At 39.1% G+C, this 144179-nt stretch overlaps 1 protein-coding gene across 10 annotated transcripts; it reads left to right on the forward strand.

The window, feature by feature from the left end:
- Positions 1 to 21075: 21075 nt before the first annotated feature.
- On the forward strand, positions 21076 to 74035 carry PTBP2 (polypyrimidine tract binding protein 2). Of its 10 annotated transcripts, none has more exons than XM_074906625.1 (15): positions 21076 to 21236; positions 22882 to 22912; positions 35650 to 35725; positions 48088 to 48260; positions 48718 to 48861; positions 51478 to 51492; positions 52459 to 52623; positions 52700 to 52810; positions 61756 to 61951; positions 69353 to 69507; positions 70963 to 70996; positions 71417 to 71509; positions 71892 to 72108; positions 72211 to 72288; positions 72437 to 74035. In XM_074906625.1, exons 1-15 carry the CDS (start codon positions 21229 to 21231, stop codon positions 72567 to 72569), a joined length of 1629 nt encoding a protein of 542 aa, XP_074762726.1. In that variant the 5' UTR covers positions 21076 to 21228; the 3' UTR covers positions 72570 to 74035. The 10 variants fall into 10 exon arrangements, with proteins under 10 accessions (XP_074762726.1, XP_074762727.1, XP_074762720.1 ...); XM_074906619.1 differs by having other exon boundaries at positions 21126 to 21236; positions 72440 to 74035; XM_074906621.1 differs by having other exon boundaries at positions 21126 to 21236; positions 69368 to 69507.
- Positions 74036 to 144179: the final 70144 nt, after the last annotated feature.

Raw genomic sequence — 144179 nt, forward strand, 5'->3', positions numbered from 1 at the left:
GATCAGGCACCTTTAAATCAGTTCAGCCCATGAGCCCAGAGGAGAGAAAAGTCAGCTCTGGAGTGCACACAGATGCACTGAAGGTTTTTCATCCACCTGTGGGCAAACTTTTATGCTGAAGCTATATTAAATTGCTAAAGGCAAACAAAGCTACTTTGTTAGGTAGTCTTAAAGTTTATTTTTACCTGATGATGACATTTGCATTGGGAGTGAGGTACAGCAGTAGAAAGCCCACAAGGGCAACATCAATGGAACAGATACTGAAAAGAACAAAAAAACTCCATTCTTTTTAAGTCCTCCATGCTTGTAAATGTAAGACCTATTGCTGCGATAAATGAAAGGGTCATGAGCAAATGCACTAGAGGATGATGAAATAGCATAGGTCTATGAAATACACTACTGACTTTCCAAAGTTTGCTTAAAAGCTGCGTAGGCTGCCCAGCCTGGTCTGGCTTTGCCCAGAGTTTACCTAGGGAAAGGGTGCCTATCACACTGTCCTGAGTGGCTCTGTGGTCTTGCTGTCTGGTATGGTATTTTCATAATCAATGGTGCATTAATACCTGTATATTTCACTGCTTGCCCTACCCTTGGGCCTGTAGCTCTGGCTCCCCACTTTTTCCTATCCTTTCCCACCCCTTCCTGCTGCCATGGGAGATGGAGCAGGTTCTCTTTCCTTCTCTATGGTGCAGATGGTCTGTTCACAACAAAATGTAAAATACTGTTGTGGATCCTGCTTTACAGCTGCTATCTGTGGGCCACAGGGAGTGTGCGCTGGCTCCACTGAGCTTGCAGGGGCACTTCTGGAGAGAGGTGCGAGAAAAAACAGGGAGCAGCACTGGAGGATTGGCTGTATCTACAGAACTGCTGTCAAAGTATCAGAAAAGCTTGTTTTAAAAACAATCCGATTGCATGTAGGAGTAATTTCAGTGGCCTGCACGTCTTGGCTCTTATTTTGTTTACTGCAGTATGTGTCAGTGAGCAGAACTTAATAATACTTCACCCATATGAACCTTGGTGATTGCATGCAGCTTCAGCAGAATAACAAAATTAATTCTCTGATGACTTCACAGTAGTTTTGGGGGATAATAAGCTGACCTTTTGCATTTATTTTGTACACAGAAAACACTACTAATTCATTAAGACAGGGACCTGCAGATTAACATTCTAAGTGTTACTGCAAACAACAAATTTTGTTATTTATAAAGATTTAAAATGCTGTTTACTTTAACCTGTTAGTGCACAAAATTTAAAACACAATTATAAAAATATGTCATAGAAGATTTGAATACTATGGGCTTCTAAAATGTACATGCTGTGAATAGCAACTACAAATAAAGTCAGTGAAGAATACTTTTATTGGTTTCTATTCTGATGATAAATCATGCATTAATCATTGTTAGTCTATTGCCTCATTTAAAAATCAGTTACGTAGATGAAACATGCTCTCTTTTAGGTCATTCTTTTAATGAATAATTTCACTGGCATATCACCACACAATGTCACAATATGGTAATCAATAAAAATAATAAATGCTAACTTATTTAGTAGCTAAACATAACAAATATTGTTCTAAGTAGAGCAAAACTTCATTTCCACCAGAACTGTAGTAAAGCCTTGTCCTAAGATTCAACACTGTTTCTCATTTTCACTGTTAAAGAATTGTGATAGCTTGAGAGAGAAATTCCTATGGATGTGAGTTACATCACTTGTTATAATCAACTGCACATGCTGATCAGTGCCTGCTCTCGGATATTTTGGTCCTCAGAGGGGGATTATAGCCAATGCTTATACTATTATCTCAATCCCTTGAATTCTCTGATGCAGTCTTTCTATTAGAAAAAGGTCTAAGTACACAAAAACATAGTCCATTTATAACTCAGACAAAGAAACTAGTTGGGAGGTTTGCTGACATCAAATTTCAGTTAGCTAGTTTTACTATAAGCAGCTTACTCTAGGTGTGCATTTTGCATTCAAATTGTTCTTTATTAAGATCCTTCCCTAATAATATGAAAACGTGTTTATACAGCCTGTAAGTGGTTTCTATAATAAGATTTTAAAGTGAGTTGGAATATTAAATTAAGTTTTGTAGGAATGCTTGAGGTGGTATTATAACTAACTTACAAACTGTATACCATTAACTTTATCATAAAGAGTAATTTTAGCTTCTCTTCATGCAACAATATACAGCTCTGAAGTAGTGACTATCAGCTGCTTTGCACTGCAAACTATGTTCTGTTGACTATTTAGCAGTAATGTCTGTGGTTGTGATATCTGAGTCCTGCTGCAAGAGCCATCCAGCTGTTCAGTCAACCTGGCATGGTCTCATTCTTGACTGGTTCTGGACTGCATTTTCAGGCCCAGTGCTCTTTGCAGCATGACACAAATGAGAGCATCCCTGTGGCACCACAGCCTGGTCTGCTGGAGCCCGGCTGAGATCAGTTCTCAGTCCAGTGCGAGCTAGATTCACGTCCTCTCTCCTTTGCTTGTAGCTGAGATTCCTTAAAAGTAAGAAACTCTGGAAATGTCCCCACGTTTGCTGTCTGAATGGCCAGTGCACAGCAGATTAAGAATATCCTAACCTTATGCAGCTTGAGTGTAAATCAAAATGATTGATGTGATTGCATAGCAAGCAGCAAGTCAGAGTTTTACAGAAATGTTTTTGCATTCTGTAGTTAATACTGAAGTGTTACATGGATAACTTAGATTGCCCTTTCATTACCATATACTGGTGGTATAGGAAACTTATGCTCCTACTTTTAAAAGGCAGGGGAAACCCTACCTCAGGGTATTCCAGAACAACTAAACTTGCTTGTGAGTTGCTGCCCTCTTCACTCCTGGCAAAAATGCCATGTGTTACTGCATAATGATTGCATGCCTGGTCATGTAACTAGGTTTCCATGTATGTCCTAACATATGACCAAATGTATCTTTCCCTTAATGGCAAATATTTCTCATTACCTGTTGGATGAGGGAATGGGGTGTGCTCCACTGTTTGGATAAGAGGACAACAGTAGATGAGGGGTGAAACAACCTGCATCACACCTAATCCGGATGCTAGAGGTTGTCTAAACCAGATGATGTAAGTTTCTTAGACTTCTTAGTTTAGTCTACTTAGAAAGTAGACCTTTCTTAGACTTCTAACTCATTTGCAAATCTATGGACACCTTCTGTTACTCACATTTTGCTTCACTTCATATACTCTTCATTTGCCTTCTCACTTCTTACTCTTCTGTCTGAGGTTTGGCACACCTCAAAGTGGCAGGCCACTGAAAAGTCTCCCATTGAGTTGGAAGTATTACATATGTTTTGTCTTGACTTTGATTTTGACTCCAAGAAGCTTGAGATGGTATGAGAAAAGCTCTTTTCCTCTAAATCCCTGTGCTGTGACAGTGGGCCAGTCACAATAGCTTACTCTGTGTCGTGGTTTGAGCTCAGAGGGCAACTGAGCACCACGCAGCCACTCACTCCCCCCTTTCCCCCCAGTGCTGAGAAGGGGAAAATAAAGCAAAGGCACCACTCACTCCCCCCTTCTCCCCCAGCACTGGGAAGGAGGAAATAAAACAAAAGGCCCAGGAAATTGAGATAAGGACAGGGAGGGATGATCTCATGCAGTTAAAGCACAGGCAAAAAACAAACTTGTTAGGGGAAGAAAAAAAGAACATAAATTTAATACAGACACTAACAACAGTACTTGACAGACAAACTAGAATTGAGAGAAGCGTTACCACACGTTGAAAACACATTGCCCCATCCCTCCCATCTTCCCGAGCTCAGCTTTGCTCCCAATATCTCAACCTCCACCTCCACAGTAGCACAGGGGGCAGGGAATGGGGGATGCGGTCAGTCCTGCTGCTTCTTCCGCCTCTTGGAGGGGAGGAACTTCTGGCATTCTTCCCCTGCTCCAGCATGGTCACCCTCTCACAGGAGACAGTCCTTCACAAAACAGTTTTGACATGCATCACTCCCACAGGCATGCGGATCACCCCTGCGTGTTGCAATCCTCCCAGCCCTGAACTGCAACAGTGGGGCCTTCTTTGCACACAGTTCCAGCCTTCTTCAGGTGCAGTCACCTGTCCCTGCGTGGGGCCTCCACAGGCCGCAGATCAGCATCTGCTCCACTGTAGACCCTCATGGGTGGCGGGGAGGTGGCCCTGCCATCTCACCACGGGACACAGGGGTGTCTCTGCACCGGCACACCTCCCCACCTTGTCCTCCTTTCTTCCGCCAACCTCGGTGTTTGCACAGATGTTCTCACAACTCCCATCACTCCTCCCAGGTTCCCCTTCTTAAATACATTATCTTGGAGGTGCAGCTAATTGGCCCGGCCTTGGTGCAAAGGTGGGTCTGACTTGGAGCCAGGAGAGCTTCAAGAAGTTTCTCTAAGGGGGCCACCACTGTAGCCCCCTCCTCCGCTGCCAAAAAACCCCACCACACACTCAAACCAGGACACCCTGTCTCAACTCCTTCAGCTACCAAATGATGGTAATAATATGTACTTCTGTCAAGTACTATGAGAAGAACAGCATTATAAATAAAAACAAGGCATTACAATGATCTATTACACAGATTTAGCACCCAGCATTATCTGAAGTTTCTTATCCCAGGGAAGCTAGGAGCTCTTGGCTATGCAGGCTTGGAAGTGTAATGCTGTGTATCACTCTGGCAATATCTACATCCTAATCAGAGAAAAGAATAACTAGAAAAGATGCTTCATGTCATAGGGATGGCTATGGCTTTCTCACTGCAAACAAAAAAGAAAATAATTTTATTTTTTTAATAACAATTTGTTAAGGTATATTGTTATTACCACTTGCTTTTAATTAAAAGATATTAAATGCTGCCAGTGAACTGGCAGTGCTGAGAACACAGAGCTGCTGCTGAATATTCAGCAAGGCTGACTGCAGCTATTGAGGCACCTAGCATTGCAGCAAATGGGCTGCAACATCAGATTTTAATATATAGGGGCAATGCTCTTAAACTGTGGTGTAGCTCAACCGTACTGCCTCTCTTCATGAGATTGATGGGGATTCTGCTGTGCTTGCCACACTCCAGTGCAGAGCACTGGAGGGCATTCAGCATGTTGAGAAAGGTCAAAACAAGACCACATCAGCTTCTGAACCTAAAAACTCTGAACTCTTTGCTACCTATTAGGTAGAAAAGCTGTGTTTTGATGTGTCACATCCCAAAGAATTGCTTGAGGCAGATGAGAAAGTTACTGCTACTTAAAGGAAGGAGCAGTTGTCTGCAAGTTAGGTCGCTCAAAGCAAGTACCACAGTCCAGCTCCAGCAAGCTGCCATTTCAAACAAAAACTATGTCCTCAGTGAGCTGGCTGGAGGTTCGGTAATGAAGTGCTCAGCTCAACAGTCATTAAAATTTTGCCATCCCTTGGTTTGGTTAAAGGGGAAAAAGCTCACTGTTTATTTTCAGGTATTATGGAAGCTGGAATAAACAATGTTTAAAGAATTACACCATGACCTGATATATGCTACCAGTAATTCACACTTTCTACATCTTAAACACTTGTAATATGTGTTGTTCCAGCTTGTTGAGAGATATGAGAATCTCTCTTGGCAGAGCATTGAAATAAACCTAAAATAGATGGCTTGATATGCAAAACCTTGGCCGCAGAGCAGGGGCAGCAGCAGTAGGGAAGCCAGTATCACCCAGACCTGGGCTGGGTCACATGCCAGCCGAAGGGAGGTTCTCCAGTGTTTGGGGAGCATTCAGGTACTTAATTAAGTACTTTGTTTACTCCTAGCCAAGGAACCTCTCTTCTTCTCAGAGCTTTGGACTGAATGTCACCACAGCTGGGCTCCAGTCTCACCTGTGCTACCACTTGCTGGATGAATCACTTCAACCCTCAAAGCTTGACTCATTCTTTCCTGTGCCAAGGGCTTTGGAAGGACCCCTCCTTGACCCTGAGCCTGGACTGCTCCCAGTACTGTCACTGCAGCTTCAGTTGCTGTCTCTAATGCAGAGATGGGTAATATACACTCTTGACCTATACTTATTTGTAAATATTTTAATTTTTTTGAAGTCACTAGATGCCTTGTTTGTCTTTGAAAAAATATTTTTCTTGTCTTTCTTCCTCACATAAAAAGGATATTCTTGACACTGGCTTCTAATGTCCTGGCTATTATGTTATCAGTACTGATGTGTTTAAAATATGTAGAAAAAAGGCTAAATTAATGTCTATCTCTTTCTTTATGTCCTCAGCTATCCACACTCATTCTGATAACTCTGACACACTATTTATACAAGCTATTTTCTTCTTTTTATGTCACATTAAATGAAGGGTGCTCATAGAAAAAGAAAGATCTGTGCTGGTCTTGGGAGGAAGGTGGTACACAACAAGCCAGGGACTGACTCTTAATATCATGTTGCTATTGATGATATACTTAAGTACTGTTTCTTTCTTTATAAGGCTGTAGGCTGGGGCAAGGCAGTAATGTGAAAGACTGCACAGAGTGTGACTCAGGGGATTAAGTATGTAACTAAAAGCTTGCTGCATCACAGCTATGGTCAGCATTACACCCACCAGGAATTTCTTCTGGCAGCTTTACCAGGTTGTGAAAGAAAAATATTGTGGAAAGTTTCTGTTTCTCAGCTTTCCGTCTCGTCTGATTAGAAGTCCCATTGCATAAATGTAACAGTTTTACAGAGGGGGCTTCTGTTGTCACTTCTTGGTCTTTTCAGGTGTGCTGTTTTCTAGTTTTTGTTAAAATTTTAATGAAGGGTGAACTAATGCAGTGTATAATGTTTTTCAGCTACAAATCATGTTAGAATTTCTGCTAGTCCAACTACACTTAAATTAAGTAAAAACCTGGACATAAGAGCAGCTTTCCCCGTCTTCAAACTATGTTTATTCCTGTGACATTTAATAAAGGTCCTGTGTATCCAGAGTTGTTAATAACTTAAATTCTGCAGCCAGATCTGTGGAGTCAGTGCTACTCTGCTGGAAATTCTACACCACTTTCAGCTTAATTAAAATTTGCATGCTTTTATTAATAAGCTATGACAATTGCAAATGTAGAGAATAAACCAGAACACAGTTCTTTTCCTCCTTTCTGCATGGTCTGCTGTCTGCATGGCTCATGCAGGTCATCCAAAGGTACGTCATGCATCACCACCACCTGAACTGTGCAGCTTGCCTTTCAATACCTAGGGAAATGTAGAATGGGCACTGCAAAAGGGTTCCAGTAACCTGGATTTATGGATCATTACAGCTACAGAGATGGAATGGTGTGATTTTAGCCACTAACCTGGAAATCTTACCCTTAACTGAATCCATGTTAAAGTAAAAGAGAAGTATTTCTTTACAAAATCCAGAATAGACCAAATTACAATGGCAAATACAGAAAGAGAAGTACACTTATCTGAAAATCGAATTTAATAGCTTGTCCTTTCTTATCCTCTGTTCCCTATATGCAGCTGATTGGCTGTGGGCGGCTAACAAATCCAGGCGGTAAGGAAATGCCCGCCCTCCGTCCCCAGGTTGCAGGACAGCAGAGAGCCACCAGCTGAGACACCCGCCAGCTGGCTTCCTTTTCTTTCCTCTTCCCTGTCTTGTGGATTGCTCATCGGGTCATTCAAAATCAAATCTTCTCTCCCCTCTGCTTTGCCTCATGTATTATTGATTCTTGCCTAATTTAGGAAGCAATTTCAAAGTTCTCCTTCTGGATGATTAAGGGCCCCTACTTTTTCAGAGATGCTTATTTCCTTTTCGGTAGACTTGGTGCCAAAATCCTCTGTACAAAAATCATTGACCATTGAGAAGTGATACACTTCCTTTGTAAGACAATGTCCAAATATGCACTGAATCTATAAATCCGTCTTTATACAAGCCTATAATGGAGATTAATGCTTGTGGTTTATTATTGTCTCTTGATAGACACTATGCATGACAGTAATCAACCATTTTAGGGCGATAATAGATTTGGGGATGTTTGACTTCATGTCCTACCTTTTAGAGATACTCTGATAGTCTCTAAACCAGTTAAAAATCTTGATACTCTTATTGCTAAGCTGATGTTTCAGCTTCAGTTTAGTAAGGCAGCTCACACACTTCAGACAGCTAATATGTCAGGCTGTCTGTACCTCCAGGAGTGAAATGGTTTAAAAATTATCTTTCTGACCATAACACTTGGGATCATTATATTTTTCACTGGAAGCTGAGCATATAGAGTGTAATACCACCACAGAGGAAGAAGTCTGTAGCCAATCAGAATCTAGGCATTTTGAATACTTAGGAATTCAAAATACAATTTTTGAATCACGTCAAATTTGCATTTTAATTTGTTTCTTTATGGAGTATTTTATTGTTACAGATATGAAATTCAAAGGTATGACTGTCCCGTTACCAGAGAATCCCACTGTATTGCAGCTTTGAAGGTACCATTGTGGTTACAATGAGACATAGGACTAGACTCTAAACCTCTTTCTTCCTCTGCTACCACAGTGCTTCTCTCTGACTTGAAATGAATCAGTTTGTCCAACAATAAAAACATATAATAATAATAATAATTATTATTATATATTTTACAGAGGACTTGAGATTTAATTTATACTGGTATAGCATTTGTGATCTTTGGGTGAAAGGTGCTTATGACATCTAAGTGCAATGTGTTATTAAATCTTCACATCTTGTTGCAAACCTCTCCAGAATAGAGTGCTGCAGTGAAGATTTCACTGTACGTGCCAGAGCGCCTTAACTTTAGCTAATACTCAGTCTGCTTCAAGAAGAATGAGCCCTAACACTTCAATGCTATGAACTTGTTAATTCTTGGGAACCCCAGCCTGCTTTGTTTTACTTGTGTCCTCATGAGAAAAATAGAGCAAACCCAAAAGAATGTGAAAATTAGTCCTGAAGTTGTTGTTGTTTTGTAACTCTCAACCTGCGCTATTAATGCATTGTCCATCTGAGTATGGTTTTAACAGGGCACTGCATAGGGTGTCGCATCTAATTCCAAAAGTGACAGGCTGAGGAAGCATGCTGCAAGCAAGGACCAAGCTGAGGAGCAGACGTGCCTTGGATACTATAACGATAGGCTCGTGTTTTATTCTACTGTTTAACAGTAGTAAAAATATGTGGTGTCTGAATAAGAGTATGTTGTATACTAAAACTTTTCCTTTCCAACTGAGCATATATGCCTGCTGTTTCTCCAGCACTAAGAACATGCCTTTAGCACTGTTAGACAATTGAAAGTTTTTAAGGTTTAGGTCTGCTGGTCCCTATGCTTTAAGTCTGGGATGATCTCAGCAATGTTTTCAAATATAAATACAATTAAGAATGAAAATCAGTGCAGGGTAATTTGTGGCTGAACTAAAATAATAATACAGAGCTGAAAAGGGAGTCTAGAGATATATAAACAGTCTCTCCAGCTTTTAGGACCATGTTTGTGCAGAGCCATATTCTGTTCAGCAGTGCATGTCTTTAATCGGAGGGAGCTGCATTGCCTCAGGTTGGGTTGGAGCTGTGAGATATTTTGTGCTTCCAAATACCACGTTCATCCTGACGAGCACTTGTATGTGTCAGTGGCCTTTATCCCTTCCCACTCACACCAGCGGGTTCCTGTGCCCAGAGGCCAAGGCTTAACTCTGCCTGCATTTGTGCAGAAAACAGGAGGAATATGACTACTATGACACTCCAATCCCTTTGAAAACTAGCATCAGGACCACAGCAATACAGTATTTTGATTACTTATCACAGGATGATGACTTCTACTTCAGACACTCTGCGCCTATAATGGTTGTAAATTATCAGTTTTTAAAATCTTAATTTACGTCTGCTAAGTCACCACATTTAACAGCAAGCACAATACTGGACTGATATCTGAACTAAAAAATAAGTGAAGAACTATAGACATGTAAATTTCACATAAAGAGATTGCTATGGTCCAAGTCTTGAAGAGACAACATATCCCTAGGCTGCATCTCATACTGCTGATATTTGTTAAAAGTTGCTGCTGTTCTTGGGGGGAGTTGAGATGATAGCTGCAGTTTCTTCTCAAAATGCACATATTTTTGTTGGATTCAGATATTGCAAAAGGTTAATGAGACATTATATCACATGTCACCAAAAATTCTCTGAAGTTTGCAAGCAGACGGTTAGTAATGCAGTGTGACAAGCTTCTCTTGTTCTCCAGCTACATCAGCGCTCCTAAAGGACAGCAGACTACACAGAAGATTACTCTCAAAATTATAAAGTACATTAGTTTTGGGGATGGCAAACTGAAGTTTAAAAAAAAATCCATTCTGGAAACATAATGAATTTAAGAACAGGATTATTTCTGACTTCCATCTCTAGTCTGTTGATCTTCTATTCAGCACCCATTTTCAGATTTCCAGAGTGAGTTGATGTGCCTTTTATCACATAACGTTTCTGAAACTGTTTATGCTACATAAGAAAGAAAACTTATCTGCTTTTTATGGTCAATAGAGCAAACTACAGTTTTCAAATTAAAATATCCTTTAGTCTAGAAAGAAATACTTGCAACCTCAGAAACATTTTTATTTCTCTATTATTTCCAAATTCCAAAGACAAGAAGAGTTAGGTTTGACAAGGAAAATTACTGTGGTGCCCCTGATCTGTTGTCCCTACTTTGCCATAAGTGAGATTTTTGTTTGCAGTAGCAGGTCAGCTTTGAATTACAGTTAACATAGCACGAAATTCCTGTGGAGCATGAGGAATAGAAAAAAAAAACCAAACCAAAACATTAGCTTATGCATTGCTTTCTGTGCTTTTTTTAGCCTTACAGCCTAAAGCACAGCAGAAGTCACTAGTTCTAACTGTGATACTGAAGTCTCATTTTAAGATTACTCAGATAGTCTTGGTCATGACACCACAGCTCCATGCTCACCAGACCAGCTGTGCCATACCAGAGCTGCATGGCTACCCACCTCTCTGAAAATCTTCTTTGGAGGATGGGAGTAAATTTACCAGTCTGAGCTTGAGTAAGAGCCTGGGAAGGGGCTTTGGTATTTTCTCATGTATTGATGTAAATCATGGGGTGCTGGGAGAGTTTTAAATGCAGAAAAACTCAACAGTGGCTGCAGTTAAAGACCCAGACTATGGCATCTCTGGGGGCTGCATGTTGGCTGCAGGAGGTGGGGGAATGCTGCCAGCACCCACAGCATAGTCTGCTCTCCACTTTGGTGCCTGCAAAGGCAGAGTGCTGTGTCTACGCTGGCTTCATGGGTGGCAGAGGAAGCCTGAAGCCTAGTTCAGGAGTTCTGGTGTTAGGAGAAGCAGTGCTACAGAAAGGCTTTTACGTGCAGTTATTTTGGGGCAGATTGTCTTCATACGGTCTCACAAGGTATTTGTAGCTTTTGGTTAAATTCTCTAAGCATTGCCAGCTGTACTTATTCAGTGACTGAAAAGACTTTAATAGCATCTGAACACTGTAACTGGTCCTCGCAATTTGGATTTTTTTTCTGATATTAGCAAAAATACTACTCACGTCTATCTTCTACCATGCCAGAGACTTCTACTTTGTGTGGTTGTCTGTTTTTCTAAAACTCAAACCCAGATCCCAGTTATAAGCTATTATTAAAGAACTCTATTGTATAGGGTATGCCATTTGGGTCAAATGTGTCTCCTATGTAAATGTATTGAATCTCCTACTACTGCACGCTACAGGAATCACAGTTCTGTGAAAGTGATAAGCTAAGAAGTATTTCAGCTGAGTAGATCTGAAAGAATAATTTCATCTAGAATGTTTGATACAGAAAGATGTTTAAGTGATCCTAGTTAAACTGCCGCTAGACAGACAAATGGGAAGAATATGTACAGTAAAGCAATTAAAAAACAGAATGCCACAATGCATCAGCTTAGCTGCGTTTTCCTGAGAGTGTTTATGATACCCAAATCCTGAAATGAGGAGGGTGTGAGGACAGCATGAAAAGATAATGATGGGGTTACAACATTGGTGGGGAAGGGAAGATCAATTGATATCATCTACCTGGACTTGTGCAAAGCATTTGTCACTGTGCCACACAACATCCTTGTCTCTAAATTGGAGAGACATGGGTTTGACCGATGGACCACACAGTGGATAATGAATTGGCTGGATGGTCACACTCAAAGAGTTGTGGTCAGCAGCTTGATATCTGAGGGGAGAGCAGTGACAAGTGGGGTTCCTCAGGGGTTGGTGCTGGGGCCAGTGATATTTAACATCATTGTTGGTGACATGGACAGTGGGATTGAGTGCACCTTCAGCAAGTCTGCAGACAACACCAAGCTGTGTGGTGCGGTCGACACACTGGAGGGAAGGGATGGCATCCAGAAGGGCCTGGACAGGCTGGAGAGGTGGGTGTGGGCAAACCTCATGAAGTTCAACAAGGCCAAGTGCAAGCTCCTGCACATCAGTTGGGCCAAACCCAGCACAAACACAGGCTGGGTGAAGAGTAGATTGAGAGCAGACCTGCAGAGAAGGACTTTGGGGTACTAGCGGATGGAAAACTGACTATGAACCAGCAATGTGCGCTCGCTGCCCAGGAACCCAACTGTATCTTGGGCTGCATCAAGAGAAGCATGGCCAGCAGGCCGAGAGAAGGGATTCTCCCATTCTACTCTGTTCTTGTGAGACCCCACCTGGAGTCCTGTGTCTAGCTCTGGGGCCTCCAACATAAGAAGGACATGTAGCTGCTTGAGTGGCTCCAGAGGAGGGCATGAAGATGATTAGGGGCTGGAGCACCTCCCCTGTGAGGACAGGCTGAGAGAGTTGGGTTTGTTCAGCCTGGAGAAGAGAAGGCTCTGGGGAGACCTTATAGCGGCCTTCCAGTACTTAAAGGGGGCTACAGGAAAGACGGAGGAGCTCTTTATCAGGGAGTGTAGTGGTAGGACAAGGGGTAATGGCTTTAAACTGAAAGAGGGGAGATTTAGATTAGATATTAGGAAGAAATTCTTCACTGTGAGGGTGGTGAGACACTGACACAGGTTGCCCAGAGAAGCTGTGACTGCCCCCTCCCTGGGAGTGTTCAAGGCCGGGTTGGACGGGGCTTTGAGCAACCTGGGCTAGTGGAAGGTGTCCCTGCCTGTGGCAGGGGGCTTGGAACTAGGTGAGCTTTAAGGTCCCTTCCAACCCAAACCATTCATATTTTATGATAATAGGGAAGAGTTGGGGAGATGCTATGTTGTTTGATATCCACCATATTTTTGAGTGTAGGAACTATGTGAAGGTGGTTGACACCATTGTAGATTCACACAGCCAGGAGCAAAAGCTGACTAGAACACTGTTTCCTTGAGCCTCACAGGTAAGAGAGAAAATGGCCACTCAGGTGAGCAAATGTGTATTTTATCTTCTAATTTCTGAATTTCTCAGTTCAAAAGAGACTGTGTCTCTCCACGCTGCTTTAAACTCCAGTGTCGCCCTGAAAATAATTTTGTCTTGCCCTTGGCTTTGGGTCAGCTGCAGTTTGCTCACACTCCAATAGCTAGTCTAGCACCACAGCAGTCATTCTCTTTAAATGATAGTATAGATCCATCTCCCTGCATTGCTGAAAGAAATGCCTCAACAGCAGTCATCTTAAAAGGCATGACGTTTCAGCATGGCACAATGAACAAATTGTCTTTTCATTGTTTCTTTTCTAACCTTTATATAGGCTATTTACTTTGCTTTTTTGTCACATCCATGCTTCTACATCACTCCCTTGTAAAGTTTTTAATCAGAAATAACTTCATAGACTGTGCTAGTGAGAAAAAATTTGGAAATAGATTCCCATCCTGGAAAAATAGTCCAGATTCCAAAAACCATACTGTTCTGAACTGGAAAGTATACTGCAAAGCTGCCATTTTCTGAGAAAAGTCTTACTTTTACAAAGAATTACTCCATGGAATATAATTAACAGAAATATTTATAGGAAGGTCCACTTCATGGACTTTCTTACTTATATCTTTAAAAATGAAGAAGCTCTTTTCAGGTCAGCAGTATATATGAAACTGGCTGTCCAGTGACAAAAGAGTATACTGCCACCAATACTTGTTATTAGTTTAATAACTTTGTGATTATGATAGAAGGTTTTAAAAAAATCTTTGTTCCTTTTTGTAAGAAAAGTAGAGGTTGATCACCTTTATAGTTAATAATGATGCAGTCATTTCTCCCTTTAAGAACACCATATACTCTGCCAAGGAAATATTACCTTCAATTTTAGGAATTGTTTATTGCTTTCAAAGTTTTCATATCAGTTAAGAGATTTCATTTCCAAAGATTCACATTGTGGAGGAATGCCCCTTCCTCACAGAGGTACCTACTTTGAAGATTTTAATTTTTTTCAAAAACAGTCACATTTCTGGGGTATCCTCTTTGAAGACATTTTTCTGTAACACTTAAAAGGTTTCCATTTTGAATATCTTTCACCACTGTCGACAGCAACTATGTGAAAATATTTTTCCTCTATGATATTCTTTTTGATAATTTATACAGTCTTGTAGAGTTCCATAAAATAATTTTTATTAATAACCCCAGGAACATAATGCTGTTCTTATATAAGGTGGAAAAAGATTTGGAAAAACTTCTGTAGGATGGGATGTTATGAGAGCACAGTTTTGGAAAAATTTTACAAAAATAATTCCATTTTCTAAACATCAAAGAATAAAGTGGAAAGGTGAGCTCATCTGTGACTTACAGAACCTTTTAAAAATTACTGAGAGACACTTTTTACTCCTTTTAAATTATATAAGTTCAGAGTCCAAGTTCTGGTATTCCTGAAATCCATAGCAGAAATCCCTTTTCAGTCCACCTGTGCAAAGAACATTCTTTAAAATTGCTGTGAGTTTTCTTTCTTTGCTGGAGGACGTATTGCTTTAATTTACTATGTTATTGGGTATTTGGAGTCTTTTCCTTGCTGGTGTTGAGTTTTTAAAAAATGTATGTTTTCTCCATTTCTTTTTTGTCTTTTTTGTCACCTTTTTTAGGAATCATAATTGTCATATCTGTAAAAGTAGGCAACATCAGATCTTGTACAAGACAGGGCTCACTGTGTATGTTACATAAAGTCCTCTGTCCGATGTTGGTCTGTGAATTAGAGGGTGAGTCAAAATACAGCCTCTTAAGCTTAGATCTAAGCTTAGTTTTGGGACATTTACTCAGGCTGTGGCTTAAGCCTTTGGCCTGAGCTTGCTCCTGTCTGCAGGGTGCAGAGCAGGGAGGGCTCTCAGACTGCAAATGACTAGCTGGAGGCAGGAAGGTTGAGGTCTTGGGGCTCTGATAAAAATTACTCTGAATCCATCTAGATAGCTTCAATGCAAAGTCAAACCAGGTAAGTTTAGATCACCTGCAGCAGTGCATTTGCTGAAAAGATCCCCCCCGCCAAAGCAGGCATATTGGATGTGGAGGTTAATCATTGCCACCTCTCAGCGACCAGTCACCACCTACCTCCTGAGACATTACGCCAGACTGGACACTAATTTGCACAAAGCAACAGCCTGCCAGAGAGTCACTGGACTAAATGCTTGACCTCAGTTAAGTTAGCCATACCCTTATGTATATATTAGTATAGGTATTAGTGCCATTAGCTAAAATTCAGGCATCTTCAGCTCAAAAATAAAAATAATCTTGAAGTCCCTAAATTTATACTTTGGCAGATCCTTAAATGTAGAATATTTGTTACCTGCAGTACTGACTGGCAAAAGCTGTTGCAGTCATGAGGGAGTCTCTAAGAATTAAAGCTATTTTTTTCTGACTGTGGGTCTTTTATGTAAGCCACACATAAAAATGAATATTAACTAATGATTTTTAAAGTATTGTGCTTAGAGATTTTTTTTTTTTTGTAATGGGTTGTGTGACTGTCCGGTAGATGGAACAGCTATGCTGTCTGCAATGTAAAGATCTAGGCTGATAAAAAGCACACATCAATAAGGGAGCAGTCCTCATCAGTACTGAACAGTGATATTACAGTCAGGTGAAAAGTAGGTTCTCACAACTGATTAAATTACTTTAGCAGCATACTTAGAGAGCAATCATAGCTTTAGTGTTGAGATATTTCACCTGTGTCTTGTAGAGTGCCAGGCCAGCACTTTGACACCTGTTTGTAACAATAGAAGGATCTTTAAACTTTTGTAGGTCAAGAAGCAGAGACCTTCCTACTCTTTGTCTGATAACCTCAACAGACATCTTTGTATTCAGACAAAAAATATTCATTTCACTTCTTTTCTATGACAGAAAACAGCACTCTCTTCCCAGAGCTGCAGCCCTGGCCGTACAATACATACAATATGATCTTCACTACCAACCAGCTGAGGCAAAAACCAAGAAGATCCCATAGTATGAAAATTGTTTGCAACCACCACTGGCATATAATGATTGTAATAAAAAGTAAAACTGATCTCCAGCCCTGAAGAAAGTAAATGCGTGTGTATTTAATTTCCAGTGGTGGAAAAAAAGTTAATTTGTTCTGGAAAATAAGTTTCCGGGTGGATATCGTAAAAGCAAGAGAGGGAAAGTGGGCAGGCAATAATCTAGTTGTCAAGAATGGACCTTTGGACCCATACAAATGTTTGCTGAAGTACAGTATGAGCTATGTCACATGTTTTGCTGTTTGAGATGGTAGAGAGCAGTAACAGTCCCAGCCTGCCCAAGATAAGCTGTCTTTTGAGCAAGGATGCTAGAAATAAAATGCTGGAGAGCAGCCTGTGGGATTCAGATCAGCAAGACAAGTTCTGACCTGAACTTGAAAAAGAGACATTTATTTAGGGCACTGTGCTTGTAAAAGCTACTCGATAGCTTCAAAACTTAGTTCAATAAAACAAAGTAAATCAACGCAGACTGCTGGGAAGAAATGTTGATTAAGGATATTGTTTACAGGAGCACAAAAAGATGAATAGCTGCTAATAAATGTTGGAACTTTGCTCAAAGGCATCTGGGGAATTTATGAAGTTGATAAGAACTGGCTTAAGATAGAATAATGTGGTTTAATATAACAAAGACTGGTAAACTGAATGATCAACCTTTCCCATAATATCCAGAGGATCTGTTGTACTAAGCAACACCATTCAATGACACTACTGTTAATAATATGAGGAAACTAAAGAGACAGGGCTATTTAGTGAAGAGTTGTTATGTGTAAGTGCATATAATAGAAAAAAGTGTATTAGCTGAAAGAGTCCCTAACTTTGAGTTTTAACATAGTCTGATTGAAACAACATGATATAACCTCATAAAAAAATTGTTGAAATTCTCTGCCCAATGCTTTTGAGAGAAAATAAGATGATACAGGATTAACAGGTACATCCTTTGATATATTAATAATGTACTAATTATTCGTTATTAATACTGGATTCTTAAAAGATATTAAATGAAGGGCAAGAAAAAATGGTCTATTTTTACAGTAGAGGGAGGTCACTTGTAGTGTACCATAGGGACCTGCGCTGTTCAGCATATTCTTAAATGATCTGGAAAAAAGAGTGATTATCGAGGCAACCAAGTTTGCTGATGATGCTGAATTATTCATGGTAATAAAAACAAAAGCTGACCGTGAAGAATTGTAGAAAGCTCTCAGGATACTGTGTGACTGAATGATAAAATGTCAAGTTAAATTCTGTGCTGAAAAATGGAAGTAATATGCAAGGGAGAAAACAAGCCAAACTATACATGCAAAATACTGGAATCTAAACAAATGACTTCCACACAGCAAAGAGTGCTTGAGTTGTGGCGGTTTCTGTGAAAACATAATCTTATAGCTTAGCATCATTCAAACATGCAAAAGAGATTGGTATTAGCAGAAAAACAAAACAAAACAAAACAAAAAGAACAGAAATAAACCAGAAAGCATTTATTATGCACCTATATAAAGCCATTGAATTTGTAACTTGAATGAGGACCATTACAGTCTTCTAGAATAGGATTAGAAAGGTGTAGAAATAGGAAAAACAAATTATTGATAATATGGAATGACTTCTAATAGAGGAGACATTTAATTTACCATGACTCTTGAAATGGAACTGAAGATGATATGATTCATATGAAGGTATATGGATTCATGAATGGCATGGTTAGGTGAACGGGGAAAATTATCCTTTTTTTAAAGAAAATAACTGATGGACATTGGAGGAAATTACCCGGCAGTGGGCTTGAAACAAACAAAATATCTTTCACACAGTGATTTCTTAAATTGTGTAACTTGTTGTCCTAGAATGCTGTGGATGTCAAAAAGCACTCAGGCAAACGCTTGGACAAGATATTCTCTGAGAGTGGATGCTATTTTTTTTTTCCCAGCAACTTCTGGGACTCAGTTTGAGACTATATATACTGCAGAAAAATATATTGTGTGCTGCCTAATTCCTACAGTCTTTCACTAAACATACACCACTAACTGCTCATACTGCTGCTGAACTACACACACTATTATTTATTAGCTGGTTTTGAAATAAAATGGAAACAACTGATGAAAGTGAGACATACAAATATATTGATCAAAGGAAATTATTTTGGATAACAAAATATTATTGCAGCAAAAAGATTATTAGGGTTAAAATTTATAGAACTTTTGTACAGCTAATAATAGTATCTACATTTAGATTTTGGTCAGAATAAAATCGATAGAGGGTATAAGCCCTAATGTTTCATAACATAACAACTGAATGTGGAGGGTTTTGCTAGAGGTGTTTTACTGGATGGTTGCCTATTTCTGGACATTTTAGCTGCCTTCTGAAATATCTGATGCAGGACTTCTGCAAAAAGTTGACAGGTCCTAAGCACAAGGGGGTGTTTTTGGCAACAATTTTTTCTGAGTTTCTAAAACATGAGAAAAACAAAGCAAAGACATACTCTAGCAACAGAGAAAACAGATGACAAAGTCATTGTTTATACTATCACAGTGTCCAAAATATGGTAGATATTTTACAAGGAATCCAAAAGCATACTAAAAATAATCTAATAGTATAAAAAGGCAAAGCTGCATGAAGAGGAAAGTGGAATACCACACTGAACAAACAAATGAGCAAGAGGATGTTATGGCATTTTATTAGTAACACACTGACTGTTGATAAATTTTTCCTTCTAAAATTAAATGCTCTTGATAAAATCCTGATTAATTTTCACTTTTATTGACGGTTCAGGGGGACCAGAGTTTTGCTCCATAAAGTCACATCCATTATTTCACCAAGATTTGAAAATGCAGTTCCAGTGTCTTTTTGCAATGAACGCTCAACACGTGCTCCTCAGTCTCCCTTATACGGAAGAACATCTAACTCAGAGAATAAACTGAATGCGTAGTAGCTCACTTAGTCAGATGGATTCTGGTAGGTGTCATGAAAGAAGGAGAAAGCAGGATTATTAGAAAAGATATGAGAAACACAGGCTCAAAGATGGCATTGCTATAAAGGCAAAGGATGTAATTAAGACGGGTAGTGAGACAGATAACTCAGATTTTCTACTAATCACTAAGAAGTAGAAGGATCAGTACTTCTACCAGTAAAAAAAACCGAACAAGATGTATTTACATTTATAAGGGGGAAAAAAAGGAGAAAATATCCCCAATACAATGTGGCAACAAGCAGGAGCAAAGGCAGTGGCAAATGAGAGAAAACAGATATAATCCCAACCCAAAGCGAAAAAGTAGAGAATGGCATTTGGAATTATGAACTTTATATACAATCTAAGCAAATAAAATGTGTAAGAGGGATTTTTATAAGAATGAGAATAATAAATCATTTAGTCTAGTGGTCAGTGACGGGTACTGAAGACAGTTGCTGAGAGAAGGTAGTTGCAGATATACAAACTATACTGGAATATAGGTTGCTAGACTAACTATAGCAGGGCTACTATTTAGGAGAAGCAATATAGTTATTTTCCATCTAGTAAATTGATTGCTGCAGAGAACCAGAGTGACTATTCCAGAACAGAACAACAAAAAATCGCAGAGCAGAATTAGAAATTGCATGTACTTCTAATCACTAAATTAGTTACTGGGTTACTCATGGGATCAGTTGGAGGAAAGGGCGATAGGGGTAGTAAAGCATAGTAAAAATTTTCTGGTTATGGAGATATGCATAGGGTTTTGGCTCAAATTCTTTTATCAGACTTCATTGCAGTAGTTTCACTGGCAGACTCTAAGGGACTTACACTAACCTGAAAAAAATAAAAGTGCAATCGAGTAATGGGCTATCCCCTTAAAACGTGTTTCTGAAACCAGTATTGCTAGATCAAAATACAGAAAACACAGAAGATAGTTTTGATACTTTTTAGTATCCCTTCTGGGTTTGGGATCTTTTAGAAGATTTGGATCACATTTTCAAGTTTTCCTTCATAGGTATAAAATCTCTAGTTCGACTTTCTGTTTAAATGCAATCCAGGATTGTCCCATGAGCAGCACTTTCTCGAAACTCTGTATCAAACATTGTGAGATTTACGATGAAATCTCAAATCCGGGCAAGGATAGTGGGGAAAAAAGCCTATTTTCTAATGGCCATGTAGAGCAAATGGCTTGTATCCTGATATGGTAGTTTACAGAGAATCACAGCTCCGTCGATTTCTGTGAAGAAAGGACCTAACTCACGGCAATAGCTAATTTGTACATTCATCTTAATTATTTTTGTAAATAGTATTAGTGGTCAGCTATACAGTCAACGGGTTGCTTCTTTATAAATGACTGCGTCCGAAGGCACCGAGTGATGAGGACAGGGCTCCCTGTCCGGGCTGGTCCCTCTGAGCGGACGGGCTGCGCGGGGGTGCCCAGGCCTGGCGCGGCCTCTCTGAACGTCTTCCATACGGCGCTGGGAGTGCTGGCGCCAAGTGCGGAAAGCCTCTCCGCGCAACAAGTGCGGTGCGGCGGAGAGGCTGCGGCCCCGGGCGGTGCGGCAGCGGCCGCCGATGGACTGAGGAGCTCGCGGAGCGGGCCTGTGCCCACCGGCCTCAGGCGCTCTCCCCGGGCACGACCCGGAGCCGATCTCTCTCCCTCGCACACAGCAAAGGTTCCTGACGCGGGGCGCGGGTGGAGAAGGGGGGTGAGGGGCCCGCGCCCCGCCGCCCGCCCCAGGCGGGGCAGGCTCCGCCGCCTGACGAGCCGGCTCGGCCCGGGCAGCTGATGGCAAAAGCTTCAGCGGCGGGAGGGCGCATGCCCCCGCGACTGGCGCATGCTCTGTAGCGGCGGGGGACGAGGAGCGGAATCCGGCACTCGGCAACGTTCGGCGGTTTTCGTGCAGGCCGGGCCGCCATTTTCTCACAGCCTCCCCGTACGCATTGCCTGCGCGGCTGTCCGTCCTGCTTGTCCGCGCTTTGTCCTGCTCGGCGATGGACGGGTGAGTTATGGCTGGGGCAGTGGGAGCGAGGGCAGTGCCGCTGTTCTGCCGCCGGCCGGCGGCGGGACGCGCCCCAGTGCCGGGAGCTCGCTCCCTGCCGCGGCTGGCTGGCGGCGGGCGGGCGGCTCCGAGGGTGTGGGGAGCGGCCGCTGCCCCGGCGGCGGTGGGGAGAGGCGGGCTTCCCGCCGCGGGACAACTGAAGCCTGAGGCCCGGTGCGAGGTGGGGAAGAGGGGACTCAGCCTCTCCCTAACGCGGGTCCCTCGGTAGGGTCTTCCGTTTAAATTGTCGAGGTCTTTGAAGGCCGCCCCCTACTTAGTGGTGTGCCCGAGACGCTGGATCCCCTGTGAAGAGGGAGCGCGATCTACCCCCATCCGTCCCCTCCAGAGCCTCTTCTTCTCGCCTTCTCTCCCGCCTTTGCCTTCTTTGCTTCCCCCCCAGCCTCGCCCCGAGCCGTGGCGTTAGGAGGGGGGCTCTGTAGGACTCGGGTTTGTTTTGGAGCTGGCTGGAGAGGAGGAGCAATACCAGTAAGAGCCAGATGTCGAGCTCTTTTGTTTTCAGAAACTGCCTAATAAGCCCTGTGGCTTTCCCCCCTCCCCAGGTAGAAAGACGCCTTTGTGCATGCTGGAGACTGGCTGTAAAAGCCAAAGAAGGGCAGGTTTTGAAGGAGTCAGCCATACGGGACGGCGAGGGCCCACGGTCCTGGCCGGGAGCTGGGGTGGGCAGTCGCTCTACACAAGGCCTTCTTACTGTTAGACCTGGAAAACGAAGCTGGTGGTTGTAGCCTTCGTCAGTGTAAATACAACATCTTCCAAATTTCCTATTAAGTTGTTTACTCTGCTTCAAATAGAGAAGCAATCTCTTTGGTATGCTTTAAGCATATAATCTCTCAACATTAAGAATTTTTAAAGGCTTTTTATGGTTAGTGGAGTTTATAATGTTGCGCGTTCCAAATCCTCTTTGAGAAGTCTTGTCAATAATGCGTATTGTGGAATGCTTTCACATATTCATGTTTTACCTTTTGGGGTTTTTTTTTGGTATGGACTTGTGTTTCTTTTGGGTTGTGTCACACACTGTAAATTATGATGTCATAACCTCTAAGAAAAAGATGTACCTTGACATAACTGTTACGGAGTTTCATATAGGTGTATCTGCTCAAATGTCATTAAATTCAAATAGGTGCACCTGCCAGTGCGTTCTTTTTTTTCAAGCTAATTTAAAAAAAAATCTGTAAGAAGGTCTGTAGGGTAAGCTATGTTGCTGAACTAGCTGTCTAGTTAGTAGGGATGTATGAGAAAAGTTCTTACTCACTTTTTTAAAATTCTTTTTATTTTCACCCTATGATCTCATGTAGTCCAGAAATCCAAGTTTCCAAAATACATTTCCTGGCAGTGCTGCTTTGGAGTAATGTTAAGTTGAACTTTGGACTCTTTTGGAGAAGCCTATAAGCTGGGGGAGCTCAGTGGCTTTTGTAGGTTTCTTCTGTACTTCCCCTCAGTTCTGCTGTGTTCTTTGAACATAATTTCTTGATTGGAGAAGTTTTTGGTTATTTTGATTCCTGATTATGTTGGCATTGCAATACATTGAAATGTTGGTTTTATGAAGATAAATTGACTTGTATTCTTGTTTTTTTCTTTTTTTTTACAGCATTGTCACTGATGTTGCAGTTGGTGTGAAGGTAGGATGTACACTTAGCAAATAAGGGGGCAAATTGTTGATACAGAATGAACTACTTTCAACATCAGTAATTGCAAGCTGTAAGATTTTAACTAGTCATTGTCAGCTGATATTTAGTCAGCAGTACATGCTTTATTAACCAAAAATCCCTAGAGGTAAATTGGAACCTTTACACAAAAGACTTTTCTAGGCACTGAACTGTAAACAGTGGTTCTAGATTAATGTAGTGGTATCAGCTTCTTATTTTAAAGCTTAATTTTGTAGATATTTTTTTTCAAAACACCACTTTCTCATTGTTGCATGGTGACTGTAAAAGACATGTTTTCTTCTTCCCCACCCCCCATTCTTTTTTTCAAAACAGTTGCCACTGAAGTTAATAAAGGAAGTGACTGTAATAGGACACAAAAATATTGGAGGTAGAATTTGTTATGTAGACAGAGAAGTGGACATGTGCTTTGCTTTACTTTTTATTTCTCAAGTTCAGTTATGAATTTATCATATTTGTTAAATCAAGGAAAGAGCTTCCACGTTGTTGTTAATTTACTGTTTATTTCAGTTTTATATTCAAATCTGGTGCAGGAATTATATTAGTACTTCATAGAAGCAGACTGAGAAATGAGAATACAAAGATATATGGGACAATGGAATTTTATTATGTTAATGAATGCATGCAAGCAATCCGTTTTAGTGGTAGAAACAAGTTTTCTAGTGCATACAGCTAAGTCTCCGCATTTGTCCAGGGACTTTGTAGCTGTACCACGTAGCTGCCTTTTCACAGATTAACTGCATGGTAAGATAGGTTTTGTCTAGTAGAGCTCTTTGGCTCGGATTCAGTATTGGTCTTGATGGATGTAGACTAGTTCTTAGGTAATACAGCTAGTCTGTAGATAGAGCAGCTATTAGGTCAGATGTACCTGTATTATGTTCCTGAGCAACCTTGCTTCTAGAAGGAGCTGTAAGAAGTCACTTATACAGATTCTGGACCCATCTGGCTCCACATGTTTGTGCAGTATTGGAGACAAGCTTCAAATCACTCTCTGAATCAAGGGGAAAGTGTAGTTACTAAAGTATTTCTGTGGGAGCTAATCCCAATCGGAAATACGAATTGGCATGTTTGTATCTGTTGCCTGGGAGGACAAAGTGTTAACTGATGAAAATTTTAGGAATATATTTAATAATTTGGAGGAATACCTAAGGAAGATCAAGTCTTCCAAGAAGTAACGTCCCATGTGAATAGCTTTGGGGCAAAACAATTTATAAATTGCTCTCAATCATGTCGAGTGAAGGAGCAATTTCAGGTAGACCGTGTATTGCTGGAACTGTAAATTCTGACATTCTCACTTCAGGAGAGGTAAATGGATTCAGTATTCTTTCATTCTTAACTGTGACTTAAAATCTTACGATAATTTGAGAATTCATGAAATATGTTGTAAGCTTGTAGTGTGATTTTTTTTTTTTTTTTTAAACCATATTTTCAGGCGCTAGACACACAGTGACATACACTTTAGATGGCATAACTGCTTCTTTTTGTTGACTGTAGAAGTTATGAATATAATTTAAGAAAAGAAGGCAAGACAGGTGTTATCAGAGGTAGTGATTAAAATAAACACAAGGAAAGGCACAAAAGTGTCAAAAGTGTGCTCTTTGCCTTGTGAAAAGGGACTTAACTGGATTTTAAAAAGAAGAAATCCATTTGTGCATGGAATTAGTGGAATGAAAAAGGATGATGGTTTTCTGAAGAAAGCTGTTAAATATGGGAGGAGTAAACTGGATTGTATTCTGGAACCTCTGTAATTATCTAAAGATACTAATAAGAATGGAAAATGGAATTTCTCACTAATTGAATATGCAGTTTGGGTAGCAATCTAATGCTAGCTTATGTTTTGTGGGAGGCCGTGTGAAACATTTGTCCGTTTATGTTCTCCAGTGGCTGTTCATTGCTCTTGATGAGCACATGTTTTAACATTGATGAACGCTTTACAGATAGCTGGTGTATAAACAACTGGGAACATGCATTTGGCTTTTCCTTGGCTGTTATCTTTACTTTGGGATGCTTTGGGAATGTATAGGGAGGAAGTTTTGTGTCCAAGGAGTTGCATCAGCAGTCTTAATGCTCTTTTGACACTGCTTTTATTGTGACTGGATAGCTGTTGGAAGTGGGCAGTGATTTACCTGTGTGAAATCAACTTCTCCAGGATATTTGTTTGACTTGATGCTTTCTTGATATTTTTCACCTACTGTATATACATATGCTGCTAGGTTATACAGCATGTTTGTGATATATTGAATTACAGCTGGAGAAAGGGATTGTGATATATGACCCATCTGTTTGGACAACTTGCTTTATTTTATGATCAGTCATGTTGATACAAATCTGAAAATTTTATTAATTATTGTCTGGCTGTTTTTTCTCTTCAACAGAAAAGTGAACATGTTGCGTTTTTAAACTCATTTGTAAAATAGTAATAGAACACGTTAACTACTGTAGTTTGGGAGTTGTCTTTGAATTAAAAAGTAGCTTTTGAGCTTTGAGGACTGCATGTGGGCAAGGCAAGTATAAAGTAAAAGAAATACTTGTTTACAATGTTTTATTAACTGTTTTATAGTCTTGAGTTACCTGCTAATGAGGCTGCTGAACTTGAAGCTATTGCCACTTGTTTTGTATACTTTCATTTGATTTAAAACATTTTTGTTCATCAAACCGTCGAATGTTCTATCTTGATTTTGTGTTAAGTTGCCGGAAATTAAAGCTGAGGAAAACCTAAAACTCAGAATTGAGGTGGAAAAAAATGACAAGTACTATTTGAAAACTTGGCTTACATAGAGTAAATGTGGGGATTTGTGCAACTTGAAATCCGAAGTGGGAACATGTTTCCCAGTTAAAATCTGTCAGAGGAGCAGAGTGTTTTATTTTCTGAAAGCATTAGAACATGTACAAACCTAATCATCTTGTAAGTACATATGAAATAGTTCATATTTGGTTTGGTCTGTAATGTCTTGTTTTGCTTACCTAGAATTCATGGAGGCAGGGAAATGTCACTCTGCACACAGTTCACCCCTTATGTTACAGTTTACAAAATAGTGCAAAAAGAACGAGTTTAGAGGTGTCTCTGATGTTATTTTGTGAACTTTCTATATAAGCAGTTAGTTAGTGTAAAGTATTTTTGACTAGCACAAAGCTAAGGATTCCAGTAATGATAGTATATTCCATAGTTCATAGATGTTTTTAAAATTTTGCGTTTCTTGAAGAAATTCTATACATTCTAGATTTATGGATTTCTTCATGCATAGTTTTAAAAATTGCCATAGTATATAAAATGTTTGCTTTTTTATTTTAAAAAGGTAAGCAGTTGCTCTGTTTATTATATGAGGTCCTTAGTCACTAAAAATGAAATGGCCTGCTAGTTTTAGCTTCTAGCCTCAGACTTCTCATTGCTCACTCTATATGGGTTTGAGTATCAGAATCTAATAACTGTAGTATGATTTGCTGTCTTGTGTTCTCTTTACAGTCACGGTGCTTTAATCTGGATAAGTAAACTGATTCGGCACTTGGAGTAATAGAGCCTTTTTCAACTTGAACTAAATGTATGAAGTATATAATGTATTTTTTCTTGAGAGTAATTAAAATACTCTTTGGAGGGGCATAAAAAGTGATGTAAAGAATTTACATTAGGTGCAGAGAGTAACTTAGGTGTATATTGAAGATGATAGTTCTACTGTATTTCAGGGTGTGCCACTTCAGTCCAATGCATCATTCTCTTGGATGGCATGCATAGCTGTGCAGTAAATGGGGCCTGAACAATTCAGTGACTCATCTTGTGTACGTGCATTGCACATTTTAGAATGGCTGAGGTATATTTCTACCTGACAGAAGAAAAGCAGTCATCCCTTCATGGATGCAGTATTTGGTACATAGCATTTGGGAATTTGTGACGTTGACACTGCTTTGGGCTACACTGGCCAAAAACTGAGCTTCTGCTGCCAAGTGTGGACAGCCCCAGTTGTACCTGGGGAGGGGGAAACTCGTATATTCCTGTAAACATAGTTTTGTAATGTTTAAAGTTGTGGGAATAGCCCATTTCCTCAAAAGTCAGGACATTAGCCTTTGCAGTGTGCTTAACAAAAGAGGGGAATTCTTGGTGTCTGTGTAGTTGGTTCTGTTAGGGTTGGGTAGAAGATGCTAAGAAGCACTGTCCTAGTACTTTCTAGTAGTTTTCCAAACAGCAATGTGTCACAAAGTTCTGCTTTTTCCCTGGTTGCTGAAATTTAACATGGGGGAATGCAGTAGGATGGGGGAAGGGCAGTAGGTAAAATCAGAAGAGATAAGCTGATGGAGGAAAGGAAGAGACCATAAAGAAGCATTGTCTGTAAGGACTTTTGAAGCATTGTCCAATTTTTTTTTTAACTCAATTTCTAAGAGGTAATCTCTTCTCTTACAAAATTATAGAACACTGGCCCTTTGCTACTGAGAGTCTCCTTGTGGTGGAAACAAATATTGTGTATATATTGTGACTTTTTATTTGAACTGTACACTGTATAATGAAAAAGTGTAGAAAAAAGTTAGAAATTCGAGCAAGTTGTGAGAAGATAAGTTTAGACTAAACTTAAGAAATGAGAAAATGTATTTAAATAGCTTTTTCCTTATAGTATCTTCTTTTTCTGAAATCTATTTTGCCTTCACTGTTGTCATTCTGGATACCTAAATAAAAGGGAGTGGTAGGATAAGAAACTTTGACTCATTCATACAGACAAATGCCATTTCATGATCTGTTTTATTGTATTTACAATATTAGAATGACAGTTTTGAGCTATCATTGTGTGTCTAATATAATTACTAGTAGATTGCTAGCAGATTAGAGTCTGCTGAGGGCAGTGATACAAGAAAAAGGGGTTGTTTCTGAATTGGAGGAGCTTTTAATTTTGTATTAGCTAGGATAATGTTTTAAAATCCACTTTTGTCTTCAATACTTAGTCATCGCAACAGTAGACAGCAAAAAATACGTGGAACATTCTAGTAGTGAAGAAAGAATGAAGCATGGCCATGTTCAGAAGTTCAGAACTGGCATCTGGATTTGTCTTTTCAGCAGTGGCATGAGGAACGTGTCCTTGGTGACAAAAAATAACTTCTTACAATGAAAGACATCTGCTCTCTTTTTAACAGTAACTTCTGTAAATTGACCCTGTTTGAAATGACTTTCATATTTATTCCCAGAACAGTCTACTCCAATTCTTTTTTCTTTGTAACTTTGTGGCGTTTTTTCACTTAGTGTTCATTCTGCCACCATAATATATGTGAAAAAGTAAGGAGACCTAAAAATAGAAAGGAAAAAGTTTGAAAATTATTTTATGCTCTGTAGCAAGTATGCATCAGTGTAAGGAAGGCTTAGTATACCTATTTGATGTGTTTTGATGTCTTTCACTAATTGGAAATCACTTATTTTTCATTTGTAACAGAACACCTACATTTGCATCTTAATTGAGGGGGTTGTAGAAAGAGAGATGTGATTGCCTGCACCATCTGAAAAATAGGAGCCAATACCAGCATGAAAATACCCTTCCCATTTCTTGGAGCTTTGGGCCATGTTTTCACAAGCAAATCAAGCTGCATTCCAGTTGTCTCTGTTATTGTAATACTTGTGCAACAAATGTTTGTGTAGCTGCTTCACAAACCTCTCTCGGGAACTTAATCAGGATCAAGCAAAGATGACACAACAGTGAGTTACATCTTTTTAGTCAGATTTGTACCAAAGTGTGTGGTTGCATAAATGCTTGTAGAGTATAGAACTGGGGAGGACAGAATAGGAACAAGTTGCTGGGGCCAGGGAGAGGGTAGGACTGTTGCTTTTGGTGGTAGGTGGTTCGAATGAGGTTGTGGTTTCACAAGCTGTTCATGGGACTGTGATGTTTGATTTAGAGGGTTGGGTGTTTTTTATAGCTGCAAGTACTTACAGCTGGTTTTAGCTTTTCATAAAATCAGTTTTTCTGTGAATGCATAACATGAGTATTGAGTTACAGACAAAATAGCACTAGTGCTTTTAATTTGACATTTTGAAATAGCAGAGAATCAAGTGGAAAATACCCTTCTTGTGGATCATCTTTTGAGATGTAGAAACTGCTACTGAAGGACTAAATCTGTACATCTAGGTGCCATGATTCTCTAACCAGAAAGCTAAGAACTCATCTAGGTGGTAGCTCTAGTGAGTTGTTCTCACCTGTTTTGATTTACTACCAGTTATGTGCAGCTGCTTCAGAGTAACACTTGTTTTCCTGGTAAAAGTGGAATAGAAGGTCTGACATGCTGAAATAAATCTTGTTTGTGTAATTCCTCCTGGATGTTTGAAGCATCAACTGATACTGGACTAGACTCTTGCCTGCAGTCTTTCGTTACAGTTGAAAGTGAGAAGGTTTTTGGATGAGGCTGGGTGGCATGGTTTAAGTGGAGATTTGATTCTTTACTCTTAGGCTTTCTGGATTAACAGTCCATCTTGGTCTTGAGATGGAAGAGGATTTGAGAAATTTGGCTCTTTTTCCACATAGTATTTTGAGAACCTGGAGGATTTTCAGAGGATTTGAGACTTGTGTCCTTTCAGTCTTAAAGACTTTTCAGATTCCTTTGGTCGCTCTCCCTCCATTTCTGTAAATTTTGTGTGCTGTCATAAGGTACATGGCATATACTATGTGTATAGTTGCAAGAAAAAAATAATAAAAGCTTAATTTTCCTCTAGAGCGTTCCTTACTGAAAAAAAACATGAGTGTAAAAATGGTGAAGTTAGTTGTTAAGATATATAAACAATATATTGTTGTTGAGGACAGTGTGAAGAATGGAAGTGGGAAAAAAAGAATACAGAGAATGAATGTGGAAAGGTGGTCATATTGTTAATCCAGTTAATTCCATACTGAATTAGAAGCAAGTGATGTTACCAGTGAGTTATTAAGCATCCATGGAGTTCATGGCCTTATTTGATAAGATTTCATGCTAGTATAAATAGTATAGTCTTTAAAAAAAATCAAAACCAACTAGACATATTCCTTGTATGTAAGGTTCTGATGAAGTGATAACAAGCTTATAGTTTAAACTGTATGCTTTGTAAAATAAGTATGAACCTGCATGGAATTGCTTTTGGATTATATGTTTAGGCTTGGCTTGTCCTGTCCTGAATGAGTCCTCTGATCCTATATGTATGAGAGGTGTAACAACAGTCTATTCATTAGGTAATTGGATTATGTGTTTTAATAGTAGTGCATATAGTCAGAGCATAAGGCGGATCATGCATTTCTTCACTAAAGAGTATGTGAGGGTGTACTTATGCATTGTCTAATTAAAAATGTATCCTGTTAAAAATGAAGCATTTGTTAAATTCTGATCCATCACATGTAAGCTGAACAAAGTGTATAAATGCTGCGTTTGAGGGTTTAAAGTGTGTTGTCATGTTGTTTCCAACATACAGTCCCCAAAGTTAATTCAGACATTGAATATTGAGGCAGTGTGTTTACAAGTTTGTAACTGTTAGAGGGGAATGTTTAATGTCTGGAATTCTCATATGCTTTTATTCCTCGCTCATGCCATCAGGTTTCTGGCTTTTTCCTTTACATTGTTCCCAGATGTTGTTAGAAACGAAGTGTTTTACAATGCTGTTAGATTTCTTTAAATCATGAGATCTGTCTCCTGGCATGTCATACCCCTTGGGAAATTCATGCCTGTAGGCTGAGAATGACAGTAGTAAATGCACAGTGGAGCTAAAGTTCTCCTTTTTTTCTTTCGTCCGGGGGAGGAGGAGGGATGAGAAGGAAGGGGGGGGGGGTGGGAATGGCAAAAGCATCCTGTTCTTTAGGGGTTTGTAATATCAGCAAATTGGAATACCACAAATAAGAGGGTTTATCAGAAAATGCTTTTTTCAGTATCTTTGAGTCTACTCTTTAGTGGTATTTTAAGAAATTATTTTAGATGATGCTGTTGACTTTTTAACAAAGTGCAGTTTTGTCCTACTAGTTCCTAGTAGTATTGGTTTAGTGTTCTTGTAGTATTGTAGTGCATCTACACATGCTTCTAATAAGCCTTCTGTAATACACTCAGTTTGTTATGTTAGGTTCAGCCATGTCTGATCAGAGTCTCCATAGCACTGAATTATTGGGAAAAGAGCTGATAATCCTTCTCTTTCATAAACGGTTGTCAAAAAGTACTTTGATTAAAAGACTAAACCTCTTTGGTAACTCACAAGCCAAAGTTGTTACTCTTTGTTTTGTTTTGGTTTTTTACCTTGGATATAATAAAATCTGGGGAATGTTCGAAATATTTGAAGCCCTGTCTGGAATGTGAGAAAAATAGTTGGCAAAGACTTGTAAATAGCATATTTTTGGTTCGCCTGGAAGGATAGTATGACTGTAATGACTTCCTGAAATTACATAGCTACTTAATATAACCTGTGGTAGCATGAAGCTTATAGTACTTCTGTTATGTGGGAGGGAAAATCTGAAATCCTGCTATAGAAATCGAGTTTGTATAGGGAGGGATTTTGAGTTAACTATGACTGTTAGGGTAAGGAGCTAGGAGATTAATTTGCTAACCTGGGGGCTTTTTCTTTCTCTATGTATAATTGATTATGTAAATTGTAGAAGAGACAAAGTACATACAATAACTGTATTCAGTTACAGAAATTAAATGAAATCATCATCGATTTACAGAATATAAAATCATTTTTGTATATATGATTTTTAAGTTTATCTGTAATATGTATTCAAATTTTTTCATCTCTTTCTGAAAGTGTTCCTACATGTCAGTTTTATGTAATTCCATTGGTTGAAGCCATACATTAATAAGTTGTTTTCTCACCATGGATGGAAATGCCTTAATAGGTGCAAGGGTATGATAGCATGGGCTTCATTGAAAAGACAGTATTGATTCTACAACACATTTAAGGTTCACTCACTGTAAAAAGTTAGTTTGGCAATTCTCTTGTTTATTTTGTATAATGGTATTTTGGTAGATGTGGGTTTAATGAAGAAATGTTCTAGATACCTCTGATCTGAATAGTTAGTGGTTTCGCTTTTGTGGAGAATTAGCATAGATTAATGTACTCTACATTGGTGGGAATAGAAATACGGCATTTAAAAGTTGTGCTGTTCAGGACTAGCTGTTAGAAGATGGCCTAATAATAGTATAATAGGAGTTTGTACTTCTTATTTTATACTTTATCATCTCTTTCTCTCATGCTAACATGGGTATTTAATTAGTCTCTACCATGTTGCTATTATAGAAACTTTTCTTTGCACTCTGACGAAATAGAATCATTGTGGTTTTTGTTCGTGTGTTACTTAGAGTTGGACATTTCTGTGATCTATGTGTTTGTGATTTTTCAGTCTTGCTATACAACCTCAAACTTGCTTTGGTTCTTTAGAACATAGTAGTTTGCACAGGTGAGGAAAACAGTTAAGTGAACACTGCTCTTGCATCTTCTACTCTTCATTGAATCTGATTTGCAGTGGTCTTCAGAGATCTGAGTTTAGTTTCCTTGTCTCTGAAACACTTGCTAAAATTCACCTGAATTAAAGGGTTTTTTTTGCTTTGCATGATTTGACTGGCAGAACTGGCATGATTAAGAGTAAGACTAGCAAATGCTCAAGATGCTTGGGAAATGGGTCATAACTTTTAAATTCATGTGTGAGATAGTGGAGTGATGAGGAGCTTTGCCCTTCAAGCAGGATGACAGTCCTTTTTGGCTTAGCATCCTCTAAAAGAAGATGCACATAAAACCAAAGCCAAGCACCCCAAACCACAAACTGAATAAAGTCTTATCTCTGCTGAATACATGTAAGTAAAATAAGTATTTATGTCTGTGCTGTAATTCAGGAGGTGCTTGTGTCACATAGTAGTGCCAGTCTAAGAGTAACCATTGGCTTGCTTGAAATGCTTATGTTAAATCGCTTCACTAGTTAACTGTCATCTTAAGATAACCCTTTTGAAGTAAATTGACAATTACCAGACAGCTACTGCTTTTGATTTTGTAGTTTAAATGCTCTGTGTCCAAGTACATCATGTGTCTTTTGCTACATAGGTGGTTTTAAAGTTACATACTGAATGAAGTGCAGAGGTGCCTAAGCTGCTTAAGAACTGATAAGGAAAAATAACCATGTATATCTAATAAGATGATTACTCACACAGTAAGCGATAGCTTTGTCTTTTACCAAAAGCTTGGCAAATATGTATGGGAGTGAGTTAGTAGAGGTTTGCTATACGTTTGTGATTTCATGGTGAACTGAAAGAACATTCTGCATACAAACTTGTACATCTGTGAATTAGACTTGTGAACACTGATTTATGGCAATAAAACAAATGTAGAATTTGATACATGCCGGTGTAAGGAATTCACATTTACTTGTTCTTCTGAAGCAAAACTGTTAAAAATTTTTCAAGTGTAATGACAAAATCTTGTGATTGACTCTGAATGTATTCATGAAATGCAAAATGATATGTTTCAAAATGAAGAGAAAACTCTTTTTAACTGTTCATGACACACAAATACAGTTACTGAATATCCACTCTATTGAGTAATTTGTGCTCCTTTTGGATTTTTCTGCTGTGGATTAAGAAATTAACAGCTTTTTGGAAGCCTGATTTACTAGGAACCAGAAGTTTATGTAATCACTCTTGTGTTCTGCTAGTCAGCAGTTGCTGATGTAAATAACTTTTTGAAGCTGAAGACAGCTTAAATTTGAGATATTTCAGAACTATAAAGTTCCTGCAGGTTTTGGGAAGAGCACTCATTTGGTACTGGGGGTACTTCAGCTGTTTATGCAGTAACTGCTACACCATTGAAATTAATGCCTGGCATATTAAGGAAAGAAAAAAATCACTACTGAATTATCTTAATATGCTTGACTATTCAGTCTGATGCTACTTCTTGCCTATTTAGCTGAGCTGTCCAGGTTACAGGCAAGGGCTTCCAAGCAAGGCTAAGTGGATAACAGAGCAGAAATAACCGCAGTTGTCACTGAGTGAGCTAATACTGCTAGTAATCTTGAACTTTGCAACGTTGTGACATGTAAATACTATGTTAGAAAAATAGAACATTAAAGAGAAAGAAGGGATGGTTATGTTTCAAATTATACCGAGTGCCTAGGTTAGTGTATTATATTTAGAGTAAAAAGCAACGTAGTTTGAATAGCGGAGAGTTGCCGTAGCTTCTCTAACTTGTTTCTCAGTTTTGTCCAGCTTAATTTTTCCTTAGTTATATCTGATCAGAGATCTGTCCCTACATCGAGAAGGACAAGATGTGGTCCTTCTCATGGTCCTACCTAATCTTGGTATTAGGCACTACTCAGTTTTAAAGCAAATGTGTTGTTGATTTGCTAGGCACAACTTTGTTTATTGCGATGTACCCAAGAGTTTAGAGTATTCAATAAACTGTATCAAGATTCTCCAGAGCTGATGTTGAAGACTAAGTAAACTTTAATGGCTCTCTGTGCATACATATACATATTATTTTCAAGAGCTTCTGGATCTCTGGATTAAACAAACTTTAACATACAGTTCTGTGTATGGACACACATACAGTGCATTATGATAAAACGGTAAAGGTTTGATTTTATGCATCTTGCAACCATGCTGCCTAAAAAGGTGATATCCTCAGGATAATTTAGCATGCAGTGTTAAGGTGCCCTGTAAAACACACTGACAAACCATTCCTGACATTTTATTGTAGTGTCCACAACATAATTAAAACCTTTTATTTTTCTAAATATTGGTAGTAACTTTTTTCTTTCTTCGTTTTCATTTTAGCAGTGACCTGGATTAGTGTTAAGGGTGCTGGGGAAACACTTTTGAAGTGGGGAAAGAACCAATAAGAAATATAATTTTCAAAGGATGTCAGGTTTATTCCCTTTTAAAATTATTTTAAATGAAAGATCACCTAAATATTTTGGGGGCTTTTTGAGACATGACTTTTTTAAGGATGGAGGGGGTTGAGGAGTAAAAGAAAAAAAAAGAAGACATGAAAAGAAACAAAAGCCTCTTCAACTGTTAAATGCCCATCTTGCAAATAATTTGAGAGGAAAAGATTATGTTGTATGTTTTCACTATAAACCCTCCTCTGACTTTTGCAGCCCACTTTCGAGTAATTTTCAAAAAGACCACTTAATTGATATTTGTCATTTTTAAAGAATTGCAATGAAGATGTAATTCCCTGCCCTAAATTGTGTTTTGCAGGACAAATGGATGACCCCAAAATGAAAATTGATAATTTTCTACGAAGACTTTTTTTTTTAAATAGGGGTGTTAGAATTGAGCTAAACTCCATGTTTTCTATTTGTATAGATTTCCCTTGTAGTTTCAGCTAGATATAATAATTTAATATGTATATTAAAATAATAAAATAATGAGTTAATTTAAATGTTATTGAAATAGACTAAATATACATAATAATTAATTTCAAATGCTGGACAAAATTATTGTTCAGCAGTTCTCATCGTGTCTGAAGGTGGCTTCATTTCAGTGGTGGGTGAAACAACTGTGCTTAAGCTGCTCTCATTTCAAAGATTGCCATGTAAATATACTGCTTTACTTAGATTTCAAGTTGTTGCACTTATCTGAAAAGAGGAAGTCTGCCAAATCTGTATAGGTTTGGTTATGCTTGCTTAAGTTCTTCTAAAGGTGTTCCCTGTCAAACTGACATTTTTAATATCATCTTTAAAAATCACAAAATATAGGAAAAAAAAAATCTCTTACTGTCTCTTTCTTTTTAGAGAGGATCTGACGAACTTCTTTCAGGCAGTGTACTCAATAGCCCGAACTCTAACATGAGCAGCATGGTAGTTACTGGTAAGTGACGCCCTTTCAAAGGAGAAATCTATCATTTATACTTGGACTCATTTCCTGTTTACAAGGGGAGAACACTGAAACAAGAATCTGTTGTGCTATAGAGGGATAAACTGTTGGCATGCATTAGACTGTAGTGACCTTGTATATACTCATAAACCTCGGGTACCTGAGAAGAATAATCCCTTAAAACAAGAGGCAACTTTCAGATGTCTGTACAGTAAATTGTTGTTGGGTAATGGGATGAAAAATTACACTTGTCTTGTACAGATGCCTTCAAAGTAAGGAATCACAACTACCAAGCAAAGGTAAATAGCTTAACAACTCCTCTATGACATCAGCTTTTTCACACACAGACATCTGCGAGTCTGGACATTATGGGGATGAACACTGTGCCAGTTTCATAATACAGTGTGGATTCAGGAAAACAGAGTTTTGCTCTGTTCTGGTTTAGACTGCTACAGCAGGAAACTTCACTTTGCTACTTCAGTCTGAGATTGCAGCAGTAGAATCTCAGAATGTCAGTGTAAAGTGAGTGTGGTTTTCTTTAGTCAAATTTCTGTGATACTAGATGGAAAGGCTTTTCATGAATTGGCACATACTAAAATGCCTCCTATTGCAGTTAACGCTTCTGTATGTTAAACATGCATTGAGTTCCCTTGGAAGGCTCACTTCAGAGGTCTTGATTTGATTTTATTTTTTTTTTCTTTTTCCTCATGCATGTGTTCTGTTTTTTTCTTCCTTCCCTTAGAGATGTGGAGGAATTGGTTCATGGAATCAGTGTTGCTGGGCTTTCCAGATAGTTGCCTGGTTCACTGCTTTAATATGCCTGATCAATTTTTCTTTATTTGTGCTGAGCCGTATAGTCACTAGTGTTAGTAGCAGGCTCGTTCCTCTTAATCTAGTAGTAAAAGACTGGGATTCACAGTACAGTTTCATGTTACATTTTGAGTGCTGTGGTGGCAGCTGTTGCCAGAATGGGTAGTTCTGCACCTTCTCATCCTACATCTTTAGCACAAGCAGAAGAAATACCCCAACACCGCATGTTTCTGCTCCACTCTCTATGCTGGAATGTTCATACAATTGCAGGATGAGCTAATGCAGCATTAAACTGTACTGCCAAAAAGTGTCGTTTTCCTTAGAGCACTTTACTGATCAGTCATGTGGTTGTACAATTGCTAGATTCAGTGCAATGTGAAGTGGAGGAGTGGCAGCAGAACTGAGGAGAACCACTTCCATTGGTAGTTCTATAACCAAAGGTGAAGAGATGTTACTACTTTGGAACAGACCAAAAATGCCGTGTAGTGTATTCATAACCATTTTAGAACCCTAAAACATTTCTCTCCCCTGCTTTTCTTAATTCCTTTTGGTTCTGAAAGAGGTCCCTCTTCTTGTTTTCATCTTCTTAATGTCCTCTGCAGTCCTGGATATTAGTGCTTCAGCAGTTTGCTTTACTTAAATGGGAAACTAGAATGAAACAGAGTTTGGATTGTGTGTGTGAGGGTTTGGATTCGGGCGGTGGGAAGGGGAGTGAGAGCACCGTTAACCAGGACAAAGTCCTGAGTGTTACCGATTTTCCATGAGTTTTCAGAGAAGCTTTTCCCTTAGTTCAGGGAAACTAAATGCAAGTTAATTTATCAAAGAAGAAAAAAAAAAGCTGAAGGGCAAAAAATTAATACAAGAATTATTATAATTTCGAGTTTTCAGAAGAAAAAATTACAGAAGCTTGTCTAAGAAGTCTCAAACTTTAAATAGAAATTCTTTTCTTGAAAAGTTCTTAAAATGAACTGAAGCACTGAACTTCTTAAAGTGCTTCTATTCCATTATGTGGACTTGGGAGTCTGATGTATTTTACAAATACAGGTTCTCTTCCCCACCTTGTTTTTGGTTCCCCCCTTTTTAAGCTGATTTAACCTTTGCATTTTGTGGTGGTGTTTTGTTTGTTTGTTTTGTTGTTTGTTTGTTTTGACTAAATAATAAGAATTTGAGAGAGAGTTTTGAAATGAATTGATTCTTTACATTTTATACAAGGAAGACCTCCAGAACAATAAATGACTTCTAAGAAATGATTTCATCAACAAACAAGAGTGGTCTGAGAGGTGGCCTACTTCCTGTAGTTAATCAGTTACTTGTTATAAAACTTTTCATATTAATTGTGTAATATATAAAGGAAACTATATAATGGAAAAATAATCCCAAACAAAAAAAAATACCCAATATAAATCCAGTATCATAATTCAAGCCATTATTTATAGATGTCAGTGGAAAGGGGGTTTGGTTTGGGGTTTTTGTTTGTTTTTAAGTAGTTGCTTGGGATTGTGTTCAAATTTGTCTTCTGTTGGCATACAACAGAAAGTAATGCTGTATTCTGTTAAGTAGCATACACCCCCACCCCCCCGTACATTAGGCTAAATCCACAGTTCAGTGTTATTTTTAAATGTATCCTTCCTTGGCTGTCTTGTTTATTGTGAGCCTGGAAGTGCTTTTTCCAGACTTGCACAGTTTACAACTTCATATTGTAGACTAAGAAGTAATCAGATCTGAAATGTTAGTTTTTCTGTACCCATCTCCTGAAGCCACATCAGTTCAGGTATTCTTTATGTCCGAATAAATGGTCTCCTTTTTGCTTCAGTTCTGTTGTTACTTTCCTCTTCAGAAGAATGTAAAACTTTTATGAACAGTTTTTTTCTGTGGCCAAGGCATGGTAGTGATGAATCTCCCTCAGATTTTCTAGGGCTTAAGAGAATCTGTAATCGTTGATTAAATTCATTGTAAAGGAGACAGGTTGTAGAAAATGGCCTACTCTATAAATATTGAAACTAATACTTGGTTTTGCCCATTCATTCTTAGAGTTTGGAATTGTCATGATTTTATGAGACCCGGTCATTGCTTTCTGAAGTACAGAGAAAGCTATTCTAGTTTTTCACCTTATTATTTTCAACATCTGATCACACGATATTTTTCCAAACAGACACCTAGATGAACAGAAGACAGACACAGTTTGTCTTTGTAACTCTCTGAGCCTTACTGTGAAAAGTATGCACAATCAAAAAACCAGTTGTCACTAGCAGTGCCCTAGCAGGCCTAAACTTGGAGCAAAAATTTGTGAACTGCAGCCTCATTTCTTTCTAAATCTCTGCTATAGAAATAGTAAACTAAACCAAATTGCACAAGTTGTCAAAAAAAAAAAAAAAAAGACCTTTTCATGGAAGTGGGTGTTTTTTGTAGAACGGGGGGGGGGGGCTGTGCCTCTAGGGCTGAGAATGGAGATGAGGTTTTTAAAAATGATAGTCTTACCCTTCTATTGTGGTAACTGTTCCATTAGGTCTTTTTGGTATTCAGCTGCCATTCAGTTAGAATACTGTAGTACTTTACAGCTTTTATGAATACTCTTAATTCTCTTAGTCAAAGAAAGGCCTGCTTTCTGCCCCCTATAGGGAGTCTTACATATGAATCCCTCCATATTGTGGAAGAAACTTGCAAAATTGTTGGACAAATGTTTGGTTTGCATTCTTATTGACTATTTGAACCACTGGTAATTTGAGAAACAATACAGGATTAAGGAAAGTGCTAGCATGTTGGACTATTGTCCAAAAGACATTGCTCAAAACACAAGGCCTTATCCTTGAGCATTTTTTAAACAGCTTTGTCATCGGTATCCATCTTCAAGACTGTATAGATGAAAGGAGATTGACAGTACGTTACGTTAACATTTATTAGAAGTCAAGTTACTGTCTTAAGTCATTTGTGTGTCTTCTGTAAAAGAACAGCCTTAAAAGGAGTGTAGACTTGGATAATTGAGGATGACTTCCATGTGAGTTCTTTTGCTGCTTAATTCTGAACTCTTGTATCTACTATTTTGGACATAATTTGATTACTGTCCTTATTGTTGTGGAATTTCATTTCTGTTAAGCAGTTACATTGGTACAAGAAGTATTTTTTTTTCTGAATTAGTTTGAGCAGTATGGCAGAACATCATGCTGTAAACATGAAGGAAGAATCCTATCTACTAGATCAGAATATGTTGCAAGGGAGGACGGCTTGTAAGGTTACAGCAAATAACTAAGCTTTTCCAAGAAGTTCTCTTTCTGATGTCAGATGTTTTAAGTTTCAGAGCTTTTTAGCAGCAGCTGACATTGATATGTTGAAGTTGTATTGTCAGAACCACAGATCTACTACTACTGAACTGCTTGAACTTCCTTCAGCTTTTCTGAAAGTAGTGTCAGATCTCTTATTATTTTCTATCATAATCTTGCTTGGTTCCAGTCTCTTTGGAGAGCATATCCTTCTCTTAAAGATCTATGAATTTTTTTTTTTTTGTGTGGTGCACAGCAGACAATGACTAGAATGACAGGTTAGGTAAACTAAAATACGGTTTGGTAGCAGGATTCAGAGAAACCAGAGATGAAGCCAGGATACATTAAGACTATTTTTGACTCTGGATGTTTTTAAAGGCATTTGTTATGCATATTGTAAATGATTGTACATAAATAACTTTTTTTACCTCTCAGTGCTGTATGTTCAGTAAATACATAATGGCAGTTGCTTCTTCTACAGCTTTTAAATCTAAGAAAAAAGTCTTTTTAAGACTAGAAAAGGTGTTTCCTCTGTGATGGGTTACTTTTATGCTGAACTTCTTGTGAGGAGGTTTTTTTCTTTTCAGATGGAGGACTGCTTTAATGGAAGTTTTAGGAACAGTTATGTGTATGAAGCTGCTTGTGCCAACTGTATTGCTGAAATCCACACACAAAAAAAAAGTAAAATTAAGGGATGTAGATAAAAGGTGGAAGATGTTGATGAAAGTTTCATGAGAATTGGCTTGTCAAAGACAAGGGATTGAAGTGGAAGAATTGGCAGGTTTTTTTATTATAGCTGCCACCAGTTTCATTGTTCACATTTGTGTGTTTAAGTTCAATCAGTAAAAACAGTTCAAAAATAATTTTACAACTGAGTTCACCAGACTGGTGGAGCTTTAAATGATACTACTAATCTTGATCTTGTTTTTACTTCATTAGCAGGTAATGTTACAGTGACTTTGGTATTTATTGTATTAACAGAATACTTAGCACAGAGGCATAGACGCTAATAATACTTCAAGTGCTATGTTTAACGGGGGGAATAAACATGGATGTGCTAGTTTTGATGGCACATTAAGTAAAATTGGTTATTAGTTAACATTAATGATGCCTAAACGTAGGTGATTTACATCTGAAGTTTGCAAATTGATTTCAATTAATAGTAATTGGAAAGATTTGAAGAAGTACGGTACATGTGATTGGAAAGTATAATAATTTAACGATAAACTATAATTTACATTTTTCTACAGATATACATGGGCATATGCATGTGGATGAGCTAAATTTTAACGCTTTCCATGCCTGAACAATACATCTTTTTGTAAGTTAAGAAACTGTAAAAAAAACCCCACCAAAATGCCAAACCCCTCAAAAGACCTCAGGATGGGAGAAAGAAAACGTGACTATTAATAATTTAGTTAATTTCTGTCTGCATCACTATGCCATGGTAATTCTTTTTGTTCCACTTCAGCTGCATTTCAGTCTAGCTGTAGTATTTTTTACTTACTTTAAAGGGCCAAAGGGAAATGCATTAGTCTTACTTAGACTGTGCAACATTGAACAGCCACTATACCATATTGTGGGTGGTCTTAGCATAGTTGCTTAGAAAACTTAGTGTTCCGTGGACTTTGAAACAGGTGCAGCCTATGTGCAGATGTGCCAGTTAAAAGCCGTGCAATTATTTTTTTTTTAATTGCATGACCATGTTTACTTACTTAGCTCAAATTCCTGATGGGTAATAGTCTTTATAGTATGAGAGTTTTATTATTGGTTGGTCAAGATTTTCCTTTGCACATGGCCCAGGTCCATGGTAAAAATCCACTTACTACTATTGGTTAATGCTTTAGTTCAAGTGGTAAGACTTCCACAATGTAGTAGTGCCCTGGTGAGGCAAGGATAATGGGGTATAAAGTACTTTGAAGTACAAAGTCTTGCAGAACATACTCCCACCACCAGGCCCCAAAACAACAACAAAAAACCCCACCAAACAAATAAGCATAATTATATATAACCTTTAATTTTACAGTTAACAAATGGAGACTTCAGAAAACTTTACATTCTTCATGTTTTTATCTTATTTTTTAGTATCTCCTTTTTTGTTCTTCCTCTCAAACCTTTTTAATTGCAGATCTTGCCTTTAACTTGGAACTTTTGAAGATGCCTGTACTAAAACAAAGGTCCTGTTTTTGTTTTGGGAACCTGTTGACACTTGTGGAAAAGTGTCACTGGATCAGACCAAAGGTCTCCTTACTGCATTCTATCTGTGTCATCAGGCAAGGTGTATATATATATCTTTAAGGAAAGAAGCTCAGAAATGAAACCACAACTGTTTCTGCTATGCCCTCCTGATTTGTAGTTGTTTGCAGATATTTTTGCTGGGGTTTTTTGGTGTGGGTTTTTTTTTGTTTTTTTAATGGAGATGATTGTGTTCAGTAGCTACTGCAATACTTAATCTTTCTGTCTGGTCATAATCCACAGTGGTAAACTAGGTATCTTCATAATTCCATTGCCTTTCTCTTGGTCTGGTATTTCCTGTCTGAATGGATGTGTCCTATGTTCTTCTTGCTGATAACATTAAATTTCATATATTTAGCTATGTAAAACAAGAGGTACTTTTTTTCTATGTTAGCAACAGCAATGCATAATACTGTTAGAAACTTCTTGTCTTTAATGTATAAACTGATTGTATTGGAGGATTAAATAAATGTTTCAAGTAAATACTTAGGCTTTCCTTCCCCCCTACCCTCCTGCCCTGCCCTGTATTTGGCTGTTGGTGTATACTGACAGTGGTGAAACAGAGATTGACTCCTACAGAAAGGATGTTTATCAATTATTTCACTACTGCAGATACACAGGGATTTATAATCAGCATCTTGTGATGAATTTTTAACATTTCCCCTTGTTTCCAGGAAATTATAGGTGAAAACAACTTTTTATTGTAATCTTTGCCCATAGCCACAGTTACGTTTTTATGTTGGGAGATTGTGGAATATGCAAGAAAGCTATTGTAAAGGGAAATTACACATCTAAAATAAAGGCTTCTTATATTTTTCAAGGTAAATTATGTATTTTTGGCCTTAGAACACTTTAGGTCATATTTGTGTATTTCTTAAAATTAAAGAAAAAAAAAAAAAATAACTTGAGGATGAAATCTTACTAAAATGTGCTTTCAAAAATACTTATCAGCAAGAAGTTAGTTACTCACTGTTTGCTAGAGTTATGCTGAACTTTAAGATAATTTTTTTCTGCAAAAACTACTTGGGAGCATTGAGCCTTCAGAATTTGAACAACTGAATGCCAGGGACTTACAGGATGTATTGCATACATTGCTCTTCATTCTCTTGCTTCTATATATAGATTTGTATTTATGTGTTTAAAATAGGAGTTCCTAACTAAAATGACAGGGACCCAGGTTGTTTAGATAATGGCCATTTATAGGCTTTGTCAACTCTTAAGCATTCAATTTCAACAACTTGATTTATGCGAAGTTGAAGGAAATCTGTGCAACGGGATGTAGCTTATGTATCAGTTATGTTTAGACTACACTATCCTATTTAGATGGGAGAATAATGCTTTGAATGCCATTTGTAGGGATGAGATTTTGTTTACAAATAGACAACTGATGTCATATGGAAACTGGATTTTTCTTCTTGGTGGAGAGCCAAAGAGGGCTTACATCAGTGCAATGGCTGTTACAGAACGAATTTTTTTTTTTTTTTTTTTTTTTGGTAGTCTGAATTGAATATAACAAACATTCAAGGTTAGATTTCTGGTTTGGGGGATTTTTAAAATTATTTTTAAACTATATGTTTAAGGCTGTAACTTGATAAGTAAATGAACTAATACTAATACTGTGTTTTAGTCATGCTATTCTCATGGTGATTTTTTTTGTTTTGCCCCAACATAGATATTGTAGCATTATGCTCTTCAGTGCATCTTTATATTTGTTAAAGCTTTAGCGGCAAGAAGTTTGAGTTGGATCAGGCTTTTCAAGTCTGGTGAAGGCCAAACTACCTGATGTAATAACTACTTGCCAATAAGCTTACAGTTTAATAGCAGTTCCTCAGCAGTAGTTACTAGTTGGCTTGTGAGGTTCCTCCCCCCTCCATCCTCTTTCCCCCCCAGTTTTCTGCAGCTTTGTCTTTCTCCTGCTGTATAGGGAAGGATCTTCTGGATTGCTTGTTGATCTCCATAGACTCCATTTCTACTGCAAGACAGTGTTACTCTTCTAGTACCTTGCTCTTCTTGACTTACCTTTTAACCTTTATGGACACTGAATATGCTGATACAGTTTGTTAGAGAATGAAGTTGTTGTTTTAACAGTAGTTGAATTCACCTTTCAGTGGCTCTGAACAAGTTGTGTTCCCATGTTTTAAACATCGTGTTTTTCTGTTCCCAAATGTAGTTTAATGATGTGTCTCCAGCTGAGAAGCACCGTTTATAATGGCAAATAAGAGACTAAAGTTTGGAAGCAAGGTTTCATACAGTGCCAAAAACTCTTAGTAATTGTTCTAAAAGCTAAATTTCATTTGTTCCGCAAATTTTTTGAAAAATTCACTTCTGTATGTTCATATATATTTAGTATGAGACACACACACTTTATTACAGCCCTTACTGAAATTAGCATTAGGCGATGCTGGCTGGATAATTGGAAGTAGAAATAGTACATGTTCTCTTGGCTTTCAAGAAAAGCATTAATAACTGATGTGTAAATTTCTTCCATCATCTTAAAATTCAGTGTTAAATGTTTATGGGTAAATTAGTTTACTTTAAGGAGAACTTCATATTTTTGTGAATGTTACCAGTTCAGCTTTCATTGTGAAAGGTATGCTTCTACCATTAAGTAATAAACAGGTTTTGTCATGGTTGCTTGCCCTACTGCTGAAAACTTTTTTGGGCATTTACGTAACATTGAGAATACTTGTTGCCAGTCCCCCCATCCTGTCACCCCTGCCCCCCATTTTGCTGATTGCTGTATGTTTAGTGCATAACTCTGTATCTTTTTGTGTATATTATTTTAATATATTTATGTATCTACTTTTTCACTTAAACATTTTAGCACAGGCACTTGCCTATATATCTGTTTTACAATAAGTAAAAAAAGTTTAAAGAATAGCTTAATAGATGTTGAGTTTAAGACAGTTTTAAAAAATTGTGTAAGACACATACATGAGTTAAAGCTGTTAACTTCTCAGGAAAAAAAAATATATATTACAACAAAATATTTTAAACTTGTACTACAGCAAAAGGTGAAAAACTGTAAAATGCAAATATTAGTAATGCTAACAGATGGGAAAGCAATTCAGGTAATACAACAATTATTAGAGGAACATTTCTTTGCAAATACATATATGTGATTATATGTGACAGTGGTACTTTTCCTAGTAACAGTGGGATTACCTAAAGCCTAACCCAAATACAAGCTTTAGTTAAAAAAGAAAAAAAAATTCTTGGACATTATGGTGTGTAAAAGTTAATATGTTGAAATTATATGTTGATAGTCATACAACAGACAAAACAGTTGTGTAAGTACTAATCTTAGCAGTCATGATATACCGTTTTATGGTGATGTAATAAAACCAGAGGTTTCTTATGAGTTTCAGAAAATTTTTTAGTTTAAAAACTTTATTTTCACTTTTTAATTTCTTGTTAATATTTCATAGTTAGTTTTTGAAACTTGTAAGTCACACTTTACAATGTTTTCTTTTAGTTCTTTGTAGAGATATAAATTGAGAACTAGGAAAGACTGTTGTATAATAAGCTTTCGATTAAAAATAAAAGTATTTTTTCATAAACTTTGGTTGTCTGTTGCTTTGAAGTGCTGTATTGTGCAATTTGAACACGTGAAATCCAGCTAACTGGAAGCCCAGTCTTGCTAGAATGATACAGGTTAGTCTTGTGTAGACTAAGGATGGACTTCAGGTCCTAGTTCAGTGTGTATTTTTAGATTTTGCTCTTCTGTGTTCCATCAAAATTTGTCCTTCTGTGCAGCAGACCAAAATAAAATACATACTATTACATGGATTTGACCCCTTCTAGCAATATTAGTTCAAGATACTCCTAGCTGAATTTTTACCAGTTCCAATGACATTAGTTTTTTATTATTTTGTCTGCTATAGTAGGTGAGACTTAGAAAGTGTTCTGCAGTGTAAGTAATTTTTAAAAAGCTCAGTCCTGGAATTTTGGGGGGGGGGGGGGAGTTAAGGGATGATCTGACTCTAAGGCATACTATTTTTAACTAAGAGAGTATCTTGAATTTTAAATTTAGCTAAATCCAAATCTAGACAGCTGAAGTGGAAGGTGAATTCCTTCAATTTAGATTGAAGAATTTTAGCTGTTAGAAGAAGATAGAAGGGAGTGATGGAAACAGTTCTGCTGTATAGATTTATCCTTTTTCCATCAGTTCCTTTAATGGAAGTGTGGAGAATGACATTATTCTTGGAAAAGTAAAAAGTGTGTTCACTGGTTTGGTCAGAGACCCCCGAGTTTGCCAGTTTTCCTGATAGCATTGAAAAGGTACTTAAATGTCATACCTGGTTTGATGTTTCAAATCCAGATCTGCAGTGTGGATGTTCTTAACTTGTAAAAATAGGGGTCTGTTTCATTCTGTGTTTTTAATCTTGAATAAGTTGGTTTGGTTTAGGCAGACTGAGTTAGGAACTTGAATTCATGATTCTGATTTAGGTATACCCTTAGCAAAACTTTCTGTGCTCAAGTTAGTCATAAATTAATGCATTACTGTTAGTAAGGAATCAGATGAGGTGTAAATGACTTTCTTGGCACAAATTCAGAATTAGATTCTGTAGTTACAGCTGAGTGATAATTGAGGACTTCTTTATTCTCTTTCCTCTGGAAATCACAGCTGTCAACTTTCTTACAAAGATGGGGCTTTTGGAGGATTTAACATATATATAAATACTTCTTATTTATCGTCCCTTGCCTCAATTTATTGTTTCTACTTTTATAGTGAGTAAATAAAAGTAGTCTTGTTCATAATTTTTTTTTAATCCTCTTTGGTATAAGCTCTCAACACATGAATTTGAACCCTAATAATTACAAATATTTTTCCTCTAGTCACAATTTGTGTGCTTTTTTGAAATACAGATAGCTATTGAACTACTCTTCTAACATGAAATCAGAGGTTGAAAAGCCACACACTGATCTGTACATTTTATAGCCAGAAGTAGAAAAAAGGAAATCTTAACACTTGCTTCTCTCATATCTAAATGCATTCTGATTTTCTGCATTGATTAATCATTAATACGCATATATCTTATGACAGTGTTGTTCTTTAGCTCTTGACTCTCTCATGTTTACTCCACTGATATATTTGTAGGCAGTAGTTGTATTACCTTTTAACCACAGTAGATATTTCTTTACTCACCTTCTTTCCAAAGCAAGACTTCTTCCATCCAGTTGGCTTGCTCTTCATTGCATATGTTCAAGAAAAATAACTTGAACTGAAATTTTGCTGGAATTCTGTTCAAGAATTCTAGACAATATTTCAAATAGCATCTTCCTGGTGCTTTGTACAATGATGTTCATGCTTCCCTTTTTCTGCTAGGAAAATCTTGTCTGGTGCTTTTTTTTTTTTTTTTTCTCCTTCCTCCTATCCATGTTGGCTGCATCATATTTATTACTTGGTTTTTCCTTTTCTGTGGGTGAGCTTGTAGTTCATAATGGACATTTCTGGACCTGGTCCTTAAATTTTGAGGTTATGGATTTCATCAGACTTCTGTGATGTCAGTCCTCTGGGTCATCCCCTTTCTCCAGTGTGATCCTTCTCAGCATTAATAATGCTTCCTCTCTTTCTTTGATACTTTTCTACTTTTTGTGTCTGGTTTCTTAGTGCAAACAATCATTAAAACTTTCTTTTAGGAGTTCTGCTAGTTCACTACCATTTTTCTCCTTTCAAAAAAATTCTGGGTAACCTGTTTTTTTTACATACTTTAGAGCTCTTATGCAAGCTTGTCTGAGTCATAATTAATACATGGTATTATATGAGATACTTCACTGAAAGTGAGATAAAAGGATTTGCTGTGTTTTTTGTCTTGTTTAGAAAACGAGTTATCACAAAGGGCTATTGAGTTGGTCTTGAACAGTCCACCTTTCATGAAACTATGTAACATTCGTCTCTGCAGAATTTGTTCTGAAATGTTGAATTTGATTTAGATCAAACTAATAGATAGCTTACTTAAAAATTATCTCATAATTATAATTAAAGGCATTTTTTTAATAGAGCACTAATATCAGTAAACTTTTCAAATAGAGTCTGAATATGTCTTTCAGCCAATGGTAATGACAACAAGAAATTCAAAGGTGATGATAAAATGGATGGGGCTCCTTCTCGTGTTCTTCATATCAGGAAATTGCCTGGGGAAGTGACAGAAACAGAAGTTATTGCTTTAGGTTTACCTTTTGGTAAGGTAACCAACATCCTGATGCTGAAAGGGAAAAATCAGGTAATTTGCTGATTTTGATTTTTGTAGTATGCTTACTGTCCAATTTCAAAATATGCTGTTAAAATGCTATTGAAATAAGCCATGTAAAAGTAAGTATTAAAAAAAAATAAAACCTCCTTTATTCCTTTACTTTTTTTTTTATGAAGGTATGCTGTCTTTTAGTAAATTGGGGGAGTGGGGGGAACAGGGAATGTTTGGCAGCTACATAAAGCAGAAAGTTATCTTTAAGATAAATATTTAGTCCTGCATCTTCACACATGAATTTTTGGAGGTCTAAGTAGCTTAGCAAATAAAATTGGTATGTAGAGAATGACATCGTTCTGAAGACTGATATTTGTTAAAATGTGTCATCAAATCCTTTAAGTGTTTTGTGGTTGTTTTTTTTTTTTTTTTAATATGCTGCTAATACGAAGATTATCTACTTTATAAATAGTGAAAATGAACTGTTTCATTACAGGCATTTTTGGAACTTGCTACAGAAGAAGCAGCTATCACTATGGTTAATTACTACTCTGCTGTGACACCTCATCTTCGTAACCAACCTATCTATATCCAGTATTCCAATCATAAAGAACTAAAGACTGATAACACGCTTAACCAGGTATATTTCCTGTTATGTCGTATTACAAATGCAGACAGTACAAAATGAGGCATGGCATGTGTTCTTGGCTTATGTGGCATATGTTTAAATCATTTGGTTTTGTCAATATTTTAACTCTACTGTAGTCTTACCTATGATCATTCCATTTTGTGACATTGAATGGGATTTGCTTTCTGTGTGATCTTTCCATTACGATGGATTTTCTTCGTATTTCCTTAATGTAAAAAGATTCTGAAGTGTCTTTTAACTTCGATTTTTTTTTCACAAAATAAGTTTTCATCTTAGTTTAGAGACTGTAGGATTAACAAAGTAACTTTCTTATTCTGACACCTGAGATTCTAATGCAATTTGAATTTCCCTAGTGATAATGACTAATGCCAGTGCCTGCGTTTCAGTGCTTTGAATGATCATTCTGGTAGCACTGGTAATCTCAGTTTACGTGGTCTGCTGTTCCTGGAGAAGAATGCCTTAATGATCACTGTAGAGACAAATATACTTCATAATAAAAAAAAATAGTTTTGCTCTTGCCTCTGCAGAACCTATTTCACAATTACTATAGATACGTCCGGTTTTAGTAGAACAGGAAAATTAGCAAAAGTAATGTGGTGATCATTTCATACAAATTATAGGGGGAGAAATGAGATATCAGTTTACCACAAGTCAGATGATTATTTTACTTTCTTACATTTTCTTTTTGATGTTACAAAAGGCAGTGTAAGTACCAAGTTGTAGTTTCTGTTGCTTGTGTCCTGTCTTAAGTAAGGTATGGAAATACTAAAATTATATCTGTTACTTTTAAAAACAGTTTCAGGATGGTCTCTTGAAAGACATCTTGGTTCAGATCAAGCTTAGTGTTGATTTTCCTGTTGCTCTTTCTAAACATTCCAGTTCCTTAGAATCTTTTGAGGTCTGCTAAAGGTACTTCCTAAAATTTGCAATTCCCCCCCCATCCCCAAAAATGTCAGTTATAAAGAAAAATAAATACCTTAATTTACTTTTGAAAAAAGAGAGTAGAGGATGAATTCTTCTGCACATACAGTGAGCAGACATACTCCCCTAAGCTTTCTCTTACATTGTCCTCTGGCTTCTGTGGTGATTCTGTTTTTGTACTTCACACATCCACCTTTTCAACATACAGGGTGTGCTGACTTTTCAGCAGCTTTTATGCCACCATGTGCATTCATACCCAAGTTTAACATAGTCCCAGTCTTTCAGGCCTCTATTTCTTTAATGTAGAACGAAATAATTTAAATGAGTTCTTGGCAGTAAGTATTCTCTAACTAGTATGAGGCATTCTATAAAACATGGGATGGTTAGATGTTCTTTTTTTCATAAAGAAAAATGAAGGTGGTGCACATATTGCCTGTAGTCTGCCCTTTTTTTTTTTTCCCTTTGATACTGAAAACTTAAATTTTTAATCTGTGTTTGAAAGCTTTCTCATTCAGCCAAATTAATTTTGACATTGTCTTTTTCTGAATATTCAAGCAGGAAGTTGTGAGGAAGTCAGGATGCTAGTACATGTAACTGGAAAGATAGGGTAAAAAATTGGAGAAAGGTGCAAGTATCTTAGTTATAAAGAAGATAGCAAAAAATGTATTTAACCAAGGGGTTCTTTAAACAGCCAGGCCTTTAGAAATAATGAAAGTAGGAAAAGTTCCATTAAGCTATGCTATTCTGAATTTCTCAATAATAGTAGCTTCCAAGATTATTTTTAGTTATGTTCTCAGAATGAGTTGGCTCTGAATAAACATTCAAAAGGGGCCATCTAAGTTTTCATCTTGGTTTTATAATTCTATGAAAATCTTTTTCCTGTGAGACATCAAAAGACTGAGAGGAGCATTTAAACTCAGATTTTAAACAAACATCTCTTACCTTGTTTCATAAAGTATCTAGACTCAGAAGAATTGAGAATAGAATGACCTCTGTAACTGTCATTCTCTTTAATCATCAGCCTGTCATAAATGTATGGTTTAGTCTCCGCACAGACATTGCAGCACTTATAAATGTTATACTTTCTGAATGATGTAGCTGATCTTTGAAAATTAATTTCAATTTTGCAAAAATAAGAAAAAAGCTTTACATACTACTCATGTCTTCAAAAGTGGCTATTTATATATGAAACTAAATGTTATTTTGAACTTGCTCGACAAAATACTGTCATAATAATTTTACAGATTTTATCCTTATTTGCCAGTGTTAAGTCCTGTGTTGCTTCATGTATTCATGTTAACTTTAGTGGAATGGAATATGATGTATAAGCATAGCTGGATAGTGCTAACAAGGGTCACATGATAAAATTGACTTCACAAGTTTTGGTTCTTCAAGTAATACAATCTAAACTTTTTCTGTCACTTTAGGGAGTGAGTTTTAATTGCTGTGTGCTTCTGTGCTTACAGAAGGAGTAGGAAGTAATTATGCAACTCAACCAAATATGTGGCCAGCTTGAAAGTTGTGTATTTCATATGTTAGGAAAAAAACCCCTTGTTGTTATCAAAAGATATATTTACAGAGTTACAGTAATTAATGTTAAATATAGAGGTAAATTTTGTTTTCCCAACTAGTGTTCACCAGGTCTTTTTTTTCCCCCCACATTCTTTACTCATTGATTCGTTTCAGTATGAGGAGTATCATGTAAGTTGAGACATGAAATTGTGTAGTAGCTCTAATACCTTTAAAATATGCAGTATGCGTTAGTATGGTGGTTATTATTTTTACCTGGCATGCTCACTTGTCTGTTTTGTATTGTTTTGCTTCATAAGGCTACTGTAATGAAAGTATTAAATGGAACTCCTTTTTTCTGCACTTTTTCTCAGAAAAAGACATCTAATCTTTCTGATTCTGTTTTGGCAGTGAAAGTAGTTACATAGATATGTGTTCTTGTGATGTCATCATGTGGTTACCTTTGAATTTCTAAAACCCTGCTTGTGTTTAAAAACCAAAAAAGTCCCCCCACATGGAGAGGATTTTGTTCTTGTGAAAGAGGATGGATAACAGACACCAGTTTGTTTACACCCCTCTGTGGATACTACGTTCTGACACTTGTCAGTCTTGTATATTATTTCATTGTGTTAAAGCTAAGAAGTGTAGAAGTGTTTAGCATTATCCTTCCTATCAGAGCCTTCTGCATAATTCACATAGCAGTGAAATGTTAACTATAATATACTATCTTGAAAAACAGGATAAAGACTTCTGGTTTCTGTAGGCTTGGGTATTTGGGGTTTTTTTGTTGGTTGATTTTTTGTGTGTGTGGTTTTTTTTGACTAAAGGAAAAGAAAAAAGTATGTAAAGAGTTTTGAAACCTACAAAATCCTCACATTCTTTATCCTTACTAGTAGAACAATAAGCTTGCTACTAGGAAGATTGATAATGCCTTTGAAGCTCCTCCTTACTGTGACATAAGGATTAATTGATGTGTTCATTTTTATTGTCTTCTCTCAGAGTCAGACTGCATTGCACTTAACGTTTTGTTATGTCTATAGTTCTGAGTTTTAAATAAGTGGACTATTTTATGTTTCTAAAGTCAATTATATTAATACTGCTAATTAATTTCTAGCTATCTTGAAATATTAAAAAACTTTTTTTTTTTTTTTTTTAAAGCGGGCACAAGCTGTTCTTCAGGCAGTGACGGCTGTGCAGGCAACAAATGCTCCCATTAGTGGGACCACTGTTAGTGAGAGTGCTGTGACTCCAGCTCAGAGTCCGGTACTTAGAATAATTATTGACAATATGTACTATCCGGTAACCCTGGATGTTCTTCATCAGGTAAGCCAAATTTCATTTTATCTTGAGGTATGATTGGGAGGAGCTCATGTGTAAAACTTTACTATATTTTTGGCAGATATTCTCTAAGTTTGGTGCTGTATTGAAGATAATCACATTCACAAAGAATAATCAGTTTCAAGCTTTACTGCAGTATGGTGATCCAGTAAACGCACAGCAAGCAAAACTAGTAAGTACAGCTCTTTTTTAAGGCTGGAGACCTTCCTGTACTCTAACCATTTCTAAAATGTTAATAATGTGTCATACTCCTCCACCACTTGTTTGAATTTTTTGAGATTAAAAAATAACTGGGAGTTATTATGTAATGTTGTTAAATTGCATAAAATCAGTGTTTAAAGATACTATGTTTAAGGACACTGTCTAAAGAATTGTATACATCTACAATTGTGAGCAAATATTTTAATAAGACTGCACAGAGATTAAATAATACGCAAGACTGCAATAGTGAAAATGTCAACCAGAAGTAAAAATGTAGGATGTAATGTTGATGCATAATTAATTCACTGTAAGCAGCAAATTTAGTAAGACCATTGGATTATTGTTAGTAGATGCTTTCTAAGCATCAAAACAAAGATGTGATTTGTCAATTTGATATAGGTTTGTAAAAGTACTTAATTGTAGTATCTTAAGAAAAAAATCTAGACTTTGTTATAACCATAAATGTCTATAAGAGAGAGTGCAGTCTTACCTAAAGGACCAGACTGTGAAGAAGCTTTGCAGCAGTGACAGATGTGAGCAGAATCCTACTTTTATTTTGTTGGAAACTCTCCTGTCCTGGGTAGGAGAGGCAAGAACAATTAACTGGTTTTATTCATTATAGCAGGAGAGAGCCTATGGATTAATTATGACAAAGATTGACAGCATGTCATCAGACCAGATGTTTTGAATTAATTGACTGGGATATGTTCACATCTGTGGCAATAGGAAGGTTGAACCAAAGGGGAAGGCTAGATTTTATTTTTTTTAAATTAGTTTTTTCAAGAGATAAATGTAATTAATTTATATTTTCAAACCTTCACATGCAGTCTGGGTTTCTGGAAGGCTGATTAAAATCGATGTGCTGGTTAAGTGTTGCTTGGCAGCACAGAAAGTGCTTGTTGGCCATAGATGACAGAACAGCTGAGAACTTCAGGAAAAAGTGAAAAGCTTGCACCTCAGACTAAGTTGGCAATGAATATCTCTTAGTAGAGGAAGGAAAAAATAGGTTTGGTTTGGTGTTGTAAAGAATGACTGCTGTACTGAAATAAGAGACCTTCATAAAGAGTGGAGGATGGTCATTTTTATTCTCATCACCGAATTAAATACTAGGTATTGATTAAAAAACTGTGAGATGCTCAAGACAGGAAATCACAAAAATAAGAAACGTTTGCAAAAAGTAGAGTGTTAAGTTTTCACGCTATTGAGAAAAATAAAGTTAGCCAGAGAAAAGATGATTTGCAACTTGATTTATGGTGATCTATTTTAATAGCCTCCTGAAAAGCAGTCTGGAAATACTTGTAGATTTGGAGTACAATTTGAGATATCTTTTTCAGAGATGAATAGTATCAAATATTGGATTGTGTCTCAGAGTAGAGGGAGATGCAGATAGGTCACTGTAACGTGTAAAAATTTGCTTGGATGGGATATGCCTTTCAGATTTTAAGTAGGTTTAAAATAGTAATACAGAAACTAGATCTTTAACCTACAGTTGCAGCAGAAATTAACTATACTCATTTATATTCATGTTTGAAATACTTCATAAACAATTGGATGCCAGTGTGTTTGCACAATGTTTAATGCTACCTTTAAAGTTCATTGTTGAAGCAAAGTATGACATCAAGTGATAAATCTTTTGACTTCGTTTTTTGAGTCTTACATATGTTATCAGAAGATTTAATGGAAAGATGACGTCTGTGAAATGGACTGTAGTGATTTGAAAATTATCAGTGTAATTCTAGGAATATATTATAAAGAAGTGACAAAATAACAAAAAATGAGGTATGTAAAAGTATGAAAAGAACCTAAGAATCTCTTGCTGTTGTTGACTTTTGACAAACTGATACTAGCTCGTGGAACTCTGGTTGTAATTTAAAAAAAAAAGCATGTATTTGATTCTCCAGTTGCATGTTTTGATAAGGGTAGCTGTTCACTAGTGGTAGCTCATGTGTGAATGACTAAACTTCATTGAATAACAGTGACTCCTGCATGTACAGTAATTGTCAGAGTGATTTTGGAGCCTATTTTAGTGACAAACTGAAACAGTCTTAGGTTTATAATTCCATATTTTAACCAATATATACATAAATAGACAAAACGCTAAGAATAATACCAACTGCAAGTATTGAAGAATGCTAAATTTGAAGGAAGGTTTGATTTTGCCATTACCCTCCCAAGCTAAATAGAGTAAAATAAGTACAGCTCTTACGGTTGAGCTACTGTGGTAAAACATGAAGTGCCACCAAAACAAAAATACGTAAGGGAAAGAAACAGTCGGATGATAAGGGAAAAAACCCTCCACTTTAAATACATCAGGAAGTACAGCGAAAGCAAGAAGATGTGGAGGCTACACTTAAGTTGCATGAGGTTCAAAATTAAAAGCATGGTAAAAGAACGAAGAAGTTTTCAATGTTTTCCGTCAGTTGTTAACTATAGAAGATAATGGGGAAATATAATTTTCCACTGGCACTCTTCACAGGAAATCAGAATGTGGCCTTAATAGAAATTGAAGACTTATTAAGGAAGTTAAAGAGCAATTTGAAAAGCTCAAGTGATGTAAGTACCGAGGAGAGATGCTATTCATTTGAAGGTTCTGAGAAAATAGTGACACTGACAAGAACGCACAATGTGAAGCCTCTAGCCCTATGGGACCACTTTTGCTATTTGAATGAACAAGTAGTGAAAAATTGCATTACTGCTCCGCTTGCTTTGTGAGAAACTCATTTCCTGTAAAAGCAGATTATGGCTACACTGATTCACATTCATCTCCACCCTCAGATTAGATCATTATAGTTCGTTATACCGGCAAGTAAAGGTAAAGATGACAAACTTGAGATTCTGTGCAATGCAGCAGTCTGGCTGTGGGTTAGAGAAAGTACTGAGAATCTGCAACATTAGAGCACATTGCACTGTGCTTCTCCTAATGAAACAGAAGGTGATGTCCTGGAGATATCTGTATGCATGAGGAGATATTCTAAGCATCAAAAATAGCTCATTATCATAGTAAATGATCAGTGCCCTCAGTGTAAGTTGCAAATTTAAATATTTGAATACTGGTAATCTGGTATACTATAGAAAGATTAGAGTGCCAGTGTTTCTGTCTGAACAGCTGACTAATCCCAAGTGTTATATTTGTGTAAATACACCAGAAGTACTCCTGCCAAATCTTGGATATTGACAGTTATTATTGCCTCATCTGTAGAGGATTAACTGTAGTGCATGACAGTCATCTTGACCCAACATGGATTAAAAATATTACAGGTCTGATTGAGAGTTTCTATTATAGTTGGCCGGTTGGTCCTTACTTGGCCCACAGGTGATTCAGAGTACCTCTACAGAGATACTTTAGAGGTTTGACTCTACATTCCAGATGTCTTCTTTTGAGTTGTTTTGAGTGACAGCTTCAGGGTGGCTCTGCACCGGTAGCAGTCTGCAAAAGGGGCTATAAAGGGGCTATATTGCCCTAAAATCTGTAATGGGAACTTCAGGTACTTGTTGCTATAATGGAAAACAAGGAGATCTCCAGATAAGATATTTAGCTTCAGGGCAATTACCCATAATTATTGCATTGAGGACTTTCAGGCCTCTTTAATCCTAAAGATCACAACTTGTGCTCAGAAATGGTAAGTAGTGTTCATGTAGACAGAAGCATGCTGGATTGTGTACATTGTATCAGAAAGCTCAGGAAGTGCAGCAACAGGGTTTGTGTCCTGGATTTTCCAATTTTGTAGAAAAGAATAAGGTATGCAACTTTTCCTTCAGTCAAGGAGCTGCATGTAATAAAATAAGATCTTCGTTTTGGAAAATGGAATGTGTTTTACATATACTTTTTAGCCACAGAAACTTCTTGTGTCCAAGACATTTGACTCAAATAGAAATTTATTTAATTCAAATGCATATCTGTAGGATGCACTTGGGACACATCCCTCCCAAGAGGTGTTTACCATATGACCTTCAGTTAATTTGGGGTACTTATTTGAGCTGGAGTATATTTTGTAAGGATTACTTGATTTTTGTAATTCCTTAAACTGTTAAGCTCTTCTAAAGATCTTGTTTGTAGTTTCTCCTGATTTGTGTGCTTTAGAAATAGAGTAAGGATGAAATTTCTCCTTTTTTTTTTTTTTTTTTTCTTTGAGATTGGAGAGTAGACAGTGGTTTTGTTGTGTTGTTCCTCTCTGCCACTTTTTCTCACCACTCTAACTTGATTTTTCTTTATTGGACCTTGGTAAATGCTTTCAAGCTGTCCTCATCCTGCAAGAGATCTATTTCCTGTCTTGGATCATCATCTTAAGTGCCTACAGTGCTTGACAAAGAGAGGGGCATATACACTATTTGTTGTGGCTTAAAGCCATGTGTCTCCAGAAATATCTGCTAGGTATATATCTCTGGGCTCTTTTTCTGAACTGGGAAATGAGAGTAGCAAAATGTCAAATAATTTTCTGCATCCCAAACTGTTTTCTTGTCTGCCTTCTAGGTACTGTATGTGAATTAGCTAAAGAATATTGTAAGTGGCATATCTCTTACTGATTTTTAGAGGGTTACCTTGACTGTCCTCTGTAGGGAGGTTTCATTCCACAGATTCACGGTCTATATAGGCCTTAGGAGAAGTTCATTAAAGCATAGTACCTGTGAGTTTAGCACTCTTCAAGGGACTTTTCTTTCACAAGGATGTTCAGGTATCTTGAACCCTGAAAGTAAGAAGAGCATTGCATCACAAAGCCCCTCATTCGGGTGAGGAAAGCCTGAGAGAAGAAATGATTGTGGGCATGTTCTTCCTTGGCTTTGGAGCCTGCCAGTAGATCTGACTCTTATCTGCGTGAAGCTGCATCAGAGAGATGCATTGGTCACTCAGGATATTACAACATTTTCTAGAGTACTTTTGCCATCTGAGATTGCCTTTGCTGCTGTTACCACTTCTCTCAACATCCACAATCACATTGGGAAATGAGAGATCATAGTGTCATAAATCCATGTTTACTACATTGAAATTCTTACTGTCTTTTTGTAGAAAAGCTTGCGTGTTGTTGATTACATCAGCAGCAGGAGAAAGTACTGTTTATTGAACTTTTTTTGGTCCCCTTTTTCTGTTTTTTTGTTTGTTTGGTTGTTGTTGTTTGTTTTGTTTTTCATTGGAACAGTCTCTTGTCTCACCTCTTAATCTGTGGCATCTTTTCCCAGTCAGCCGTTTTCATCTCCTCATCCTCCTGGCTGCTATGAACAAAAAGAGAGGGTGGTTTGACATTATTTTTAAGAAATGGGGAGAGTTTTGTGTTTTGTGGTGCAGACCTCCATTTCATTGATATTCCCTGTATGGTCATTTTTACTGTCTGTGATAGTCATAGCTCTCTGTTCTGGATCCTTATGATTTCTGCTATTTTCTGTGTTGTTAGTCCTTGCTTGCTTATTCATGCCTTCAGTGAAAAATGCTGCCTTGAGACACGAGCAGATTTTGGATTCTTTGTGAATATAACCCCAGTTGTTAACACCCTTTCTAAATATTTTGAATGTTTCTACTGTAGTAGTCTAGAAATACTACTTTCTTTCCACCCACCTCCACTATTTTGGAACTTTCACTAGTATTGAGAATTGTGATTTTCATTATTTTTGGTTCAGTCCCTTTCTTAACTGCTGTAGCTGATTTAGAACCATGCAGCGTACTTAGTGATTAGCAGTTATTGTTCTTTATAGGTGTGTGTGTGTTTGTTTTGTTGGCAATGGTTTTTTCCCCCTCCCAAAACCAATCTAAGTGGCCATAGAGAAACCTGTACCCATGATAAGTATTTGCACTGTGGTGTTGAGGTCATGCACAGGAGTACACTCAAGTTGAGGTCATTGTGTCAGTTTAGTCATGTACCTCTCTCCTTGGGTTATGTGTCAGTCTGAATTGAAACAGGGATTTTTGTTTGTTCTTTGCCACAGTTTTCTGTTGGTCTTCTGCATGTTCTTACTAGCTGTCTTTGTGTGCTCCTAAATACCACAGTGTGTTTTTCCAGGAATCTGTCTGCTGACAGGCTCTTGGCAGGAGGTGAGCCACTCATCAGTATAATTTTCCTCTCTGGCAAAGTCCAAGAGGATGGTACTTTTCAGTAACGGGGTGGAGGGAGGAAAGGCAGAGGCCTGGAACTGATTCGGTATCATTACACTCTTAGTATTGCATGATGACGTAAGTTTTGCTGCTTCCATTGGTGAGGCTTAAGTAATAGTTTCACTGGCCCAGGCAAGATAAATAGCACTACTCATATTTTGTAGAAGGGTCCCATGTTACTTGATCATCTTGGTTTGGAATGTGTGTGGTTTGGTATTGTCACATGTGAATGTATGTATAGATAAATGCTTAAAGCAAGAGAAGTTTATTAGCAGTAACTAGAGTTCTTTGAGATTATGTCTGTATGTGCATTCACTAATGGTTTAGCTACTGTCTTCTGATTTTTTTCAGGATGTCTGTTTGAGAGGAACAGGGTTTGAGGGTTTGTTGCACATTCTTTTATCGCCATATGGGAAGGAGCTCAGGACACATGCATTTACAGTTGTGACTTTACATGTGAACAGTTAACCTTGAAAAAACCCTAGTTGCTGGTAATCTTTCTTGGATTGTTGTTGGAGGTGTATGATGTTGCTGGTTGAGGTGGGTGGGGTAAGGCATTTTGTTTTTGTTTTTTTTTTTTTTCTGTTGTGAGGAGCCTTTCCCAGAGCGTAAAGTACTCATTAAAAAGTGCGTCTCCTTCCTTTCCGGTTCTGGATGTTCTTTCAGTCTGAGTCTCAACTACAAGGGATTGCTCTTGTGCAGTATTCTTTTGTATGTACTTTTGGTCACTTTGAATTTGTCAAAAAGAGGAGGTTTTGCTGTTTCAGTATAAGTTTTAGTCACTTACGGGGCTCCATTTAAACACTGACTACTCTGGAAAGTACAAACACAGGTATGGTTTTGTTTTGCTACTTTTTAAGACTAAAAGATTTAATCAACAGCTCTCTGCCAGCTGTAAATCAGTGTGTCTGCAGACTCCACACAGAGGTATAATATGAATCTTGATTGCGTTTAAAGACTTAGCACTTTGTGACTCGGACAAGCTAAAGGATATTGCCTTTTGGTCTCATTCATACCTAGTTTTCTTCATTATATGAGGGGGTATTTCCTTGATGGCAATGGCATTGTCTTTGACAGTAAGCAAGCTCTGGCTGTGTAAACTATACCTACCTACCTTTAATCCATATCTTAGTGGATTTTAGAAGGTAAGAAGTCTTCTAAGTGGTGACTGATTCTCAGTGTGTACTTTTTAACATGTAATGTTCAAGTGAGATTCTTTTCCCAAATACTAGCATTAGGAGTCTTAGATTCTGCTTTGCCACTGTGTATCGCAAATCCTGTATTCCATAATGGGGACACAGTAACAAAGAAATTAATCCTCAGTTTGTATTCTGTGAATTGGGACAGTAGGTTTTGCTTTGCCAGTATTGTAAGGAGCATTGTTTAAGCTGAGTTTCAAGCACGGAAGTTTCTCTTTAATTGCTGAACATGTCTAGATGTGAGGTTTCTATACTTTTTAAAAAAATCTATTTTATTTTCCCTTTAGAAGTTCTAAGAATACTGACTTATTCTTGTAGATATATTGGCTGCTAATGGTGGTAGTTCTTTTAAGTGATTTCATAAGCCCTGGAGATGTCAGCTGTGAATACATTTTGTAGGAAGGGACAGCCTTGCTGACCCAGACCTAGTAGAGGGATGTCTGCAGGATGTTCAGTTTCCAGATGCATCACTGTATGAAAACAGTTATGTTGCTTCCATACCAAGCAGGCACACTAGGTTTGTGCAGTGCTTGGCTCAAAATAGTAAGTCCTGCCAGAATTTGAACGTGTTAAAAAGTGCATTGCAGATGTAACCAAGCTAGCTGTGCAAGAGCTAGCTCAGGTCCAGAAGGGGTACATTGCAGTCCAGCATTCATCAAGAGAAACAAAAGATCTGATTATTGTATTTGACAGTGTGGGGTTTTTTATTTTCACTGTGTGTAGTAGTTTTAGATTTAACATTATGACTTGATTGAATGGGTTAATTTTTAAGATGAGCTGTATCTTCACTTCCTAGCATTTCTTAAGAATATAAACCAACTTAGTTACTAAAGTTTCCATCTTTTTAAATCTCTCATATTTAGCTGTTAGCGCTTCAAGTGAGAGGAGGGTATGCCCCAAATGTAAACAGAGTAAGATCCAAGTTTATCAATTTGCCTGATAAATAATGGACTAAACGTGTATAATTAGCCTTTTTTAGAGAGTGTTTTCATAGAGTTCTAAGTGGTGGTATGTGAAGAGTTCATGTGAAATTTCAGTATTAATAGGCATCCTTTCGGAAGTACCAATTAATAGTGAAAATAGGATTTTTTTTAAAGAAGTGTTAGTAACATTAGGTTAGCAGATAAAGTTGCTTTTCTTTCAATTTTGGCACTGATTACCTTTAAGGGGGGAAGAAAAACATGATGGAACAATGTAAATATTCTGCTTTAACTGATAGCTGTCTACCATGGTATTTAAGTCTAGATTTATTTTTTTTTTCTTCCTCAGGTCAACTGTCTGCATATAAGAGTATTTGTGTGATTAATTTTTTTTTCTTTGAGAAATTTATTTGGCATTAGGTCTGAATTAAAGCTGTACCATGGAATAAAAATTAATTATGTTTAACAGACTAACTTTCAAGTTTCCATTAAAATGTCTATTGCACTTAGTCACTGTTTATGCACCTAGGTAAGAGAAGTAAACATCAACCTTCCTGGAATCATGTTAAGAGAGGTTAATGCGTTTTAGTCTTAATTGGTTTTAAGCTAGTCTAAGAAGGATAAATACCTATACACTGACCTTGTTTTAAAAAAAAATAATTGTGCAACCAACCTTTATTGTGTATTTTTTAAATAAATTGACTCCCTTTTCCAGGCCTTAGATGGTCAAAATATTTATAATGCTTGCTGTACCCTACGGATTGATTTTTCCAAATTGGTGAATTTGAATGTCAAGTACAACAACGATAAAAGCAGGGATTACACTCGTCCTGATCTTCCATCTGGTGATGGACAGCCAGCGCTGGACCCAGCTATTGCTGCAGCATTTGCAAAGGAGACCTCTCTTCTAGGTATGATTCTTTTGTATTGCAAAGTCACTTTAGATGAAGATGTTTGTTAATTCATCTAACAGTTAAAGATCTTATATTGTGATAGTGTGCAGAGGCCCATTCAGGGTTCAGTCTACATTGTGATCTGAATTGTAGTAATACAATTCCGAAGTCCTACATAAATGAATGAGAGAATGCATGACAAAATGAGAAATGCACAAACTATAAGGAAAAGTTAAGTTAGGACTGCTGTTATTACCGAATCTGTCCTCTGCTTTCATATGTTCCTGTCAGCTGCTCCTGCCCACCTTGCACATCCTCGCACCCAAGTTTGTAAGAGAGATTTCACGTGATTTTTTTTCATTCATGCTAATGCTTATTTATAATATCAGATTATGAAAATAACACTTTGTTGGTTTCCTTCAATGAGAAAAGATTATGCTCTTTGCTTTAAAAAAAAAGTGTAGTTTCTGTAAATAAAAAGAAAAAATATGTAGTTGCAGTTCTAGTGCTATGGGTACATGAGTTCTAATATTCTGTCAGCTTTTGAATTCATCAGAAGTAGGTGAAATGCTCTGAGAAAGATACAGATAAATATATCTTCTTACTATTAGCAAAGTAATTAATGCGTGCTTTGAGAGAAATTAGTAATTTTTTTAATTTATCACAATTCATTGCATGAGTTTCACTCCTGCTTCTGTCAAGTTGCTGTTCTTTGAGAACACCTTTCGCTCTTCAAAATTTAATAGTACTCAGACGTAATCTCATTATTTATAAAACCTTATTTAGTATGTTGTGATCATTGTTCTTCCCACTTAGTCCTTTTTTTATCATTTCCCATTTTTCTTCTAAAGAAAACTTAAGAACAACATAGATTTCATGCCTTGTTTTTTTGTACAAGATGGGCCAACTTGAAGTAAGTCAGAGTTAATGTAGTAAAGAGGGACCTCTTCTCTCTGTGTATTGCAGAAGTTAGAAGGCACTTGGTGAATGATGTGAGCCCAGAAAAAGGGTGAATGTTGTAGTTAAGGCTACTGAACGCTGTGCTCTATCTGCCCACTTCCAAAATCAGATTACTTGAAGGATGCATTTCATAACTACTTGGAAATTCCACACACACCCACCTCCCACAGATTTTGGAGTGCTTGACTTCATATCCTTCAGTATGACTTGCAAAATGGTGTGTTACTTGTAGCTACAGCAAAAGTTTAGGAAAGTAAAAAATACCATAAGAATCTAAACTCTGAATAACCTGTAGCTAAAGCTTATTTTCTGTTTTTCCTCTTCTAACTTCCCATTGTTTAAAAATTTCATGGATTGATAGGGAAAATGGATGATTGTGGAGAAGTTTGATACCATAGAGTTGAGTGCTGTAGAAATGCCCTTGAGCAGTTAGTAATTCTTTTGTGGATACGTAATGACTATAACACAGACATGGGGCTACAATATGAGTAGTAAGGAAACAAAAGCAAAGTAAAGTTGCTTATTAATATGAGACCCATCATGTTAGCTGTTGTAAGGCAGGGATTTAGGAGAGGAGAGAGTTAAAGGTTTATGATTTATAAGACGATGCCAAATGCAGCGTTACTTACGTAACTCTCATTCTGACATTTTCCTGAATCCCAAGAAGTTGTTTTTCAGTCTCAGGCTTACTAACGTATTTCTTTGTATATAATGCTTATAGCTTGGCACAGTGGAATCACACACAGAGGATGCATGGATCATTGCATCACTTTGGATATGTTTAATAATTGGGGTTACTAGTTAGTTATCCAAATGACTTTAGCTTTAGTGGCCTTTATGTTTTAGTGTTTTAGGTTTTAAAGTCACTTAGATGCTTTTACAATTTTTGTCTGCAAATCTATGTAAGTTTTCTAACCTTTTGATTTTCATGACACACTTTTGTATATATTAAACATTTTTGCTAGTAAAATTATGCAGATGACATCATATTAGCTAATTAAATATTTTAGTTCTCACTCTCTGTATGGACCTCTTTGAATGCAGTTTTTCCAAGGAGAGGAAAATAAAATGTACACAACATGAGTAACTTTCGTTGCAGCTGTGAAACATTTTCAGAGCATCAATGAAGTAAGTCATGTTCAGTTTGGAGTAGTGGAAATTATTTATCGTGGGTGTTTTTTTCCTCTGAAAAAGCATTCATTGTTTTGAAAGAGACTTAAGGGAGATGGATATATTTTCTAACTATACCCATGACCAGTTGAGTGAGCTTGGTATATTGTAACTGCATCATCTGTCAAGTGGGGATGATGATGCAGTGATTTTGTTGTTGTTTGGGTTTGGGTTGGTTTTTTTTTGAGTTGCCTTTGTTTTTTACAGAATTTGAGCTCTGCAGCTGCAAAACCTTACAAAAAGGCTTCATAGTACTGTTGGTGCCTTAGCCATTTGGCTAGTTCTCAAAATGGGAATGGTGCTTGTTGGAATATGGGGGAACAGGGTTCTCGTTCTGGGCTGCTTACTGTGCAAAAAGGCACAAAATATAAGTGACATAAAAAATAAGGACAAAGGGTAGAAAAAACTCAAGCCTAAGTGGATGCTTGTACATGCATTTATAGCTGCATTTTTATTCAGAGACTCAAAAGGAGAAGGCTGAGAACAATTAAAAGTTCAGAGTTATGAGATGGAGGTTGGCAAACTGTGTGAAATACAGCAGAATAACAGCGACCTTCTATCTTAATATTTGATTTCTTTTTATTTGCTTTAGAATTTTGATTTCTATAATGTCGATAAAGATACCTTGAGAATGTACTCAGAGTGTCTACCATGTCCTGTTCACAGATGGTTCTCAAAGGGCATGTTTTTCCATGAAAGAGTGGAGCTCCATTTTGAGCTTAATATGGGGTGCTCTTCAGGTTCTTTTGCGTGCTCAAAAAGAATACCATGAGTTGAACCTGTGGCATTCTTGTTAAAATTCTTGCTGTAGCTCTTCTTTTATATGTATATAATGAGATCACTAACAGAAAATGTTGTAAGGTCTCAGTTCTGACTTTCGCCTGCATTATGCTATTATATGCTGAATAGTTGTACAATTTGGGTCCCTTTTTGTTGTTGGCTTTTTAACAGTATACTGTAGTTCATACGCCAGAAGCAAGGCTTAGGTTTAACATAATTTTGTGAGTTGAGTTTTAGTGACAAAGTGAGAGTCTTGTTAGTCTTGATGTTTAAATCTGCATTAATACTAAACCATTACATATCTCAATTCCATGCTGGATGGAATTAACCCTCCTCTTCAGTAAATGTAACTTTATGATGTAGTGTAGTAACACTTGCAGCTTTATCAGCTGTTATGCAGAGATTTTAAAAGAACCTGCTCTCTCCCCTAAACCCATTCAGGCTAAGTATAAGAAGCAGACCAGTAACAAGTACAAAAAGATGGTAGTTACTTGACATAAAGCCACAAAAAAAGTTCATAAAAGGACTAAGGACTAAATTGAGTTCTCAGTTGCAGTTATGCATACCTGCGTTAAGATGACTGCCCCTACTGCCTGTGGTTTTCACACGTAAGTTCATCATATATTTTTAGTACTACTTTAATTTTCCTCTTTAAAAATGGCATTACTAATTAGTATTTCAGAAGTCATGCAAAAAGATACACTGAGGGGGAGAATAAATAATGTGACATCCTGCATTTAAACTCCATTGGGGAAAATTACTTCAAAAGACTAGAAAAAAGGTGTGTAATTGTATATTTTCATTAATATCTGTAAGAAGCAAAAACCTGTTACCTACAGTTGTTGGAAGTTAAAATAAAGCTAGTGACAAAGCTTTCTAATACCAGTTGATCATGTTGACAAAGTAGCTTACATTTCTAAATAGTTTCAGATAAGTCCTCAAATCTTAAACAGTGTGTTGCATGGTAACTAACAATCATAATACAAGTTGTTCTTATTTTTATTAAAAATTTTTGACTCAAATCAGAGTGCAGTGGAGACCTGCAGAACAAGAATTGTTTTCTTTGGGTTTGTAATTTGTCTGACCTTTCCAGGAAATGAGGTCTCTGTGTGCTGTGTAATCGGTTAGAAACGTATCAAATAGATGATCCTAGCCCGCATGCATCATTACTCATTTGTCTACTGCATCCTCAGCTGTGATGAAATAAGGTGTCAGAAATCTTTGAGACTGTAAATTGGACATCTTTTCAATGAGTCTTGTTATCTTTTGAAAGAGGGAGAAAATCACTAATGGACAGAATGAGCTGGCTTCAAATGAATTATCAGAGACAGATGATTTTTTTTTTTTTTTTTTTTTTTTTTTTTTACACCTCCTCCCTCCCCACCCCAAAAAAGTTACAGGACATCTTACAGGAAAAAAACCTTTGCATAAACAGCAGCTGTATTATACTGAACCACAACAAACAAAAGGTTTTAATAAGAAGTACTTAGTTGCAAATACTAATATGTAACAATACTTGTAACTCCAGTTCAAATATTTTAAAATGTTATCACTAATTAATATTTAATCAGTAATCATTTATTATATTAAAATATTAATATTAAACATTAATGTGTTTAATATTACAGCTGGAAATATGTTGTTGTGGTTAGGGCTCCCACAGCTCTAGCCCTTGCTGTCATCACTGGCTGTCTTTATTAGTCCTTTCCACTAATGCCCCTTCTTAAGATTCTTGTTAAATTAATCTATTTCAAAGGATAGCAATTGAAAATATTTTTGTATGAATGGTGTTGAATTAATCTTTGTTTTTAACTTCTTCAGTGATGCCAAAGAATGTCCTGTAGAGTCTCATGCTATGAAGAATTTTGCCTTTTAAAGTATGAATTACTCAGCTATACTCTGACAAACTATGGGAAGAGGCATAAAAACTACACTAGTCATCTAGATTCCTTTATTCCTAAAAATGCTGGACTGACTTAAAGCTTCTAAGGTTAGGGAGAGGTGCCTAGACATGCTAGAAGATTTGAAATGCTTGAGTGTCTTAGCATTTTCTAATACCTAAATAGAAAAAGTTGTTACTGGTGGACATCTGTCACACCTTACTGTCATTCTTCACATTTCTGTCTGTGTGACCTCTACAGTAGCTAAGTGTAAATAAACATGGTATTCAGCATATGCAGTTCAAAGCACTCAAAAGTATGTTTCTAAAATGATTTTTTGGAATAGAACTGGATTTTTTTAAAGTTGTTTGAGGAGTTCCCTGTATATTACAGTCTGATTTTGGGAATAAACTATTTCTTTCACAGGGTTACTTTCTTTAACTACATCCCTATTAATTGTTTTTTCTTGAAAGTAAATCTATTTCTTCAGCTTTAACCCAAGAGCAAAATATGCATCATATTTGTTAGATTTTTGCCTTGCTATTAATATATCTAAATATGTAGTATTACACTTTCACACACAGTGGATTTCGAGAAACAAAGTTGCCATGCTTGGACTAGCAGGGGTCCATCTAATTTCATGTCCCTTCTCTGACAGCTAGTGTTACTTCTGCGTTCTCTGATGGAAGACCAGGCACAGCCCTCATAATGGGTGATCAGACAGTAGTGTAGCTGGGGAGAGTGCTTTCCTAACCCCCACCTAGCTAGTGCCTGTCTTACGTGATGAAGCATATTACATGTCATTATATTGCCTATCTAATGTAACTGGCAGCTGTTTCCATACATACCATCTAATACAGTCTCAAATCTGTTAGACGAGGTAGGGTTTTTCCTTCTATTTATGTATTACAGTCAGTCCCACAAATACCACATATAATGCAATAAAAGATCATATTTGTTGCCTTTTGATTCAAGTAGATTTTTCTTTTATCTTGTGGCATGAGAGATGACTAGAATTGTCATTACTCAGAACTTTCTGTTCCTCTGGTTTGACCTCTGACTACTAACATTTTTAATCTTTTCAATTTTATTGGAAAGCATTCCGTATCTTTAATTTCCTTTCTTAGAACACTTACTGGTTGTTTTTTTTTTCTGCATGTGCTTTGACAGGAAATGACCAGAAAATATTTTTCAATGCTTGATCAGTAATACTGTTAAGCACTTTCACAAAGCAGTGATGAATGTCCTGTTCCCTTGGAGGGGTCATTTGTCCAGCCCAAAAAATCTATCTCTTTCTTATCTCTTTCTCTTTTTTTTTTTAATTACTTGTTTGTCACAAATTTGTGTAACAAAACATAAGTAAAGACTTAGAATGAAGATAGAAATATTTTCTAGGAATTTAAAAAAAAAAAAAAAATTTGTAACCTTGCTTACTTCCCCCTTCTGTCCCCCTGTGTGTTCACTTTTGATACTAAACCTGGGATTAATCTTTTTTTTAAAAAATGGTTTAATATATTTACTGTTATCTGCTTGGTATTTGGGCATTGACTGAAACTGAAGAATTTATTTTCTCTTATGACTTTTTTTAAAGTAAAACTTTATGTGGGAGGGAAAGTAGTCTTGGATACGTAGTGTAAACATTATATGTAGACTGTCTACCTTGCAAACTGGAAGATTAGTTGTGTTGTGCTAGCTTAGCTGCTAGTTCATATAAACATTCGAAATTTTGCCAAAATACTGAAATCTTAGAACCCAATTGCAGTAGAAGAAAATAAAATACTGAAGTGACGTTTCTTTATTGTTTTTTACACATTTTGATACATTAGTGTCCTTTTACTGAACTCTGTAAAATGTGCAAATAAAATTTTGATCAAGTATGATAAAGATGTTCCTGTATAAACTATGTATAGTACATATGTATCACAGGAACTTCCCACAGATTCTGGGAGTAGCACACTCACCTAGTAACCCAGTGACTTGACCAGGCCAAACAATCAGGTGTCTACATGATATGAGTTTCCTTGGAAAAGAAAAAATAAACATACAGGTGAAGGTTTAGCTAATGGTAACATACATCTTCAGGAAACTGGATTACAAAAGTCTCAGAGTATAATCAGTGGTGCTACTTTGAATCTTGCATTTAGAAGGTTGCCTCCTCACGTCATTTAAGCTAAGGCTCTGAGAGATATGTAGGCCTTTTCACATGACCAACTCCAGTGTTGCATATTTAGTCTGAAGCATCAAGTTGAAGTAAGGAATGCCTCTCAAAGGGTGATGCGAAATAAGGATGTAATGATGCAGAGAGCACAATTAGTGTTTATTCTTACTGATTTGATCAACATCTACTTCAGACCATTTTGATAAAACTAGACTATGCAGGACTGTTTATTTGAAAAAAATGAACTTTTTACATCTCATCAGTTCTTTGAAGACTTGATCTAAATAAAAACAAAACAAAGCACACTTCCTTGTATTAATTTAACAACCCGTTTCATAACCCTTTGGACGACTTGAACAGTGGAATGGTCTGCTTTGTAGAGTGTTATATGCAACACCTGTACTGATGTAGGTACTTTATTATTAAACGACTTGTGTGTGTTTCGTAAAATATGCTTTATTTTAAAATTAGGGCTTCCTGTTGCAGCTGTTCCAGGAGCTCTGAGTCCTTTGGCTATTCCAAATGCTGCTGCTGCAGCTGCTGCTGCTGCTGCTGGCCGTGTGGGAATGCCTGGAGTTTCAGCTGGTGGCAATACAGTCCTCCTGGTTAGCAATTTAAACGAAGAGGTCAGTAAAACGATTTTACTTCTTTTTATTCCCTCTTTAGTCATACTTCATTTGTCAGTATTTTATAATTTCTTTGCATTTGGCCTCTTACGTTTGTTTTTTAAGCTCAAAGTATTTTTGCTGTTCTTTTTAATAATACCCCAAAGTTAATTTTAAAGCCATTATTGTTGAATACTTTTGTTTTCCCAGGTAGCTAACAACTTAAAATGCCCTTTGATAGTTGGCTACCTAATTTTTCTAAGAAAAATGTGGTAACTACTGCATGTTTGACATTTGAATTGAAAGCTTTATTTTTACAAAATAGCAACTATGCTTTCTTTTGCAATTATAATCACGTAAACTAGAATTCCTGTTTTATTTTTTCTAATTGTTTGCTATTTCATTTCATGCTCGTATCTCACATTTTAAGGTCTTAATTTATGTGAACTACTCTAACACCTTTTTCTTTGAAGGTTCTCCCAAAGATCTTGACGAGGCAGTCTTCCAGTCTCTCTTAGTAATTTTTTTCTTTGCAGTTATTCATTTGTCTTTAAAAAATAATAATAAAGAAATGGTGGCAAAGCATTTTCACCTTAACTGTATCTTTCTTGCTAACTCTGAAATCTAAAGGGGTTTATTTAGTTTTGCATTTTTACTGTCCTTTACATTTATTTTGATGGCTGTGAAAGCTGGTATGAAATGTGGGAAGTTTGTATCAGTCTAGCTGTTCCATTTTTAACTGGCCTCTGTCACTGTAAATCATTAAGCTTTTTTTATCATCTGGTACTATTTCGTCATCCACAGTCTTGCATGTTAAAATGTTTTATATCAGAGTGCCATTTTGAAAGATTTTTTGCCTGCATTTCATAACCAGCCATGCTTACGCAGTTAAAGTTCAAAGTTTTAAATTTCTATTGCATGCTTTTTTTAATTTATTTCCATGTTGAGATGAAATGCTGTAGTTTACTCTTGATATGAATGTACTTTACCCATATTTGTCTTGGGTGACTACATTTTACTCAGTTTTTCTTGTACAGTACATAAACCAACCATTTTCTGACCAAATTCCTGCATTTCCTATGTACTGACCTATATTTTATTTTTTTTTTGTTCCCCACTTCCTTATTTTTTTTCTTCTGCATTGCTGTATTCCCTTCCCCATTTCATCCTTTTCCCTTTGTGTTCAACTTCCCTTTCCTTGTCTTTACCCAAATTCCCATGCCCTTCCCTGTCTTGCCCTTCTCCTCGTCTTTGTCTGTGTTCCCTGTCTTCATTCCCTATGTTCATGCTTCTGTGCTTGAACAAAATGTTCCTCGGACCAACTTGCCCCAATTAACCGCCTTGAAACCATGATCCATGACCACCTCACCATTCTGCGGGAACCACCCTTCGTTATGGATGATCTGTTCATCTCCGCTCTTCCTCGACTCTTCTCTCTTCTTGTCTTACGCTGCTTGCTCTTCTCTCCTTCTAAAGATGGTTACGCCCCAAAGTCTGTTTACCCTCTTCGGTATGTTATTGTTAGCACTATACTTTTATTATTGATTTGATTTTGTTTTGGTTTTTTGTTTCACCTTAATTCTTATTTGTAGCTAGCACTTTGGCTTAAAGTTGAATAGTAAATCTTTTGCTATTTTTCTTTTGCTGTTTAAAACTCTCCATAGACACAGATTTTCTTTTAATGCATGCTAATATATTTTGCATGATCTTTAATTTAATATCATTCACATAGCTTTGAGGGTTTATCAGAAATTATTCTTTTCAAAATTCACTATTCAAAATCTTTTATCTCCTTTATTCATTTGTGAGAGTGGTGAAATTGAATGAGTGGTCTTGTTGATGTCTGAATGTTCCATTGATATGTCATATTACTTAGGTGACTGGCTTTAAAATGAACTTTTTCTTTTGGGTTACTTTTGACTTTGAAAAGGTGTTTATGGTGATGTGCAGCGTGTGAAGATTTTATACAATAAGAAAGACAGTGCTCTTATACAGATGGCTGATGGGAACCAGTCACAGCTGGGTAAGATTAGTTTTCTGTTTATATTCCCATTAGTGTAGTACTTGAAGTTATGCTGTGTAAAATCAGGTGAACTAAGCATGCTTACATTTGTCATTTTATCTTGTATTCTGGTTACCCACAAGATCCAAAATCTTATTTGCATGCACTTGTATTCCAGAAGGTCTGCACAATATCCTAAATGAATGCAACAGCTGAATTGCATGTGATGGTCTTTATACAAAATTAAATACTGATGCAGATTCTGCAGACCTAGTTCTTGATTCTAGTCTTCAGCACATTGACCCTTCGATTTGCTTGAGTATTTTTCTTGTTTGCTTGTGTGATGTACCACAAGCTGTTGAAAAGCAACACCAAATTGGGTAAACTTCTTTGTATTTTTCAGCCATGAGCCATCTTAATGGACAAAAAATGTATGGAAAGATTATTCGGGTTACCCTTTCTAAACATCAGACAGTACAACTACCTCGAGAGGGACTTGATGACCAAGGGCTGACTAAAGATTTTGGTAATTCACCTCTGCATCGCTTCAAGAAACCTGGTTCAAAAAACTTTCAAAATATATTCCCTCCTTCTGCAACACTTCATCTATCCAATATTCCGTAAGTGTTGGTTGTCAGTAAGCCAGTAGTATTAATATGGATCACAACACACTGAATTGACTAATAATTTCTTGCTTATGCTTATTTTCTTCCTGTGTGTAGACCATCAGTAGCAGAAGAGGATCTACGCACATTGTTTGCTAACACTGGAGGCACTGTGAAAGCATTTAAGTTTTTCCAGTAAGTAACTTTCCTGTGCATAGCTCTAACAAAAGACTTCCTAAGTATGTTTTTGCAACATGTCTTAAGGGAAAGTGCATAGAGGATGGCGAACGTTAGGAACAACCCCTGCAGTGTTCAGGTTCCTAATGCCATTATTTTGTTTCAGAAGAGATCACAAGATGGCACTTCTTCAGATGTCAACAGTAGAAGAAGCTATTCAGGCTTTGATTGATCTTCACAATTACAATCTGGGAGAAAATCAACATCTGAGAGTTTCTTTCTCTAAGTCAACTATTTAAAAAGGCAGATTGAAAATGAGGGTGAATTGCATTGTTTGGTGTTGTCACCTATTGACTGTTCAGGAAAGTGGGGACCAGAGTTTGTCTTCTGTTGTGTTTTGTTTTTTTTTTTTAATTTTTTTTCATGCTGTTATCATTCCTTGGTTGTTTTAAAAAATAATAATAAAAAAAAGGCAGTGATACTAACTGCTATTGGTCAACTGATGTTTAGACAAACCATCATTTTGTTTAAAAGATTTCAAGTTAATACCACAGTTTTTCAGCTTAGTTGACGTACGTGCCTTAAAAAGGAAAACTAGTACTGCTAGAATTGCATAACTAGTAAAAAGCAAATTTGGTTGTCTGGGGCACATTGTTACATGATAATTTAAATATGTTTAGGCAGGGGTGTGTAAAAAGGTTAAGCTTTTCTTTCTCCTGCTTGATAGATTTCTTTATCTGCTGGCTTGTCACTTACTTTTCTTTTCAATTGGATAAGATGCATCACGCTGAAAGAGTAAAATTACATTATTTGATTTCTGCTACTTTTTGCTTTGTGCTTTTTTTTAAAAAAGGCCTTTTGTATTTCATGGTTCTGGTCTAGATTCAGTTATGAATGTAGGCATTAGTTAAAATTAACAAGGTACAGAATATTAATTTCATAAAGGACAAAAAGTGACTTCTGTGACTTTGAGCCCTACGTGAAAAGCATTGTGGAATCTTAACCTTTTTGTACACACTCTTGTGGGATGTATCATATAAATGTCGGCACTAAGTAATGTCTTGTTTGTGGCTGAATATTTTTTGTAGATGTTTTTGAAGTTGACATGACTTATGTGCATTTCAATATATATTGCCATCTTTAGTTTGTAATTAAGATATGGAATATGGTCGTGGATTTCTGAGCATGTACAGACTGGTCAAGCTAGTTCAGAAAATGGTGCATGTATTTTTCAATGATGAAGGAAGTTTGCTGCAAATGCTTGCAGGAAATTTTGTGGCAGTTTTCTAAAACTGACAACCAGGTGGGACCAAAGTTTATGTGCCTTTAGTCTTAATTTACCTTGCATTGTAATATTCAGTTTTAATAAATCTCTTCAAAATATTTTGTATTTAGAAACTGATCTGACTTTACTATAAACATGGCTCAGAATCTACAGATCCAGTTGATTTGAAAGCAGTTCTCTGTCAGTCTGAACTGTTAACCTTGATTCTGTTTAAATGACCAATACTTTTTGAAGTTGATGTACTTAGTTTCAAGATTCATAGATTCTGTTATCTATGTAGAAAAAAAATGGTCATGTATATTTTCTATTAGTTGAGTTTTTACATCCTTAGAATTGTAAAATTCAGTATAGTTTGAAAGTGGCACAATTAAAAGTTAATTTTCTAACAAAGTTGGGAGGTTTGATGGTTGTTTAATTTCATTTTGTGTGTACTCTGCTTACCTCTGTAGCATGCTCAATAAACACTTCTGTAGCTCTGTATTCACCTTTTCTGTCTTTCTCTGCTGCTTTCTCTCTCTCCTCTTCTTTGTTTTTCACTTCTACTGTGCTTCTGAATTCATGTTTATTCTCTGCCAGGGTGGGAAAAGCATAATATTAAAAAATACAGTTTATGGCTTTTTACCATAAATTGATGCTTTGAAAAATACCAGCTCTTTTCAGAAAGATAGTGACCCCTTTGCAGGCATGTGTGCATATTAAACATTTCCCACCCTGTTATAACTTACTGCTTTAAAGACATAACTTTTATTGTAGTTCGTTAGCTCTCTCTTTCTATCTTTTTAGTTTTTAAGCGGATTTATGCACTAATAGATCTTTCAGGTTTGCCATGCTCTCTTGCTGCAGTTTCATCTTTCATTTTTTTTTGTGTCTGCTAAAGATTTTTCTACTAATCATACAGTATACTTATGGGTTAAAGTAACAAAGTTTTTAACATTAGATTAGTGGACAATACATATTCCAGACTAGGGTATTTCACCTTTTTAGAGGTAGGGGTTCAAATGAATGTAAAACCAGTTTGGGCACTTTAATAGTGTTTCTTCATACTGCTTTGAACTGATTGTTGTGGGGTTTTTCCCCTCTATTAGAAATAGGATTAAAACTTTTACCTAGTCCCTTTTAAGTGTATCTGTATGATCATGAAGCATTACATTGGTAGAATCTGTCAGTGTTCAATTTGAAGCATTTTTCTGTCACTTCTTCAATACAACTACTGTAGATGTATTGATGTCAGATTACTTTGTGACCTGATGTCTGTTCTTTGGGTTGGCTTTCAAATCAATAAATAGCTATCAGCTTTTTAAAGGTCGTGGTATAACATAGGGGGTTTGCATTAGTCTTCACTACATTAAAAAAAATGCATTAGGTTCTTACCTGTTTTATCTTAAGTTATACTCCAGGTAGCACAGTGATCACCCAGTCTGAAACGCTAGTAGGCTCAGATTCATCCATACGTGAAATTTGTGAATCAGCATCTTTTTACAACTCGGGCATCCAAATGCATTGATATGATCATCTTATTATTTTATCTGTATCATTAACTTGAACAATGCTTAAAGGTCTGACTGAGCTGATCTTTTAAATTTTTCATCTGTATAGTATGACATCCTATATTTTTAAAAGTAGACATGTCAGATTTCTTTTTCCCTATCAGAATGTGCTTGCATGTTTCAAATAGAAATGTGAATTTAAATTTACAATTCCATGGGTTCAGCTTGTGCCGAACTCTTTCCACTCTAAAACATCTGTATCAGATAGCATACAGTGATTGCTATATGTATAATTTTGAAATAACTTTAAACATCTGCAGTGCTTGAGTGTTGACAAATACAGGGTTTTTGTAAAACTGTAACTTAACTCATCTCTTGCCAGGCTTATTTCCTTAAAAAGAAGTTTATATAATTCTTTTCTCATTTTGAAAAGTTCTGTGGCAAAAACCTCAAGGGAAAGAATATATATTGAATTTGATTTGTTATAAATTCAGTATATTCATTATATTCAGTAACTTTTATTATGAGGTTATGTTTGTATCGGCCAAAAGTAAAAGTAATGATAGTCATAATTATTCTGGAAACTTTTTTTAATTAACTGAGTGAAATCACTGTTCAGTTATTGATACTTAGTCTTTAAAGTGGTATCGCTTCAGAAAATACAGGTTTGATGTCCTATCTGCTAGAACTTTCAAAAACTTGTTTTTCTTGAGATGGTACTGCATTTTGTATAGTAATTTGTACATTTTTGTTGTTATAAAATGTAAATAAGTTTTTGTTGTATTTTTAGCTTTTTAAATGTGAAAATGCAAAGCATCGTTTTTATTAAAATTTTACTAAAAAGAAGGTTTATGAATAACTTCTTACACTCTATGGAATGTGAGTTTTCAGGTTATGTTAGTAGAACTGTACCATGGGCATGCTAACCATGACCAAACTCAATTTCAGATTTTAAAAAATAATTCTAGTATTTTGACAGAAGGTGGTTGCTGAATTATTTTTTTTTGTCTTTGTGAATTGTTAGATTTTTCTCTAATGGAGCAATGAAATTGGTTGGAGAAGTCTAAAAATGATTCTTTGATCAGGTAATGTCCACTGGCAAATACAATATGTAAATGAAGCAAAACAAAACCTGATAGCATTCTGACTAAATTTTGTGGCAAAACTTCAAAGTTTAAGTGAAAGCACTTGGAAATATTTCTGCGTATTGTGATTTAATGTTATTAAAAGGCACCTTTCCCCTGCAGGAATAACAGTTCGTATGACTACTTGTAGACTGCTGTTTTTCATGGTTTACATTACTTTTCAGTTTTATAAGCCATTTTACAAAAAATCCCTTTGATTCATTGTAGGTTATGTTTATAATGGTATTTTACAGCACGAGAGCCCAGTCAGATGATTATCTGCAGCATTTAAGATACTGCAGTTTCATACCCTAATTTACTCCAGATAATTTGTCTAATTCTCTGCTTAGATAGTAAGTAGTTGTTGAAACACTAGAATAAAGGTTACAATGTCTTTCTCTGCAAACAGGTATATAAATCCACTAGTCCATCTCAAGAAATGGTTTTCCCAGTATTAAATGTTTTACAGTGAGCAAGGCTTCTTAAAAATGTTTGTGTTAGGTAGAGATGAGGCTGAAGTCTGTATCTGTTAGATCTTACTTCATTCCAGAGACTAAGACAACCTAAATTTCAGTTTTGCTGAAGTGAACAATACATTTTTTAAAAAATAATTTGGCAAAATGTCCCATCTGTAATACTGGTCTGTGTAAAAAGGGCTGTGTAAGTTGTGAATGTGGTCAAGATTGTATTTGAAGATAGGTTTTTCCCAGGTCTTGGTCGTGCAACATCTGCAATATTTCTTACCTTCCTGGTCTCTTGGGGAGCAGCTTCAGCCTGCTAGTGTGGTTCTCATCCACAAAGAGGATAAGGAGAAAGACTGATTTTGCAGAAACAGTGGGATTTGGCCTACTACTTTCTACTTAATGGGCCTTGGTAAAGGTAATCAGTGGACTGCAGTAATCTAACTGTAGAAAATGATAATCTATTATAAATTATTCTGTTAGTCCACATTTAGCTTGCTAGAACCAGTAACTAGCTTCCTGCCTTGCTGAGGAATTACATGCCACGTTAATGAGCTTTAGAGAATTTAAGTTATTTTTTTTATTTTAATGGAAGAATTTATTTAGAATTACCTAATCTGAGTCTCTTGAGCTTTGAAATCTCTACGATGCATCTACACGCACACACGTGCATTTGATCTCTCCGGGATGGTTAACAAAAGGAGATTGGTGAGTTCTTGCTTCACCTTAAAAAATGTTATTTTTACTGCATGACATACCTTTGCTGTCATTTTCTGAGCTTACTGAACTTTCCCCTGATGAACAAATTGAATTTGGAAGAGGATTATACTGCTTTTTTTTTTCCCCACTTCAAAGTTTACCACATGTAATGTTTAAAATCTGTATTCTTTCTTGATTAATTCTGCACGCAGGCAGCAAAGGAAAAGCAAAGAACTTTCCTTCGTCAGGAAAATGTGAATTAAATGCGGATTGGCTTAAATGTCTCAAAAAAACCCCCCTCAAAATAGCATTCCTATTATTGAAGAGTTCTGCATGTTTTATGAGTTTTAGCTGTTTCATAAGGAAATGAGACATGCATAATTGCAGTGTCTCCATGTGAATGTCCTGTTCCCTAGATATCCCCTGTCTCCTTCCTGTCACTCCTGCACCCTTTGGCTGGTTTCCCGTCAGACAGAGGGGGTGGAGGTCTCCTACTAAGGTGTTACTGTTTCTGTGTCATGATTAGTGGGCTTCCTAGGTCAAAGTCCTTACTTTCACTGCTATGGGAAAGGGAAGGGAAAAATCTCTTGTTTGGCAGGAAGTATTGAATGGGCATGCATGTAGTTCTCTAACACAGGTGGCAGCTTATGAGGTAGCAAATGTGAGTGAAGGGGCCTGGGGCTTATGGGTTGGACAGTGTCATTGGAAATTGGAGGGAAGAGATGTTTTGCAGCAGGAGCAGTGTTGGACAGAGGAGCATTGAGGGAGTTTCATGCATAAATAGCCCTTAGAAAATTGTTAGTAAAGAGAGAGTTGCTGGTTGGATTATTTTGAGGGTTTATTTTACAAACAAGTCTGGTCAAAATCAGTACAGCTTGTGAGGTAAATGTGATATTTTCACTTCTGCTCAAGAGTTACGGAGATGTCAGAACTTAGCAATTGCATGCAGACTGCTGTGGAAGCTGGTTTTCCCAGGATGAGTACTGATCGTCCCTGGAAGCCAGGGAGGCTGAAAGCCTGAAGCCTCTAGCCCTAGGATAGGCTACATGTCAGGGTAGTTTAGGATGATTGACACTGATGGCTTGCCAAAGAGCTAGATAAAGCGAGCTAGTGGGATCTAGTAAGAGATTTGTTAGAGGTGTCATCAGAAGTGACACATGTTGGAACTGGTGGTTTTTGATGAAAAAAATGCCTACTGTAAAATTTCTGACCATCTGTATTCCATGGAACGGTGCTTCAGTATTGTCTGAGCTGACCCTATCCCCTTTAGTTCCTTAATGCCCTGGGCTTACCACTTGCAGCATCAGCATCCTTTGAAGATTTCAATTGTGTGGCCAAAATCATGCTGGACTAGTCTGCTCCTTTCTGAAGCAAGAGAGATTTCTTGGCAGCTGCACTTGACAAACACCTGTGATTTTCTGCATGTGGTGGGACACCAACCTTGCTGCTGCTTTAAAGCATTGACAGTCCTCAGCTAGTAAATAGCCACAGTGCTGTGCCAACAAAATACTCTTTGGTGTGCTGTGCTTTGTTGTCTGAATACTAACCCTCAGGTATTGACTTCAAGGTAATTTGGGTACATTTTTTGTGAACGAGGGTTGTGTTTCAGTGTGTGGGCTTTTCCTTTTTTTTTCTGCTCTCTTTTTAGAGACACACACAGATTTTCCTGTTGATGTTCACTTACCAGTTCTCAAGGAAATTCTGGTACTGAGACATTTCTAACCTGTTCTTTAAACTCTGAAGGCAAAAATTGCACTTCTCTAATCAGCCTGCATCACTGCTTTGCTCTGCTTACTGTTAGGCCTTCAGAGAAAAAAAAAAAAAATAGATCTTGCTGCAATTTAAGTCCACTTTGGTTTTTAAAAAGTGATTATTTTCAAACTCCTCTTATGTGGAGCTAAACCTCATCTTTGGAGTGTAGTTATGTCAGAATATATGGTTAATTGTAGATGACCTCTTTCTCATAGGTGGCTCTTCACTCATGATATTTCTTAAAAACAAAGGTGTTTGTAGTGCCGTCTTGTTACATAGAGGTGGGTGTTCTTTGAATTAATTGCTCTTTTGATTACAAAAGGAGAATGAGAGTGGTAACACCAAATACTTCTGCATTGTTGTGGATGAACGCTAAGTAGCTTTTTTCCTTCCGGTGGTATACCTTGTTTGAGTAAGTTTGCAGCACATTTTGGTCCACCAAGGGATGTGTTCTCAGCTGTGGCAATGGAAGAATTACCAAATTACCATCCATTATCACTAGAAAGTGACTGGAGTTACTCAGTAAAATTGAAGTCTGTAGAATACAAATATTTTTACTAACAGATCGATATTGACATTTATTTGCAGTTTTCTTATGGATAGCTGGAAATGGTTAAATTAGTTCCCTTTTGAAAGCAAACAAAGATATCAAAACTCCCCTCCCCCCCCCCCCGGAATGTAGTCTTTTGGTTTATATAGGGTATGATCTGTAAGCTTTACTTAGGTCTTCTGAATAGGTTGTCCTGAGGAAATGAATTTTACATTTTGTTTCTTATTCCAGCTTTTGCAAGTTTTGAGCCAGTTGAAAACTTGCATTTTTGCTGATCTGAAAGAATACACTCCTTAACCCCTTTCTTTTTAAGTCCACAGCAGCTTCCTGGTTTTCCAAAGAAAGGAAATCTGTAAATTCAGAGCTTTTTTTCAAGGTGATTTGGAACAACCATATTTCTCCATAGCTAAAGAAAGGTACAGAGATTTTCTTCTGATGTAGGTAGTAGCTCTCCAGCTGCCTTGTACACTTAAAGCTGTTTGGTAAGTTTCCAGATTTACTGGAAAGTAAATACATTGTGCTTGGTGTACTTGTACAGTATTATGAATCCTGAACTTTCCTCAGTGAGACATCACACTTGAAGCAAAACTTGATTATCAACAGCTGATAACTAGGTTTCCAGGGGTCTAGGACTTGCAGATTCAGTGGCTTCTAGGACTATTCCAGCATTTTTGAGATTCTTCTGTGACCATAGAAAGCTGCATCCTTGATTTCAGAACTTTTAGGGTATGTACTGTTGAGTGAAATGAGGGCTGTATGTACTTCATGCCCTTGGATTAAGACATTGAGTAGCCCTAGAAAAATCTGAGAACACTTCAGTTTATTTTGAGACAGTTGCCTCATTGGAAATACTTGGGTCTTGCTAGTCAGATTAATTTCAGCTTCACTTATTATTTAGCATCTGCTAGAATCCTGAGTAACCAACATAATCATTGTATTAAGACAGAAGCTCTTCAGATGCTTCATGTTTTTTGAAATGTTTTAGAATTAAAGAGTGTTACACTCTGAATCATTCATTTATACTTAAAAAAACCCCCCAACAATTCTATGTTATACTTGTCAATCCCCTACTTTGTAATTTTTTCAGTATATCTGTCAGTAAATGCTACTTACGTTTATGTTAGTAGAACTCAATAATAGTTAATGTAGAACTTGATGATCTTGCAGTAGGATTAGTGCTTGGAACAATAGACATTAATTTTCTGTGCTGGAAAAACTGAGTCTAGACTTCTGCCATTTAGGAGGTTGTATCTAGGCAACTGCTACTGAATGCTGAGATTTTCTCTTGCAGACATCTGCTCTGCCTTGCCAAAACCATGTTTCTAGGGAAAAGAAAAAGTTCATCCAGATGTAGTGACCAACTATGCAAAGGGAAAGGAAGCTGAGAGAGAATGAAGTAAATACTGAATTGCTATACAAAGACTTAAACTCTCCAGGGTTAAGACAGTAGCTGCGAGCTTCCTCTGCACATATCAGGTGAAAGGTGGTCTTAGAGCTGTACACTTTCTCGGCCAGTTTCAGCTTACGTCCCTGCGCCCCTGTTTTTAAGAACTAATCTTTTTCAATTTCAAAAATGAGTTTTGAGTTTTTTAAATTGCAATTTTTAAACTTGTCAAGCTGCATTGTGGTGATGAGCTGTGTATCATTGCGAGGCCAGGCATGATTCACTTAAAATAAGCCACTGTGAATTTACCAGAGACTTTTACAGACTGTTGATTTTATTAAAATCTTTTACAGATTTATAATTGTTACACATACAACTCTGATTTTCAGGCTGCCGTGATCTGTAGTACAAAATCTCAACATATTTTTCTAAATCCATTGAGTTGGTACTTGTACATCATTTTGTCTTTCTCTGTCAGGTAACAGCATGCCTCTTTATTACCTTTCTACTGTTCATAGATGCTAACAACTCCTTCCACTGATAAAGAACTTACGTTTTAAATGGTTGGATTTATGAGTTACCATGTTTGTTACTGACTTTCTTATTGCTCTCCTGTGTTTGGCAATTTTAGAAGTGTCAAAATGTCTTATATTTGTTAACATTTAACCTTTTTCTTTTACAATCATTTCAAGCAGTAAGGAAGATGGAACAGTTACAAGATTCAAATGTTTTGGATATCAGCTTTGCTCCAAATTTGATTTTTGCTGCTTGTGCTTAGAAGATAATCCCTAACATTGCATCACTGCTGTGATGAATTTCTTTCTACTAGACACACAATGATCAAACTTAGCAAAGCGTATGATGATAATAAAATCTCTAAGAAAAGTGTAACGTTCCTAATATTTCCAATACATAAGTAGTTTAACATTAGTGAGGGAGACTTGCAGTTACACATCCACATTCCGAGTATTTATCTTGTTCTTGTCCTTCACCTGGATGATTCAACTTGCTAAATTGACAGATTCCCTACGAAAAAAGTAAAATTTCTCCTCCCTCTCCACCTTTTGATATTAGTTTTTGCCTTTTAGTGTATGGAATGTGGTCACTGAATGGTTAGAGAATGACAAATTAGATGGAGTGTACTCCTGGGAGGAGGCGGAAGACAACACTGCCTGCTTCAACAGAAGTCAAGTATCAGCTAAAATGTAATGAAATCTCAGCTTTAAAACACTTTATACTGATTTAATTGTTGCAACCGTAAAGGCTGCAGTGGTGTGGATTTTAGATATATGTGGAAATACTGAGTAGCTCTAGGACTTAGGCTAACACACAGTGACCTTAAGTGCCCATATGAACCTCTTTAGTTTCTAAATACTAATAATTACTAAAATACTGTGTATTATACAGACATATAATATAAATTAACATATTAAACACATCACTTTACAACAGCATCTTATGAAATGGCTTGCCACATGCTGATGAAGTAGTGGATTACATCAGCTTCACAGGCTATGCTGAATGTTTTGCTTAAGTAAAGTTATTTAAATTATTAATGTGGTTTTTCTTCAGTAAGGCAGGAAAAAATATTTGTAATCATGGATTAATGATTATGGTCTCTGGTATGCTGATTATTCTTCATGGGATTTTGGGGGATTTTGCAGGCTTTTTCCATACTTTTAGCCTATCTTGCCACTTTTGTTGTGTTTCTGTCATTCCTGCTCTAGGTCCAAGCAGGATTCTGCAGGCACAACTCTTTTAGTCTCTGATTGTCATCTCAGTGAGATTTTCCTGTTCTTCTGTTTCCAGAAATGCTTTTTTTTAAACAAAATGTTAGTTTCTTGTTAATCATGATGAGAATGATGCTTGATTTTACCTGATGGAGTTGGACTGATATTTGTTTCTTGAAGTAAAGGCTCACTTACTTTGAGATGTCAGTCATGTTGTAAAGGCCATAATAATTCTCTAAGGAACTTCTGATTTTTGCCCCTCACTGTAGTGTAAGAGGAGAAAGACATGAAAGCAGTGCTTTGTGAGCCAGGCTTTTACTGTTTTATGGTGACAAGTAATAGTAATATTTACTGCTTATGAGCCATACACAGAAATCTACATATTTATGTAGTAATGAATAAAGGAAAATATTGTGGCATTTCTAGTTAGAACATAATTGCCATGTATGTTAACGCAGATCTGGGATCTGGATGTCAAAGAAAGTGAGCCAAAAATAAAGCTGTTTTACCAAATTGATTCAGTACTATGAGAGTATTTTAAGAAGCTGTAATAAGGGAGTTTCTCAAGGAATAGACTAAAACATTTCTGTTTATAGTTAATGACAAAGTAAAGGTGATAAGCATTGTCATACTTACAGCTGATTACATGCTGTAAAGTTAACCACAGACTAATTCCTGTACTAAATTTCTGAAGTGTATTAATAGCTCTGTTCTTTAGAGTTGAAGCGGACAGAACATTAAATTTAAAGAAAAAAGTTCTGGTAGACTCAGATTGCATCATGTCTGAAATTCTGCACCTCTTTCTCCCTTACTCTTTCTTGTCTCCTTTCCCCATCTAGTTCAGGCTAGATACACCAAACCTTAAATAAAATGGTTTTCTTTTCCCTACCACAATACCTGCGTGTTGTAATTCCACACCCACACCCCTCCACTTTAGAGCATTTACAGTTTCTGGTTTTGATTTTGAAAGCCATTCTCCTAATCTGTTCTGCATCCAGCACTGCTTCCCTGTACCTTATTCCCCTGGTTTTGCTCCCTCCTTGTCCTCTGTGCACCGTCTTTCACACCACCCCCCCCCTCCGAGTGATCCCCATGCACTTGCTGTGGGCTTCCTGTGCTCGTTGGCGAAAGTGTAATGGTCCTGTGGCAACCCTGGCTTCCAAATCCTGTTGTTGGCTGTCTGCAGGTATAAGCACGCTGGGAGCTGTTGGGTGAAGTTTCAGAAACTGCATGTCTTCCCCAGCCAGAACTGACCTGGGGAGGGCTGAACAGATGTAAAGCTGAACCTAGAGAGTGCTACCTTCTGATGTGCCATCTTCATCATTCACGTCCTGGCCCCAGGAGGCCTTATCTACAAGTACATCAGAGATTGTGCCACGGAAGATTTGAGCAAGACCGGTTGTGTGTGAGGAACATCACGAGATTTAGCAGCGAGGAGCCCAGGTAACAGGGATGGTCTTAAGGCTGAAATGGGGAGTGGGAATGTTTGGGGTTATGCTATGTATAGATGTATATACAGAATGAAAAAAGACTTAAAACTTTGAAGCAACACTTCAAAAAACATACTCAAAATCTTTCTATTTTATTGATATGCAAAGCTAAATTACTTTTTGAGGGGTTTCTGACCCACCCCACCCCAGCCCCCCATCTGCCTGGGCCTGTTTCTTGGGCCAGGTACCAATTGGACATGGCAGAATTGCTAGTTAGTTTGGGTTTTTTAAGATCACAGAAAACTACATGTATGCTACAGGAAGGGCTATCAATGAGAAGGAATCAATCGACAGGAGAGAGAGTTGTTGCTAGTGTCAAACAGGGAGGATGTACATGCTGCTCCCAGGGTTTTCTGAAAACAGTTTCTTTCAACATGTTCACTAACGACCTTGGAGGTGAGGTTAATTTGATATTGATCAGATTAACAAATGTAAAATTGGTAAATAAAAGCAATTAATTAAAAATAGTGAGGAGGACAGTAGTTTGCTGTTGATGAAAGTGAGGGAAGCTTTAACATAAGGAAGAAACCCAAGATGCTACAGAACTGCTAACGCTCCTGAAGTTAGGGACTAAGTAGTGACTCCTTGTTACTTGCTAGAGGGCACTTCAGTTCTTCCTGGAGGGCCTCTTTGTGCTTCAGCATTTGATGCTGTTCACCCTACACTAGCCAGTGAAGCTTTGCAGAAAATAAGGTCTTTCCTCCCAGGATTTCTAGTCGGATTGCAGGTACGCACAATTTCTTTACAGGCTCGTATTTAATTGGGGGAAGGTTGCTCTGGAGCTGTCATGTATCACACTTGCCAGACTTGCTTGAGATTTCCCTACCTGCTAGGAAAGCATTATAGAGATGGATTGGAGCAAAATGAGGATGACAAAACTGGAAACATGGAACTCCAGAGACCACGCTGACATGTAACTGGCATCGAGGCTTGCTTGTAATTTCTCTGAGAAACCTCTGGGTCCTGGAAACAAAGGGCTTAGCTCCACAGCAGTTCTTGAGAGTGCTGTCTTCTAGTCATGGCCTCTTTGAAACTTTGTTTAGTCCTGGAAAAAAGGTACTTTACACCTGTCTTTTAGGTCAATACACAGGTCTTAGTACTAACGTGGACCAAGAAAGCAGAGGGGATTTTGAGCTCTCCACATCCATGTTACTTTAAAGTGCTATAATATTGTGTCATGTTCTAGGTTATTGAAAGAGATAGAAGGGGGTTATTTAACAGGTCTGTTTCTGAGCCTTGGCTGCAAACTTGGGAGTCTGACACATAAGTATCCCTGTTTAATGTTAGTTAGTCTTTCTCTCCTCTCTCTGGCCTTCCCAACAAATACTCTGTGTTCTTGCTGAAGATCCTCAATGTGAGGGCAGGATATGGGATGCCTACATATTCTCATTTCCTTGACTTATGCAAATTCTGATTCATTCCTAACAAACACATCTCTCCAGGAATGCTGACAGCTCATGAATGTAAACATAGCAGCACACCCAATGTGCTCCCAGTGTCTTCTCAGTCCACAATCCTCTTCTCTTCCAAGGCAAAGTCTGTTCTTTAAAGCATGCCCTGTTCTGAGGGGTGCTGGGGTTTATAGGAAGTTTCACTATCCTAACAGGAGGAAGCTCCAGTTTGTGTTGTGCACTAACATCTGAGTGGAGGCTTTAGGCAAATGCTTTCTCCTGCTGTTGCTATTTTTTGTGTCCTTTACATATAAGCAAGAAGATGTGAGAAAATCAGCAGGTGAGCCCAGAATTTAAATTTCATGCAGTGGGCAGAGAGAGAAAATGAAGTACTGATAACTGCCTACCTCACGGTCTCCCTCACAGTCCATCCTCATCCCATGACTCCACTGAAAGGCCTTTCACTTTTCCGTATTAGAAATAACATTAGCAGGGAAAAAAAAAAAAAAAAACCACACTCCACTCCATACATTCATTCTTTCCCAGGTGCCTGTTTTGTTTTTAAGAAAAATTATAATAGAAACACTAGTGGGGAAAGTCAGAACACAAGAAATTCCCACTCTTCCCTTTGAAGTGAGCAGTTTAAAAATGGGCTTATTTTGTTAGAATTTAGGGTGAGTGCTTTTCAATAGATGAGATATACTTTTGCTCAGTTCCAGCGGACTCCACCAAATCAACCTCCCATTCAATTCAATTAATTCCCTCCCCCCTGTGTGTGAGGAGCAAGGTTTGGATATAAAAACAGTGAATGTAAGATTAAAATATCTACAGAGATGATCAGAAGGGAGTCTATTTTAATAACACTCTCAGATTACTGTGCATGAGATGTGGAAGTAGGAGGTTTAATCTCAGTGCAGTGCCTTTACAATTATAATCAGAATTGAGCAGAGTATTGGTCAATAGGAAATGTGCTCCTCAGGGTAGGGAGAGTACTGTAACAAGAATTAAGTCTCAGAATGTTAGTGAAGGAAACCATCTGTAAAGAATAATCAGCTGCAGTGGTATGGATCTCAGGTTCCCAGAAAGAATTATTCAAAACTAAACAAAAACCCATAGCAAGGAACAGAGGAAAATTCACAGAGATTTAGATCATCGTTGTGCAAGCAGGAAAGAAACATCGGTTCCAAGTGCATCATGCTTTCCTGCAGTGATTTTTTTGCTTTGAGATATTTACACCTGGTGCCAAGGTAAAAGGAAGAAGTTATTCCTCTATCTTTCTTTATGGCCAAGATTGGTTCCTATAAATCAGTGCAGGGTGCATGAAAGGCTGTCATTAATTTCAGACAAGTCATGAGTTGTGGAAACATAGAAGGTGCTAATTGAAAATATAATTCTGCAGACTTTTTTACTGCTTAATCTCCCAGGCTAAAACTTTCCTGAGTTTTTCCTCTTTTGTCACATGATGCATGTCTGGTGTCTTTTATATTAATTTTGGGCTATCGGTGACTGAGTTATTACATAGAAGCCAAGCTTAAGACCCACTATAAAGTTTTTGATTGATTGCTCTTTTTTCCTGTTCACATCTATTATGTGTGTTATTTGGAACACGAGATTAAATATGATTAGCATGAGTTCACTACCCCTACTTAATACAGTTGTGCTTTGTGATGAGAATCTTACAGTATCTTAAAGCTCTCGACGATGGAGGTAAGCTATAACTTTCTAAGTTGCTGTAATTCTACAGGTGTACTGGTTTAAGACACACTCTCACGAATTCAAACTGAATTATCATTTCTGAAGTCACTGGAGAGAACTACAAAATTCAGCAGTGGAAAAGGAGTATTTACAGGTTTATATCTTTTATTTCAATGTGAAAGATTAAAACCGAGACCAAACATTAAGATAAGGAATATAAGCTCTATGTACTCTTAACCTGATAAGGAGTATAGACTGCAGGTACAATCGAGTGGGGTCCTTGAACATTCTAAATATCTGATTAAGGGTATATGTATACAACGTTTGAAAAAGAGTATATATATAAGGGTATATGTATACAAGGTGTGAAAAAGAGAGGAAAATTGTGGGTGCCCATCTATTTGCAAGCTCCTCTTAGGATGTGAATTCCACTTCTTTTATCTTTTGCTACCCTCTCAGCAGGGTCTATACTCAAAGGAAAGATGTAAATGATATAGTTACAAGTTTTGACAAAAGGCACTGGATTTATTCTTTGTACTTAAAAGAGAGGAAATGATATTAGCAAAAGTCACTTGACAAAACAAAATTTCCTTGAATTACAGTAGTGCATCATATTCATGAAAATATCTCTGCATTTTTGCAGGTTTTGACCCTCTATAGTATTTAGCACTTAAAACTTTCACATCAATGTATAAATGTTAGCAATCCAGGATGTTATTCATGCCAAGACAATTTTCTGTGGTGATAAGATATTGCCTTAATGCCTTTCTAAAGCTGAAGGTTTTTTATCTGTCACTAATGACAACTGCTAGTCCTTCATGATGTCCATTTCTTATGCAGAAGCAGCAAATGTAGAGTGTGGAGTTAAGTCAGTGTTTCCTTAAGTCAAACCTTAGTCAACAATAAGATACTTAAAATTTCCACTTCAATTAAAAAGAGAATCTTGTTTCAAAGAGCAGACAGTTATAGTGTCTCTTATATCTGTCTGTCTGTCTATCTCGCCCCTTCTGAATAATGAAATTGCTCATTGGGCACAAGGAAGAGGGATCAGACCTTGTCTTTGAAAGCTGTTTCTGCTGGGGAGCAGTCTCGCAAGGTGAACAGCAGCTAGGTAACACTGTCAGTCATACCGCATCAGGCTGGGTTTGCCTAGGAAATTATGTTGGAAATACCAGACTGGGGCACAGAAACCAGCAAAACAGGCACCAGTGGGTGGAAAAGTCTTTAGAGGCAGGTTGTTTATTTTGTGGGAGTGTGGGACAGAGAAAATGGGGTCAAATAACAAGAAAAGGTATGGTAAGGTATGCAAAACTTCTACATCTTACTACAGACTACAGGAGTCATCTCCAAATATTAGGAGCTGCAAGATGTAGCCAAAAACTTGTGAAGCTGAACACAGTATGAATATTCTGGAGTGAAAGTAATCTAATTATTTGAGAGTTCAGATGTAGATGATACTAGTTCTTGAATACCATATTATAGGGAACTTTTTTTTTTAATGTGCTTTCACTGCAAAGGCGTATGGTGCCGCTGTGTCTCAAGCAATAAATACGCAGATGTCAGCAATGTAGCCTGACTGTGTTTGACGTTGCTTGAGCTTCCTCTGCTTCCCCAGAGCCTGAAGCTGCAGAAAATATCACGGCGCCTACCAGAACCAAAGACCCAGTTTGAAATACCAGAGAGAGACTCTGTGGAATGGCAGGAGGGAAAAATGTCATAAGTCTCAGTCACGTGTCACCATGTAATCTACCCTCTTGGTAATGAAGGTTTCCCTTCTTCAGACAAAAGAACAGACCTGGCCAGTGCTCCCGAGAGGGAGAAAGGGCCCGAGCTATACTTTCAGTCACTCTGACTATCTCAGGTGGATTATTTGGATGATTGCAGGATCATTTGGTGGCTCTCTCATAAGGCACCTTTGAACCCATACTGCCTTAATCTAGTTGTGAATAGAAGTTAATTTAGAGCTATTCAGAAGCTAATTTAGAGAGATTTACTGAGCTCCCTTCAAAGGAGCACTCTTTTAGGATTCCATTTCTAAATCATGATTTTTCTTTTTACTGTGATTTCCAGTCTCTGCTTCAGGGAAAGATGTCTTTGTTATTACTGTAGCACATCAGATGGTGGTTACTTGATATCTTTTGAGCAGTGCTCACTTCTGGAAACACTGACGCTACCTTTACACAGCACAGGAACAGTCTGTGTGTGGCACATCAGTGTGACTCGACTTCGCTAGTACAGGCAAAGATACCAACAGTAGCTTGCAGTAGAGTCCTGGACTGCAGCAAACATCTATATTTTTCCCCATGAATCTCACAGTTGCCATTCTTATTACATACATCCTACCAACTGTGTGTCATCTTGCCACCAAGCAAGCTCATGAGGCCCAGTGATGCCGTTCAGATGGACCCCTGGCCACCTTCCACCCAGGCCTGCAACTTTATGATGAGCACATGGGTTATGAACAGCACGTTCCTAGGAGGATAACAGAAGAGGGCTCATCTAGAGAGGGAACCACATTTCCAATAACAACCCGAAGAGCAACTGGCACTGGGTTTTCTGGAATGCTTTTGATGCATCTTAATTGCCAGGTCTCTGAGGACTTTGGATGAACTTCATTCAGAACTCAGGCTGTTGCGTTGTGAGGCTGTCAGATGCACCAGGTGATGAAGAACAAGCAGCAAACACATTCAAGGCCATGAAGGCACTACAAGATGGGCATCTGGTCTCTTAAATTGTCCCTCTGGCCTGTGAGAATAGGGCCTTTCAGCAAATTACTGTCTTTCTGCTGAGTTCAGAACAAGGACTGTCTTGCTTGAGTTGTGGGGCAGTGTAGAAATAGGGAGAGATGATTGTCCCCTGTATTGCTCCCTGGCTGCAAGGCAGGAAAGGTTACACAAATACCTTTTGAGGGGCATTGAGAGGACTACTGCTCTGGGGGATTAATGTATTTTCTTGCTGGTGCATCAGTGCTTTCTGACTGAAATGACTCTAAGATAATTCTTTATATGAATACAGGGTGAAAACAGAAAGGATGTGGTTGAGAACCTGGAGTGAACGAGCATCAGGGCTTCCACCCTGCAACCTGAAAAGCAGCAACAAGATACCAAGGTAAGCAATCCCCAGAATTCTTCAGCTGCAGGAGCAGCATGCAGTTTAGCCCAGAGAAACTACCTTGCATAGAGCTCTAATCCACTGCAACTGAATTGTATCTCCCAGTTGCTCCCACCTGTTCAAATGTGTATGATTTCTGCTGATCTTTAAACTAAAATACTTTAATTTGCTTTTAGTACGAGGAAGAAGCAGGACCTTCATTGTTAATATGGCACCCCTCACTATGCCCATGTAATCCAGTCTAAGGTCTGACCCTAATCCCCACTGAACAGGATGTGTGCTGCCAAAGCCAGCAAAAGAGGAGCACTTGCAGACTTGTCTCAGAGGCTCTTGCAGGAGAGTAGGAAGAAGCAAGCCCAAGAGACTACAGCAGTGCTCTCAGATACATCAGACTGATGGGTTTCCAGTTTGGGGAGCACTGCAAAGTCTGTGGGGTGGGTGCCATGTGTCTACTTGAGTTTGGGTAGAGGCTAGAACACTGAGTTTCTGACTGTAAAAAGGGTTTAATTGCACTTTATATGGGAATATGCATAAATATAAGATTAGGCCTTCTGTAGTGCCGGCAGGATATGTGCATGTCTCTGGACTGGGAATTCCATTGGAAGGAAGAAAACTAAATGGCTGATTCTCCCATGATATTTTTAACTCCTTCCTCACTTGCAGCAGTGTCCAGTGGATCTCAAATTTCATGTCTGGATCTGAATCTGGCTGCATTTCACAATGAGTGGTTCAGTGGTAAATATTGTACAAAACATGAGGCTGAGGTTATCTTGACCCAGTGCAGTTGGGCACACTTTCTTGCTTGAGTCCAGTAATTTCCTGGGGTGTTGGATGGGAGCTTGATTCATGTTTTCAGGCAGAACTTTCTAAAAAAGTGTGATTAGTAGAGAAGTTAACTTGGTCAGAGATATTATATTTCTCTGTTACTCCTTCCAGTCAGATAACTAAATTGATTTAAAAGCTGTTTTAAAAACACTGGATTACTCAGTCTTTTGCAGGTCCTTTTACAAGAAAAACATGCTAAATAAAAAGGAGCCTAAGGTTTGGAGTAGAGAGATGGGCCTGTAATCTTTGTGTCTATGTGTGGGAAGTACTTGAAAATTGCCTCCTACGGACAGATTAGCGACTTGTTGGTAAAGTTTCTTAAAAATTATGCTTTGCATAAACTTTAAATTGCAGAAAACATCTACTTCTCTGTGAACATTATTTAGGTACTAGCTGAAACAAATGTTGGGTGACACCTCACAAATTGTTTGCTACTGATTCTCCTGTTACTTTACAGATGTTCCAAAAGTTTTCACACCAGCTTCTCCAGAAAATATCTAAGGATGAAGGAAGGTTTCATTCTGTAGCATCATTGTTTTGGCAGGTACGCAGAAAGTTGAGTGGGCTGATCACGTGCTTCCTATCTGTCAGCTCATCACTGTTAATAGGTGCTGGAAGGAAAATTGCAGTTATTTCACACAGCACTAGATGCTGAAAGTTCATATGTCAAGAAAAGATGGACATGGAAAGGACAAAAGGTGTTTCATAACACTTTTTTATCCACAAAAAACGTCTCTGTGCTGCCCTGTTGGGGGTAGTTATCTTTTGTGCAGATGTGATCATGGCTTAATCTGGACTTCTGATGGTCACTGAAAAGGATATTGCACTCAGTTTGGGCCTGCCTACCCTGAGACACTGAAACACAGAGCAGGATTTTTTCCAGCAGTGTAAAATTCCACCTAAAAGCTGACAGAGTACTACAGTGCCCATGTTTTTCTGATTTCCTGGAACTGTAGCTCATTCCTGAGTACCAGCTATTGACACCTAACTCTCAACCACTGTTTATATTGCTCTTTCTTATCCAGAGAGTTGTGCGATAAGGTACAGCAGTTTCATAGGAGCAGCTCCATATATTTACTGTGGATACAGGTTCCTCTGAATGCAAGTTGGGCTCTACAGCTATACTGATTTTTAATGACTAAACACAAACACTTCCTGGATATCCTCATCTGGAAACCCCTCTAACAACCCAGACAAATTGCCCACATCAGTGGTTTCCTGGGCTGCAATTTATCATAGATGATAAATACAGAAAGCTGTGTTTAACCTAGATTAGAGGCATCCTGGAGTGTTTCAAACATCTCAGTACTTACAGGTTTTGGTCCAGTACATTACAACATGACAGTAGCATGACCGAGTTGTTAAAATGGCCAGTTTGCTGTTCCTAGTGCACCAATTGAATAAAACCTGTCTTCCTGTTGATTTTTAACAGCAGCTAGGCAGGCTCCTTTTTGTGATTCATCTCCCCTAAATTTAGCTGCCTAAATATAAGACACCTCATCTGAACCAGTCATCTAGCATCGTCTCAAAATTAGCTGTCAGAGATAAACAGTTCAACAGGACAGTCTGACCTGTCTCAAGATATGTTTCTAGCAGAGATAGGGGGTCATTTCTGGAGGTAACTTTCTCCACTGATCCTGACTTAATTTAGTGACTTTCAACATCAAGGTAAGGGAAGATCTATCCCTTGTTCTGTTTTCCGAAAGTATCTTTCCAAATTCAGTTATCAATATCCTTCCTTTTAATCATGAAGAAATGTCTTTGTGTTTGAAGCACCAAACTTAATTTGCTGCCATTATTTTTTATTACAACTTCTTATTTTCTTCTGTTTCTTCTGATTGTTAATTAGAATAATTTCCAAGGTTGGGTGAAAAAGAGGAGAGAGATGTTCTATATTCTTTGTTTAAACACATTCTTCCAGTAATCAGTAGCATAACCAGAGCTATGGGTTTCAATGTTTTCTCCTTAAAAACATAGATCAAACAGCATTGTGAAGCCATACATCTTCCCTGTCAAACATTTAATTTATTGTGCTGTTCATTTATAGCTTGCGACTAGAGAACTGTTGGTTGACAAAAGAGGATGGATGACTTTTTTTATTGAGTCCTCCACACAGCTGGCAAAAGATAGCAAATGGGAGAAGGAAATGTGCAACACTCATTTCCAAACTTCTAATAAATCATGAATGGATCACAGGGGGTTTATGCTAACTTAAATAACTATTGCATCACATTGCATTTCCAAAGGATTGCAGGTTGATAATTATTTGTCTTATTCACTGTGGTTAAACTGAAAATCAGAAAGCAGGTTAAGAACAAACTTTTGTAGTGGTATGCAACAGCTAATGTTATGGATATACACAACTATAAACGGCATGATCCATTTCTGTTGCTTCATCCCTCTGAAGTTAAAGCAGTATTAGAACAGTTCTTGTTTGGTATTATTTATCCCATTATACTCCAGAGCTCCTTTTCAGGTTAGTAGCTGATGGTAGTGGGAAGGTGACTTCAGCAGCTTACTTCCCTGACAGCTCTGTTTGTTGCATTTGAGCACAGGATGGTCATGCTGAGGGCAGCACTTTGGAGCCCAGGTGCTGCTGCCTCAGAAGTTCTTGGTTATGAGGCAGTGGGCATCTCTCAGCCTCCATTCCTGTAATCTCTTTTCCTCTGATCATTTGGAAATACATAAAAATCTTAACCACTGTAGAAAAATACAGATATTTATCGGTTTGAATTAATAGTTTCCTAGTTTTAATATTTTTCTGTTTTTCGCAGTATCGAGTCGTAGGTTTCATCTTCAGTTTGGGGAACGTTTGTGATTCTTCTCTGCTTTTGCCTCACCATATCCATCCTCATCTTTCTCTGTATCCATAATGATGTTGCTTCGATTTGGTAATTTTACCCATCTGCAAGAGTCATGTTCCTGCTGAGCATCCCGTAAGCGTGGACATCGCCCTGGACTAAATTTATTTGCAAGGTCATTTGCACTATAAGCATTCAATGCATACTCTTACCATGATTCCTAGAGGAAAAAATAGACAATTATCACTATTATTACTGGATTAGGAAAGGATCATTCTTAGCTGGTAGGGGGAGAAAAAAAAGGTAATAGTTGAAATCATCTATATTACCCAAATTCTGCTCCTTTTGTTGTTAAGAGATAAAAATACGATCTGAAAAAGGGAAAAAAAACCCAGGAGAATTCTTTATTATTTCTCAGCTGGGATGCTTTGTCATTGTGGTACTTTCCCCTTAAGGGAAGTTCTGCCACAACATTTAAAATACATAATTTTTTAATGATCTCTTGACCACAGGTTCAAGTATCAGTGGGTATAAACCATGCAATCTGAACTTCAAACTGCCTTGTTATCTAGTAGCAGTAGAAGTCTTGTATCCTCTCTCAATCACTAGAGGGGGATGAATCCTATTTAGCGATAGCAATTAAAGAGATGGTGATTGGTTTCAAATTAGACATCCTCATGGATCGGTTAGAATAAAGATCTGCATTCTACAAGTCTCTAATGTTCCTGAGTTCCCTGTGTTTCACTTTTTCTTCAATTAATCTTTTATTTAGGTATGTTAGTTGAAGCTAATATTACAATTTGTACACACATGCAAATAGTGTGTAAACAACTGAATAACTATTAGCAAAGAAGGTTGCAGAAACTATTATGCCAATAGAAGTATTTCTGCTAAACAGAAGGTTAATGAATGTGTTATACAATAATTCTCTTCAGATTTTTTATATATGAAGCAAATGCAAGGGAAGTGATATATGAACTTCTTTAAGTGAGATTTCTGCTTGGCCACATCTTAATAAACAGAAACAGGCTAAGCCACATTTCTTTTATCTGCAGAAAATGAATGGCATTTCAATCAATAAACCCAATAGTGAAGAGTAAGCGGTTGTAAGTATGTAGCTGCAAATGTCAAATATAGTAAGTGTTTAGAAATACATTGACAAAAATGGGATTGGTACATTTGTTTATTTTTCGGCAAAATACACTTGCATAGTAATCAACACCGACCATGAAAATAATGTGCAGAATTAATAATGTGTGATTGATTTTTTTGAAGTGAAGAATGCTTTTATATCACAACATCATTATCCAGCAATCAGCCTGGTAAAATTTTACAGAAGGGCTCATAAATGGGACAGCACAAGTCAAAATAATTACCTTTACTCCTGTCATATTCAGAAAAGTTCCTGTGTAGAATAGGTAGAAGAAAGGAAAAAGAATGTGTGGATGGGATATACTATAACAGAATGCCCCCAGACTTATCTTTTACCTGTACACCAGCCTACTTTATAGGAAAAGCACTGGCCAGACTTTGCTATTTGAAAGCATTTAAATACCTTATTTCAAAAACCGTATGCACAAAGGGAGAGGGCTATGCAAATTTTAAGAATTAACACTTAAAAATATCTGCCCATATACATCCATATGTAGAACACTTGTGTCACCTTATCTTAAGAAGCTATTTTATGAGAACTGTGTTAGTGCTTTCCAGCACAGATTTTCTGTTTTCCAAGCTTCATGAAACCTTAAGTATAAGTACATTCATAGATACAAATCTCCAGTCTTTCATCCAGACATAACCTTTGAGTTTGTAGAGATGGTCTTGGAAAATATTTTCATCCTTATTCTTGAGAGTCAGAAAAACTTACCCAGCTAGTCCCTTCTACCTAGCTTTCTCAACATAACATTCTGACCTAAAGTAGCAGCTTTTCAGTTTCTGGTGAAGCGAAGTTTGAGGTATGGAATCAAACCAGCCTATTCTGGGACTGTGCAAATGTGCAAACACCACGCTTACTGCAGCGTTATTTGAATTTGTCTACGAGGACTTTGTTATCGCAGCCTAAGAGGAAGCCTGACAGCAGTGGGGAGACCAGAGCAGTGTGTCAGCAGTAGCAAGTTCCCATTCCTGCATGTCAGCAGCCCTCATACTCCTCAGTGATGGGCTAAGTAGTTTGACTGCAAAATATGATCTATCTTGAGCAAGTTACAAGCTACCAGTTACACCCTTAAATTTCATCAGACCTATTTGGCTCACCCACAGGGCTGTTGACTGTACTTATTACAGTGTTAACGAGCATTCTTGGTAACCAATATATTCCTCCATATTAGTCCTGTAGTTAAGAAATTTCTAAAGGGTCATGATGGTCTGCACTAACTCCTGAGGACTATGTTTGCACACTCTAAGTCATTGACAGGCATCATGCAACCTTAAGTTTTGAAGGAGTGATTGCAACACACCCATAGGTACCTTGGACGACCTACCGTCACATTCTGTCAGGTTTGTACTGTTCTGCATTTTAAGAGACTTAGTGCATTTAACATCTTCACAAGGAAATTTAAAAAAAAGACGTCACCCCAGTTAGTTCATACCAGCATGTTTGCAATTCTTTTTTCCATTATTTTTAAAGACTGTGGTGAGATAAAAAAATATATATGGTTGAGAAAAGATCCATTAGAATTAAACTACAATCACTGTAAAGTACTGTCAAACTTCAAGTATTTCTACTTTCTCTTTCCTATTCCTTTTATTTCTTCAATAAATGATGGACTTCTTCAGTAAGTGAAATAGACTGCTTCAGTAGCCCATCATGTATTTTATTTTTGCTAAACTTTTGCTTGTGCTTTTTTTATCATGCCACATAAAAAAATCTGTTCTGTCAGACTGTTTTTCATTTAAACTTATTGCAAATTATTTGAAAGGTTTTGTTTGTCCCAAGTGCATCTTAGGTTCAGTGCAATTGATACCACTGAGTCCGTGATGGCACAGGAAGAGAAAACATAGGATGGCTAGACATTTAACACTAGTTTCTGAAATTCCTGGTGTATCCTTCCCCATGCTGTCTCCCTATTCCCCCCATAACCTTTTACACAGGTTTACATGCATTCTCATATTTTTTTCACAAAGTAATATAAAACCACTTCCTCACTCTTTTAAATGTCAAAGATGTACACCGGGGAGAAAACAGGGAGAGGTTTTGTTTAAAATAGCCTTGGCAGCGTTGAGACAACTGATGCTTTATTATGTTGCCTGGTGAACTTACCCTAGAGCAAATCATGCAGGAAGATGAATATGTTTTGAAGGCCTTTGAGAACAATGATTATTCTTCAAATGTATCTAACTGCAGAAACATGCCTGAAAAATAAATGTTTGATGATTTACACAGATGAAACTTCTAAAGTGTTCATTATGTTATAGCAAAGTTTCATTGCTTGTCTTATGTGTGAGCCAGAAAACCTACCTTTGTGTTTCCACATATCTAAATATTTCATAGATTCTCCTGCTATACCCTTGCGGGTTTGATTTCCAATCTCCAGGCGGCACTTAAGAGCCAGATTTTCATGATGTTCAAGAACAAACATGTTGCTTATGGGTTACAGCCACCTCCATGGGTAGGTGATGAAGCAAGCCTGTGTGCATACACCAGACACTGTGCCCACCATTTAAATCTTAGCACATCATTGTAATGGAATCTCAAGTACAGCAATCAGAATAATGCCTCTTTGAGACATTTTATAGCTGAGCCTTAATCACACAAAACAATGTATCTTTTTCATTATTAATATCTTTCCTACCAAATACCTGTCATGATCTTTTTCCATAAGTCAACATATTTCTCCTCCAAGCAATACAAAGTAGTAAGAAAATAATAGTTTCTGAAGGCAAAATGAACTACAGTTTGCTACATGTGTTTTAAACTTGATTTAAATTTTAAAGCTTGGTTAAATATGTATAGAATACATGTAGAATATTCACCTTTTGGTTTAATTTCCCAAAGTTTAAAAGGGTGAGATGGGTTCTACTGTTTTTTCCATTGCTGTCTTTTTTGTGCATCTTCACATAGGGATGTGTTTGCTTCTTGGGAAGTTGGCAGTGTAAGTGGCTGACAAACTAGCTAATAAATCTGAGGTTAATAGGGCTGTAGACAGCAAAGTACATAGGCGTAGGAAGGATCACCAGCCACAGAATGCTGCACATCTAGAAGCTGTCAATACAGAGTATGAAAAATGCAAAGGACAAAACAAAAGTAGGAGAAGTTCCAGCTCATTTTTCTGCTTGCTGAAGCAATCTCTCACATCAGCATATCCTGGTCCTCTAGGGAAGACATGTATTTAGGGCTTGATCTTGCTTCTACTCATGCCAGAAGGAAGTCTCCTTTTTAACCCAGAGTGGACAGGATCAGGTCACTAATGACTGTCCCCCACAAAATAAAACCAGGTTATACCAAAGTGACACATTTGTATAAGAAGTAACACTCTACTTCTTGTGTAAAAGTTAGTTTGAATTCATTTAGAGATATTTAGAGATGGGTATTAGAGCTTTAAAGCTGATTATTCTAGTTCTCTTAATTAGTGAACCAAATGTCAGATACAGCTGCTGTGCACTTACAGTATTGAGGACAATTTCCATCTAGGGAAAAATCTTTTACAGAAATTTTCAGTACAGTACATTAAATCCCTTGAAGTAGCTTGTGGCCAGAAATCTGAGTAAGTCAGCATGGTGCTCTTGAATTCAACAGAGCCACACTGATGGCTGTCGCCTGCAATTGTCATTGAATAATGAAATGAAATTCTCACAGGTATGAAATAAGAAAGAGTGAAAAGATGCCGCTTCACCAAAACTGTTCAAAGAAATAACGGCTGCTAAAGAGTTGCATCCCCAGTACTGTCTCCATTTGTCTAAAGCCGCCATAAAAATAGCTGACTGGAGATTTAAAGGTGTGTGCATCACAGTACTGCTAGGGAAACCCTCCCTGCACTAGAAAGACTGCCAGGCTGCTCTGTGCTGGTTTCATGAAGGCTCCGTTCTCTCCTTTTTCTTCCCTGTGAGATTTCTCTGATGCTTTTTGATTATGGAAAGACTTTGCAAAGTGGTCATCATTTCAAGGGGTGCCAGGATGCCCCATACCAGCTGGTCTAGAGTAACTGCCTGCCTCTGGGCTCTTCCCAGGTGCTGTGGGCCCCATCCCATCTCATGGCCTCATGCTTGTTGCAGAGCAGCAGCAGTTTCTGCAGGCAGCTGCTTACAGCCAGGGAATGCTTTCCACATGGCACAGAGGAGTGGGCAGCAGGGACCAAGGTTGCCAAAAGGTATGTCAGGGGAGCAGGCCCACTTTGAAGAAGTTGGCTATGAGCTGCACCTGGGTGGTGCACGCAGGGCAGCTGCCTGCTGTAGCCATGCTACCATGAAGAATATCACCTGTGCGTTTACGTTGCAAGATTGAATTAGTGCCCTGAGTTGGGATTTTTTTTTTTAAGTAAGTTTGAAGGTAAAGTACTGGTTTTGATGGGAATGGGAAGTAGTCTGCTTAGAGGGAAGGGAGAAGACAGAGCTATTAACCACATAAAGTCACACATTCATATATCAAAGTCTTGGTCATTTGGAAGGGCGATCTGAAGGGAGGCTCTCATGGGAAGTGTAAAGTAAGTACATTGTTTAGCATTGCATGAGTAATCCCCCATCTATAAACTGAATTAAGTGTGTGGTTAAGTGCCAGACTGGGGGCACTGGGGTCTGAGGGCAAATCTCGACTCATAACACTACCTGAAACAACACTCTTACCTGAAATTGAGGTTCCCTGATGGGCATTGTGTCACCTTATAAAAGAGATTTCCACTATAAATATATATAGCTCAAAACAAGACAGAGCCAGGGTGTTAGTGTATTCCTTGGGCAACTCTGGGCAAAATCAGATTGCAGTAACAGAGGTGATTCTGCTTCTTTATACCCTAAAGATTCAAATTCTGTATTGGGATTAAGGTTTGCCTGTGTCACTAACCTGACTTGTACTGGCACCTTTTCTTAGACCTAGACTCTTCATTAAGTCTTCAGATAAGAAGAAATAATTGTGCCCATCATTGTTAATTCAGAAGAGTACATTTTCACACACACATATGTGCTGACACAAGAAGACCTGCCCTTGATTTAGTGGGATATGAAACTGAATACTGTGACCTCACTAGTATTCTGTTGGGGTTTTTTTTACCTGAACATTAAGTGGTTTGACAACACAGATGTTGGATATGCAAATAGTGCAGCTTCTTACATTTCTCAATATTAGTGTAAGAAATATATACTCTAAGGGGAAAGTGCTGATTGCCAGGCCCTGGAGTGTTTAACAGCAAAGAGGTACTGTAGTAGTCTTTTTTTTTTTTAATCCTTAAACTCTTTTAGTAAGCATCAAATATGGACTACTGTCAGAGGAGGAATGCTGTATTAATAAACCTTTGGTCTGATATAGCATGCTTTATTTAGGCTTTTGAAAACAACAAAATAATTACATTTTATATAAAACCTTTAAATTTACAAAGACTTTTTATTTTCAGTATTATACTGAAAAAGATATTTTTCTTTGATTTTAAAATAATGCTTTCTTGTTTTGTACTCATCTTCTGCAATGAAGTTATGATTCTTATGCCTGTGACCCCAGAATCAGTTGCCAGATGTGATGCCACAGATTCAATCCAGGACTTCAGTGCAAGCTCAAGTGCGACAAAGAAGGAAAGCGGCTTTCTAAAATAGACACATCTGTTAGAAAAATCCATTTGTTTTTGTCAGATAGTTCCCATGTCAAAATCTCCACTTAATTGGAGTATATGTATTTAAGTTTTGCAATGATTTTGTGCTCCTGAGGCTTATCCAGGATCCACTGAAATTAGCTAAAAAGTTCCTATTAGTTTCATTGGACTTCATTTCTGTCCTCTGCTAAAAATCTACGTCTGGAGATACTAAACTGGAAAGTGGGTATCAAAAGTATAAGAGTTTGATGTGTAACTCACTTTCAAAGAATTCAGATCCAGACTGCTGGATTCTGTGCTTTTGCTTTCTTTCAACCTCTGTTAAATAGAAGGTGAGTGAATCTCTTCCTAGAGCACTTAGAGAAAAATTTTGAAGTCCCGTGATGGTTGAACACTGAGTCATCAGAATTCTTAGTTGCCCAAATATCTGAAAATCTGGCCTTCCTCAGAATTTCCTACATAAATTTAGCACACATTTAACTGTTGTACTTGCAAATGAGAAAAATACATTCTGCAATAAGATTTGTCTAGACTGCAAATTAAAAATTTGAGGAATATCGTTCTCTAATTTTCACATTTATTTTCAGTTGGCTGTGGTTTCATAACTTAGCTGTTTATCTCTCACTTAGTGTTTGCTGTCTATATGTTGGTTATGTAGTTTAGGCTAGTTGTCTCTGCTCCCCATTGCCTATGGGGAGAAGCAGGCAGCTTCGACCAGGGCAGAGGTTTAAGTCTGACATGATGCAATGCGTGCTTGGAGGTGCCACTGACTATGGCAGGAGTTTTAAAAACCAGCTGTGATCAACTTAAAAATGGATAAAGTCAGGTGAAATGTACACTATCTTTAGCAAACAAGAAATGTGATTGGAAGCCTTTCTCTCTGACCTACAGAAAAAGATGTGCTAATAAGCAGCAGTCAATCCATTAGCCAGCAAATGGTTGTATTTTCACTGAAAGTGGGTTTGATCCTTAAAGGGGAGATGGATACTTAAGACTTCATCTTCCAAAATATTAAATATTGATTTGTAGACATTTAACAGCAGGCATAAAGCTCTCCTTGAGAACCGGCAGCAACTGGCTAAAAGATTATAAAATATTTTACTTCTCCATTTAGAATTTAAAATTTAGTTTTTATTTAAAATTTGTGAAATATATCAGGATGTAACTTCTAGCCTTCTGAACATGTTAGTTCTGCTCCATGTGGCCACTCAGAGTCAAAATGGATATATGTTTTGGGGTTTTTTACAGGTTTGTATTGGCTTCTCTTTTATTGAAGTGTCAGGAGGTTTATAAGCTCTTCAACTCCGATTTTGATTGTTTTATCCAACTACTGTCACTTGTTATCAGTATTATAGGCAGAAATCAAAGCATGGGACCCATGGGAAGTAGCGTTTCAAATGTACACCACCGCTCTTTTTTGTCACTCCTCTGAACTATGCACCTCTGCTCCTGACAGCAAACCCACAATGAGATAAGGAGGTCAGTTCCATACTTCATTAATTCATTTGTGAATTAAACAAAGGTGGTTTTAACTAGAGTGGTTTTCTTTCCATCTGTCTTTGTCCTTTCTTTATGACTTGTGAAAATTGCTGAAGTACAGCAAACACCACATAGGGTGGCTTTGCTGTAGTCTCTTCAACCTTTTGCTAATTGTACATTGGGATTCTGCATGATTACATTTGTTCAAACAGGTGAAAAAAAAAAAAAAAAGAAAAAAAGGTTTTCCAGTTTAGCTGTGTCTTACCCAAGAGAAAGTAACTCAGATTTGTTAACTGGATTTGAAAACTCAGCCTGAAGTGTGTGGTACTTGTTGGTCTGAGTAAAGTTAACCAAATGTTCAGCTACCTGAGAGCTGCTCGGCACAGGCTGCCCGCAGGACACTGCTGCTGTACTGAGGATGCAGGTGTGAAGTGGTTTGAAAAACCCTGACCCTTCAAAAAGAAAATACCTCAAACCTAAAGGGAAAGGAAGAGTTAATTCTCGCTAGGCAGTGTCTGGGTGCGTATTATGAAGTTTTTACAGATGGGATCTTTCCCTATCACAACTCAGCTACAAAAATTGTAATAGCTGAATAAAATTGCAGTATTTCTAACTATATGCTCACTGCTCCGTGGTCCAATCTGTGAAGTAACAGTCAGTCTTGTAAATCAAGGGCTTTATTCATGGTAAAGCATTTGTGTAGCAACTTTTCTTTCCTTCCCTCCCTGCCCCCCCCCCCCCCCCCCCCCAGGTGTCTGTGCATTAGAAACCAACATGAATTTTCACAGTCCATTTTATTTGGGTTAACAAGTTTATTAAATTTAAGAGATGGCATTTTATGTGCTTTTTTTGCAATAGCTCAAGTTGATCAAATCTATTTCAGAATGTTCCTCATTTTATGCAGACTCACTTTAAATAAGTGTAAGCCAAATATGTTCATTTTACCACTGGATCAGCTTATTAGGTTTTAAAAGTGCATTTCCACTGTACCATCAACATCAGTAAAGGAAAAAATGGAGGAGCAGTGACAGAAAATCTATTTGGCAGAGTAAATATTTTCTTTGCACAGATGTATATATAGGTGTGTGGGTTTATATGGGTAAAGTAATGGTTATGGCACTGATGGAGCAGACACATTTTAGTATTATAATGACAAATCATAAAAGATGACACAGTTTAAAAAAAGATGATGTTTATTGGAGACTTGATTATTTCCTACCTTCACCAAGTGGAAAATTGACCGAGACGAGAATCCAGCAAGTTAGAGTCCAAATTGAAACACTAAGTCATGTCTACATGGTAAGTAAAAAGTAATTAAAAAAACCCCTTATCAGTTTTAGAGGGGGGGGGAAGAGAAAGGCAATACAATTAGAAGTCAATACTTAAATCTGACTTTAAACACTGAAATTGCAAAAAGTGGATATTCCATAACAAAGATGTTGCAGTGGCACGAGCCAGGGAAAAAGACAGTAAGGCAGAGCAGGCAAATCTGTACGTTGCACATTTCTAAGTAGGCATATATACAAGGTATTTTGAGTCCTTGGGGGTTTATTAAATTCTTTACCTTCTTTGACCATTTCAGCTGGGATATAGACCCAAGAGGGACATGCATTTTATGTTATTTTCATTTTGACATTTTTATTGTTAAATGTCATGCACTGAGTTAAAATTTTTTTGTGCTCAAGTTTAGATTCTTAAATCCTGAAGTCCTTTTATTCATCCTGTCATCTGTCATTGACGTAACTGACTTCTGTGACAGTGTGGGCAGAATTTATCTAAGAGTTTGCTGGATGGCACATTTTATAAAATCAAATATAAATAAAAGGATCCATCATCTGGGGGATATGAGATTGGAAGTCAATAAGTGTTGATGGTGCTTAGTTTCACAAAGAACTATTCAAGAACTCACAGAGTCACCTCTTAGGGATTTATCTCTCTTTATATATGACCATGTTCATATTCCTTTTCAGGTTGGGGAGCAAAATGTTGTGTTTTTTCTTTCCTAAGACCTGCCAGATAATCAAATATGTACCTGCATTTCTTTCTGACATTTCAGAAATACTAAATATTGTATTCTGGTGATAATGCTTTCCGAAGAAGGAAGGAGATGGCCCATTTAATAATGTATACTTCATTTACAGTTTGGAGCGTTAGCCAACTACTTGTGATGATACTTCTTCCAGTCATAATACTGATATATGCAGAGTTCTAACTACATTTTTAAATAGAAAAACAACTGAATGATACATTCAAAATAATTCATGGAGAGAAAATAGATGCATTTCAGCATGGGAGAATATTTATGCATTATTTAACAGCAATAATGTTTGAATTCATACATTATGCAAATGCTATTATAATCAGGAAAATGAAAGAACTTGGACTGCTGCAACATCTTTAAATCTACCATTAGGTACTTATTTGTGCATATCATTTAATACTGCCCAATGTTACAGTATGTCACTTCAAGAGAGAACTTATCAGAGACTAACAGGTTATAAAAAAGTAAAGCTGATGAATCCTGATTGCTACCTTGATGCTAATGTCTATAAATTTATCAGCAAACAAGAGTAAAGGCTTTAATGGTAATTTACATAAACTCCTCTTCTGGAGATAAGTTACTGGGGTTTTACACACAGTTCACATTTTGCATTGTGATCCTTATCCATACCCACCCCCAGACAACAGACCAGCACGCAGCATGGGCTGACACTGCCAAACTGTATTTCCTTAATGTATCAGCAGCCATGCTCCAAAACTATCAAAACCAGCAAGCCTGACCATATAAAACCAAAGCTGCTTCTGTCTCCTCTTATCTTCAAGACAAAATATGTTTAAAAAAAAACCGCAAAAAGCCTGTAATTTGGTGAAGAGCATTAATAGACCTTTCCTCTAGTTAGATCCGTTTATATCTCTGCTTAACTAAATTTGTAAACTCGCATATATGTATGTGTGCACTTCATTGCAGTGCTTTTGTGCCACATTCCCTTTATAATATCTGGTTTTGCAGCCAGCATGAGTGTGCATATGTGTAGCCTGTGGGAACAGGAGCAGAAAATGGCCCTGTGTGCAGCCGAGCAGGCTCCGCACTGGCCGCCTTCAGCCCAGGAGCCAGGCCAGCACAGCCGTGTCTGGAGCCTCTGCTCTGGAGCTACCAGCTGCAGGGGGTACGAGCAGGGCCTCAGAGCGATGCCGAGGTAGCCTTCTGCCCCAGTGTTGGGTGCCTCCTGCTCTCTCCCTGCCAGTCCTGCTTTTGTTTCCTTAGTCTTTCTGTTTTCATCAATGGTGTCTTTTCTTCCTTGTTTTATCTAGCTCTTTCTTTCTTTTAGTCCATTCAGCCAGGTTTTCTACCAATCGATCTTTAGTACTTCACGCATTAATGAATTTCTCCTCCAAATGATGTATGAAGTCACCTGTGGTGTGTAGTATGCCCATGTCATGAAACAGAAACACAAGTAGTGAGACCTGTGTCCTCAAAAGCATCTGGGGTATTATCTCCTATTTTTGAGCCTAAGAAGTTGAGGAGTCAGCTGTGTTCAGCTCACTCTTTGGAGCAACAATCCTTGTGTTAGACCCACAAGACTGCCCTTTTCCACTGGTGTCAGTCTTCAGTACACAGGATGCGCCAGCACTCACCCTGCCCTTGCCATCCCAGTGGGGAGAGCCAAGAGGGGTGTGAGATGCAAAGAGACCTGTGAAGGCAGTGCAAGTTGGAAGTAAACATTGCATCTGATTTTTTCCTACCAAACTTTAGGCATGTTTAATGTTCTGGCAGGAAAGATAAAAGACAAAGGAGCTTGCTAGTTAATGATGGGGTCTGCCAGACCCTTTCTTGCCTGGCTGATTTTTAGGTCAGCATTTGGGAAAACAAAGCCATCAGTAGTCATAGGGGTGCATAGTGATGAAAGAAGAGCTGGACTTTCCCCTCGTAGTCCATGAATGAACAAAATTTCTTCCAAATTATTCATATGGCAAAACTCTTAATTTCTATTGACAAATATTTCTGTTAAAATGAGAGCAAATAGAAATTAAGAACAAGTGTAATGAGAGCACAACCCATTTTCTTAACCCATGAAATAAAGCTGGCTTGTCAAGGAGTGATTTACAGAAACGGACAGCACAGGGAAATTTACACTCTGATTTCCATGTGTACTTGTTGTATGGCAAGCGAAAAAAAATTTGCATGCAGATGCCATCAATCCAGCATGTCTCATAAACACTATATTCCCATAATATCTCAGGAATTCAGAACAGATCTTCTTGCAACTGGGTGGCATTTGGACACATTTTGGGCACGCACCAATTTGAATCCAGTCCACAGCCTGGAATTTTTACTGTGTTAGAGTCTTCCAGAAATGATTACTTTTTATGGCAGAGTGGATGCAATACTGTTTGCTCCTCCGTCATAAAGATTGTGCCAGGGCTTCTGCTGTAAAATCTCTGTTGCTAACAAGAAAACGCAATTCAACCAATATATTGTGCTCCTGGCTAAGAACTGGCATGAAAGAATTCATCCTGGAAATTTTTATTTGCAGCGAATGATACTAATTTCTCAGAGTGCAAAATAATGCATGAACTGCCTTTTGTTGAATATTAACTAAATTTTATGGCATTGTAGCAATTAGTTGTTGTAAAGCTGGTTGGAAGGAGAGGGACAGTAGGATGCAGCAGGCACCAAGGGTGCAATAACAACATGTGCCCAATCCAGTGCCAACTAGGGATCACCAGCTGATGCTGAAGTGGCAGAGCTGTAGAAACTGGAGTCAGTATGACATGCAATAGCAAATCAATTAATGAGATATTAACTCTGGAGTGGTTGTAGTAATGTCTTTAATGCAGACATCCCTGTTTTACATAGCTTTGACAATGACAGCTGAGTGCTGGCTATACAGGAAGGAAGTGGAAGCTGGTTATCACTGCAGTCATTTTATGGCACTGTTGACCTGGTTGTTGTGTGGTTTGTGAATAGGTGAACTGAGGTTTAAGCTAGTCTCAGATAGATTTCCAAGTCCACGGTGCCTGAACACAGTGAGAAAGCCTGGCCTTAGCTAAGACAACATATTCACATCACTTCAACACTTCTTCCTAGCTGGTGTGCTCCTTTTGGTCAGGCAGATGGTACTGAATTTTGTAGAAGCTGTCCAGTGTGTCTGTTTTCCCTCTGATTAGAGCTCCTGAGATAAAATTTCAGAAAGCGCCAAATCCAGCCAGGACTATGCAATTAACAAGGCTGCTATCCCCACAACAGGGAAGTGCGAGAACTGCGGCAGTCACTCAGCAGAGGTCCTTGGAGAGACCAAGAGAGTGGTATGGTTAACCCTGACACTGTCACGCTGTAGAAACCATCTCTTTTGCCTGATGCAACCCTGTTGTTTTTTCAGCATAGGCAGACTCCAGCTGGAGGAAGCAACCTGCTTGGCTAAGAGAATACAGCCCCTTTCTGCAAAGTTACAAGAAATTAAGATCAGGGCTTTAGTCTTTTATGGACTTCAAAGAGGGTCTTCTAAATGATGATCATAAATTCCACACAACTAAAAAATGACAAAGTAATTTCTCTGGGATTTAGTTTAATGATTCGGTAGAATGCCTGCATGTGGAAAAGCATCTCTGGGTTATCTCCTTTTCTCTGGTCTTCCTTTGGAGTAGGACTATTTTTGCTCCTTATTCCTAATAGTTTCTGATTGCACTGAGGACATGCTTCAAAATCCTCTGAAGCCAACAGAAAAATTCCCTGAGAGCCCAAACTCCAAATTTCTGTGGTTTTCCCCAGTCAAGATCATCCAGTGTCTGTCCCCAGTGTGCCAGAATAGGTCCAGAATACTTGCTTTTCGAAACAGAAAAATTAACTCCAACATGAAACTTGGCACTGACTTCAAAAGGATTACCCCAGTCAGCTATGTTCTGGCAATCCTTACTTACAGCACAATTTTAACATATGTTAAATTCTATGCTGATAGTTTGCATATTCTTATACTAAATAAATATGTACATTTATGTACACTGTGATGTAACGGCAATTTACATCTCATATGACCATCTGACATTGTTTCTCCTAGGAATATATAATGGTGCATCTCCTCACCATCATGAGAAAAATGCCATTTCAACCTAACAGAATATTTTAATTTCAGATAGTCAAAATGGTGTATCTTTAACATAAGGTTGTCTGCAGTTTGTGGTATGGCTTTCATAAGTTTGCTAATTCCTTTGGGTTTTAATTAGAAACATTTCAGCTACATTTCCCTAAAACACGCAAATGCTGAGGCTCCCACAAATGGTATTATTAAGACGGCCTCTTAATTGATTTTTCTTTGGGAGCAATTTGTTTCTCTTAGTTTATTGTGGCAAACACTGGCGTTTGTCACTTCTTCCAGTAACTGAAGCTTTCTGCTTTAATAAATGCACATATTAGATGCTATTCTTTTTCTCTGCTTGATAGGTGTATAGTGTCAGGCAGAAGAAGGTCACAATGATGTTAAATTTGCTGCTAAGCAAAGGATCAGAGTGTAAATGAAATCTTGAAAGCTGGGAAATGAGAACGTGCAAGTGTAAATAATGTATTAATTATTGACAGCTAAGGGACCAAAGAGTCCTATTTAGTAATGACATCTTCATTGTCACATTGCCTGACACTATCTCAGGTATTTTTATTTTAATAACAGGTTTTCTCCTCAAGATAGTAAGTATTTCAATTTACCAGTGTAACTTTATTGATATTTTTCATTTTCTTTGGCTTTTCTTTATCTTACGGCAGTCTAGGTGCTTGGCTGAGGAGGGGATGGGGGAGAAGCAAATCCTCTTATTTTATTGTGGCAAGTGATATTATTATGGCACAAAATAGATTTTTCTTATAATAAAAGAGCTCACTACTGAGGTGCGAAAGAAGATTCCATCTCATCGGTTATTTATGGAAGTTAAGGTACAGTTTAGAAAAAGACGCATGATAGCTAAGGGCTCAGTTTTGCCAACAGGCCTTCCCAACAATGACTAGTGCTTAATATATGCCAGAAGCAGAATTGATTTCACCATGACTTTCCTGAGTGTAACACTAGTTAGATTAAAGAAAGGTGTTTTTCAGGTAAATGGATTTTAATATTCTGTATTTTCCAAGATTTTCACAACATCTGGGATTTACTTTTAAACATTTACTGTTTAAATGATTTTTATTACAAAGTGCAGAAAAACTTCCTACAATCCAAAAAAGGTCTTAGTATACTATCTGTTTGCATAAGGCTGCTAGAAGTAAATAGCTAGGAGCCTTCAAATACCAAGACTTAAAAAAAAACCCAAACAAACAACAAAAAAACCCCCAAAGATACCTCCTGAGCTTTGTTTGCTGAATGTTCTATGAACTTTTCTCCTCCTGAGATTTTGACCTGTGGAGTAGATCTGGTCTCTTGCTTCCCACCGCCTGCTCCTCACTGAGACCCCTGTGGCCCCCAGCCTGTGTAATGGGCTACCCTGCCGCCTGCAGCCCTGTGCCACCTCCAGTCTCCTGGTTTGTCCCTGACTCCTGCTTTAATCCTCCTGGTGACATGTCCCATAAACAGTAGATATTGTCCCTTTGTAGGTGGCATACACATCACTTTGGGAAGGGTAGCGAGGCTCTGGTAGGCTCAGAAAGCAGTGGCCATTTGCCCCCTGTCTAGAAGCCCACTGTGCAATGTCTCTGGAGGGCAGGATGTGCTACTGGAGAGCTGGGGGTTAAAGAAAAAGAAGAGGGGTTGGAACTAGATGACCTTTAAGGTCCCTTCCAAACAAAACTATTCTATGTTTCCAAGAGGTAACTACTTCAGATGCTCTCCAGCCTGGTGATTATTGTCTTTTCTTTGTCGTTAGTGTGGAGAGCTGGCTGGGTGGCAGCTTTCAGTCAAATCCTTTTTCCCCTGAAAAATGCAGGTTCTGGTCTGTGGAATTGCCTAGCAAATTTCTGTCAGCTTCAGTGAATTGATAAAGTTGATAAATCCTGGTATGTGGGGAGCTGGAAAAAGTGAAAATATTTCATTTCACTGTTTTCAAAACATTGTTTTGATTGATTGCCTCACAAAAATCTTCCATCTAAAGAAGATTGATTCCTTTGATTAACAAGTACGAACTTTTTACATAAGTTCAAATTAGCAAAACATTTAACCTGAAATTTGTTTTCCACATTTCAGCTGAACAAAACCTCGCAGTGTTTCTGGCCGGCAGCGTGCTACTGCTTCTCGGAGCGGCTTGGCCAGGCAGCGCCCGGTCTGGGCGGTGTGCACCCGGGTGCCGCTGCCCCTCACGCAGGCGGTGCTGCCAGCGGCTCGGCCAGCCGCGCTCTCCGCGGGGAAGAGAGCGGGTTTGTGATACAGGGATGTTCCCAACTGCACCACCCCCTTCCAAGGTGTTATTTACGGGTTTTAATACCACAAGGGGAAAATGCAACTCGCTTTTCAAGTCTGTTGTTATTTACAGAACATGTTTCAAACATTAATAAATGCCCTATGTGATGCTGAATATAGAGCCTTCTTCCTCTGCCCAAGAATAGAACTTTATCAAAATGAAATTTCCTGCTCATTTGAGCCAGTCTCCATAGCAACAGTACTGTACACCTGTGATGTACAGGCATAAGCTGTTACAACCTCTGAACTAGGCAGAATGAGCCATGCCCCATCCCCCTGTCAAAGGGAGAAGTACCTCTGCAATGGACGTGCTACATATGTGTGGTCTGTATATGCAATCATTTTATTCAGAATTACCCTACTTACATTTGGTAAATAAATACAAATATATGCTACTTACATGAAGTTATACACTTGCAGAAATTCAATATATTCTTGTCCTGAGGGAAGACTTTCTAATGCAAACATTACATAAAAATAAAAGCTCATGCTTACATTTGCTTCTGTAAGAATTTCCTAATTCAAAAAATTCATAAAATGCCTCACTTTTGCAAATCTGTCAACCTGTTAATAGTACATCATTAAAAAAATAAAAAAGCAACTGCATGCTGAATTATTTAAATACTGTTTTAATAGCAAACTAGAAATAATTATGCACCTTTGGCTATCCAATATTGCAAATAGGCTATTGCTGTTCACTCCATAACTTTTAGTGAAATTGAACTCGCCAATAAGAAACAAATGGTTGCATTTTAAAGAAACCTGAAATTATTTCCCCAGGTCATTCATAAGGTAGATCATTACAGAGAAACATTTTCTTACGTGAAGAAAAACTAGCTTACTAATGCAATGGCAATTGTATTTTAAGCTTCCTACATTTATTAGCTTATTTAAGAAGAGGCAAACTTCAAAGAAGGATTTTATTTGAAATACATGCAGTATAAAAATCTACATAATGATGGGTATTGCTCTCAGATCTACTGTATATGACTAAACATATATATGAACTGTCTGTTTCTGTCTTCTGACATTTGTGCATTCTTGTCTGCTTTCAGATCTGCCCTCTCCTCCCCTCTTAACTCAGGATTTCCCATTACTGAATGCAGGGCAAACTACAAGCAAAAGGAGTGAAATATGATAGACAGTACATGCATCTTTTCAAAGTTGATTGCAGCAGGTTGCCTGAATTTTTAATACTGCTTCTTGATACTGTGTGCTTGACTTTTTTTTTTCCCAGTTCTATTATAATCCTCATTTTTATGCCAAGGAAAATGGCGCTTCTGCTCTCAGATCAAAATTTCTCATCCTTATTCAGCAAATGGGTGGACAATGTTGTCATCCTTTTGCAGGGGACAAAGAAGCCAGGGCCTGGCGACTCGCCCTCGTGCAGTCTGCAGTCTGCACCGCAGTTTGATAGCAGCTAGCAACTGGATGAAAAGGGAAGGGAACTGATCTTTTATCCACAGCTTAAGGACAGGAGGCAACTATCTCTGATTTTTTTGGTGGGTTTTGTAACTATTTTTTTTTCCTCAAGTGTGGTTGTTTTCAGATTTTCTACTAGGAAATATCTGTTTTATGTAAGCTGCTAATACTCTGCTTTAGGCAGAACACGCTGCTTGGAGCTTATGTAGGCTGATTTCAGGGAAACTAGCAGCATTATTGATTTTCATTGGGCTTATTAGGATCAGCGTAACATGCACTTTTGCAATACTAGATTGTATTTGGCTTTCATCATGAAATCTCGTTACACTAAAAAGAAATGGAAACAAGTTATGCAAGTGAAAGATTTTGCAGAGTACTCTAATGAAATTACTCTCCATCTGTGAAAACACATTTTGGATGTAGGTTGTTCAAACCCTGAATGCTGTTGACCAGACTCTGTTCTCATTTGCTTTTGAAAATTAAGAATGAATTCTCCCATCTTAGTGGAATTATTTCAGATTATGCGAACATAACTGAAGGTATAGCTTGGTCCTTGAAGTAATCATGCTGTTTGAATCCTGATGTTGAACCAGTGATTTACTAGGAAAGAGTTGTTACCAGTTCTTTGTCTGCTTGCAGCTGGGACAGAATATATTACAACATCATGAAGGTGTGACATGCATGTGGCTATAGACACACGCTTTCTAGACCACCAGCCAGGATGAGGAATGAACAAGCTTGTTTTCACCCTTTTTGCTCTTGTGGGACATCAGCTAGTTGTGATTTGCCTATTGACAACAGCAGAGGAAGCATGAGCTGGCAGCACAGCATTTCTCCACCGTGCAGCATCAAAGGCATAAAATCCTCCCTCCTAAAGCTCAGAGGAGATCCAGTTGCCACCTCATCTTCTCTTTTCTAAGCCCAATTCACTGCCAATGCTCATATATCCAAACCCTGATTCTTTTCCAGTATTCCTGTAGCTGTAGACAGTGCTGACTTTCTCATATTCTGCTGGCAGAGCGGAGCTAAAGTTGTTCATGTGATTCTGAGCCCACAAGTGCCTGGACTCTGGGGAGAGCAAGGCTCCTCTGCTGTGGGTGTTCTGATGTCACTGAAATAATGTGCCCGAGGATGAGGATGGCAGCGATGCCCTCTTGCCCACAGTGGGGTGGCAGAAAGCCTCAGACATGTCTCTCTGGGGCCAGACTTCATATCGTGGCTTGTCAAGCAAGTTCGTAGGGTTGAGGAAGGGTTTTTTTCATTTGTTATCTTATTTTGTTTTAGCCCTTGAAATCGACAGTAAGGAAAAAATTTCCCCAAGATCTATACTTACTCTGTAAGAATGGATCAAGACTCTTGAGCTGTCAGGGAAAAAATATCCTCCTTTGACATGTTTTGGTGGTGCTTCTTAGAATTGCACATATATCCCAATGGTCAGGATGCTTTCATTTTTGTAGATGCTCTACATTTGGTGAGAGCAACATTCTTTTCAGAAAGAGAAAATTAATTTAGAAGAAAACAGAAAAGTGACTCTCAGGCTTCCTTTCCTAATGTATTAGTGTATTTCAGATCATAGAGAATGAGCTATATAAGGTACCACAGTTAGCAGAAAGCACCCAGTTAAAAAACAGCCTACAGAATCGATGCTAAGAAGCACAAATTCAAGATACAAAGCTGTAACTGCAAAGTAATTTTGCATTATTGACAGGCTATGATTTAATGTCATTGCACAGTCAGCTCTTAGGCAGTCTTGAGTCATTCCCTGTTCATTCAATGACACTGTGTTATTCTGCTTGGGATTACGTACCATTTTTGGTGGGTTTTTATGGAGAAACTTTGGTATTATAAATGGACTGATTATGTCCTAGACTTGAAAGCTTTTTTCCAGAATTTTTCAAACACAAACAGTAAAATCCTAAAGGGGAATACATCCTGAATATACATTGTGAATGTGTTATTTATTTGTGAAAAGGGGTCTTAAACTGATGAACACACAGCCTTATGGAATAGAGCTCTCCTGCGTTGCTGACAATTAGTACGCTTTTCACTTGTGAAATGATGCTTTCTGCTAATGCTACAGTATAATAATCAAAAGCACCTAATCCAGCTGATTAAAAATTCCCTGTTGGGCTTTGCTGACCAAATGAATACAAGTATTAAGACATTTCAAGTGGAGAATTTCCTGCAAATACTGATATTCACAGAGTTTAAATCAAAATTATGAGAACCACACATCAAATGCAGAGAGGTCTTGTTCCCTGGTGCATCTCAGTGAGACCCATTGCTGATGTGCAGCAGGAGAGATTTTATTCTATAAGTGCTGGTAAAATTTTCACTCAGATCTCAGCTTTAGAATCAAATTAATTGAGTGATGAAAGCATTTTGACCTCCTACCAAAGAAACCTAGCAAAAAACTCCCTTAAATAAGTTAGCTCGTATAGGCAATGGTAACAGGTGCTATGGGTTGTTGTTGGGATTTTGTTTGTTTAATATTAATCTAAAATAATTTAAATGGCATCTTAATAGCCTTATTTTATGTCGCTTATTTTGATTTTTAAAATCGGCACATTCCCCTTAGTGCAGTTAATAGGGTCAGTCTGTGAGCCTGTGCTGGTTACCATGCCTTCAGTCATGTGGAATCCAAACAGCCATTATAATTTGTTTCTAAACAGATCAAGAGCTATTTACCATCTCAATGTTTTGTGCACAGCTGGGTGTCTGGCAAACATCCAATATCCATTAACATTTAAAAATTAGTCCCATAATGCATCTTTTCCGTGGCTTGAGGAGTATACACACTGACACATGTTGGGAACCAATTATATTTGCACCACCATTAGTCTGGCTGCATTCAACTTCCCAGTAAATGAAGGCTAATTTAGTTTCCAGAATGGTGTATCTTAAATTCATGCAATGACCTTAGAGAAAGCAGAGTATCTGAAGATTTAAAGAGGAAGGAAATGTTCAGAAAGAATAATGCTTCCTTTTTTCTGCCTAAAACATAAGAGTACGTTATAATATGACTGTTCCCAGTATCTATGCCTGGCCCTGAAAACCAGATTCCTCTAATTCAATACTTCTAAAATTCATGAGCAGAATTTAGTTGGGAAGAAATCAGACTAATACAGTAAACTAGCACACCCTCCTTGCTTGGATCAAACCTGCTAATAGACCTTTTTATAATAGCAATTTAAGACCTGCCTGTAGCAGGTCTAACTCTTTAGGTTCCCAACTGCTTTTAAGTATTCTATTTTCCTACCAGCAGGAAAATAAGAAGTACAGATTTCATAGTAAGTGCTGACTACACTGCTTGTGAAATATATTCTAACAATGCCATGCAAGTGAAATGACCTTCACAACTGGCAATGTGGCAAAGAGATTTAATGAAAACAGAGAAACAAAAAAATATTTTCTGAGAAGTATAGTTTGCCAAACCTCTGCTGCCATGAGAAATTCCTTCAATAATACCAGAGGTGAAATGGGGTGTCTAGCTTGGCGGATGAGTAAGTGAGAAGAGGGTTTTTTAACACCTTTCCTTGCAGCATGTCAGCGCAGCTCTCGGTAATCAGGTTCTAGACTGATTGGCTTCTGCTGCTGATGATGACTGCTGCAACACACTGTACAAAGCTTATCTTAGCTCACTTAGTCTATGTCATGCTGCTTAATAAAGCTAAATTGCCTCTACAAACAGAAGGCCGTTCTACAGCCTTTTAGAATTCAGAGATGGTTCAAAATACCTTAACATTCATCCTAACCAGTTAGAAACTCAGGAAGGCAGGAATTTTCTAAATGGGCATAAAGCAATACAGTGGAGCAAGCCTCCAGAAGAGTCTGCTTCCTCCTACAGCACTGAACATCTGCAGTAATGCTGTCCCTTGGCCCAGTTGACTGCATGTCTGCATGGGGTAGCTATAGGATTCTGTCTGCAGTAAGGCTGCAGGTTTACAAGCAAGATTATGACAGTTTAATGTATATAAATATTTATTATGTTAAAAATGCAGTATTTAATATATATAAACATGTTCTGCTGTTACATCCATATAGTTCAGCATTGACCTTCGTCAAGTATGTATTTATTGCATCAGCACTCTTTTTCCTTTTACTTTTTATGCAAGAAAGTAGCTTTTCAGTGAAATGGCTTATGCCTTGAAGATGCTCTTTTGAAAAAGTTAATTGTACAGTCGATATTTACAGATGCTGTTTACACTGTATTTCTCTCAAAATACATGGCTTTTATTGCATTCAGTGAAACCCAGCCTTGTAGTCCCTAACAATAATACATTTTCATGCATCATTGGCAATACAAGGCTTCATTTAGACTATTGATTAACATTCTTATTGTATTAGGACTTGTTAGTGTTTCATACCTTCTTATTGTTTGGTGATTTTGGGAATTGACCTTTGCAGATTTACAGTACATAAGCAATTAGCCGGTAATAGATTAAATTAATAAAGAAGATTCCTATCAAATTTGAGGGCTTCACAAATCTATCATGTTATGGTACTGTCCATTTCTTTATTCATATTCTGCACAGCTACTGCTAGGAGCTGAAGTCCATGTGTGGTAAATCCTGCTGAAGACTCTTGAGTTACATGCAGCAGAAGATGCTGCATGGCATGTTTACGAGTTGCTGGATAAGTGGGTAGGGATGAGAACTGGCAGGAAGGTTGCAATGTTTTCTTTTTTTGTCTTGACAGTCTCTTTTGTTTTTCAGCTGTGGATTTAACAAAACAAAACTAGAGCTAATTTTAATTTTTAATTAAAGTCAATAGCTTATGTTCATGCTGATGTATTTGGTATGAAGAATAAAAGAAAATACAGAGAGAAACTTGAAAGAGAAATGCATTTCTCCAGCTTAATTATTTAGTTTCCAACTAAGAAACAGCTCTGCAGAGGTCGATTATCCTTCAGGGATATCTTAGAAGAAGTGAGCAATTAGCTTGATTTTCTGTTGAATATGTAGCTTATGACTCAGTATGTGATCTATTAAAAAGATGATCATCCCCTTTAAACTATGTCCTGATATACATGGAGCCTGTTGCTCAAGGTAAAAGTCAGTGGAGTAATCCAGTCCATCACCATGAAACACAGCTTTTCTGTCTTGCTAAACAACAGCCAATGGTAATTTTAGGTCTTCTAAGGAGTGTAAGAGAAAGGTGATGCTCTCCTCTTAAAAGGTAACCTGGGATACTGCTTAACACTCTCCACGACCTTAAGCATACTTTCACTTAGAAGTGGAATCTAAAAAAGGGGCAAAATTTCTCTTCTGGAAAAAAATCTCACCTTGCACTAGTTTCTTTAGGAAAGCAGTGACAGTTCTGCCCCCAGCAGCCTGGAGTCATGTACAAGGTTGTTAATGGAGATCAGCAGCTTGGGAAGCAACTCAGCCTGTGAAAGGCTGTATAGAGAAACAAGAGAGGGTATGCTCACCCTGGTGGTTGGCCTTCCACAGGGAGCTCTGGCCCTCACAGGATCATTGCTGGGATCACCGCACCAATACACAGCACCACAGTCCTGGCACAGACTGCACTGGGCTCACTGGTCCGAAGCAAAGCAGGAACCAGAAGGGAGATTCAAAAAAGAGTTGTCTAATAAGCACATTTCTAAATACCATCACTGGTGTAAACTTGTCCCCAGGTGCATGGTCTCTGCTGCCACTGCCCTGCTTCCAGATTGCTGCTGCTGCTGCTGGATTGCAAATACCCAGACCACAGAGCTGGAGTTTTGGTATGTCTGCTGTCACTTCTGTTGGATGGCTGGGTGGAACATATAAATTCACAACATGTCCAGATTTCACCTAGGAAAAGTAGAATGCACAGTTTTACAGTTCATATATTAAGGTGTTCTTGGTTTTTTCTTTTGTTAGGTTGGATTGTGTGTTGGTTTTGGTTTGCTTTTTTTTTTTTTTTTTTTTTACTATTGTGACATTCAGATTTTACCACAGGGAGAAACTGGAGTGTTTGAGCTTAAAAATGAGCTTTAGGTAAGTGATTTAAACGAGGATGAAGTTTGCAAAAGTCCTGACAAATTTCATGCACACCTCAGTCCCCCTTTGAGCACCTCAGTCTGTCAAACCATGCTCCTCCAAATACACGCTGAGCTCAGCTCTTGATGGGCCTAAATTAGTAGGCACCTGTATTTCTGACTCTGAAGCTCCCATGGTACCTGAAATCTTGCTTCTGGTCATGTTTAGAAGCGTCTCAATCCTGTGGGGACTGAGCAACGTGGTACCTAACTTGTATCTTCATCTGCAACATCGAACCCAATCCTTTAATATTCCATGACAGCAAAATCTAGGCTTCATCCCTGCAAAGCCAAACTGCTCTAAATCCTTTCTGCATCTTCCCAGCATACTAATGTAAGTGAAGAGCCAATCTGAACTGTGCTCTCTTTCCCCACATTATGGCAGGATGTCGAATAATCCCCCTCTTGCCTTTTTGAAACTAATTTCAAGGCCTTATTAAAGAGAGGAGATCTTCCTGAGTCCTGTGCACTGGTGTGACTGTTGCTGGTGTGGGCACAGGTGGGCTCCCAGTTGCACAGCTCCTCTGTTCCCGCCGTGGTTCGTGCCAGCCCAAGCTCATGGTGCACAGCAGCTCGGCCACCTTTGCCGTTGGTCCCACAGGAACACTCTCCTTTAAGTCCCCTTTCACCTCTGCTTCAGTGAAGGTAGCCCTGCTGTGGACTGCCCAGCCTAGGAATCAGTGGGATCCAGCTAGTTGTGTGTCTTTTTCCATGAATTATAGTTACAGTTACAGTTCATCTGTATGAGAATAAAGATGGGAAATGCTTTTCCACCTCTTCCTGTATTTCTTTGCACTAATTATGCATCTTGAGAACTACTGGTGCAAAGTAGCCTGTCCTCCTCAAAGATATATATGTAACACTGCATAATCAAGGTGACACCTACTCACTGCTTACATGCAGCTCTGCAAAAACATCCTGTGTGGTTTCCAGGGCTAGCTGCAGTCCAGAAGCAAAGTAAGTGTTTTCTTATGTCCAGGAGTCCAGCCTAATAAACCCTGCAGACCTAAGGTGGCTTTTCATGGAAATGCTTTGTGGCTTCCTGCATTGTGTTTCCGTTTGTATTGAAAATTGTGCTGGATTGCCATCACTGGAGCTCTGCCAGACCTATTAGGCTTGTCCAGCCCCATGCTGACTCCTGAAGAGCTCCTTAGCTCTTTCTGGCGTTGCTGTCCTTGTGACGAGGAGCACTCAAGGCTGGGGTGTGTGCAGGCAGCCCAACCCAGGATCCTAAGATTTTATTATTTATTGTTTTATTTGTATTCATATTTAATTTATTATTTTAGACACCATGTGGCCATGTTGGCTTCAGGAAGGTGCTGTCCTCCATGTATTCATTGAGCGTGGGGTAATGCCAGTGTGACAGCTGTGCTGTAGGTTAAATCAGCTCGGTGGCAACTTAGAGAAAGGCTGTTTACTGCCCAGAAATTCCTTCCATTCAGGCATCCCAGCCGTGGACAAAGCTGAAGATATTGCCCATGTCGTTGCTTCACTGGTGGGGTTCTCTGGTGTACCTGATATTGGGAATACAAGGCATCTATCAGGCAGTGTCTTACCAGAGAAGATGATCCTTGTATAAAGTACAGTGAAGAGTCAGGGAGCAACACTGCATCTTTTGTGAACGCCAAGCTCGCAGACGCAATAATGGTTGCTCTTACATCAGGCGAGGCAGCTGAGCCACGCAGGCAGGCTCTTGGGGGCAGTCTGGTAAAGGCTGGCCATGGGCAGTTGGGGAACCTCTGCTTTGGCACAGAGGTAGCAAGTGGAGGGGCCAGTGCTGTCAAACACAACCCCAAGAGGAAAGACAAGAGGTGGGCCTCCAGGAGCATCATCAGCCCCTTACATGAGCACAGTTCCATTCCCAAGCAGCATCACCTCCCTGCATTCAAAGATCCTGTTCTGAGATTTGCTTCTGTATCTTGCCTTGCAAAAGTCATTGGTGGGCAAAAGGTACATAGCCTGCATGTCATTTCCATCTCCTTTTAAAAAAAGTGAATGAAGTGCCCATAAAAAGTGATGGGTTTTCTGGTTTTCCTCAGATGAACCCTTTACTCAGGATGTATAAACTGTAAGGCCACGGCTGTGTGCAGTTGTTGATGCCACTTTGGTATTGCTTTTTGGCTTTGATTTTTTTAGAAGGAAGCCAGCAACAAGGGTGGAGTTTGGAGAGGTTCTCTGCACTTCAGAGAAGCACACCTTGAAAACTGCTGAACACATCCTGAAAGGATTGTGCAATTACTGATTGTATTTTTTTTTTCCCCAGCAAGGCTGCATCACTCTTGGAGAACTTCTTTGGTCCACCCCCACACAGGCCCCCCCACCCCAGCTCAGGTTCAAGAGACACCAGAAAATGGACAAATTTGCCCTGAGCATGATTTTACTCATTTTGGCTCAGCTCCATTAATGGATTAAACCATGGTTCATTAAGCAGTGGCTACTGTGGAAGTTACGGTAATGTTTTGAGAGAGGCTGCCACGCAGACAGCAGCACAGCATGGTGTGCACAGAGCTGTCACCTGTGTGTACCCTGGGGTCCCATGAGAGCTGGCATCCCAAAACGCCTGTGCTGTCAGGTGCTTGTTTGTTCAGCCTCTCCCTTTGAAACTAAAATTAGTGAGTGAGAAAGGCTCAGCCTCTTTTTTAGTATTATTTTTTCCTGTTGTTGTGTTTGTTCTTGAGTAGCAGTGCCAGCGATAAAGCAGCACCCAGTTTAGCTTCTGTACCTCATCCTGGAGGGAAAGGTTTTCATAAGCATAAAGGACAGATAGTCTGCTGAGCCTCCCTGAGGTGAGCCGTGTCTTGCTCTGCCTTTGCAAGCCTCCTCACAAAGGTGCTTTTGGCTAGATCCTGTCTTGGGTGGTGCTGCAAATTGTGCTTTTATGTTTCAGCTTCCTCAAAACGGGAGTTTAAGGACAGGCTCTTACAGAGCGGGGTGTGTTTCTATGTGCTGTCTGCCTGTGCCTGGAGGGAGGCAGCTGGAGCTGCAGGACTGAACCCAGAGGGAATCTTTCCAGGCTCTTTCAGGCATCGGTACCAGTACCCAAAGGCAGCCGCATGCTCAGCCCCTGCCTGGTGGGTCAGGCTCAGTGGTGCTGAGTTCCTACAGCTCCTTGCTTTTTTCTTACTCACTCTGGGCTAAATGAGCTCTAGGCTCAAAAGGAGTTTTAGAAATGGTGGTCTCCACATCAGAAAAATTGTGATTTTTTGTATCTTAATCTCAGTTAAAAACAGTTAGTGGTTTTTCTACAGAAAACTAAAACTCTCTGAAACCAGGAAAAGCTGGGAGGCAACTGAATGCATGAGGTGGCTATAAAAGGCAATGATGGTGAAAAACCCCTGCCGAGCAGAGATAGGGGGCATGCAGTAGCAATGGGGTGCTGCCAGGGTGGTGGGCTGGGAGCAGGGCAGGAGCATCCCCAGCCCACACATGGTGGCAGAGGCAGAGAGGGCTTCCCTGCAGACAGGCACTCCCAAGTGCTGCCTTCAAGGCAGCAAGTGGCGGGGCTTCACGAGGGGTTTGAAGTACAAAAAGTGTATTGCTTTTGAAAGTCTTGCTTTTACATCTTAAACAAGGAATTAAATTAGTATGTAAGCCATTTCTGTGTGTTTATGTTGAAATGTTACAGTGGAAATGTTCTGACCCAGAGAAACTGAAGTACTCATTTTTCTTAAATGCTTTTGTAGAGAAATAAAACTGTAGCTTATTTCCTGTTGTATGTCTGAGAAGATGTACAATAGAGTTAAAATTAAAGGACAGAAGGAATTTAAAGGAATAGGGCCTCTGCCTGTTCTGAATGATTCAAGCTTAAAGATAGGATACTGCTGTATTTTCACTTCAAGCACATCCTGGTTCAGCTGGGATAGGGTTAAGAGAGAGAGGGGGAAGGGATCTCCGTCCGGGTGCGGGAGTGCGGGAACTTTTTCCTTGGTAGTTTTGGTGACGGGGAGCACATGGCAGGCTTGTTCCATAACCATTGCGGTATTTCTCTGTATATCTTTTGTCCTGCTTACTGTTATTGCTGTTTATTGTTGTTATCATTGCTACTGTTGTAGTTCAGATTGCTTATTACACTGTTGTATTAAATTTCTTCTTATTTTAACCCGGAGTTTGTGCCTCACTTCCAGCCTGACTGGCTGAGGGGGGGGAGAGGCAACAGCAACGTGGTCTCTGGTCCCGGCAGGGCTTAAACCAACACAGCCTTTTTGGCGCACCAACGTGGGGCAGGAATTGGGTTGAAATAAGAATCAAAAAGGGACAGACTCTGACCAGAGTGTGTTAGAGCAATCTGTTGGCTGTAATTTTTCTGTTTGTATTTGTACTGTGTAATAAGAAAATGTTTGCAATGCTGGCCCACTTGCTTGTGTGGTGGGGCTGGATTATTCCTTATATCCACTGTGTGTTCCCCGTGCTGGTTTTTGTTGTCGGTGGAAAATGTATAAAGGGGATTGTTTTGCTATACAGGCTACTGACTGCTTATAATGCCTTTGTATCGCTGTTGGTGGGGGTGGGCCGGTACCTGTTTGCTGCCTGGGCTTTTGTTAGGGGTCTCACCCCCACTATGGGTGAGCCAGGGGAAGAGATCCTCTTGGTTTTTGGGAGTTTCAATTATCCTTGGAGCCTGCAGGCCAGTGTATTTGCAGCACAATGCTTTCTGGGTATCTGCCAGATCTTGTTTTGGGCCATGCAGCACTTCTCTAACAGTGGCAGTGCCCAGAAACCTGCCCCGAGGTCAGATAATAGTGAGTGGCAAGGGGTGTGGGAAAAGATGGGCAAAGGCCTGAGTCGGTGGGCACATCCAATGCTTTGGAATTTCACTCCTGGACAAATGCAGAGCCCTGATAGCTGATGGAGTGCTTAGAAAGGGTGTGTTACCAAGCAGGCAAAATCCAGGAGACACAAATCGCTGCAATGTTTGGGACTTGCCCATGCCTACCGTGTCCTCTTTAATACCACCCGCTGCCCTCAAGAGGGAGAAAAGGCTGCAGAATCTGAGAGTGAACTTACTGGTACAGCAGCTGGGCCAGGGGGACAGGCAGAGTCAGTCTCAGTTGCCTCCACCAGCACAGCAGTTGAGCCAGAGAGCCAGGCAGTGCCAGTGTCAGTTGTCCCGATACAGAAAACCAACTATACCAGAAAATCAGCTCACAAAGTGGGGGATGGGGATGAGCCAGGTCCAGGACAGGAGCAGGAGGAAGGGCCAGAGGTGATCGTCTGATCTCTATCCCCGACTGAGTTGCGAGATATGCGGAGAGATTTCGGCCGCCTGGGAGGTGAGCAGATTTGCACCTGGCTGCTCCGATGCTGGGACAATGGAGCCAGTGCTTTTGAAATGGAGGGGAGAGAGGCCAAGCAGCTGGGATCTTTGGCCAAGGATGCTGGCATTGATAGGGAAATAGGGAAACAGCCTTTGGAGGCGACTCCTGCTCAGTGTGAGGGAGAGGCACCCCTACAAGGATGATATCCTATGTCAGCTAGGCAAATGGACCAGCATTGAGAAGGGCATTCAGAATCTCAGGGAACTGGCTGTGTTTGATATGATCTATGGTGATCTGAATGATGAGCAGTCACCCATGGACCCAGATCAGGCCCCTTGCACACACCTGATGTGGCGAAAGTTCCTGAAGAGCGCACCAGAAGCACACTCGAAAGCATTGGCAATAGTGTCCTGGTGGACAGACACCCACACTCTAACAGTGGATGGAGTGGTTGGCGAGCTCCGGCAATATGAGGGAAATCTCCCTTCATCTCAACATTCCTGGGTTTCAGCTGTGGAGGAACTGTCTTAGAGGGTCCAGAAAATGGAAGAGGACATGTCCTTCATTCCACCTGCACGGGCTGATGTCTCAGCCATTAGAAGTAAATGTTTCCCCACCCAAGAGAAAGCCAGCAGAAGGCTGGCTTTGCCATTAAGCAAAAGAAAGTTAAGGGGCCTGCAAGGGAAATTCAATTCCTAGGAATAAAATGGCAAGATGGGTGTCGCCACATCCCAATGGAGGTAATAAACAAGATAACAGCCATGGCCCCACCAACCTCTAAAAAGGAGACTCAGTCTTTCCTGGGCGCTGTAGGGTTCTGGAGGATGCACATCCCGAACTACAGCCTGATTGTGAGCCCTCTCTACCACGTAACCTGTAAGAAGAACGATTTTGAATGGGGCCCTGAGCAACAATAATCCTTTGAACAAATTAAGCGGGAGATTGCCCAAGCAGTAGCCCTCGGGCCAGTCCGGGAAGGGCAGGAGGTTAAGAACATGCTCTACACCGCAGCTGGGGAGAATGGCCCTACCTGGAGCCTCTGGCAGAGAGCACCTGGGGAAACCCGAGGCCGACCTCTAGGCTTTTGGAGCCGGGGATACAAAGGCTCTGAAGCTAATTACACACCAACTGAGGAGATACCGGCAGCATATGAAGGAGTTTGGGCTGCCTCAGAAGTGGTCGGCACTGAAACACAGCTCCTCCTGGCACCCCGACTGCCGGTGCTGGGGGGAATGTTCAAAGGAAAAGCCTCCTCCACGCATCATGCAACAGATGCCACGTGGAGTAAATGGGTTGCGTTGATAACACAACGGGCTCGAATAGGGAACCCCAGCCGCCCAGGGATACTAGAGGTGATCATGAACTGGCCGGAGAGCAAAGATTCTGGGATGTCACCAGAGCAGGAGGTGACACGTGCTAAGGAGGCCCCACCATATAACGAGCTGCGGATGAGGAGAAGCGATATGCCCTGTTCACTGATGGGTCTTGTCGCATTGTGGGAAAACATCGACGGTGGAAGGCTGCTGTGTGGAGTCCCACACAACAGGTCACTGAGGCTGCTGAGGGACAGGGTGAATTGAGCCAGTTTGCAGAGGTGAAATCCATCCAGCTTGCTTTGGATATTGCTGAGCAGGAAAAGTGGCCAAGGCTTTACCTCTACACCGACTCGTGGGCGGTGGCAAATATCCTGTGGAAATGGCTGCAGCAATGGAAGCAGAACAACTGGCAATGTAAGGGTAAAACCGTCTGGGCTGCTGAAGTATGGCAGGACATTGCAGCCCGTGTGGAAAACTTCGTTGTGCAGGTGCACCATGTGGATGCCCATGTACCCAAGAGTCGGGCCACTGATGAACATCGACACAACCATCAGGCAGACCAAGCTGCTAAGATTAGAGTGGCTCAGGTGGACTTGGACTGGCAGCGCAAAGGTGAACTGTTCATAGCCCGGTGGGCCCACGAGACCTCAGGCCACCAAGGTAGAGATGCAACATACAGGTGGGCTCGAGATCGAGGGGTGGACCTCACCATTGACACCATTGCAGAGATCATCCATGAATGTGAGACGTGTGCTGCAATCAAAAATGCCAAGCGGGTGAAGCCCCAGCGAAATGGAGAGTGATGGCTGAAATATAGATATGGAGAGGCCTGGCAGATCGACTACATCACACTGCCACAGACCCGCCAAAGGAAGAGCCATGTGCTCGCAATGGTGGAAGTAACCACTGGATGGCTGGAAGCTTACCCAGCGCCCCACGCCACCGCCCGGAACACCATCCTGGGCCTTGAAACCCAAGTCCTGTGGTGACACGGCACCCCAGAGAGAATTGAGTCAGACAATGGGACCCACTTCCGAAACAACCTCATAAATGCCTGGGCAGAAGAACACGGCATCAAGTGGGTCTACCATATCCCCTACCACGTACCAGCCTCTGGGAAGATTGAGCGCTACAATGGACTGTTAAAAACCACACTGAAAGCACTGGGAGGTGGGACCTTCAAAGACTGGGACATGCATCTAGCAAAGGCCACCTGGCTAGTCAACACAAGAGGATCTGCCAGTCGAGCTGGCTCGACTCAGTCAAAACCTTCATGTGCTGTAGATGGGGATAAAGTCCCTGTGGTGCGCATGAGGAATATATTGGGAAAAATGGTCTGGTTTAGTCCTGCGCCAGGCAAAGGTAAAGGCAAACCCATCCACGGGATTGCTTTTGCTCAAGGACCTGGGTGCACCTGGTGGGTGATGCAGGACAATGGAGAGGTCCGATGCGTACCACAGGGGGACTTGATTCTGGGTGAGAACACGCCGTGAATTATGCTGTGCCTTTGTTAATTGTTGTTTTGTTATTGTTAACTGCTAAATGGCAGCTGGATATGACGCAGATGGTATAGAATAAAGGGGTGGATTATGTCCTGGTTCAGCTGGGATAGGGTTAAGAGAGAGAGGGGGAAGGGATCTCCGGGCGGGTTATTCATACCGTGCTGACGTCAGGTCCGGGTGCGGGAGCGCGGGAACTTTTTCCTTTGTGGCTTTGGTGACGGGGAGAACATGGCGGGCTTGTTCCGTAACCATTGCGGTATTTCTCTGTATATCTTTTGTCTTGCTTACCGTTATTGCTGTTTATTGTTGTTATCATTGCTACTGTTGTTGTTCAGATTGCTTATTACACTGTTGTATTAAATTTCTTCTTATTTTACCCTGGGGTTTGTGCCTCACTGCCAGCCTGACCGGCTGAGGGTGGGGGAGGGGCAATGGCAACGTGGTCTCCAGTCCCGGCAGTGCTTAAACCACCACAAAGCATCACTTCATTGATATTTCTGACATTCCAGAGTAACAGAGTGAAAAAAAAAAAAAACAACACAGAGATCCTTTCAATCCATTGAAAAATATCTTCCTGGTGTTTTACCAGAGTGCTGAAAGGCATTTCAAGGAAATATGAATATATGCAAACATGTGAATAAATATTAATCTTTATTAGAGACAAAATTTGGGGGAAAACATTATGACAAGCGCAACTACTGTAAATGGAACAAAGCCATTTAAGAGCACGAGTATGAGGAAGCCACTTTTGTGTTGAATGAAAGTTCACACAACCTAAGGTTGCCTTCAAATGCAGAACTAACCTGAGAGTTTGGATTTAACACTGACTGGACCTGTCATATTTCTCCTTAACGAGGCTCAGCTCTGAAGAAAAGGAGGAAAATAAAATGGTCGGTGTGATAAGCTGTACAGTGCAGTAATTGGATCAAGCTGAGGCACTGGTGGCCTTTAGGAGCAGCAGAAGAGACTCCTAAGCAGGTTGGTATATGCAAATTGTTTTCTCTATAGAATTTCCTCAGTACGATTTTGATCTTTCTTCAAAATAGGACAGGCAGAAAAATCAGTTTGTGGATTTTGGGTGTGTTACACATTTTACTTCTCAACCTGGTAGGACATAGATGGTTACACCTTTGCCCCGAAAGCGACCTTTCCATGCCTAGAAAATTTATTGTGAAACTTTGGGAGACATCTTCAGTGTTGCTCAGTGGCTGTAAGGAGGTTTGGAGGCTCTGAGTTTTGGATTAAATACCTACAGGAGGAGTTAGGTGACAGCTACACAGGTTTTAATCTGGCAAATCCAGAGCGGTCAGGAAGATCTAGAATTTAGTGCAATATTTGAAGCAGAAATAGTCTTTATGGGTGTTTTCCAGCTTTTATCAAGAGTTCATGGAGAATATCTCCAGGTGTAATATAAGCACATATTATTCTGCAAATACAAATTTAAATGATGCTGATGATTAATTTTTCTGAGGTGGCCTAAGACACCATGTTATCCTTGATTTCATTTTGATTGGATTTCAAGAATAAACTTCATGTATGAAAATAGGATAAATTTAGTTTATAAACATAAGCATTTGGGATAGAACACTCTAATCCAGCCAAGACAGTGCAACTCTTTCCTAGGTTAACTGCAGTGCAGACCAAGTACAAGTCAGTAAAAATGTGGAAGATCAGTGTCCTGTCCTGTTAATTTTACCTTGGAGGCAAAATAATCATAAAGGTTTGAATTTGGCATTCACTTTTCCACCCTCACTGTACTTCTAAGGCTATATCCTGACTCTTGGCCCTTCCTTTTATAGCTCAGCATCCAAAAGGCTACAAGCTGGCCAGTGCAGGGTAACTTTATTAACACCTTTTGGGAAATTTAAAAAGTGATCACATTTCGGACTAGCAAAGTAGTTTACTAGTTATCTACTAGGAAGGTAGTTTTTAGTAATAAAGTTAGTGTTATACTTATTTAGCATGTCTATGATATTGTGGAAGGAAATTTGGGATCGGTCAAGTAGCACCTATGCAGAGAATAAATCACAAGCAGATTGCCAGGGGCTATAATACTTGCAGTTCATAGTAAGAAATAGTAAGAAAGACCTCACTAACTTTTCCTCAAGTCTGTGGCAAAATGAATCAAGTCAGCTCTGTCAGAAGGCCCCCTGAGCTTCTATCGGGACTGACTATTACCTTTGCTATTTCTTACTAGTAGTTTTATAGATTGCAGAGGTTGCACCAGGATTTTTTGTCCCTCTGTGCACTAAGTATTTTAAACACATTGAAGAAAAAAGTCTCAAAGCGCTGACAGTGTCATTATTTTTTTTTCACCCACAAACTAAATATAGTATTTTCCACTGGATAAAAATGATTGACATTTCTCAAGTTGCCACCAGCAAAATTCTTGAATCCCCAAATACTTTAAAATAATTAAGTTATCCTCACACAATTTCTTCAGGGATCACAGTGGTACTACTAAAGCTTGGTTTCCTAAGGAAACTCAATCTATACACTCATGCTACAGATCTGTTAACTCACTGCTTTTCCTCTTTTTGAACTTTTCAACTATACCAACCAATTGCAAATAAATCTGACAGTATAAATACCACAAAGGTATCGAGTTACCACAAGGCGTTGTAGCAATCTGCAGCACCATCACTTAGGGACAGTGGGTTTTGCAGTTACCATGCAGCAGTGGGGAATGCAGAAGGGGAACAGGTGTTGCAGGTGCCCCAGCACCGTGACAGGCTCCAGCTGGAGCACAGGCTGTGTCAGGTGCTGCAGCACCCCAGGATAAGACATGAACTCAATACACTGCTCCTACTCTCAGGGTGGCCTGTTCATGCATGAAAACCTATTTTCCAAAGAGACCTTAGTGACTTCCAGAAGAATAGACCATGTCCACATGGCTACCACTTGGTGCTGGTGTCTCCTCATGAAGCATTTTTTTAAATAGACATGAGCTTGCCTGAGTAAGGAGTCTAGGCAGTCTTGTTCTTCTGCAATGTCTTCTCAGTTGGCTCATAATGTATTTGTAAAGATCCATGGTACTGAAGTCAATAGTGTTTTAAAATTCTTTTGGAGAAGAAAGAATGAATTATAATAATGTCATCAACTGGGAATGTCTAGAAAAGACAGCTAGTTCAGATTCAGCCTTTTATAAGCTTCAAGTTTTTATGACTGTTTCAGATCAGTCATGATTTTTTTGTTTTAAATAGATGCAGTGACACCATGCCCAGTGCATGTAAGAACAGCGCTCTGTTATGGCTTAGTTTATTATTGAGAAATAGCCATGTTGGCCCAAAACAAGATATCCCAATAGAACATATATATATATATATGTACGTGTTTGTAAAGAACGTATATATATATATATGTACGTGGAACATATATATATATGTTATATATATATATATTATAAAGAACGTATATATATATATAGAACGTGTATATATATATATGTACGTGGAAAGAACATGTGAATGCAAATCTCCACATTATACTATACTAGTATAGTATTACTCCTGTACTTAATCAAACATTAATTTAAAAAATATTTTGCCAATTAAAAAATCCCATGAATCTCTCATTTTAAAAAGAAAAAATAATCCTACAGCCTGTACCTTCTTTGAGAGAACACTTGGGATAGAACTCCCTTAGCTTTCATTGTGATGCCCAGCCCTGATACGCAACGCTGTGAATAGGAGGGGTAGCACTCTGCCCCCCTCACACGCTTCATGTTGCTCCTGCCTCTTCACTTTTTCAGAAGTGTGTCTTTTTTACGTAGGTAGGGGCGACATGCCATCTGTTGGGGAGATTAGCATCCCTGAGCTGGAGCCCTGCAATACTCCTAGACAATATAGGAAATGTATTACCAGAATGTAGTGACTTGTATTTGCATTTCACACATTTAGCTTTACTTCACACATTCCTCTCTCTCAGACATGATAAAGGGAGGGAACGCTCTATTTCTTGTCAGGGTGGATGGATGGCACCCCTAGAAGAGTATGCATTTGAAGCAATATGTTCTGCATCACTGACGTAAGCTAAGATGCTGTTAAGGCCGGGCAGGTTTGTTTTCCTATTCAGTGCTAGCAAGCGGGGCACTCAGGGACTCAGTGTCCTTGAATTTAAAGAAGATTGAAACGTTGCATTGTTCAGAATGAAGGGAACAAGGATGGGAGCAGAATGATGCTGCGGCAGACGGTAAACACTTGATTGCAAGAGCTGAATGAGCTTGGCCTACATTTTGAATCTCACCACAATCTCTTTTATTTCACCTGTTTGTATTCCCTGACTCTGCTGTCAGTTCCAGGTGTGCTCCTGTAGTTTCTCCCACATTTTTCTTCAGGTCTGCAATGCTGATTGTGCATCTTGGCAGAAGAACAGTCCATGCCCAAACATTTATGAATGGGGGATGCCAGGGTAGTGATGTATACAAGATCATTCCTCCCTGTCTGTGTTTTGTCCTTTTAAGGTTGAAAATTGTCTTCATGAGATTCACTTGGTAGTCTCTAAACTTATTGCTTTATACCACATGACAGGGCTCTAATGGTGAGGGTGCAGAACTGTTTCTGAATTTCTAAAAGGAAAATTTAATCAGTAGCAAGCCCTGTCCTCTCCTTTGCCCTACCCACCAAGCAAGTCCATCACTTCCTCCTCATTTCCCATTCCACCTGGGGAAGACATCAAGGTAGTGAACACTAAGCACTGAGCTCATCTGCATCTTGCCACAGCCACTTCTCTTATTGTTCATTTACTTCTTCTGTTAGAATAGCTAATAAACAGGAAGTGAATGAGGAGGGCAACACCTGCAGAGAAAGCCATAGTAGTTTCTAGTGTAATTCCTTTAAATATTTAGATTTTTTCAAATATGTCAGTGGAGACCAAGACACATATAAAATCATAGTTAAAGCTAAGATGGGAAAAGAAAAATGCTGGTGTTTTCTAACTGATATTTGGCAGCAATAGCCAATTTTAATTCAGTGGACATCCAAGTTCCTTGCTAGAGCTGAAGGAAAGAAATGGAGATAAATTCAATGCAGTGCATTTATAATAGAGAAAATAACTTTTTAAACATATTCACAGTGCTGGTTAAATGGTTTGCTCCTGAAAAAAAGTCTCTACAACTGCAAATTATAGCTGGATTTACATGTGCTTGGAGGGACTTTCGAACTTTGTCTCCCATCTCCATCGGATGGATGGTTAGAACAGCAGCAAACAGTCATGACTTACTCATCCTTCTGTTCTTTATATACAAACCAAAATATTTTTTGTTGATTTATTCAATACCTTATAGTTGATCCCCAGGGTATCTGGTAGATATATCCTTGAGTATGATCATCCTTTAGAATTGCCTCTTAAAAATATATAAACCGAGATACGTGTGATGCATACAAATAAAACAGAGTATAAAGAATGACATCTCCACTCTTTGAAAACAACAGCATTTGCCAAAGCATCTTTAAATTTCAATCAATAATTCTGTAAAATGGGTTTATAGCTAAATTTAAATCGCTAAATCCTACAAATATTTCCCTGGTAATCACTGCCACAATTGCCCTTGCCATTTGGCTGTGTTACATGCAGGATTTTGTAAAAAATTACAAATTACCTCGGTAAGAAACTAATACATCAACTGCTTTCTGATTTTCATTTCATATGCAGTTCAGGGACTGAAGGCACCACAGTATTTGCGTTTGCCAAAGCTGGAGAAACTTCAAGATACAGTTGTGCCCTTGCTGGTGCACTGAAGGAGGAATGACTTCAGGCAAAGGATGAGTGGGATTTTGTCTGTGGATTTGATCTCTAGCCATGCTTGCACTCTGGAAATAACTTGCTTATGGCTGTTTGTTCGTCTGCATCAAATAGCACAAGGATGAGCAGGCTTGAGGCATGGACCCATGTATATGGGTACCACCTTCTTCCCACCGTGTAACTTAGATCTGGGAGAGGGGAGGGTGAAAGACACAGCTAATACATGTGAAGATCTTGCTAATGGAACAACTAGAGACGCAAAGGAGAGCTGATGGGTTGTACATGAAGGAGTGGGGCTGCCACCCTTGGAACTAACCCTGGATAAAACACTTAGACAAACATGGGGAGAGAAGGGTGGGGGGCAGTCCTGAGGAGAGGTCTAGTGAGGTGGCACTGGTGTATGGTGCCGCACAAGTGGCCACTGCCCCAGCTCCAGGCATTCCCCCCACTGCACACATTGCCTGGTTGCGCTTCTTGGTGCTCTGAATTGTGTATGTTCTTCTGACTCCTGATGCTGCAGTGTGTAAAATCCTAGATGATGTCATGTTCAGTAGTGATCCCTAGTGCAGAGTGCTTGTAAGACCTATGCAGTGCTTGGGGACCAGCAGCAGAGCAGATGGGAATTAGGAAGAGACAGAGTTGAAGTACCTCTTCTATAGGCGATGTTAGAAATACCAGATCTGTAGTTTAAGATCAGACGTTGTCCCAGAGAGACAAGAGCTTTCCCTCCTCCCGTTGCTCTGCAAGGCAGGCTTCAGCTTTGTTTCACTCTACATGTTCATTACTACTTTTTAATGACTGGATTCTCACTCAACCATGAAATAATTTAGGGAAAACTGCATTAGCAAGCAGACTTGCTAAATTCATAATTAAGGTATTTTCAAATATTATGGCTGGAAATTAACTTACTGTGCTGTCTGTGGAAACAGTGCAGAAGACAGCAGGTTGTCTTGTGGAATATTTATGAAATACTTGCTGGTATTGGCAGAGGATGTAGACAAATCCATGGCAATGAAGCAGCGAGGGTGTTGGTATGCATGTAGCCTGGGAACATTTACTTCCACAATTCAAAGAGAAATCAGTCGACCACTATTTCCTCTCCCCACTTGCAGTGACTGAACAGGGTGCTGTTCTGGCGGAGGGCAATGCCGCACTGAAAGCTGCTGGGGAAGGGGGTGAAACTGTCCCTGCAGCAGGTGATGCCAGCTGAGGGCAGAGGTCATGAAACAGCACCTCTGTGGTGGGGAAGAAGGCCGGTGACACAGGAGTTTCACTCTAAAGTTATTGTTATTTGAGGAACCGTCTGAAAAGCACAATTTCCCTGCAGGCCCATCAGGGAGGGATTTTGCAGGCTGTAGAGCCTGTGGGCGCAGTGCAGGCCCATCAGGGCTCAAGTCCTCACCTGGGCAGCAGCTGGGGCTGAGGTCAGTTACACGGTGCTGGTGGTTACATCCCCTGAACTGATGTAGGGGGTTTTTTCCTATTTAATCATGTTTCTCCTTAGTTGTGCCTAAGGGTGTCTTTTTAAGAGGAAACCAGCAGCAAGTCTGTTAGAAGGTCCCCGAAGGATCTCAGTGACAATATTAAATGCCCTCCTGTTCCTCTGCAGCCCAAACGTTGGGGGCAGCTCACTTTTGCTATCACCTCTGCCAGGAAAGCTGGGAGTGGGGCTGGTCAGGATGTGGGCAAGGAAAAGGTTTCGGCAAGAAAAAAAATGTTGTTTTGATGAAATTAAATTGTTTCACAGAAATTACAGGCTTTAGATACATTTATGTTGGATAAAGACATGAAAAACCTAATTTAAAATGTTTTGTTTGTGATATTTTTGTTTCAGAAAAGGAAATTAAAATTTCACTTCTGCGTGTTTATTTTAAAATTACTTCTCAATATTGACTACTGTCATCTTAGGAATGGAAAATAATTTAAACATTCATTTTCAGCTTTTAATTTAGAAGCAATTGTGTGCTCAACCTGATGAAAATAAATGGAAACACTGATCTAGATAAACAATGATTTTCAATAAGTTAGTTCTAAGAGGCAGCCATCCTCACTGATTTAACAAGTGACATAAAAGAATAGGAAAATTTCAGAATTTCCATCACATGATGATTCCAGTAGATGATGCAGTGAACTGAATGTCCCACAGCTGACCAGATAGGACAGAATGTAAAATAATTGAAAAGTCAAGATTCAAAATGAAAAATCTGAAATTGTAATTAAAATAATTTTGGTAATTTTCTTCCAGATTTCCTGGATTTTAGGAGAAAAACGTTTTGGGTTGTGTTTGGTGTGTTTTTTGGTTTTTTGTTTTTTGTTTTTAAATCGGAGCAAACACAAACTTTCACCCTTCCACCAGTAAACATGTCCCGTAATTCTGTATTGCAACAGGCTGGCAGTATGGCAGCTCAACAGTGGTTGAGCTGAGATTAACCCAAAATGAGTCACGAGCATTTGAAAGCGCAGAAGAGAAGCGACAAGGCAGAGTAGCAGTCCTGCTTCCAAGGTGAATGGAAAGGTGAAGGATCCCCTCCAGCTGCAGACTGCTTGGGAGAGCCTGAGCAGTCACGGCACTGGTTGCACCCACATCTACCCTCCTGGAGCTGTATCGGGAACCTGCCTGCAGCAGAATTTTGCAGTGTCTGTAACTGGAAGTTTGTGCATCCTCTGTGTGTGTGCAAGTGGTCCACGGAGACCCATCAGGGAGTCAGCAATGTCACCAGAAAGGACCAACGCCAGCCATGTAAGATGGTTCTCTCTCATGTCCTTCTCTGCCTCACATCCCCTGCCGCATCAGTGAAGGCGGCAGACATTAGGTGTGTTTTTTGGAGGTGTACTTTTAAGATGTCAGCGGGGAAAAATTTTGCATCCTTCCTTCACATGAGGCTATGCTGAACCTAGCAGGGTTAAACTTAATCACAAAAGGCATCCACACTGGTGGTGAAGCTGTTGAGGACCTATCACTGAGATGTGATGTTAGGATGTGAAAATTAGGATTGGAGATGATGTGCTGTGTAACTACAGCCACCAGTCTGGTGCTACACCACCGCTGCATTTTCACAGGGAAAGCTGCTGTCAGCCTTATCCTTGGAGGATGTGATGCTAGCTGTGGGGTTGGGAACAGGGATTCAGCTACCCCACATGGCCTTTACAGTTGTGTCTCTAACAGGCTGGCTTATGAGGAGAGCAAGAGTTAATAGCTAACATTGTTTTATGGCCAGTACATGTGGTAAACAAGATTATCTATAATGAGATTAGCCTTAGACAGGCTAAACCACTGATGAGTTCATCTTGGTCTGAGGCAATCCTGAAGCAATTGTAGCACCAGTCAGGGTCTGAAGTGGTGCTGGGTGTCCTGGCATGCAAGGGCTGTGCTGGGAAGAAGCAGTGGCCTCTCTGTGGATGGAAGGATAGCTGCTGCAGGTAACAGGTGGCTGCGAGTAATGCACCTCGCTGGATGCATATGATTCAAATAGACATAATAAGCTTCAGAGAATCATCACTGGTGAAAACTGAGTACAGTTAATCTGGAAATATTTGCAAGGCCCCCTGTGATGTGCTGTTCACCAGCCACTCCCAGTGCTGGGTGGTGGTGCACATGCATTGACAGAAGTGGGAGCTTTGGGCTTTGCCAGTGCTGTCAGTCTACTGTGAGCAGCAGGAGCCCAGGTAGGGTGTGTGGAGCCCCTCCTGCAATGCAAGGGGGGGTCAGGCACCGACCAGCATGCTTGGACCCCAGTTACTATCACCTGCAGCCCACCTAGCTGAGTAGTAGTGGCTGCAGGTACATGCAATAGATGTTATGTGGGGTGAGGTAGGGAATTGATGCAGCCTTAAATTAACATAACTGGAACAGGACACCTGATAGCATGTCTCCGTGCTGTCAAACAAGCAGACCTTTTATCTGGCATGGATTGTTAATGGTAAGTGTAAGTAAACATGCATGGGGTAAAATAAAAAAAAAGCAACCTGGTAGCAGAGTGAAGTCCTGTGTTTTCACATTATTTTCTTACCAGACAGGAATTTAGGAGAGAGTGTCTATGCTTCCACTGGTGAGACCTGGGGTATTCCCATTGGAGGCAACGTACTGCTGGGGAGAGCTGGACGAGAGCTGGACACACAGTATGTAGACCCGACCTCAGACAAGCTTGTATTTGCTGATGTAATTTAAATTACTGATTCTGACCTCTCATATGCTTAAACCAGCCATTAGATCTCTGTGGTCTTATGGTGGTGTAAATTGAATCAAAATCTGTCCGTGTAGTGCTGCTGCAATGAAGAACTGATCTGGTGGTGGTTTAAGTGTTATTCATCCAGTTTGTCCCAGTGGTCCCCACTGGGAATATGTCTCCCTTAGCCTGAAGTTGCTCCTACAGTGATGGCAAACACAAGGCGAATGGAAAATTATTGACATTTTAGCAAACATCATTCATATTCCTGCCACTGCCGCTTGCTGTTTTGGACCCTTTATTTCCTTGGCCAAATCTCACTGTCAACGACACATCAACTTTTTGATACTCAAATTCTAAATCTTTTTTTTTTTCCAATCAAATATTAAATGATTATTCTACTTTCAGTAATTAGTCTTTTTAACAATTTAAATTCTCTTTTCAACAGAAGAAAATATGACCTAAAAATCTGTGAAGCCAATCTACTCCTTTTTTTTCCTGTTGCTTTTCACTAGACACTTTCGTAGTGTCAGACTAAAATTATGCTGCTTAAACCTGATAAAGTACTGCAGCAACAACAAAAAAAGAAAATAAGACAGAGAAAAAGAATGGAAAGCAAAAAACTCGTAGTACGCCAGACAGGCTTTTCTTTTCCATCTCATATCATGCAGTGTGTAAAAGTATCCAGTTTAAAAAACTGACTCAGAACAAACTGCTAACAAGAGAGCAGGCAGAAAAGCAGATAAAAAACTGCTCACAGACTCAGATTAAGTGAGCTTCTTGCCAGCCCTCCCCCACCCCCCACCCCCTGCATATTACACATTGGAGAATTAGGCAAACTGTGTCCTGCAATGTGTGTGCATGAGTCACATGTCAGATGCATGGTGAGGGACACAAATTCGTCTTTGAGATTTTCAGGGCTGGTGAGGCCTTGCCAGGGTCACCCCCTGACTCTCAACATTGCCCAGGGTATGGGGCCCTGCTCAGCTGTACCCACGCTCGGCCCAGGGATGGGTGGGCATCGTTTGCTTGAATGGTGACAAAAAATATAGACAAACTAGGTAGAACAGTTCTGCGTATTAAATTGTCTCAGTGCAAATTGAGAGTGAGCGTATGAAGAGGAAGATTGGTATTTGCTATATTTCTCTTTCTCAGAAACCCTATTAGTGATCTCCCACTTCAGCACTTCACTTGTTGGTTAGTCCCCATTCTCCAAATGCCACTATGTCACAGAGGGAACATCAGCCCAGAAATAATTAGTATGGCAATTTGGCGCTCACTCTGCAAATTACATCTAGCAGTTGCATGCAAAATTGTCTGTAGAAATCATCTGGCTCTTACCAAGAGTTAGTTTAATAATGGAGCTTGTTTTGCTTCTGCTGCTATTATGCTGAAGTCTGTGGTTAAGATTTGTTTTCCCCTCTTGCTGATGGAAACATCTTCTAGCAAAAGTGAGAGAAATAAAGCTGTTTCTGCTACACTGCGCTTTGTTGGAGTGAGGAGTTCTCACAACGTCTGTTCAAACTATATGTGTTCACTGATACTGACTCTCTGGGGAGACCCACCCAAATGCTGCATTTCATGCACACAATAGACTATTGGAGCTCTTCCTATCATCACTAATTAAGTATTAATTGGTACAGAGACAACAGTAAACTCTTCCACTTCTTAGGTGGCTGCTGAGCTCAAGCTGAACTATGAGTCTTCTTGGTACAGGGGTAGAAAGGTACCAGGAAAGACTAAGACAACACCTCTCCAGCAAAGAGGAACCAACTCTTCATTGCAGTGAGACACATTGCCTTCCACTTGAATTTGACTCATCTCCATCCCTAATGGATGTTCTCAGGACACTTATGAAAGAAACACAGACTATATTTTCTTTTCTGCCAACAAACCCCATCTTGAACCTGAGACAGCTTCTTCAGCAAAAGTGGATTTTTCCCCAGCAGGTACAGTCTCCTGAAAACATCCCAGTCCAGCATGTCAACATCATCCCAGCAACAGTGTTTTGTCCACCTTTCAACCACCTTACTAAGAGACCTAGCAATCAGCCTTTCCTGTGGCAGCAGGAGGTTCTGCAGCAGACTTTCTAGGTGGGATTTCAAGAGAGGGAGTAATAGATAACCACCAGACTACTGTCAAAGGAAAATACAACATCCTTATAATATGGACACTACAGGATTTCTGAAGCTGCTTTCAAAATGGGTCCAGAGAATTTATCCAGCAGGGCAGGGCCGCTGGTAAAAGAAAACAGGCAGATAGTCTGCTAGCTGGAGAGCAGTAAACAACAAGGAATGGGATGGCTCGTGTGTGTGCGCACTTGCGTTTTTTGGGCTTTACACACACACAGCAGTTAGAGGACAGCAGGTACTGCACATCGGCTTATTCTCTGCAATGTACACATGCACATCATTAACAAATGCCAGGCAATGCAGGTTAGTATGGGCATCTTTCCTTGACTTTCCTTGCAGCTCAGCTGGTGGGAAGTAGGCTTAGTATCTGTCACTATGCCCTTGGTGACACAGACGATATGCTTTTTTGAATATGTGGAAGAATGAAAAGCTTTAACTGCACACTGCGAACATGTCTTCATGGCAGGTTCTTCAGCTGTGTGCTGTTTGGCCACTGCTTAGATTTCATGTGTTGTTTTCTTCCCATGGATTAAAAGAAATTAAGCCTGCTGTCATGCCAGCCATGTGGCTGAGGAGCTGGGTGGGGAGGGACAGAGGAAGGTGTGATTTTCACTGTCCATTTATTCTTTGGTGCCAGTGCTTGCTTGAACTGCAGTGCAATTAACCAAACACCCGATGCATCAGGGCACCTTATGGCATTTGTAATGGTCACTCATGGAATGGGGTGTTGCTCTAATTGTCATACTTTTCTTCTGGCAGCCTTTAACTCCCATTAGATTAGTAACTCCTATAATGATTATGACTGCCAAATTAAGCCATCTGTAAACACTAAAACTTGCAAGCTCTTACCAAATTCATAGCAGCCATGTTTGGGAAGTAAGTTCTGCGTCTTTTCAGCTGGATGCCAGAAGAAATGCTCAAATGGTCAGTCTATGCCCTGGTTCCTTCCTCCAGGAGCCTCCTCTCCCTGTGCTATCGCAGCTGGTGTCTTCTCCACCTGGCCACTGTGGCCCTTGGCATTAGCACTTGCAACGACCTTGGCACGCCACATTGCACTTGTGCCCGAGCCTGTCTGTGAACATGTTTTAACAAATACTATAAAAAAGTCAGTTGGCAACATGGTCATTTGAACCTGAAAGGTTAAAGCAGAAGCGACAGAGTAGCTTCACCACTTTGTTACTGCTGGCTTGTTATGTTTATTCTACATACGCTGTTACTGCACTGAAGTGATATTTTTCAATTAACAAGTGAAATGAAGAAGGAAATCTTCTTTGTCAGTGTCTTCATCTCTTGTCACGTGTGCAGCAAACTCTGGATTGTTACAGCCCAGTCTAGTAAGCAGTGAGGGCCTCAGCTAAGCTACCAAGGAGGCAGGGCAGGCAGAGGTGGGCAAAGCGGCTGGGTGGCTGTGCCAGAGAAGGCAGCAGCCATGGGGCTCTTGCCCTGCCACACACAGCTGGTGTGGGCTCTGGCTGCAGTGTTAATAAACTACCCTGAGTGGCAGTGCAGTATTCATGGCTCTAAAATGAGTCATAAATGAGTTAAAGCCCTCCCAGGCAGTCCCCCCTGCAACACATGTATTTAACAATTCAAGCACAAAGGAGGGACTTGTGCCTTAAAAGCAGGCTGTATTCTGTGATAGAAACCAAAGGCTGGACTTACTGGCTACTGTTCATCCTTACTGCTTGCAGCAGTCATGGAAGACACAACACAGGCTGCTCAGGGCAGTGTCACCATGCAAATTCTCTCTCTGTAGCTGCCTGCAACCTTGGGCCACGTCCTAGGTGTGCTGCAGCAATGATCAAGCTCCCCGGCTAATCTCCAGTGTCAGTCAACCTTGATCTAGACAGTCTCTGCCACTCAGCTTGGCCTGTTGGTAAGCCCTACATGCAACTAATTATGCAAACAAACGGTACAGTGTAAGAACTGGCAGGTTGCTCACACCATACCAGCAATGTTAAATGCCTCCAGGCCGCTCTTTAGGAGGGAGGATGGTTGGGGGCAGAACTGCTGAGGAGAGGAGGGAGAAAACCAACCTCATGGATGGGCTATTGAAATTGTGTCCCTGTTTTCTGCCAGTTTTAAAAGATCAGCTGGCTGATATCACGGGCCTCCCTGTGGGACAGCTGGGTCAGAGAAAGCTGGGATATATGTTAAGGACTTTAAGTGGTGAGATTTTTGCTCACTGTTGTCACCACAGAGTGGCTGGGTGAGCAGCTCAGCATGTGCTGTGAGATGGGCTCAGGGGCATGGCTCAAAAGAAACAGATCTGGGGCTGGTGGTGATGGCTGCCTGCCGAGGGTTAGCAGGACAGAGGCAGTCATTGAGATATCCTGCCCTGAGACAGCTGAGGACTTTGAAAATGCGTGAGGTGACCTTAATTTTGATTTGGGGTGAGCAGTAATGAGCCAGTGGTGTGATGAATGCGTAAAGCTGACAGAAGGCACTGGCGTCTGTAAAGACAGAGGATGTGCAAGGTCAGGAAAGGTGTGCAGGGTGAAGTGATGTTTCAGAGGCAGCAAGCACGCCAGGCTGACTCATGAGCTGAACTGTGCAATAATCACAGGTAATTATTGCACACCAGCCAGGAGAGGGATTTGCATACAGTGGACCACAGCATCCGTCTGGGCTCTGGCATGCTCTGCTCACAGTGAGCTCGGAGCAGACAGGCAGAGAAGAGCCAATATTCTGGTTATTTCCTCATCCAGCCTCAAGATGTGACACTGAGCCATGTCCTGCAAGACTGAGGAGATGGGGAGCTGCTGTCTTCAGAGCAATGAAGGGCAGAGAAGTGCCTGTATTCACCCCCTCAAAATATGGCTGTGCTACGGAAATGTGCTTCTGAATCAATAGCGAGGAATTCACTTATAAGCCAGCGTATTTTTCACTGAAATGAAAACAGTGGAAAGCCTGAAAAGCAATGAAACCATGTAGGACTGGGGCTCTCAGGTGATGCAGGCTGCAGCTTGCCAGCCTAGGGGCAAGGTAATACACCCGCCTGGGTCTCCTGTGATGGAGAAATCCTGAGGGATTCCCATTGTCCTGGGGGGTGGATTTTGAGGCTGTGGCCTTTCAGCAGGAAAATAACCTTAGTATCTTGCCTCTGGTGCAGTTAAGGCCCTTGTGTGATTTGGGTTTAATGCCACCTTACCCTCCCTAGATCTTGTCTGGCTACACAGCTGGGTTGGTGGTGATGGCAGTGAAAGTGCATGTCGGTATGTAAAGACATGGCGCAGATGAATTATATCCTGAAGTAGCTCTCTGAATGCAGAGAAGAGCACAGATTTTCCGTGTGCCTATGAATAGACCAGGCCTTGAAAGAGGAGCAGAGCTACAAGTCTTGTGGTTGAAGGGCAGATAAACAATCTCATGCACTGGGTAGGGGTAGCCCTTCATACCCCTATAACGCAGCTGCAAAAAAACCAGGATTGTAGACGGCTCTTGCTAGGGATCTTAGAGGTGCATCCACCAGTACCTCTAGCACTGTTTCTCTTCCCCAGCTGAGCTTTAAGCTATGTCTCCTATAGACAAAAGTGTTTGGAGATAGCTTTGGAGATAGGCAGCCTTTATCAGTCTCACACGACTTGCTTAGAAACTTCACCATGAGCAATTATTAGCATCTGTCTAGACTTACATATGAAATGTGCAATATATAAAGCCTATATACACACACATAGAGCGTATTGCAGATAAGTACATATAAGGCACTGTTTGTATGCCTAAGTTTTCATGCAGCAAAATACCATATCAGTTAAGTATTATGAAGTCATGCTCTTTCGGCTACAATATAGACATTTCCAATCTATTTTTAGCTCCGGCTGGCTAATTCAGCAGCTCTTGGGTAACAGTAATACTTTCTCTTCTCTTCTTATGATGCTAATTTTATTCTGGTATCCAGTCTCTCTGGCAATAGCTCTACCTCCTGTTTCGTCTGCACCGATGGCCGTTGGAAAGTTAAAATAGGCTGTGACTAATATGACAGCACCTGAGCGTGTCTGCTGCTATTTGAGTAAGAAAAAGGAAATGCTACTGAGTCACAGGTACTGTGGGGAGCTAACCAGTGCGAAATGATTTACTTTTAAGACCTCAAATCCGTATTACAGGTAACTGGGATGAAGCCAGGCATCCCAGAAAAAAAATAATCTCTCCCTCTGAGTTTAGCGCCTTGACAGCAGGTACGCTCTCATAACCCGGAGGTTACACCTTTCATTCATTACCGAGGGGCAGCTGCAGACGGCACCGGAACGGGGTATTCAAACGTTCATGTAACACCAGAGATAAACTGTCAGTAGTGATACAAACATTAGGATCGCAGTGTACCGCCACAATTCCCGAGGCTGTCAGGAAAACAGTTAACAAGCTTAGGAATTCCTGCTGCCCTGTGCGAACAGCTTTCCTGCCCTCCCTAGGTATCGGCTGCCAGCCGGGCAGCGCTTAGCGCCCTGCCGCCGGGGACTGCCCACCCCGGCCCTGCCGACCGACCGACCCACGGCCCGACCGACCGCCCGGGGCCGCCCCACCGACCCCGGCTCGGCGCCTGCTGCTTCCTCGGCGGCAACCGCCGTGCGCCCGCCCCGCCTTCCTCGGCTCTGCGGCGGGCTCTCGGCCGCCGGAGGCCCCTCCGTCGGCGGCTGCGGGTGCGGTTGGAAGCAACGAGACATAGACAACATCACTTTATTGCCTTTTTTTTACGCCTACTGTTCACGGACCGCCTGTAGCAGCCCTCACGTACTCACTTGGGTATTTGGCTCCGGAGTCACCACTGCTACCTGGATTAGATCAGCTCTGTGCTAGATGGTGAAATAATACCCGGTTCGGTGTGGGCACAGCTTATTGCTCAACTGTTAATCAACCTTAGAATAGGCCCTAGGAGAGCGGGGATCAAGTTTTTAACCTTCATTTTACAGAACATAATAGCAGGTTAACAGAGGATAAGGACCTGCTTTCCTGAGGGTCACAAGTGCAGGCGATGCCTCTGGCCGCTGAGGCTGCGCTGCAGCTCTGGAACCCAAGTGACCTTTCCTCAGCCACAAAAGCAGAGACTTACCCGTGGGGGGCAGGGGCTCAGGTATTCTCTGCACCATGGAAACAGGGAAAGGAAGGCAAGGCAAGGGCCCCCAATTTGTTTGAAACACGGTGATTTTTCCTCATTGTTGGACAAGAGGATTACCAATGAATTGCAGCTAAGGGGTGCCCCCCCCCCCCCCCCCCCCCCCCCCCCCAATCACTCCATCTTACTTGTTCATGTCTAAAAGTACCCCATAGCCATAAGCGTGCCAAGTTCTGGTAAATGATAGAAAAGAGTTCTTAAGTTTGAAAAAAATTACAGTAATGTATGCTCATTATTGTACCAGCATTAACCTCTGTGTGGGGGGAAAAGGTGTTTAGACACAGTGGGTTTGGAAACCACAAGCCCTCTGTTAGTCATTCTAGGACATAGTCTTCTGGCTAAACTTACCCCAGATGACAAGTTGCCCAAAACTAAACCACTGATTCAAAAACTTAATGTTAACATAACATTTACTAGTCCAAACTCCTTGCCTATGACATCATGATACGTAATCGTAAAATTAACTTAGTCCTGTCTCACTAGGTAGCTGGGAGGACGCTTTCCATATACAAATTGAAACAAGAGAATATGACAATGCACACAGAGCCTTTGTGCTTAGGCTTTTGTGTCCAGGGCCAGCTGTGGGCTTTCACCTTGCCAGCTACATAACTTTCTCCTTCTGGGTATTCGGGCATTTCTTACACAATGAATTGCCTAGGAGGAAGCACTTAAAATTTAATTCAGGTAGGGAAGGCAGCACACATGAATGGTATAGACTCTGCTAGCCCTTGTAGATTATATGATTTATACATTCATTCAAACAACGGTGAGTGAACAGTCTTATAGCAGGCAATATGCTATCGCTCTGTTACTTCTATGCCTTGTCTTTTTAATGAAAGGGTTTATACCTTCAATGTTAATTAACTCATTTC

Source organism: Athene noctua, chromosome 5 (assembly GCF_965140245.1).
Source record: "Athene noctua chromosome 5, bAthNoc1.hap1.1, whole genome shotgun sequence".
NCBI lineage: Eukaryota > Metazoa > Chordata > Aves > Strigiformes > Strigidae > Athene > Athene noctua.

What these genes read in the sequence shown, in the direction of transcription:
- PTBP2 (XM_074906625.1), top strand. An exon ending in TGCTGAAAGGGAAAAATCAG is followed by an intron (nt 48,261 to 48,717) that starts GTAATTTGCTGA and finishes GTTTCATTACAG; the next exon opens with GCATTTTTGGAACTTGCTAC. An exon ending in ACGCACAGCAAGCAAAACTA is followed by an intron (nt 52,811 to 61,755) that starts GTAAGTACAGCT and finishes TCCCTTTTCCAG; the next exon opens with GCCTTAGATGGTCAAAATAT.